This window comes from Acomys russatus, chromosome 19 (assembly GCF_903995435.1).
Source record: "Acomys russatus chromosome 19, mAcoRus1.1, whole genome shotgun sequence".
Lineage (NCBI taxonomy): Eukaryota > Metazoa > Chordata > Mammalia > Rodentia > Muridae > Acomys > Acomys russatus.
The window spans coordinates 5,401,234-5,545,412 of NC_067155.1; the positions used below are offsets into that span (position 1 = coordinate 5,401,234).

General features: G+C 40.5%; 2 protein-coding genes and 2 pseudogenes across 2 annotated transcripts in view; 1 reads left to right on the forward strand and 3 right to left on the reverse strand.

The window, feature by feature from the left end:
• Positions 1-9,331: 9,331 nt before the first annotated feature.
• On the reverse strand, positions 9,332-27,552 carry LOC127203098 (vomeronasal type-2 receptor 116-like; annotated as a pseudogene).
• A 13,417-nt stretch (positions 27,553-40,969) lies between these two features.
• Positions 40,970-59,203, reverse strand: LOC127203099 (vomeronasal type-2 receptor 116-like). The gene is made up of 8 exons (XM_051161900.1): positions 59,010-59,203; positions 56,871-56,885; positions 55,072-55,076; positions 53,904-54,172; positions 52,801-53,613; positions 51,220-51,447; positions 44,603-44,726; positions 40,970-41,874 (listed from the first exon to the last, which is right to left on the reverse strand). Exons 1-8 carry the CDS (start codon positions 59,201-59,203, stop codon positions 40,970-40,972), a joined length of 2,553 nt encoding a protein of 850 aa, XP_051017857.1.
• Positions 59,204-66,638: 7,435 nt separating this feature from the next.
• LOC127203100 (vomeronasal type-2 receptor 116-like) lies at positions 66,639-99,499 on the forward strand (annotated as a pseudogene).
• Positions 99,500-132,136: 32,637 nt separating this feature from the next.
• The window catches only part of LOC127203101 (cationic amino acid transporter 3-like), a 14,515-nt gene continuing 2,472 nt past the window's right edge, over positions 132,137-144,179 (reverse strand). Inside the window, 11 exon segments of the mRNA XM_051161902.1 lie at positions 132,137-132,326; positions 132,485-132,593; positions 134,115-134,281; positions 134,433-134,644; positions 134,773-134,875; positions 134,970-135,109; positions 135,276-135,498; positions 135,651-135,763; positions 137,474-137,651; positions 138,602-138,760; positions 140,843-141,240. Of these exon segments, the coding sequence (XP_051017859.1) occupies positions 132,208-132,326; positions 132,485-132,593; positions 134,115-134,281; positions 134,433-134,644; positions 134,773-134,875; positions 134,970-135,109; positions 135,276-135,498; positions 135,651-135,763; positions 137,474-137,651; positions 138,602-138,760; positions 140,843-141,240 (1,921 nt within the window). The 3' untranslated portion in view covers positions 132,137-132,207.

Below are 144,179 nucleotides of genomic sequence, written 5' to 3' on the forward strand. Positions count from 1 at the left end.
CCCTGCATGCCTGCGATGAAGCCTACTTGGTCATGGTGAGTGATATCTTTGATATATTTTTGGATTTGGTTTGCGAGTATTTATTATTTTTGTGTCAATATTCTTAAGAAAAATAGGTCTGAATTTTTTTCTCTGTTGGGTTTTTCTGAGATTTGGGTCTTAGTATGACTGTGTCATCCTAGAATAAATTTGGTAATGTTCCATACATTTCTATTTTGTGGACTAGTTTGAAGAGTATTGGTGTTAGGTCTTCTTTGAAGGTCTGGTAGATTTCTGCACTGAAACCATTTGGCCCTGGGCATCTATGTTTGTTTCTTTGTTTGTTTGGGAGACTTTTGATGACTGTTCCTACTACTCTAGGAGAAAAAGGACTATCTAATTTCTTTACCTGATACTGACTCAAACTTTGATGGTTTCTATCAAGAAAATGCCCATTTCCTTCAGTTTTTCAAATTTTATGGACTATAAGCTTTTGAAGTAGGACATAATGATTCTTTGTATTTCTTCAGTGTCTGTTGTTTTGTCTTCCGTTTCATTTCTGATTTTATTGATTTGTATAGTGTCTCTCTGCCTTTAATAAATTTGGCAAACAGTTAATCTATCTAGTGGATTTACTCAAAGATCCAGCTCTTGGTTATGTTGATTCTTGAATTGTTCTGTTTGATTCCAATTTATTGATTTCAGCCATGAGTTTGATTATTTCCAGCCATCTACTCCTCTTTGGGGTTTCTGCTTCTTTTTCTCTAGGGCTTCCAGGTATATCCTTAAGTTGCTTATATGAAATGTTTCCACTCTCTTTATGAAGTCTCTTAGTGTTGTGAATTTTCTTCTTAGCACTGCTTTCAATGTTTCCCACAAATTTGGGTATGTTTTATATTCATTTTCATTGAATTTTAAGAAGTCCTTAATTTCTTTCTTTATTTCTTCACTGATCCAGTTGTTGAGTAGAGAGTTTTTCAGTTTCCATGTGTACAAATTTTTTGCTATTTCTGTTGTTATTGAAGTCCAGCTTTAGACCACGGTGATTGGATAAGATACAAGGTATTATTTCAATCTTCTTGTACCTACTGAGGCTCACTTTGTGACCTACTATATGGTCAATTTTGGAGAAGGCTCTATGAGGTGCTGATAGGAAGACATAATTTTTTGTTTGGGTGATAATTCTGTAGATATATGTTAGGTCCATTTGATTCATGACATTGGTTAGCCTTACTATTTCTCAATTTGGTTTCTGTTTCATTGACCTATCTTTTGATGAAAGTGGGATGTTGAAGTCTCCCACTATTAATGTGTTCAGATCAATGTGTGACTTAAGCTTTGTTAATATTACTTTTACAAATCTGGGGAGAAAAAAAGAAGAAAGAAAAAGAAAGAGAAGTGTAGATGCCCTTGCATTGTGCGTATAAATGCTCAGAACTGTGATGTCATCATGGTTGAATTTTTTCTTGATGAGTATGAAATTTCCTTTCTCATCTCTTTTGATTAATTTCAATTGAAAGTCTATTTTATTATATATTAAAATGGCTACACCAGCTTGCTTCTTGTGTCTGTTGGCTTAGAATACTTTTCTCCAGCCTTTGACCATGAGGTAATGTTTATCAGTGTGGATGACATGTGTTTCTTGAATGCAGAAGAATGTTGCGTCTTATTTATGCTTCCAATCTGTTAGTCTATGTCTTTTTATTGGAGAATTGAGACCACTGATGTTGAGAGATATGAATGACCAGTGACTGTTAAGTCTCATGATTTTGATGTTGGTTTCGGTAGAGTGTTTGTGTGGTTGATTTACTACAGTGAGGTTATCTATTTCCTGTGTTATCTTGGTTGTAGTTTGTCATTTTGTGTTGGAGTGTTCCTTCTAGTGACTTCTGTAGGGACAGATTTGCGGATCAGTACTGTTTGAATTTGTTGTTGTCATCTTTTCTCCATCAGTGGCAATTGAAGGTTTCACTGGGTATAGTAGTCTGGCCTGGCATTTGTGATCTCTGAGGGTTGGCAGGACCTCTGCCCAGGCCCTTCTGGATTGTATAGTCTCTGCTGAGAAGTCTAGTATAATTCTCATAGGTTTGCGATTTGGCCTTTTTCCTTTGCCGTCTGTAATATTTTTTCTTTGTTCTATACATTTTTTGTTTTGATTATTAAGTAATGGATTTAATTTATTTTTGATCTATTCTATTTGGTGTTCTGTAGACCCCTTTTGTGTTTATATGCATCTCTTTCTTTAAGTTGGGAATTATTTCTTCTACGAATGTGCTGAAGATATTTTCTGGGCTGGAGCACGGATTCTTCCTTTTTCCTCTATTCCTATATCCTTTATCTTTTCATGGTTTCCTTAATTTTTTGGATGGTTTGTGTCAGGAATTTTTGAGACATAATACTTTCTTTGCTGGTTGCATAAAATTCTTCTATTGTATCTTCTGCACCTGAAATTCTTTTCTCTAGCTCTTTAATTTTGTTAGCAAAGCTTACCTCTGCATTTCCTGTTTTCTTCTATAATTTCTCTTCTTCCCAGCTTTCTTCTGTCTGTGATTTTATCATTTTTCCCATTTTTATCTTCAAGTCTTCAGCTGTTTTAGTGATTTTCTTCATCTGACTGTTCACATTTTTGTCAATTTCTTCTGGTGATTTCTTCATTTCCGCTCTTTAGGCTTCTGTCAGGGCCTCTCGAAGGTTGTCAACCTGTTTGTCCACATCTTCCTGTATTTGTTTAGGGATTTTGTTTGTTTCCCTCATTATCATCTTTATTACTACGGATTTCACGTCATTTATTCTGCTTCAGCTGTGTTTGCTGTCCCAAGGTTTAGTTATTTGGTATAATTGAGTTCTGGAGATATCATATTGTTTTTGGTTTTGTTGTTTGTATTTTTATGTTGGCCTTTAGCTGTCTTGTTGATTCTGATGTTGGGATGTAGTTTTGGTGTCATTCACTGGTCTTTGAGAGTAGTTCATTGGTGAGTGTCTATAGTGCTATACTCCTCACCTATGGGGGTCAGGGTACCCTTTAGTGGATCAGGCAGGTGACTTGGTTTCAGCTCCAAGGGACTTTGCCTCACACCCTGGGCTCCCCACTGGGCCAACAGAGGCTGGTGATGGTGCACTGCAGGCCAAGGTTCAGTCTGAGATAATGAAGGTAATATCTACCTTTGGCTGGGATTTAGAGATCCTCCACTTGGCCACAGGGGCCCCAGAACCTCGGATTAGTATGCCAGAGAGTGCGGAGCTGCGATCTATCTTAGGCTTTTGCCCATTCTTTTTCGGACCTGCCTCTTCTTGGTCCACCCTGGCCATGGGACCTAGGTTCAATCTGCCAGAGAGCGCGGAAGCTATCCACTGGCTTGAACTTCTTTCTGCACACTCTTTCTACAGCCATGGGACCTAGATTCAGTTACACAGAGAAAGTGGGAGCCACGCTCTAGAAGAGAAACTGTCCGTAGCCATCTGGGCCCCTATGTGGGCTTTGCGTTCCTCTTTGAACTGGCAGGGTTATCTGAAGTCAGATCTATCCCATATACACACACTATGATCCCCTCTGGGCCAGCTGATACTAAGGTTAGAGTGTAACCCACAGGTTAGTCAGAGAGAGTGCAGGTACCACCCATGTGTCTGTGCTGGGCTTTAAAGACACAGGACTACACGTGTGTTGTCTGGGGTCAGAGTCACACATTCGACTGGGTTCTCCCTTGGGCCATCAGATCTAAATGCTGGTGTTTCATCACCCACAGTTAAGTCCCAGATACACAGTCCAAGAAATATAGCTGAGCTACAGCTGAGATTCTCGTATGCAGCCAGTCTCTGGAGACTGAGCACCCAACCTCCCTGGAGCAGTGGGATGGCCCAAGGACAGATCCACCTGTACTCTGCACCACATCCATATCTCTCACCTATGGCTCTCCAGGTCTTGTGGTCTCTAGCTCCCATCCTATCTCTAGGCTCCATCCTGCTGCTCAGACAAAGTGCACAGTTGCCACTGCCATCTTTGATCAACCGAAGAGATAATATATTTAATGAAACCTTTAAGAGTCTAAAAATGCATTCCAAATAGCAAATGAATATGTAGGTATGAAGGTAAAAATCAAAAAAATGTTGGATGTTATTTTTTATTTATTTCATCATCTGTTGTGAGCCATTAATTTTGATTCATATATTGTTTATTCTGAATAATGCTGAAATAAACACGACAGACAAGTGTCTCTATTCAGTGCTATCTTATGAAAACACAAAATGTTCCGTGAGAGGAGTAATGGAGCAAAACTTACTCCTGCACTTGCTAAATAAAGTAGCTGTATCCTGCTTACCACTCTGGAGCCCTCAGTTTCAACTCACACTAATAATTTCCTTCCTCTCATTAACCTATTTGTCATTGTTACTTTTTAATAATTCATTCATATTATATCCCGAATGTCGTGTCTTCACTTGTACTTTCCTGCTCCCCCTCCCGCACTTACCCTATTCCCTTCCCCTAGACCTTTGACAGATGGATACCTCATGCACACACCCTAAGATCACCGTTTATCAGGTCTCATCAAGATAACCTGCTTCCCCTTCTTCTGAGTGGCACCAGGCCTCCCCAACAAGGGGAAGTGCTCAAATTGGGGGCACCAGAGTTCATGTCAGAGGCAGTCCCCACTATCACCACAACTATGGAGAATGAGCTGTCCATTGGCTATATCTCAAAAGATGGACTAGATTTCCTACATACATTGACCTTGGTTGATACAACAGTTTCTGCAGCACCCCACTCCCTGATCTGCAAGCCTTGACTGTCTTCTTGTGGGGCTGCTAGAGTGTCTGGATCCTCTATCTCTACATTCTTCCATACCACTCTCACCTGGACTTCAGTACAGAGTCCCAGCATCTGTACCAATCTCCTGTGAGTGGGCCCTCTCAGAGGAAATCCATGTTGGACGAATATCCACTTATAAGTGAATATACACCATGCATATCATCTGAGTCTGGGTTACCTCACTCCAGATGATAGTTTGTAGTTCCACCCACTTGCCTGCAAATTTGAAGATTTCCTTTCTTTCTTAATAACTGAGTAGTATTCCATTTTATAAATGTACCACAGTTTCTTTTTCCATTCTTAGAATAAAGGACATCTAGGGAGTTTCAAGATTCTGGCTATTGTAATTAAGGCTGCCATCAACACAGTTGAGCCATTTTCCTTCTTGTGTGGTGGACCATCGTTTGGATATTTGCCAAGAAGTGTCATAGGTGAGTCTTGAGGTAGCATTACTCCTAATTTTCTAAGAAAGTGCCAGATTAGTTTCTAAAGTGGATGCACAAGTTTGCACTCCCACACACAGTGGAAGAGTGTTCTTCCCCCTTCTACACATCCTCAGCATGATGTACTGTCACTTGAATTTTTGAACTTAGCCATTCTGATGAGTATAAGATGGAACCCAGAGCCATTTTGATTTGCATTTCTCTGATGACTAAGGAGGTTGAGGGTTTCTGTAAGTGTTTCTCAGCCATTCAATATTCCTCTGTTGAGAATTCTCTTTTTAGATCTGAACCTCATTTCTGAATTATGTTGCTTTTATTGGTGGTGTTGAATTTCTTGAGTTCTTTATAACTCTTGGATATTGTTTGTCAGTTGTAGGATTGGTGACGATCTTTTCCTAGGATATAGGCTCTTGTTTTGTTTTGTTGACAATGCCCTTTGCCTTACAGAAGATTTTCAATTTCATGATATCGCATTTATTAATTGTGACTTTAGAGCCTGACCTGTTTGTGTCATCTCCAGGAAGTTTTCCCCTGTGACAATAGATTAAGGCACTTTCACAAGTTTTCTTCTAACAGATGTAGTGTGTCTGTTTTTAATGTTGAGGTTTTTTAATACACTGGGCCTTTGGTTTTGTGCAGGGTGATAAATATGGATCTTTTTGCATTGTTAATGTGTACACACGCAGTTAGAGCAGCACCATTTGTTGAAGACCCTATGTATTTTCCATAGTATGGGATTTGCTTCTCTGTAAAACCTCAAGTGTCCATAGGTGTGAGGATTTATTTCTGGGTCTTTGATTTGATTCCATTGATGAACCAGCATATTTCCATTCCAGTACCATGGTGTTTTTATTACTGTTGTTGTATAGCACAGCTTGAGATCTGGGGTACAGATTCCTTCACAAGATATTTTATTGCAAACGATTGTTGTAGCTACTCTTGGTTTTCTGTTTTTCCATATGAATTTGAGAATTGATCTTTCAAGGTCTGTAAAATATTCTGTAGCTGTTTTGATGGGGATTGCATTGAATCTATTGATTTCTTTTGGTAACGTGGCCAGTTTAACTATGTTGATTCTTCTCATCCATGGACAAGGGCAATCTGTACATCTTCTGATATCTTCTTCTATTACTTTTAGAGATTTGAAGTATTTAAGGTTGTTCTGCAAGGGCTCAAATGTGTTACATGATCCAGCCTTGTTTTAGTAAGATATCTGGGTTCTGATGAATCTGTATTTCCCTGGGTTTTGTTGAGTGTCTTCCTATGCTATTCTATAGCCATCTAGTTTTCCCTGGTGGAGGCACACTTGAAGATCCCTGATAGTACTTGGTGGATGATGCTTCTGGAATTGCACGTAGAGTTGGGCCCTGGGAATTGGCATGATGTGCTGCTGGTAGTTAATCCCTGTTGGGTACTGCCAAGGAAGTCCCTGATAGCTGCCACCTCTGGGATTGCAGGCAGACCTTGGACCCTGAAGACAGTGCATGGAAGTTGAGAGGTAGATCTCACAGTTGCTGACAATCTCCTATTAATGCAGCCTCTGGAGCTGCAACAGAGCTGGGGCCATTGTAACCATACAGAGAGGACACAGGGCAGTCCTCATCTCTGCTGATAGTCCCCAGTGAGAGGTTTCTCAGCAATTGCAGATAGAGGTGGGGACTGGGGACTGGCATGCAAAGATCAAGGACATGCCTCACTACTGCTGGTAGTCCCCAATGGCTCTCGGCTCTGGGACTGAAGGCAGAGTGATCCTGAGATTGCCTAAGTCTGCCACCTCTGGAATTCAAATGGGTGCAACTAGAAAAGATCATTCAGTATGAGGTAACCTAGACCCAGAAAGACAGGTATGGTATATAGTCATAAGCAGAATTAGCCATATAGTTCATGATAACCATACTACAATTCGTAGACTGTGGACTGGTGGGGAGATATAAGATCAGATCCACACTCTCACATCCCACTGGGCCCACTGGCTCTGATGCTATTACTGTGTGATTCATGCATCAGTCAGAGAGGGAGGGGAGCGCGCAGGTGAGGCAAGCACATTCGGCTGCTTTGGGCTTTGGATTTTGTGCCGGTATGGTTGCCAGCACCTGGGGCTTTCTGTGGACTCATGGGTGTGTGTGAGGTCAGATCCACCGGTTTTCCTGAGATTTCTCTAGGGGAGCAGCTCTGGAGTCCGGCGCTTTACCACGCACACTTCAGTCCCAGATACCAAGTCCATACTATAGAGCACAGCTGCAGATCATCAGAGCGGGTACACGGCCAGACTCTGGGGACTGGCCACCTGCCCTCCGTGGGCCAGTTGGAAGACCAGAGGCCAGACCCACCTGTGCTCTGCACTTTGTGGACCCATTTCACCTAAGACTCTTCAGGACTTGTGGTCTGTAGTTCCAAGCCGGGTCCACGGTCTCCATCCTGCAGTGCTCGGGATCACCATTTGGATCTTCCTGAAAAGCAGCTTGCTTATGCAGACTCTTTAAAATATTCTCCTACTATATTTTAAAGACTCCGTGTTTTCAGTTATATTTGTCAATGTGCGCATACATGTTTGCTTGAATTGGTTTGTGAGTGTGTGTTTTCTTTTTTTTGTTTTGTTTTGTTTTGTTCTTTGAGACAGGGTTTCTCTGTGTAGCCTTGGCTGTCCTGGACTCACTTTGTAGACCAGGATGGCCTCGAACTCTCAAAGATCCACCTCCCTTTGCCTCCCAAGTACTGGGATCAAGAGCGTGTGCCACCATGCCCGGCTGTGTGTGAATTTTCATGTCTTGTTTTGTACACAGGTGAGCTCAGGTAACCATGTAAGCCAGAAGAGGACATCTTATTCTTTGGAGCTATTGTAACATAGTGTTCATAACATAATTTTTCAGGGCTGAGCAATGAATCAGGCCTTATTAAAGAGCTAGGTATGTTATTAACTGCCAAGGCAAAGACACAAAGCCATCTTCTTTAGTATTCTTTATGTTTGTCAAACCATCACTCTTCTAAGTTCAAATCTTCGACTTCCTTGGATAACATCAATATTCCCTTACCGTTCCCTTGTAAGGAAGAAAATTGCTTTACCTCCATGTGCAAACATGAGTTCACTCTCCCACAAACTTCCTCAAATTTTTAATCACTATTCCACTGGCATCAAGGTCATTCACCCAGATGTTAAAAGAAGTTTGATTTTAGTTTGAATGTTTTTATTCTAAAGGAGAAAAGAACATTTGCACTCAGCACTATGCCCCAAGAGTTATAAATTGTGAAATAAGTAGATCAGGGCAAGATACTATGGAAAACATAGAACTCTAGGAGCCATCATACTGCTATGCAGCATCATTAGAGGAAACAGTGAGCATCATCCTAAGAAGAGACAGATCATGCTCGGCATCCCAGTATTTGGTGGTTATGTACCAACTTTATATTTGTCAGTTAGATTTCATTTACCAGTCGGACTACCTGACAAAAACCAAGAATCAGTCCCTGGACAGAGCCAACCCCTGACATTATTAATGATACTCTGCTATGCTTGTAGAGAGAAGCTTAACTGTGTTGTCCTCTGAGAGGCTCTGCTAAACACAGGTTGAAAACATGCTGAAACTCACAGTCAACCATTAGGTGCTATAGGGAGTCTTGTAGACAGTGGAAGGAAGGAGAAATGGACTTGAGGTGACAGGAGATCCACAGAGAGACCAAAAGTGCCAGCTAACCGGGGCACAGAGTGGCGTGCTGAGACTGAGGAAACAACCAGGGACCATGCATGAACTGGACATATGCCTCCTACACAGATGTAGATGAAGGACAGATCAGGCTTCATGTGGGTCCTCTAGTAAGAACTGCAGGGACTGTTACTGACTTGGATTGTGCTGCCAGAATTTTGATCACTTCCTCCTTGTGGGACTGTATTTCTAGGCCCCAGAGGAAGAGGATATAGTCAGTCCTGATGCAACTTGGTGAGCTCAGTGTATGGGAAGATGGTCTCCACTAATCTGAGGCATAACGGAGAGGGGATGGAGAAAGGGAGGAAAAGTAGGACTGAAAGGAGAGTAAGGATGGAATCTACAACAGGATAAAAGTTGAATAAATAAATTAGTTTAACACAAAATATTCATGATATACGACCTTAAGAATATGATTTCTCCCTGATCTTTTGAAGAGAATTTTTGTCTGGCCTTAATAAAATTATGTAGCACTTGGGAACAAAGATGCATCCCAGGATCCCTGCACTGGAAACCAAGATGGAAAAAATTTCCAAGGCCACTGTGACCTTGCCCTTGATGCTATGGTAGACAGGGAGAAAAGTGAGCCACACAGTGCAAAACACCAACATGCTGAATGTCAGGAACTTGGCTTCATTGAATGTGTCAGGCAGGTTCCTAGCAAAGAAAGCCACAGTGAAGCTTCCCAGGGCCAGGCAGCCTAAGTATCCTAGAACACAGTAAAATGCAATAACTGAACCCTTGTGGCAGACAATGATGATGTGGCCATGATCAGAGTCTGCATCAATATCAACAGTTGGAGGAGAAGCTCCTAGCCAGATTAAACAGAGAATAATTTGGATGAGGGTACAGAGAGGAATGATGTAGTTAAGTGTTCCTGAAACCAGAATGTACCTCATCCTTCTTGCAGGAGCTGTGACTTTGAAAGCCAGAACCACTGTGATTGTTTTGGCCAACACACTGGAAATAGCCACAGTGAATACAATTCCAAATGTGATTTGCTGAAGGATGCAGGTGACTGAGTTTGGTTGGCCAATGAAGAGCAAGGAGCAGAGGAAACAGAACATGAGTGACATGAGTAAGATGTAGCTGAGAGAGCGGTTATTGGCCTTCACAATGGCTGTGTCGTTGTGCTTCAAAAATACTCCAAGAATCAGAGCTGTAAGGGCAGAGAAACCCAAGGCCATTAAGGCCAGAGCCATCCCCAAGGGGTCTTCATAGCTCAAACACATCACAGCTTTTGGAATGCAGTGATTCTGCTCTGTGTTAGCATACTGGTTCTCTGGACACTTCACACACAGGTCCATGTCTGATTGAGAAAGGAAAGATTTGTTAGTGCAGCTTCAGCAGTTTATTAATAAGACATTTCAATAAGTCTGTTGGAAAAGCTTTGGGCTACCTCCATTTTATTGCTGATAATATAATTGAAGGACATTGCTATACAACAATGCTTCTATTTATTAATTCTTATTCTCTTTATAGAGAAAAACAAACCAAATTTTGTCTATTTAACAGTGTTGATGAGAAAATTTACCATGTTTTCAGAAAGCAGATTTCTTACATCATTCTGTATGCTATCATGAAATGACTGCGTCTGGTAAATTCACAAAATGTAAGTGCATTAACCACAGTGTAACTGAGTGTCTTTTAAAATCTCCGTTCCCATGCACTCGGTGCCTCCTGAGTTCACTGACTGTTCAATTAATGCTTTATGAGAGATGGAGACTGAGTTCTGCTCGGGGAAGAAAAGTGATAGCTTTTCTAATTCCCAGCCCAAACATAATGATATCTAAGGAACAGTAAAAGCAATCATTAGGGGTGTGTGTGTGTGTGTGTGTGTGTGTGTGTGTTTATATTTGTGTGTCCAAATAAATGTAGCATATCTGCTCAAAAATTTGGTAATCATTTGGGAGAAGTAGGAATGTGAGTCTGAGAAGGAAAGTTTACTGGAATATAAATTTAATTTAAAGGTTTGAAATTTGTATAAAAATTTAAAAATAATGATTAATCAGTCCTTTTATATGTTCGAACCTGGCGGTATGGACAAAGAATCCCTGAGTCTTAGTCATGAGAAGCACTAAATCTATCCCTGAAGGTAGAAACCTTTCTACAGACTGAGCACCACAAAGCCCTTCGTCTTGACTCCACTTTCATGGGAAGCATTCAGCATCTTCCTGCTTCCCTACTTTCAATCTCTATGAGACTCAAACTCTGTGAATAGACTCTGAGGTAAATTTTACATCGATAAGCAGCATGGAAGAAATAAAACAAAACCCAAATACAAAAGTGGCCCAGATATTTTTTTCAAGACAGGATTTCTCTGTGTAGCCTTGGCTGTCCTGGAAGCACTTATAGACCAGGCTGGCCTCAAACTCACCGTGATCCACCTGCCTCTGCATCCCAAGTGCTGGGATTAAAGGCATGTGCCACCACACCCAGATTTTTTTTATGTGGAACAAACTACCTCACACATAATATGCTCTTCTGAAATGGCAATGGTAGGCAATTTCATTGGAATTGTGCTGATTCATTAGATAGTTGCACAGAGTTAAGATATGCTTCCTGGTTTTTAAGTCTTTTTATGTAGAACAATTTATTGGTGGGCAATTGTAATGAGCTATTTTGCCTGAAGTGTTGGAAAGTTAGCTGAACTATGAAGAGAATGTCCTGCTCTTGCAGAAAACCTGAGTTCAGTTCCCAGAACCCATGTGGGGCATTTCACAACTGCCTGCAAATTAACTATAGAGGTATTAGTTGTCTCTCACCTGCATCTGCTCTTATGTACACATACACTCACAACGCACATACACACCTATAAATAATATTAATCTTTTTCTATTTATTGATGTAATTACATTATTTCTTCTTCCTTTTAACATTTAAAACTATTTTATTACAGTTTGTTTAATGATTATGGTGGTTATTTGAGTGCATAGATGTCAGAAGGCATTTCTAAGAGTTCATTGCCTGCTCTCACTATATGTGTCCTGGGGATGAACTCCAGCTATCAGTCTTAGTGGCAAATGATTTAAATGTAGAGCCATATTATTGGCCAGAAATGTATTTTAAGAACTTGAATTTCATTGCATAGCATCACAGGCAAATGTTGGGAAAACTACTCAGTGTCCATTTGCATTTAGCCAAGCATAAATATATAATCATTTTACTACTCCAGCTTTGTAGGTTGCAATAAAATATTACTGTTTGTACTAATTACATTCATTACAAAACTGTTCCAATTTATTATTTCATGAATTTGTTACTTGGGAGCTATTTATAAAATATTTTACATAAGCCTCCTTATATAATGTACACCATGTGTCAACAAGTATCCTCACCTTCCTAGAAACAATTCACATCACACATTTAAAAATGGGTAACGGAATAACAATTGGGATGTAATCAGAATAAATTACAATAAAGAAGTGGGGGGAAGAAAATGGGCGCCTTCGAATCACACAAATTCTGTCTTATACTCAGCAGTTTCTGATAATTTTACAAGTAATTTTTTGATCACTACACTAATTTTTCTAAGGATACAGACTTGGTTTCTAGCTCCTTCCTTACACAGTAGTCCATCAGTTCTGGTACCATATTCTGTCCTCTGTTGGATTCCATGCATACATGGTGTACATAAACATATGTAGGGACACATATATACATGCAAAAAGAATTAATTCATATTTTGAAAATTCATGAAAGGAAACTTCTGTGCATGTAGTTATAGGGGAAATTAATAAACAGAACAGATCTCATGCAGTATGCGCTCACACTACAGTATGATTTTGTTTCTTTGAGAAAATACGATGTGACAGGAACTGAATAAAAATGTAAAACTACGGAAAAGCGTTTTTGTTGTTGTGGTGGTGGTGGTGGTGGTTATGACATTGGTAATGTTTCTATTCCTGTGACTGCTACTGGACAAAATTGTGTGTTTTATTTTTGTAGTTGCCTTTTAGACTCCATTAGCATCCCTTTGTTGATGGAAAGGATTATCAATGTAAAGTTTATCACAGCAGCAAACACTTACTTGTTCCATTAGAGATTTCATTTTCTGGGATGTGGATACAAATAAAACAACAAGCTGACATTCCCTCCTGCCTGAATTTTCTGAATCCAGCACCACAATCAGCACTGCATACAGAGGGCAGCATCTGAGAAAATAAGATGCATATTGAGTTTTACGTACTTCATCCATAACTATATTATATTAGTATGTTGAGATATCAATAAGCTTATCTTATAAACAGAAGCTGAGGACCAACATGTCACTTAGTATTTTGTATAATGCCAAATGTGTGAATATATTAAAATAAGTTGATGAAAAATTGAGCACTTTACCAAATCTTAGACATCATGGAAACAGAATTTTAGAGTACTTTGTGCAAACACTACAGAGATGCTACCTGGTTTTCTTGTTGATTTTCATCAAGATGACACAAAGTATAGTAAATAGATAAAGAACAAGGAATGAACCTTATCTGAGAAACTCTTTCTATCAGAACAGCCTGTCTTTCTAATGCTAATACATTTTATTATTTGGTATTCATTGTAGGCATGCTCAGTCTACTAAAGGCAATGCTCTTGCTAGGCAAGGATGGATGAGAAATGAAACAGAGCAAACCAGTAAGCAGTGTTCTCTCAAGGGCCTGTGCTTTAGTTTTAGTTTACAGATTCATTCCTTGTCTTCCCTTGTCTATAACCCATAAGCCAAAACAACATTTCTTCCTCACTTTGTTCATGGCCAAAGTTTAATCAAAGCAATGACTTAGCAAGATATGATGAAAGCACATCTAAAATAGGGGAAATATCTCTTCAAGTCTTAGACAACAAACACATCCTCCAATAAATTAAGACTGCAAATGTTCACAAACAGTGTAAAGAAAAACACAGTTGAAAAGACAATCCTAGTGACAAAGTGCAGAGCTGATGTGTAAGAAGCTGTAATGTGATGTGTTTCCTGAAGTGAGAAGACCTTAAGGAGCCTACAAATACTGTGGGAACCTGAGTAAAAGTTAGTTTGTTTGATGTTAATTGAATGTTTTCTCAGGTTAAAGAAAGGTTATGTTTTTATTACACTGAACTTTATGATGGAGCTCTGTAAGGGCATTAGAAATTTGCTGATGAGGCTACCAAAAAGAGACTTCATACCCTGTGAGCATATTCAGGGGGAGGAGTCCCTCTCACTCAAATCACAGGGGAGCGGTGTAGGGGAAAAGCAGGAGGGAGGGAGGAATGGGAGGATGCAAGGGATTGGATAACAATTGAGATGTAATTTGAATAAATTAATAAATATTTTTTGAAAGAAATTTGTTGATGGCTGCATGCCCATTAGAATCCTTCATTCAGTATTAATGTCTATGTAAAAACCACATTGTCACTGTTACACAGGTTCATCTCATATTGTCTACATATACACCTAACTAGAATGCTTCCTTTTGCTGTGGTGGTTGTGAAACAGGTTCTCACTCTGCAGCATTAGAATACGTGGACTTCCTATCTGGAACAGGGAACATTACTTTCTCTTTTTTTACTTGTTTTACAAATTCATTCATATTACATCTCACTTATTATCCCATCCCTTGTATCCTCCCATTCCTCCCTCGTACTTTCATATTATTTCCCTCTCCTATAACTGTGACTGAAGGGGACCTCCTTCCACTTTATGTGATCCTGGGGTATAAAGTCTAATCTTGGTAGCCTGCTATCCTTCCCCTGAGTACCCCCGAGCCTTTGCATCAAGGGGAAATGGTCAAATAAGGGGCACCAGAGTTCATGTGAAAGGCAGTCCCTGCTCTCCGCTCAACTGTGGAGAATGTCCTGTACATTGACTAGATCTGGGTAGAGGTTTGATGATGACTGCACATATTGTCCTCCCTTGGTGCCATAGTTTGAGTAGAACCCCTGGGCCCAGATCCATCCATCATAATGTTCTTCTTGTAGGTTTCTAGCACCCTCTGTATCCTTCTATTTCCCCATTCTCCAATACTTCTCTTACCTAGAGTCCCAAGAGGATGTCTTCACATCTATCTCATTTTCCTGATAAGTGAAAACTTTCATGGGACATGCCCCTTGGGCAACTGTCCAATTATTAGTGAGTATATATGCCTTTAGTCATCAGGGAAATGCAAATCAAAACAACTCCGAGATTCCATCGTACACCCATCAGAATGGCTAAGATCAAAAATCAAGTGATACCACATGCTGGTGAGGATGTGGAGAAACAGAAACACTTCTTTATTGCTGGTGGGAATGTAAACTTAAACAACCTCTTTCGAAATTTATCTCAGAAAACTAGGAATAGGGCTTCTTTAAGCCCCAGCAATTCCACTCATTGGAATATACCTAGAAGATGCTCTGGCACACAACAAGGGCATATGCTCAACCATGTTCATAGCAGCCTTCTTCATCATAGCCAGAACCTGGAAAATGCCTAAGTGTTCCTCAGAAGAAGAATGGACAAAGAAACGGTGGTACATCTACACTATGGAATACTACTCAGCTATTAAAAAGAAGGAATTCTTGAAATTTGTGGATGGATGGATGGAATTGGAAACTATCATACTGAATGATTTAACCCTGAAGCAGAAAGACTCAAATGGTATATATGCACTTATAATTGGATACATTCTCTCTTTTTAAAATATATTTTCATGGTTATTTTGGTACATGGTAAAAATTTCCTTATTTAAGTAATTTATTCAGATTACATCTCATTTTCATCCCCTCACTTGTGTCTTCAAATTCCTCATCCCTCCAACTTTCATCCTATTCCCCTCCCCTAGGGTTGAGACACAAAGGGAATTTCTCCACCACTGTAAGATCACAGCCTATCAGGTCTCTTCCTGGGAGCCTGTTAACTTTTCCTCTGAGCATTAACAAATCTCCCCACCAAGAAGAAATGGTCAAGTATGGGGCACCAGAGTTCATGTCTGAGTCAGTCCCTGCTATCCACAGAATTGTGGAGAATGTGGTGTCCATTGGCAAGATCTAAATAGGGATTCTATATTTACTATATGCATTGGCTTTCCTTGGTACAGTATTTTTAGCTGACCCACCTGGGTCCAGATCTGCCAGCCTTAAGTGTCTTCTTGTAGGTTTCTAGGACCCTCTATATCCTTCTATTTCCCCATTCATCCTTACCTCTCTCACCTAGAGAACCTGTAGGAAGTCCTAGTAGCTATCCCAATCTCTGGCTAAGCACTTGGTAAGATTTTATTGACCATTTTTTAGAAGAGTGGAGACAGTGCATATTACTGCCCCATTTCTCTTCAGTATTTTAAGGCATGGTCTCTACTCACACTGGCAACCTTGGATTAGCTATCTAAGCCAAACTGGTCACATATCAAAATAGAATTTTCTAAATCTGCATACAAAATGTTTGGATTAAAACATGCACCACACATACCTGGCTTCATTCTTATTTTAATTGCCTATTTTTATATTTTTCTCTCTATCTAGTACAATGCTTTCAGTCTGTTTGCCATAAAAATCCTATTCTATCAAGATATTACCTGTTCTTTGTAATCCAACATGTTGCCTTTTTTTACTCTGAATAGTTGATGGACTTATTTATAATACATTTATGAATATTTTTGTATAATCATACAATTTCATCTTCGAGTGTATTTTCATTATTCATCTCACTTAACTGCTCTGCATTTTTGAAACATGATTGCATTTATTGAATGAAATACACTTGGGAGTAGAGTACAAAAATTCTGGTTTGTTGTTGAGTTGCCTTGATAGATGTTTACTTCAGAATTATTCCATCCGTGTCCACCAAAGTGAATGATTTCATGGATTTTGTTTGTTTGTTCATTTGTTTGTTTGTTTCCACTTCATAATGATGTATCACCCACATTTTTATAGAAGGATTTCATTCAGGTTAAAAATAACATTTTTCCCATGGAAGTAACAAAAAAAGTTTTGGGGTGTTTTTGTTGTCTTATTAAACCAATCTTGTTGTCTATGGATTTTTGTTAGAGAATGTGAACGTTAACAATAAATTATTATTGTAGATTATTTTGTGAATATTGTCTAGTTGTTGATATTGTAGTCCTTGATAGCTTTTTAATAGTTGCTTTTCTCTGGAACTTAGTGCTTTCTATGTGTTCCTTTGATTCTTGCATTCATCATGTGAAGTGGTTCAACTAGTGTCTTTCTTAGTGATTTTTCTGTGTTCATAAATTCCTGTGATTGTGTCTATTATTGAACTCTGTTCGGTATCCTTCTATTGTGAGGAATAACTTTTCTGTTTTAGTTACTGTGGTTGACTGTTAAATGTTTGAAATACATCACTATTACTCTCTTCCTGTAAGAATGTCCATAGTGACATTGACTGATATACAGATGGGAACTTGCTATGACAGAGTCCTCCATACTGCAGCCTTCAACTTTATGTCTTTGTTACAAAATAATTTTTAACTTATATATGCCAAGGGTTGTTCATTTACTGATTTTAAATGTTTGCTATATAAATGACTGTTGTATTTTGATGGTCACACATCTCTCGTGAAATTTATGATTATATTATACTGGATACAGTGTTGATGAGTTTAGTGTGTCCTTCTTTTCCTCTTGTGATCTGGACTGTAATTGTGATCTTTTGATCAGAAAGCTTCAAGTCTCCTATATTTTGAATCCTATGTTTTGTTTTATTTTTGTTATAGTCTGAATTTTCTAATACTTATACACAATATTCAAGCTTTGCCATCCTGACTTTATCTTGAACTATTGTCTTGCTGACACTATTTACTTAGAATTTTATTTCATTTATTTTATTTTTCCTTTACATATTTTCTGTTTGAATATTTTTATTATTTTGTGCTTTTCATGGATTTTTCGTTTTCTCATGCTTTTTCTGTGACTTATTTTATGGTAGTTTCTGTGATCCCTCTTATCCTTCCCGAGGAAATTTATATCTCCTCACTTATCATTATTATGAATTATGTATTTAGCATATCATTGAACATACTCTCATTTAAGGTGATGAATGTAACATTTTGAGCTAGGTACATTTGATATCATCATTTTTATGTTTGTTTGCTTCTGCATGTATCCTGATATGCATATCTGGAAGCAGATCAATTGTTCTATATTTTTTTAATAATGAGTATTATTCCGGTGCAGGTTTTTGTAATGGTCAATCAAGCTTTGTTTAGAACACACATGAGATATCACTGCTGCCATCGAGTGTGTTCGTATCTCAGTAGCTAAACTTCAGATCCTGTGTTCCTCTGCATAACAATAATTCCCCTCATCACTCTGAAAAGGACTATTAACAGCAAATGCCAGAATACATGAGCAATCTGAATTCGTGGACGTAAAATCTTTAAAATTTAAACAACTTTGTGGTTGCATAGTTCGAATAGAATACTTTAAAACCAATCACATCAGAATTCATCATATAACATGCCCTGGAGCTATGATGGAAATTTTTTTCACAAATTTCTGCATAGCAAAAATGTATTACTACCAAATACCTCCAAATACAGAGAAGGAAACTAGATACCACTTCATTAGTTTGAATGAACTATACAACAATTAAGAGGACCATGCAAGGATACTGTAGTGAACAGTTTCTTTACATGGTATAACTCAGAGCTGAGGCATGGAAAAACTGTGAATAACAATTGATTTCCTGCACCCATTTTGCATATCTAAGCTGGCTCACATTTCCATGAATATGCATCACCCTTCAAACGCCCATATATAACACATAGGCCAGTGTTGCATGGACATATATCCAGACAAAAAACCCATAACATATAAAAAAGAAAGAAAATAGAAATTAATAATTAATAGAATATTTAATATGTATCAAAAATTATTAATTTATGATTAGAGGGGTTGACAATTTAGAGATTCTTTGTCAGAAGGCTTAAGCAAACATATAAAATAAAACTGTTGCCCTCTCTTTGATCACTTCCCCCTGATGGGGTACCTTACCAAATCACAGAGGAAGAATATGCAGGCAGTCCTTATGATGCTTGATAGGCTGTGGTCAGTGAGTAGGGGAGAAGAGCTCCCCTCTCTGAGGACTAGGGAAGGGGCATAGGGGGAAGGAGAAGAGAAGGTGTTCCTGGAAGAACATGAGGAGAGGGTTAAGACTGGGATGTAAAATGAATAAAATAAAAAATTTACATTAAAAATAGTTAAAACTAAAAGAAATGATGGGTTTGTTTTCTACTGCATTTGGGTTTTTAATTTACTGCATCATTACACTTAGCCTCAGTCTCTTTAACTTTTTATCCCAGATTAAAAATAAATGAGGAAATCACTATATGGTAATAAGAATGGTACCATAAGTCTATTGCTCACTTTACTGGAAATATTATAAATGACTGGTCAAAAGTTGTTTTATATTCATATTAAAAAACAAAAAAGCACAGTTCTTTTATAGTGAAATACAGTATAACTGCTGCATGAACTCCTCAAAGGACTAATAAAAGGTCACATAAAAAATAGTGAAAATAAGAAATGTAGCATAGGAGACTAGAAGTAGGTTCCTTATGTGACAATTTATTTCATTTCACTAATTTATAAAAAAGCATAAATGGACCAAATAAACACACAGTGTTTACTGGTATGTAATGGAAATCAGTACAGTTCTTTCAACCCACCTATCAACTACCTGTGGCCCACTCTAGCATGTCTTCAGATAGATGCAGCTGTTGACCATGTGGAAAATCTAGGCTAAATTTTCCTATCTTCACCTTAAGTTCAAAATCATGTGGGAGATTCCAAATGTAGAAAATGTCATATTCTTTCTGAAGCTTTTCTGTCTGATTCATGGTCACTTTGTCTCCATTAGGACTAGTGAAGTGGGTCTTTCTCATCAAGTAGTGCATCTGAAAAATAGACAGTATTATATAACGCATATGCCCTCCCTGATAGGAGAAAACGTATAATGATTTTACCTGAAAAGCAATTTTATTGAAGGTATCAGGTAGAAATTTTCAATGAAATCAACATGATATATTAATTTGTCATAATGTTTGCATAATTTTAGTTCTCTGAAAGGAAATTAAGAAACACAAGCATAGACAAGCACATATACATCAAACATAGATGTGCAACACACACACACACACACACACACACACACATGCATCTACACACACTGAGACCCACATCTACATAGAGATACATAATATACCCGCATATTTGTTTACACAAACATTAACATACACGTCCAGACACACATCAGAGCATACAGGCACAGACAGACAGACACACCCAAACAGACACACAAGTACAGACATATACCAAACACATACATAAACACACACATGCACAGACAAATACACACAGGGAGACATAAAGAGATACAAACATTCACACAGAGAGACATTGACACAGAAACACATTTATGCTCACAATATCAAAGGAGATACAGACAGAAACACACAGAGCAAGAGATATACATATGTGCAATCCAATATACAGAAACACAGACACATGCACTGACAAATACAATCAGAAATATACACAAAAACAGAAACAAACATACACATGGGCATTGAAAAAAAGACAATTTATGCTCACTTCTACAAACAGACAGATAGTCAGATGGACAGAAACACACATATACACACATACACACACACACACAAGTGCATACATATCTGTACATACACACGTAAACACAGATATATACACAAACACACAGAAACACACTTAGAAACACAAATACAGGGAGAAATATATATTCAAAAAATGAGTGTCTGTCTGTGTGTGTGTGTGTGTGTGTGTAATAAACTGATTCGCATAACTGTTTCTGTGTAATTACACTAAGCCTTTGAGGAGGTGAACAAAGGCTAAGGTTGGGGAGAATCAATTGAGAAAACAATCCCCTGAATTTATTACCTCAATTTTCAGAATTAATGAACAAACCCTCATCTCTTCATCATGGTGACAATTAATGAGAAGAGACTAATTATCTCTCCAGCATTAGAACAGGAATGATTATGTCCAGTTGCTCTGTTACAGAGTCACTTATTTTCACTGATAAATGGTGTCTTTTCTTGCAATACCTGTGTATTAAATTATATACAAAGCTCTAAGTTTATTGTGTCATCATAAAAACATTTAGAAACCTAGCTTTTGGGGAAACATTTCCTAGTTCACTCAGTTAATCATCTGAGAGACTCTTAAACTATGACATTGATAAGATCATGTATAATCCACTAGAAGAAAACCTACCTTTGAGCACCTATGATCACGTTTTTTCTCATTGTCAATTGGCTGATTTTCTACCTGTTGAAGAAGCATCTCATGAATGACATGGGCGAAAACATATGCAGCATTGTATATGTCATAACTGCTATCACTGAAGGCCATGTCAAAAGTCTGTGCCATTAGCCATTCCAATGAGGCATTGGATGAGCAGTTCTTCATTGTCTTACACTTAGATGCTGAGGCTTCACAGTTAAAGTCCATCCACTTCAGTCTTGCCAGTGATTTATCTGAGTATTTGAGAGGGTCCAATGTCTGGACAAAATTTTTGAAACCAGGAATCTTACCATGGTGTTGTGCAAAAGCAAGAGTCCCATAGACAGAGTCAAGTGTGATATCTCTCTTACTTGTAGGAACATCCCACTGTGAGGTGGTGACCCATATTCTTCTTATACCTAGATATTCCCACATTCTAATGCACACAGCAAGAGGACTGTCTGTGTCACCATAAAGGATAACAACATTTGTGGATGATGTCATGATTTCGTTATAAAACACATCAGCTTTTGACATGTAAACCTCCATGTTCACTGGGATCATGTTCACAAAGGCAAAGCAGATTGTGTTTTTTTCCATCTCTGTTTTCAAATATGAGAGAAATTGTGCACCCAGGTCATTGTCTGTGATGGCCAGCCCGATCCAGTTCCAGTTGAAATAAAGTAAAAAGGCGACAAGGGCCATGGCGAGAGATGTATCCTCATGGGCCATCTGATGAATATGGGAAAATTGTACACGGTCATTCAGGAGAGGATGGAAAGGCCCATAAGTAAGATGGAGAACCTAGGCCACAAGGAACAGCATGAGGTAGCATGTACTTTTGAGAACTTGTAAACACATTTTATCTGTAAAATGTTCTAGAAATCCCCCTTACCTGTTACTTCTCCTCTCATCCCCATTTCACACAAATAAATTCCAGATCCCCATCAAGTATCTGAATAACACCATTGAACAACACAGATTGACATAAGGCCAGTAAGACCAGTCTCCTCTTTACACCTTTTTTTCATCTTATCAAAGCCACCAATGGAGACACAATTTCATTAAATTTTAACCCCACAAAAATCTCACCTGATGAGGGTCACGTCTGTACGTGAATGTGTGAAATAGTACAGATGCTTCCCAGTTTGGTCCTGTAACAATTACTGAACAAATGGCGCTGTTGGTACAGTCATAATTAGGAGGGATCGCATCAGTTGGTTGAGAAATATGAATGAGATCTTTTACTAGTGACAAGTTTAGACAATATGGTACTTGAAATACTAAAGACGTATTTGGTAGAAGATCAGGGTTTCCGTTTATTTCACCCAAGGAAAAAGCCAAAACCAGAGGAAACAGGCTTTCAGCTGGTGTTCTGTAAAATGGTACAATATTTATTATGTACAGAAGTATACACATAATCATTGGCATTCAATACAGTGACTATCCTGTACTTGAAGATATTGTCTTTATCCCTATGTTTAGAGCAATTATCCCATGTAATGAGGGTTTCAAATATAAAAATATGGAATCTTATAACACCTATAAAATTTCATGTGAGTTCATCTACACAAAACATGCATATTGCATGGAAAGCATGTCCATCTATGGTTACTGAGTATTTCCTCAGAAGGTAAAGACAAGGCCACAGGTTTTGACCAAGCTGTAAACGTGATCATGCATTCATTTATTAATTATAGAGAAATATGACAATTACACATGATGTTAGAGCCTCTGAGTTTCTGGTATTTCCTTATTAAATTAATTGAATTGGCTAAGGTAGTGAAAGAGTGACTGATGAGTGCACAGGACTGTTTCTGGGACAATATTTGGTACCGTACTAACAATAAATTATAACTAGTTGGGAATACATCATAGTCTTCTCTATTCATCTTCATATTGTTGTTTTTCTTTTTAGATTATTTTTCAGGGAGAGCATCTTTCTACTGGTTTATTTTCAAATAAATTCACACACAGGAGATGCATATTTAAATAGATGTATGTCTGACGTTGGAAATCAATCTGTTTCTTTATCAGAAAACTGGTAAAAGCTTAACTTCCAGACATAGCTATACCATACCTGGACATATACCCTAGGACACATGCTCAATTATGTTCATAAAAGCATTATTCATAATAGCTAGAATCCAGAAAAAAATGATGTCACCCAAACAATGGAGAATAAACAATGAAATACTACTAAGATATAAAACAAAGAAAATCATGAATTTTTCAGGCAAGAAGACTAGAAAACATCTGCTGAGTGTGATAACCCAGACTAACAAAAACACACATGGATGTACTTACTTAGCCATATAGTACATGATAAAAAATATTAGAATTACGGACCCAAAGATAATGAGTAAGAGGGAGGGACCCAGAGAGGACACTTTATTGCAACTCAGAAAGGTAAACATAATAGAGAGCAGAAGAATTTGAAGATATGGAACAAGGTAGGAGAGAGAGCTCAGATAGAAATGAGGGCGGATATCAGACATGGGGAGAGCTGATGCATCAGGTCAGAGGGCCTGAACAGTAAGAATAAGGCATGGGTGGAGATATCTCTCTGACAAGATGAATAAATAAGACACATCTGGGATAATATCGTGGTGACTCTGTTGAGAGGACATCCTCTAACTAGACAGAACTCCTAATGAAGGGAGGGGAAAACCACTCAATCCACAAGAACTATGACTCAAAATTTACCTTTCCTACAAGATATGCAGGGATAAAAATAGAGGAGAGATTGAAGGAATGTCCAAGCAATGCGTGACCCAAACTGAGACTCAGAACACAGGAGATAGGCAACCTCTGACACTATTATTGATACTCTGCTCTGCTTTCAGACAGAAGCCTGGCATAGATGTTCCCTGAGAGTTCTGGACATCAGTGAATCAAAACAGATGCTAAGAATCAAAACCAAATATTAGACAAAGAGTGTTGGGAGTCTTATAGAAAAGTAGGGAGAAGTATAGAAGGATGAAAAACTAACATAAACTACACAAGAAAATCAACAGTCAATTTATCAGGCCACAGAGGGGGTTGTGGAGACTCAATCACCAACCAAGGATCCTCAAAAGACTGGAACTAGGACCCCTAAACAGATGTAGGTGATGTGTAGTTCAGGCTTAGTGTGGGTCCTCTAGTAAGAGGAGCTTGGACTGTTTCTGACATGGACTCTGTTGCCTGTTTTTTTACTCTCTTTCCCTTGGTGGGGCTTCTATTTCAGACCACATGGGAAGAGTACACATTTAGTCCTGATGTGATTCATGAGTTGAGGTGACTTAGTCAGGGGCTTCCGTTCTTTTAATAAAAGAGAATGCAGATGAAGTAGATGGAGAGAGCATGTGACAAGGAATAGAGGAGGGAGAGGGCAATGATCAGTAGGTAAAATACATAAACAAATATATTATTTAAAATTGATGTATGCCTGTATGCGTCTGGATGTATGGACCTAAGTTATGCTCTTTTATGACATGAGCAAAAATTAAATTGAGGGTTTTTTATTCTCTTTATGTAAAAAAAATCACTCCTGTCTCTTGCTAGTTATTTCCTATCATCTGAACAATAAGCATCAAATATAATCCTTCACTTGGAATGATTCACTCATATTTAAATATAGTTAGATTTTCATTTATATATTGTACCTTTGAGTTATCTTTCTCTATACAAATAGCTCCTTTTAGAATACCCTTTATTACAGCACAGAAAAAATTGTCATTGGAAATTTCAGTAAAATATATTAGAAAATTGATACTTGAACTTGTGTGACACAAACACTAACTCTTGCATACTAAACATAAACATCATCAGTGACTTGAGCTATCAGAGTGGCCTAGTAGTCTAAAGTGCTGGCTGTGCTTGGAAACAACAGTCAGAAATCCACAAACTAAAAATTTGTAGAGTATCCACATGGTAAAATATGCAATTATACTTAATAAAGTTACTGAAACAGAAATGTAAGTAGAAACTGTGATAAAAGTGTAGGAGAAGAAACAGCTTAGACATAAAAAGAAGTCACATATTTCCTAAAGAACTGCAGAGATGAGCTACTAGGAAACTTCTCTGTTTCTGTTCTCAAGGACTATCAACTATATATGCCACAAATGTAACTCAGTCAACTGACAAGGGAAGAAGGAGTCACCACTATTAGTGATACTCTGTCTTCTCAAACATAAATTTACAATCTAGGCACTTTTTCTTTGTGCTAAAACATATTTTGACCACATTTCCAGTCATACTAGCAGAGCACTAGCATCTTACTGAGAATAAGGAACATCTAGAAAAAACAGTGAGCCTTGTTTGTGCCAATATTAGATATTTGTAAAATACAGTGTAAAGAATAAAGCAAACAGGATATTTTTATGATATTCTTTTAATAAAAAAGGGCAAAAATTAAGTGGCACTATAAGATTTTTTAGTTTCTCTTTATGGGAAGAATAATCTCTCCTGTCTCTTCTTAGTCATTTCATGTCATCTGAACAACAATCATCAGACATACTCCTTCATTCTGAATGATTCACTCAGCTTTAAATATAATTAATTTTCCACTTAGAATTGTACCTTTGTGTAATCTTTGTCTACAAAAAAGTCCCTTTTAGAATGTCCCTTAAAACCGCACAAAAAATTGCCATCAAAAATTTCAGCCCCACACAATAGAAATTTGAGACTAGAATTTGTGTGATTCAAACACTAACTTACGAATGATAAACTTTAGAGACACTAGTTACTTGAGCTGTCAGAGTAGCCTAGTAGTATGAAGTGATGTTCTTAAAAACAACTATCAGAAATCCATAAAGCCAAAATGTGTACAGTAACTACATGGTAAAATATGCAATTATACTTAGTAAAATTACTGAAAAAGAAACATAATTGGCTAATGTGATAGAAGTGTCAGAAAATAAACAACTTAGACTTTAAAAGGAAGACACATAATTTATTATTATTATTATTATTATTATTATTATTTATTCATTCATTCATATTACATCTCAATTACTATCCCATCCCTTGTATCCTCCCATTTCTCCCTCCCACTTTCACACTATTCCCCTCCCCTATGACTGTGATTGAGGGGGAACCTCCTCCCCCTTTATGTGATCGGGGGTTTAAAGTCTAATCTTAGTAGCCTGCTATCCTTCCCATGAGTATCACCAAACCTTTTCATCATGGAGAAATGACCAAATATTGGGCACCAGAGTTCATGTGAAAGTCAGTCCCCACTCATCACTCATCTGTGAAAAATGTCCTGTCCATTGGCAAGAACTGGGTAAGGTTTCGAGGTTTACCGCATGTATTGTCCTTGGTTGGTGCCATAGTTTGAGCAGAACCCCTGGGCCTAGATCTACCTATGATAAATGTACTTAACTCTTAAATAATTGAAAAGATGAGCTACTAGGAAACTCCTCTAATCATTTTCTCAAGTACTGTCAACTACCTACACAAGCTACAAATATAACCCAGTCAGATGACAGGGAAAGTAATTCGTCATCACTATTAGAGATAGCCTCAATTTTCAAACATACAATTTATAATCTAAGCATTCCTTCCTTGTGTTAAATAGAAAATGACAAACTGGGGTTGATAATACTTACAAGACAATGGTTGTGTATGTATACAAGTTAAGATGGAGATATAAGGACATCTTTAAAGTTTACATTGGACAGAAATCCTACTTACATTTTTGATGCAGGTTCAAAAATCATAGAGTGACCACATCCAGATAATTTTAGAGAATAAATGCACATCTACGTGAAAGGTTTCTGTAACTAGATATACTCCAAATATTAGGTGCCCCCACCCATGAACTGATAGTTATACACTGACAGAAAAACACTCTATGGCCATTTAATTTTACCTTCTCAGGATAAAACTTATTGAAATTTTATGGGGTATCTTTTGATAATAGAGCACTGAGTACAGTGTAATGGAAACTGTTATCAAGAGGGATAATATTTATGATCATTGTAGAGATTGGTTTGTTCACTAAACTTCCGGCCTTGAAATCAGAAGTCTAAATGGAAGAAACAAAATACTTTATGGGACAATTTCAATTAATAAAATAGCATTGAGTTTATAAAAGAATTTGGTGTTGTTTCTCTGTGTGCCCATTGGAGTAAAAAGACAACCTTCAAATCATTATTCTATTTCTCATCTTCAGACTTCTCCAGAAACACTTGTGATGACATCTACATGAAAATTTAAAAAGCACTTACAGCGGATCTAGAATGTTGTTAAAATAGTCTTTCTCCACAGACCATTGCACTGTATAAAGGAAGAAAAAACACACTTCCATTAACTCTCTGTACTTTTCTTCATTCTTCATTCTGCAAAAGCAACTGGAAGGAATGAAACTCATCATGAGAAGTGGACTGTTCAGAAGCAAGTAGAACAAAATAAAAGTGAACATCTTTGTCCTACTATAAGCCTCGGTATTTTGGACTGTGAAGTGTCATGCATATCAGCCTAACAAATGGGCACCCATGTGTTCCTATCTTCTTTTATTTTTCTGGACAATGGAAAGTTTACTTGCACATTCATGATTCCTTTTTTCCCTTAGGCCCTTCTTCATACCTGGAGGAATCTTTCTTGGGACTTGTCATCTGAGGACCAGAGGCCATGTGGTATACATGAGTTGATAAATATATTTGTTAATAGTTCTGTCTCTGGTTCCATGACATCATTCAGGTTTATGGATATTAAAATCCCTGAGCAGAGGCTGTTTAGTGAAAGTTTTGTTTCAGTATTATCTTTTATATCTTTTTATATGTACACCAATAGAAATTGTGTCAGTAGATATTTTTTAGATTATGCACAGTGAAATACAAATTATTAATTCAGAAGGGACTTACGTAACGGCTCATGACTACATGGTAAGCATTGTATCACCAAGTCTATATGATGCAAAGGTAGCCACTTGTCTGGGACATCTGAGAACCTCAGAGCCTAAATACTGTGAAGTATGTCACACCAGTGACAAATAAATAATATCTACCCAAAACCTGTGTTTCCAGGGTTAGAGAACCAATAATCAGGTGAAATCCAGAAATTTCTTGAGTTCTGTTGTACCAGAATCCATCCACCTCCTCACAAAAGAGCAGCTCATGTACACTTCAAATGTTGATTTTTAAAAGTTCAACAATATCCAAACAAACTCATGACCTTTGTGTATCATTTCAAATGTTAAATGAGACTTATCCTTCAACCAACACCTACAGTATTGGTAATAAACTATGTTAAATATTTGAGTTCTAACACATGTTCTCCATCCTAGACCCTCAGTTCTCACAGATCAATAAAATGTCTTAACCCATTTCTTGTACTTCATCTTTGCTTTTCAGTATTGTTTTAAACTCATTTCCAGTCAAGTAATATCTGAAAGGAATTCTTGTGCTGAGTATCTTAGAAGCGAATAATAACAGGGAAACAATTGTGGTTTTAATGTGTAAATTCTTCCTATACAAATTGCAGAGTAATCTATTCCTCATTGCAGTGTAGAATCTGCATTGTCAGTATAAGCATATACTGATATTTTCTTCCTACTAGTTTCAAGGATATCCCATCCCTAATTCATGTAGGCCTTTGCACTTCTCAAATAATGCCCAAACTAATTTTTTGTGTAAAGACGTGTGTCTGTGTCACACATGCACACACACACATGCGCACACACACACACACCAACAATTATTCCTACACACATTGATACAAGACATACACTGTTAAACTAGAGTCTATGAAAATTCAGCATTTCCTAAGTCGGCATGTTTAGCTTAGCATAATGTCCTTCTGTTCCATTCCAAATTCCTGCTAATATTATCATTCTTTTCCACGTTGAGTTCAAATCCATTATTTACATATAGACTACCATGTGCTTTTCCTCTGAATTCCAATAGGTCTAAGAAAAGTATGGACCCAATAATTGTATTTGTTTAGTTTCATCCTTGATCTGTGGTTTCAATCATTTATGAATTATATACAAGTGAATTTTAAATATCTATTTGTTTATCACTTAGTTAAAAACATACATTGTATATAGTTAAAATATAAGTGATAATATATATTTATTTTTATTTAAATAATTCAATCAGATTACGTCTCAATTGTTGTTCCTTCACATGTATCTTCACATTCCTTCCTCCCTCACTCTTTCACCATGTTCTCTTCCACTAGGCATGTGACAGAAGGGAACTTCCTCACCTACCATATGAATGTGGCCTATCAGGTCTCATCTGCATAGCCTACTTACTCTTCCTGTGTGTGCCACCAGGCCTCCCACCAAGGAGAAGTGTTCAAACAGGGGGCACCAGAGTTCATGTCAGAGTTAGTCCACTCTCCACACAACTGAGGAGAATGTGCTGTCCATTGGACTAGATCTGAATAGGGAGCCTATGTTTATCATGCAGCATTCTCCTTGGTTGGTACAGTAGTTTGAGAAGACCCTACTAGTCTCAATCTGCCATCCTTGATAGTCTTCTTGTAGAGTTTCTAGACCCTATGTGTCCTAATATTTACCCATTCTCCCATACCTGTATCACCTTGAGGTCCCTATAGGAAGTCTCAACATCTGTCCCAATCTCCTGGCGAATGAAGATTCTCAGAGGACATCCCTCTGGGGCTAATATCAAATTATGAGTCAGTATATACCATGTGTATCTTTCTAGGTATGGGTTACCTCATTCAGGCTGATCATTTCAAGTTCCATCCATTTGTCTGCAAATTTTAAGATTTCCTTGTTTTTAATATCTGAATAGTATTCCACAATGTAAATGTACCACAGTTTCTTCATCCATTTTTCAACTGAGGCACATTCAGGTTGTTCCCAGAGTCTGGCTATTACGAAGAAGGCTGCTATGAACAAGGTTAAGCAATTATCCTTGTGTGGTGGAGGATCTTTTGCATGTATTCTGAGGAGTGGAATAGCTAGGTCTTGAAGTATCCCTATTCCCAGTTTTCTGAGAAAGTGCCAGATTGGCCAGATGGATTTTCAATGTGATTTTACAAGTTTGAACTCCCATTAGCAGTGAAGGAGAATTCTCCTTTCTCCACATGCTCAGCAACATGTGCTGTACTTGAGTTGTTTATCTTAACCATTCTGATAGTTGTAAGATGAAATCTCAGAGTCATTTTGAGTTTCATTTCTCTGATGACTAAGGACAATGAGCATTTCTTTAAGTGCTTCTTAGGCATATATTCATCTGCTGAGAATTATCTGTTTAGTTCTGTACCCCATAACTTAATTGAGTTATTTGGTTTGGTGGCATTTAATTTCTTGAGGTCTTTATATATTTTGGATATTAGACCTTTGACACATGTAGGATTGGAGAAGAACTTTTCCTGATCTGTAGGCTGTTGCTTTTTTCTGTTGACAGTGTCTTCTGCCCTACAGAAGCTTCTAAACCACACAAGGTCCCATTTATTAATTGTTTACCTTAAGTCCTGCACTATTGCGTTTCTGTTCAGGAAATTGTCTCCTGTGCCAATGGGTTCAAGGCTCTTCCCCACTTTTTCTTCTAATCAATTTATTGTATCTGGTTTTATGTTGAGGTTTTTATTCCATCTGGTCTTGAGTTTTGTGAAAGGCTATGAATATGGGTCTCATTGAATTTTTTTTCATGTAGACATCTAGTGAGACCAGCACCATTTGTTGAAGATGCTATCCATTTTCCACTGTATGGATTTGGCTTCTTTGTTAAAAATCAAGTGACAATATGTGTGTGGATTCATTTCTGAGTCTTCAATTCAATTCCATTGATCAACCAGCCTATTGTGTATCCAGTACCATACTGTTTTGATTACTGTTTCTATATAGTACAGCTGGAAGTTGCGTATAAATGTTCCACTGGTGGATCTTTTATTGTACAGAATTCTTTTAGCTATTCTGGGTTTTTTGTTTTTCTATATGAATTTGAGAATTGTCCTTTCAATACCTTGAAAAATTGTGTGGGTATTTTGATAGGGATTGCACCGAATCTGTAAATTGCTTTTGTTAAGATGATCATTTTTACTATATTTATTTTCCTGATCCTTGAGTTAATTTTGTATCCAGCCACTTTCCTGAAGGTGTTTATTAGCTGGAGGAGTTCTCAAGTGGAATTTTGGGGATCTCTTATGTACACTATCATATAATCTGCAAACAGTGATAACTTGACTTCCTTCTGTCCAATGTGGATCTCCTTGATCTTCTTTTGTTGTATTTTTGCTATTTTATAACATCAAGTACTATTTTGAAGAAATACTGAGAGAGTTGACAGCTTTGTCTAGACCCTCATTTTAGTGGAATTTCCCTGAGTTTCTCTCCATTTTATTTTACATTGACTATTGGCTTGTTGTATATATCTTTTATTATGTTTATGTATGTGCTTTGTATCCCTGATACTCCAACTATTTAAACTATAATGGTGTTGGATTTTGACAAATGCTTTCTTGGCATCTAAGGATATTATCATGTGGTTTTTTTCTTTCTTTTTTTTAATGTGGTGGAGAACATTGATAGATTTACATATATTGAACCACCCATGCATGCTTGGATTAAAGCTTACTTGGACATGGTGAACGATATTTTTGATGTCTTCTTGGATATAGTCTGCGAGGATTTTATTGACTATTTTTGTGTCGATGTTCTTACGAAAAATTGGTCTGAAATTTTCTTTCTCCTTTGGGATTTTCTGAAATTTAGGTATCAATAAGACTGTGACATCATAGCATAAGTGTGGTAATGTTCCATACATTTCTATTTTGTGGAGTAGTCTGAAGAAGATTGGTATTAGATCTTCCTTGAAGGTCCAGTAGAATTCGGCATTGAAACAGTCTGGCACTGGGCATGTTTGTTTCTTTCTTTGTTTGTTTGTTTGTTTTGGAGATTTTTGATGACCGTTTCTATTTCTGTAGGAGAAATAGCACTATTTAATTGGTTTATCTGATAGTGACTCAAATTTTGATGGTCTCCATCAAGAAAATGCCCATTTCCCTCAGTTTTTCAAATTTTGTGTATTATAAGCTTTTGAAGTAGAACCTAATGATTCTTTGTATTTCTTCAGTGTTTGTTGCTTTATCTCCCTTTTCATTTATGAGTTTGTTAATTTGGACAGTGTTTCTCTGCCTTTAGTTAATTTGCTAAACAGTTCATCTATCTTGTTGATTTACTCAAAGAAGCAACTTCTGGTTATGTTGATTTTTGAATTGTTCTGTTTTTTTGTAATTTATTGATTTCAGCCATGAGTTTGACTATTTCCAGCCATCTACTCCTCTTGGTTGTTTCTGCTTCTTTTTCTCTAGGGCTTCCCATATATATCTTTATGTTGCCTATATGAAGTGTTTCCAATTTCTTTATATGAAGTATCTAAGTGTTGTGAATTTTCCACTTAGCACTGCTTTCAATGTTTCCCACAAATTTGGGTATGTGGTACCTTCATTTTTTTTTTTAATTTTAAAAAGCCCTTAATTTCTTTCTTATTTCTTTGTTGGTCCAGTTGTTGAGTAGAGAGTTTTTCAGTTTCCATGTGTGTGTAAGCTTTTTGCTATTTCTCTTGTTATTGAAGTCCAACTTTAGACCATGGTTATTGGATAGGATACAAGGTTTTATTTCAATCTTCCCATATCTGTTGAGGCTCACTTTGTGACCTACTATGTGGTCAGTTTTGGAGAAGGTGCTGTGAGGTGCTGAGAGGAAGTATAATTCTTTTTGTTTGGGTGAAAATTCTGTAGATATCTGTTGGGTCGATTTGATTCATGATATTGGTTAGCATTATTATTTCTCAATTTAGTTTCTGTTTCATTGACCTATTCTTTGATGAAAGTGGGGTGTTGAAGTCTCCCACTATTAATGTGTTCAGATCAATGTATTATTTAAGGTTTGTTAATATTTCTTTTAAAATGTGGATGCCCTTGCACTGTGTGTATAAACGCTCTAAATTGTGATGTCATCTTGGTTGAATTTTTCTTTGATGAGTATGAAATTTGCTTCCTTATCTCTTTTGAATAATTTAGATAGAAAGTCTATGTCATTATATATTAAAATGGCTACACCAGCTTCATTCTTGTGTCTCTTGGCTTGGAATACCTTTTTCCAGCCTTTGACCCTGTGGTGTTATTTATCAGTATTGCTAAGATTTGTTTCTTGCATGCAGAAGAATGTTGTGTCTTGTTTATGCTTCCACTCTGTTAGTATATGTCATTTTATTGAAGAATTGAGACCACTGTTATTGAGAGATATTAATGAACAGTGGCTGTTAAGTCACTTGAGTTTGATGTTGGTTGCGGTAGAGTGTTTGTGTGGTTGTATTGCTACAGTGAAGTTATCTATTTCCTGTGTTATCTTTGTTGTAGTTTGTCATTTTGTGTTGGAGTGTTCTTTCTAGTACCTTCTGTAGGTCCAGATTTGTGGATCGGTACTGCTTGAATTTGTTTTTCTCATCTTGTTTTCTCCGTCAGTGGTTGATGAATGTTTCACTTGATATAGTAGTCTGGCCTGGCATCTGTGGTATCTTAGGTTTGGGAAGACCTCTGCCCAGGCCCTTCTGAACTGTATTGTCTCTGCTGAGAAGTATGGTATAGTTCTCATAGGTTTGCCATTTGGCCTTTTTCTTTTGCCGTCTGTAATATTTTTCTTTGTTCTATACATTTTTTGTTTTGATTATTAAGTAATGGATTTAATTTATTTTTGGTCTATTCTATTTGGTGTTCAGTAGACCTCTTTTGTGTTTATATGCATCTCTTTCTTTAAGTTGGGAATCTTTTCTTCTACGAATGTGCTGAAGATATTTTCTGGGCTGGAGCAGGGATCTTCTTTTTTCCTCTATTTCTATATCCTTAGATTTCATCTTTTCATGGTTTCCTTAATTTTTTGGATGGTTTGTGTCAGGAATTTTTGAGACATAATACTTTCTTTGCTGGTTGCATAAAATTCTTCTATTGTATCTTCTGCACCTGAAATTCTTTTCTCTAGCTCTTTAATTTTGTTAGCAAAGCTTACCTCTGCATTTCCTGTTTTCTTCTATAATTTCTCTTCTTCCCAGATTTCTTCTGTCTGTGATTTTATCATTTTTCCCATTTTTATCTTCAGGTCTTGAACTGTTTTGGTGATATTCTTCATCTGAATGTTCACATTTTTGTGAATTTCTTCCGGTGATTTCTTCATTTCTACTCTTTAGGCTTCTGTCAGGGGCTCTCTAAGGTCCTCAATCTGTTTTTCCACATCTTCCTGTATTTGTTTGGGGATTTTGTTTGTTTCCTTCATTATCATCTTTATTACTACAGATTTCACGTGATTTATTCTCCTTCAGTTGTGTTTGCTGTCCCAGGGTTTATTTGGTATAATTGAGTTCTGGAGATGTCATATTGTTTTAGTTTTGTTGTTTGTGCTTTTATGCTGGCCTTTAGCCCTCTTGATGACTCTGAAGTTGTGATGTACTTTTGGTGTCCTTCGCTGGTCATTGAGAGTAGTTCGTTGGTGACTGTCTATAGTGCTATAATCCTCACCTGTGGAGATCAGGGTACCCTTTAGTGGATCAGGCAGGTGACTTGGTTTCAGCTACAAGGGTCTTTTCCTCATACCCTGGGCTCCACACTGGACCAACAGAGGCTTGTGATGGTGCTCTGCAGCCCAAGGTTCAGTCTGAAATAAGGAAGGTAATATCTGCCTTTGGTTAGGATGTAGAGATCCTCCACTTGGTCACAGGGGCCCCGGGATCTCGGATTAGTATGCCAGAGAGTGCGGAGCTGTGATCTCTCTTAGGCTTTTGCCCATTCTTTCTCAGACCTGCCTCTTCTTGCTCCACCCTGGCCATGGCACCTAGGTTCAATCTGCCAGAGAGCGTGGAAGCTGTCCACTGGCCTGAATTTCTTCCTACTCATTCTTTCTACAGCCATGGGACCTAGATTTGCTTCAACAGAGAGAGTGGGAGCCACGCCCTAGCAGAGAATCTGTCCGTAGCCATCTGGGCCCCTATGTGGGCTCTGGGTTCCTCTTTGAACTGGCAGGGTGATCTGAAGTCAGATCTATCCCACATACACACACTATGATCCCCTCTGGAGTAGCTGATACTAAGGTTAGAGCGTAACCCCCAGTTTAGTCAGAGAGAGTGCAGGTACCACCCATGTGTCTGTGCTGGGCTTTAAAGACACAGGACTGCAGATGTGTTGTCTGGGGTCAGAGTCACACATTCGACTGGGTTCTCCCTTGGGCCATCAGATCTAAATGCTGGTGTTTCATCACCCACAGTTAAGTCCCAGATACACAGTCCAAGATATATAGCAGAGCTACAGCTGAGATTCTCGTATGCAACCAGCCTCTGGAGACTGAGCACCCAACCTCCCTGGACCAGAGGGATGGCCTGAGGACAGACCCACCTGTACTCTGTACCACATCCATATCTCTTACCTACTGCTCTCCAGGTCTTGTGTCTCTAGGTCCCATCCTATCTCTAGACTCCATCCTGCTGCTCAGACAAAGTGCACCGTTGCCACTGCCATCTTTGATCAACCCAAGAGATAATATATTTAATGAAACCTTTAAGAGTCTAAAAATGCATTACAAATAGGAAATGAATATGTAGGTATGAATGTAAAAATCAAAAAAATGTTGGATGTTATTTTTTATTTATTTCATCATCTGTTGTGAGCCATTAAATTTGATTCATATATTGTTTATTCTGAATAATGCTGAAATAAACACGACAGACAATGGTCTCTGTTCAGTGCTAACTAATGAAAATACAAAATGTTCCATGAGAGGTTTAATGGAGCAAAACTTACTCCTACACTTGCTAAATAAAGTAGCTGTATCCTGCTTATCACACTGGAACCCTCAGTTTCAACTCACACTAATAACTTCCTTACTCTCATTTACCTATTTGTCAATGTTATTTTTAAATAATTTATCTAGATTAAATCCCAAATGTTGTGTCTTCACTTGTACCTTCTCTCTCCCCATCCCGCTTTTACCCTATTCCCTTCCCGTAGACCTGTGACAGAAGGATACCTCCTTCACATACCCTAAGATCACAGTTTATCAGGTCTCATCAAGATAACCTGCTTTCCCTTCTTCTGAGTGGCACCATGCCTCCCCAACAAGGGGAAGTGCTCAAAATTGGGGCACCAGAGTTCATGTCAGAGGCAGTCCTCACTATCACTGCAACCATGGAGAATGAGTTGTTCATTGACTATATCTGAAAAGATGGACTAGATTTCCTACCTGCATTGACCTTGGTTGGTACAACAGTTTCTGCAGCACTCTACTCCCTGATTTGCAAGCCTTGACTGTCTTCTTGTGGGGCTGCTAGACTGTCTGGATCCTCTATCTCTACATTCTTCCATACCACTCTCAACCTGGACTTCAGTGGAGAGTCCCATCATCTGTACCAATCACCTGTGAGTGGAGACTCTCAGAGGAAATCTATGTTGGACTAATATCCACTTATAAGTGAATATAGGCCATGCATATCTTCTGAGTCTGGGTTACCTTACTCAAGATGATAATTTGTAGTTCCACCCTCTTGCTTGCAAATTTCAAGATTCCCTTTCTTTCTTAATTACTGAGTACTATTCCATTTTATAAATGTACCACAGTTTCTTTTTGCATTCTTTGAATGAAGGACATCTAGAGAGTTTCAAGATTCTGGATATTATGATTAAGGCTTCCATCAACATAGTTGAGCCAATTTCCTTCTTGTGTGGTGGATCATCTTTTGGATATTTGCCAAGAAGTGTCAGAGGTGGGTCTTGAGGTAGCATTACTCCTAATTTTCTAAGAAAGTGCCAGATTAGTTTCTAAAGTGGATGCACAAGTTTGCACTCCCACACGCAGTGGAAGAGTGTTCTTCCTCTTTCTACACATCCTCAGCCCCATGTACTGTCACTTGAATTTTTGAACTTAGCCATTTGGACGAGTATAAGATGGAATCTCAGAGTTATTTTGATTTGCATTTCTCTGATGACTAAGGAGGTTGAGGGTTTCTGTAAGTGTTTCTCAGCCATTCAATATTCCTCTGTTGAGAATTCTCTTTTTAGATCTGAACCTCATTTCTGAATTATGTTGCTTTTATTGGTGGTGCTGAATTTCTTGAGTTCTATATAACTCTTGGATATTATTTGTCAGATGTAGGATTGGTGACGATCTTTTCCTGGGATGCAGGCTCTTGTTTTGTTCTGTTGACAATGCCCTTTGCCTTACAGAAGATTTTCAATTTCATGATGTCCCATTTATTAATTGTGACCTTAGAGCCTGACCTGTTTGTGTCATCTCCAGGAAGTTTTCCCCTGTGACAATAGATTAAGGCTCTTTCACAATTTTTCTTCTAACAGATTTAGTGTGTCTGTTTTTAATGTTGAGGTTTTTAATACACTGTGCCTTTAGTTTTGTGCAGGATGATAAATATGGATCTTTTTTGCATTTTTACTGTGTAGACATGCAGTTAGGTCAGCACCATTTGTTGAAGATCCTATGTATTTTCCATTGTATGGGTTTTGCTTCTCTGTAAAAATTCAAGTATCCATAGGTGTGAGGATTTATTTCTGGGTCTTTGATTTGATTCCATTGATGAACGAGCATATTTCTATTCCAATACCATCATGTTGTTATTACTGTTGTTGTATAGCACAGCTTGAGATCTGTGGTAGAGATTCCTTCACAAGATATTTTATTGTAAAGAATTGTTTTAGCTACTCTTGGTTTTCTGTTTTTCCATATGAATTTGAGAATTGATCTTTCAAGGTCTGTAAAATATTCTGTAGCTGTTTTGATGGGAATTGCATTGAATCTATTGATTTCTTTTGGTAATGTGGCCAGTTTAACTATGTTGATTCTTCTCATCCATGGACAAGGGCAATCTGTACATCTTCTATCTTCTTGTATTACTTTTAGAGATTTGAAGTTTTAAGGTTGTTCTGCAAGGTTTCACATGTTTTATATGATCCAGCCTTGTTTTAGTAGGATATCTGGGTTCTGATGAATCTGTATTTCCCTGGGTTTTGTGGAGTGTGTTCCTATGCTATTCGTTAGCCATCTAGTTTTCCCTGGTGGAGGCACACTTGAAGATCCCTGGTAGTCCTTGGTGGATGATGCTTCTGGAATTGTACGTAGAGTTGGGCCCTGGGAATTGGCATGATGTGCTGCTGGTAGTTAATCCCTTCTGGGTACTGCCAAGGAAGTTCCTGATAGCTGCCACCTCTGGGATTGCAGGCACACCTTGGACCCTGAAGACAGTGCATGGAAGTTGAGAGGCAGATCTCACAGTTGCTGACAATCTCCTATTAATGCAGCCTCTGGAGCTGCAACAGAGCTGGGGCCATCGTAACCATACAGAGAGGACACAGGGCAGTCCTCATCTCTGCTGATAGTCCCCAATGACTGGTTTCTCAGCAATTGCAGGTAGAGGTGGGGACTGGGGACTGGCATGCAAAGATCAAGGACATGCCTCACTACTGCTGGTAGTCCCCAATGGCTCTCGGCTCTGGAACTGAAGGCAGAGTGATCCTGAGATTGCCTAAGTCTGCCACCTCTGGAATTCAAATGGGTGCAACTAGAAAAGATCATTCAGTATGAGGTAACCTAGACCCAGAAAGACAGGTATGGTATATAGTCATAAGCAGAATTAGCCATATAGTTCATGATAACCATACTACAATTCGTAGACTGTGGACTGGTGGGGAGATATAAGATCAGATCCACACTCTCACATCCCACTGGGCCCACTGGCTCTGATGCTATTACTGTGTGATTTACGCATCAGTCAGAGAGGGAGGGGAGCGCGCAGGTGAGGCAAGCACATTCGGCTGCTTTGGGCTTTGGATTTTGTGCCGGTATGGTTTCCAGCACCTGGGGCTTTCTGTGGACTCATGGGTGGGTGTGAGGTCACATCCACCGGTTTTCCTGAGATTTCTCTAGGAGAGCAGCTCTGGAGTCCAGCGCTTTACCACGCACAGTTCAGTCCCAGATACCAAGTCCATACTATAGAGCACAGCTGCAGATCATCAGAGCGGGTACACGGCCAGACTCTGGGGACTGGCCACCTGCCCTCCGTGGGCCAGTTGGAAGACCAGAGGCCAGACCCACCTGTGCTCTGCACTTTGTGGACCCATTTCACCTAAGACTCTTCAGGACTTGTGGTCTGTAGTTCCACGCCGGGTCCACGGTCTCCATCCTGCAGTGCTCGGGATCACCATTTGGATCTTCCTGAAAAGCAGCTTGCTTATGCAGACTCTTTAAAATATTCTCCTACTATATTTTAAAGACTACATGTTTTCAGTTATATATGTCAATGTGTGCATACATGTTTGCTTGAATTGGTTTGTGAGTGTGTTTTCTTTTTTTGTTTTGTTTTGTTTTGTTTTGTTCTTTGAGACAGGGTTTCTCTGTGTAGCCTTGGCTGTCCTGGACTCACTTTGTAGACCAGGATGGCCTCGAACTCTCAGAGATCCACCTGCCTTTGCCTCCCGAGTACTGGGATCAAAAGCGTGTGCCACCATGCCTGGCTGTGTGTGAATTTTCATGTCTTGTTTTGTACACAGGTGAGCTCAGGTAACCATGTAAGCCAAAAGAGGACATCTTATTCTTTGGAGCATTGTAACATAGTGTTCATAACATAATTTTTTCAGGGCTGAGCAATGAATCAGGCCTTATTAAAGAGCTAGGTATGTTATTAACTGCTAAGGCTAATACACAAAGCCACCTTCTTTAGTATTCTTTATGTTTGTCAAACCATCACTCTTCTAAGTTCAAATCTCTGACTTCCTTGGATAACATCAATATTCCCTTACCTTTCCCTCGTAAGGAAGTAAATTGCTTTACCTCCATGTGCAAACATGAGTTCACTCTCCCACAAACTTCCTCAAATTTTTAATCACCATTCCACTGGCATCAAGGTCATCCACCCAGATGTTAAAAGAAGTTGGATTTAGTTTGAATGCTTTTATTCTAAAGGAGAAAAGAACATTTGCACTCAGCACTATGCCCCAAGAGTTATAAATTGTGAAATAAGTAGATCAGGGCAAGATAATATGGAAAACATAGAACTCTAGGAGCCATCATACTGCTATGCAGCATCATTAGAGGAAACAGTGAGCATCATCCTAAGAAGAGACAGATCATGCTCGGCATCCCAGTATTTGGTGGTTATGTACCAACTTTATGTTTGTCAGTTAGATTTCATTTACCAGTCGGACTACCTGGCAAAAACCAAGAATCAGTCCCTGGACACAGCCAACCCCTGACATTATTAATGGTACTCTGCTGTGCTTGTAGACAGAAGCCTAACTGTGTTGTCCTCTGAGAGGCTCTGCTAAACACAGGTTGAAAAAATGCTGAAACTCACAGCCAAACATTCGATGGTAATAGGGAGTCTTGTATACACTGTGAGGAAGGAGAAATGGACTTGAGGTGACAGGAGCTCCACAGAAAGACAAAAAGTGCCAACTAACCAGTTCACAGAGAGGTGTGCTGAGACTGAGGAAACAACCAGGGACCATGCATGAACTAGACATATGCCTCCTACACAGAGGTAGATGATGGACAGATCAGGCTTCATGTGGTCCTCTAGGAAGAAGTACAGGGGCTGTTACTGACATGGATGGTGATGCCAGAGTTTTGGTCACTTCCTCCCTGTGGGACTATCTTTCCAGGACCCAGAGGAAGAGGACATGGTCAGTTCTGATGCAACTTATTGAGCTCAGTGCATGGGAAGATGGTCTCCACTAATCTGAGGCATAACGGAGAGGGGATGGAGAAAGGGAGGAAGGGTAGGACTGGAAGGAGAGTAAGGATGGAATCTACAATCAGGATAAAAGTTGAATAAATAAATTAATTTAACACAACTTATTCATGATGTACGACCTTAAGAATATGATTTCTCCCTGATCTTTTGAAGAGAATTTTTGTCTGGCCTTAATAAAATTATGTAGCACTTGGGAACAAAGATGCATCCCAGCATGCCTGCACTGGAAGCCATGATGGAAAAAATCTCCACAGTCACCATGACCTTGCCCTTGGTGCTGTGGTAGACAGGGAGGAAAGTGATCCACACAGTGCAAAACACCAGCATGCTGAATGTCAGGAACTTGGCTTCATTGAATGTGTCAGGCAGGTTCCTGGCCAAGAAAGCCACAGTGAAGCTTCCCAGGGCCAGGCAGCCTAAGTAGCCTAGGACACAGTAAAATGCTATAACTGAACCCTTGTGGCAGACAATGATGATGTGGCCATGCTCAGAATATGCATCAATATCAACAGATGGAGGAGAAGCTCCTAGCCAGATTGAACAGAGAATAATTTGGATGAGTGTACAGAGAGGGATGATGTAGTTAAGTGCTCCTGAAACCAGAATGTACATCATCCTTCTTGCAGGAGCTGTGACATTGAAAGCCAGAACCACTGTGATTGTTTTGGCCAACACACAGGAAATAGCCACAGTGAATACAATTCCAAATGTGATTTGCTGAAGGATGCAGGTGGCTGAGTTTGGTTGGCCAATGAAGAGCAAGGAGCAGAGGAAACAGAACATGAGTGACATGAGTAAGATGTAGCTGAGAGAGCGGTTATTGGCCTTCACAATGGCTGTGTCATTGTGCCTCAAAAATACTCCCAGAACCAGAGCTGTGAGGGCCGAGAAACCCAAGGCCATTAAAGCCAGAGCCATCCCCAAGGGGTCTTCATAGCTCAAACAGATCACAGCTTTTGGAATGCAGTGATTCTGCTCTGTGTTGGCATACTGGTCCTCTGGACACTTCACACACTGGTCCATGTCTGAATGAGAAAGGACAGATTCATTAGTACAGCTTCAGCAGTTTATTGACAAGACATTTCAATAACTCTATCGGAAAAGCTTTGCAATACCTTCATTTTATTACTGATAATATAATTGAAGGAAATTGTTTTACAACAATGCTTCTATTTACTAATTCTTATTCTCTTTATGGAGAAAAACAAACCAAATTTTGTCTATTTAACAGTGTTGATGAGAAAATTTACCATGTTTTCAGAAAGCAGATTTCTTACATCATTCTGTATGCTATCATGAAATGACTGCGTCTGGTAAATTCACAAAATCTAAATGCATTAACCACAGTGTAGCTGAGTGTCTTTTCAATTCTCCATTCCCATGCACTCGGTGCCTCCTGAGTTCACTGACTGTTCAATTAATGCTATCTGAGAGATGGAGACTGAGTTCTGCTGGGGAAGAAAAGTGATAGCTTTTCTAGTTCCCAGCCCAAACATAATGATACCTAAGGAACAGTAAAAGAAATCATGAGGGGAGTGTGTGTGTGTGTGAGTGTGTGTGTGTGTGCGTGTGTGTTTATATTTGTGTGTCCAAATAAATGTAAGAGATGTGCTCATAAATTTGGAAATCATTTGTGAAAAATAGGACTGTGAGTGTGAGAATTAAATTTTACTGGTATATAAATGTAATTTAAAGGTTTGAAATTTGTAAAAAATAAAAAATAATGATTAATCTGTCCTTTTTAATGTTCGAACCTGGTGGTATGGACAAAGGATCCATGAGTCTTGATCATGAGAAGCACTAAGTCTATCACTGAAGGCAGAAACCTCTCTACAGACTGAGCACCACAAAGCCCTTCATCTTGACTCCACCTCCATGGGAAGCATTCAGCATCTTCCTGCTTCTCTACTTTAAATCTTTATGAGACCCAAATTCGGTGAATGTACTCTGAGGCAAATTTTACATCAATAAACAACATGGAAGAAATAAAACAAAACCCACATACAAAAGTGGGCTAGATATTTTTTTCAAGGCAAGATTTCTCTGTGTAGCCTTGGCTGTCCTGGAAGCACATTGTAGACCAGGCTGGCCTCAAATTCACCATGATCCGCCTGCCTGTGCCATCCCAAGTGCTGGGATTAAAGGCATGTGCCACCACACCCAGATTTTTTTATGTGGAACAAACTACTTCACACATAATATGCTCTTTTGAAATGGCAACGGTAAGCAATTTCATTGGAATTGTGCTGATTCATTAAATAGTTGCACAGAGTTAAGATATGCTTCCTGGTTTTTAAATATTTTCATGTAGAACAATTTATTGATGGGCAATTGTAACGAGCTATTTTGCCTGAAGTGTTGGAAAGTTAGCTGAACTACAAAGAGAATGTCCTGCTCTTGCAGAAAACTTGAGTTCAGTTCCCAGAACCCATTTGGGGTGTTTCAAAACTGCCTGCAAATTAACTATAGACGTATTAGTTGTCTCTCATCTTCATCTGCCCTTATGTATACATACCTTAACAACACACATACACACAAATAAATGATATTAATCTTTTTCTATTTATTGATGTAATTACATTATTTCTTCTTCCTTTTAACATTTAAAACAATTTTATTACAGTTTGTTTAATAACTATGGATGTTATTTGAGTGCATAGATGTCACAAGGCATTTCTGAGAGTTCTTTGCCTCCTCTCACTATATAAGTCCTGGGGATGAATGCCAGCTATCAGTCTTAGTGTCAAATGATTTAAATGTTGAGCCATATTATTGGCCAGAAATATATTTTAAGAACTTGAATTTCATTCCATAGTATCACAGGCAAATGTTGGGAAAACTACACATTGTCCATTTGCATTTAGCCAAGCATAAATATATAATCATTTTACTAAACTGGCTTTGTAGGTTGCAATAAAATTTTAATGTTTGTACTAATTACTTTCATTATAAAACTGTTCTAATCTATTATTTCATGAAATTATTAATTGAGTGCTATTTATAAAATATTTGCTATAATACTCCTTATATTTTGTACACCATATGAAAAGAATTATCCTCACCTTCCTAGAAAAAAATTCACATCAGACATTTGAAAATCGGTGTGGGAATATCAATTGGAATGTAATCAGAATAAATTACAATAAAGAAGGGGGGAAAAGAAAATGGGCCTCTAAATAGCACACAGATTCTGTCTCATACTCAGCAGTTTCTGATAATTTTGAAAGTAATTATTTTATCTCTACTCTAATTTTTCTAAGATTACAGACTTGGTTTCTAGCACCTCCATTGCACAGTCCATCAGTTCTGGTGCCATATTCTGTCCTCTGTTGGATCCTGTACATTATAGTGTATGTAAACATATGTAGGGACACATACATACATGGAAAAAGAAAAAATTCACATTTTGAACATTCACGACTGGAACCTTCTGTGCATGTAGTTATAGGGGAAATTAATAAACAGAACAGATCTCATGCAGTATGTGCTCACACTTAAGTTTGATTTTATTTCTTTGAGAAAATATGATGTGACAGAGACTGAATCAAAGTGTAAAACTAGGCAAAAGGGTTTTTGTTGTGGTGGTGGTGGTGGAGGTTGTGGTTACGACATTGTTAATGTTTGTATTCCTGTGACTGCTAATGGAGAAAATGGTATATTATATTTTTGTAGTTGCCTCTTAAACTCCTTCAGCATCTCTTTGTTGATGGAGAGAATTATCAATGTAAAGTTTATCACACAGGACACACTCACTTGTTCCATTAGAAATTTCATTTTCTGGGCAGTTCGTACAAGTAAAACAGCAGGCTGACATTCCCTCCTGCCTGAATCTTCTGAATCCAGGATCACACTCAGCACTGCATACAGAGGGGAGCATCTGAGGAAATGAGACACATATTAAATTGTAACTACTTCATCCATAACTATATTTTATTATCATGTTGAGATATAAATAAGCTTATTTTATATACAGGAGCAGAGGTATCACCTGTCACTTAGCACTTTGTATAATGCCAAAGGTGTGAATATATTTAAACAAGTTGATGAAAAGTTGAAATTTTTTTTACCAAATCTTAGATATTATGGAAACAGAATTTTAGAGTACTTTGTGCAAACACTTCAGAGATTGCAACTTGGTTTTCTTCTTGATTTTCATCAAGCTGATAGAAAGTACAATAAAAACATAGAGAACATTGAAGGAACTTTACCTGCAAAATTCTCTGTATGAGAATATCCCTTCTTCCTAACACTAATGGATTTTATTATTTGGTATTCATTGTAGGCATGCCCAGTCTACTAAAGGCAATGCTGTTGCTAGGCAAGGATGGATGAGAAATGAAACAGAGCATGTGAGTAAACAATGTTCTCTCAAGGGCCTATGCTTTACTTTCAGTTTCCAAATTCATGACTTGTTTTCCCTTGTCTATAACCCATAAGCCAAAACAACCTTTCTTCCTCACTTTATTCATGGCCAAAGCTTAATCAAAGCAATGACTTAGCAAGATATGATGAAAGCACATCTAAAATAGGGGAAATATCTCCTCAAGTCTTAGATAACAAACACATCCTCCAATAAATTAAGACTGCAAATGTTCACAAACCTAGTATAAAGAAAAACACAGTTGAAAAGACAATCCTAGTGACAAAGTGCCGAGTTGATGTGTAAGAAGCTGTAATGTGATGTGTTTCCTGAAGTGAGAAGACCTCAAGGAGGCTATAAATACTGTGGGAACATGAGTAAATAGTTAATTTGTTTGATGTTAATTTAAAGTTTTCTTAAGATTAAAAAAGGTTATCTTTTTATTACACTGAATATTATGATGGGGCTTTATAAGCAGCTTCAGAAAAATGCTGATGATGCTACCAAGAAGAGACTTGATACCCTATGAGCATGTACAGGGGGAAGAGGAGGTCCTCTCATGTGTAGTCGTAGGGCAGAGGTATAGGGGAAAACAGGACTGGAAGGAGGAAAAGGAGGATGCAAGGGATGGGATAACAATTGAGATGTAATATGAATAAATTAATAAATATTTTTACAGAAATTTGCTGACTGGTTGCATGCTCTTTTGAATACTTCATTCAGTACTAAGGTCTATGTGAAAACCACATTCTCACTGGTACACAGATTCATCTCATGTTCTCCACATATATGCATAACAAGAATGCTTCCTTTTGCTGTGGTGGTAGTGGAACAGGGTCTCACTGTTTAGCATTGGGATACCTCAACTTCCTATCTAGAACAAGGAACATTACTTTCTCTTTTTTACTAGTTTTACTAATTTATTCAAATTACATCTAAATTGTTATCCCATCCCTTGTATCCTCCCATTCCTCCATCCCTCGTACTTTCATATTATTTCCCTCTCCTATAACTGTGACTGAAGGGGACCTCCTTCCACTTTATGTGATCCTGGGGTATAAAGTCTAATCTTGGTAGCCTGCTATCCTTCCCCTGAGTACCCCCGAGCCTTCGCATCAAGGGGAAATAGTCAAATAAGGGGCACCAGAGTTCATGTGAAAGGCAGTCCCCACTCTCCGCTCAACTGTGGAGAATGTCCTGTACATTGACTAGATCTGGGTAGAGGTTTGATGATTACTGCACATATTGTCCTCGCTTGGTGCCATAGTTTGTGTAGAACCCCTGGGCCCAGATCCATCCATCATAATGTTCTTCTTGTAGGTTTCTAGGACCCTCTGTATCCTTCTATTTCCCCATTCTCCAATACTTCTCTTACCTAGAGTCCCAAGAGGATGTCTTCACATCTATCTCATTTTCCTGATAAGTGAAGACTTTCATGGGACATGCCCCTTGGGCAACTGTCCAATTATAAGTGAGTATGTATGCCTTTAGTCATCAGGGAAATGCAAATCAAAACAACTCTGAGATTCCATCGTACACCCATCAGAATGGCTAAGATCAAAAATTCAAGTGATATCACATTCTGGTGAGGATGTGGAGAGAGAGGAACACTTCTTTATTGCTGGTGGGAATGCAAACTTAAACAACCTCTATGGAAATCTATCTCAGGAAACTGGGAATAGGGATTCTTTAAGCCCCAGGAATTCCACTCCTTGGAATATACCTAGAAGATGCTCCAGCACACAACAAGGACATATGCTCAACCATGTTCATAGCAGCCTTCTTCATAATAGCCAGAACATGGAAACAGCCTAAGTGTTTCTCAGTAGAAGAGTGGATAAAGAAACTGTGGTACATCTACACTATGGACCACTACTCAGCTATTAAAAACAAGGAATTCTTGAAATTTGTGGACGAATGGATGGAACTAGAAACTATCATACTGAATGACTTAACCCAGAAGCAGAAAGACTCAAATGTTATATACTCACTTATAATTGGACACATTCTCTCTTTTTAAAATATATTTTCACAGTTATTTTAGTACATGGTAAAAAATTTCCTTATTTAAGTAATTTATTCAGATTAAATCTCGTTATTATCCCCTCACTTGTATCTTCCAATTCCCCATCCCTCCCATTTTCATCCTATTCCCCTCCCCTAGGTTTGTGACAGAAAGGGAACTTCTCCCCCACTATAAGATCACAGCCTATCAGGTCTCTTCCAGGGAGCCTGTTAACTTTTCTTCTGAGCATTAACAGGTCTCCCCACCAAGAGGAAGTGGTCAAGTAGGGGTCACCAGAGTTCATGTCTGAGTCAGTCCCTACTATCCACACAATTGTGGGGAAAGTGCTGTCCATTGGCTAGATCTGGATAGGGGGTCTAGGCTTACTACATGCATTGTCCTTTGTTGGTACAGTATTTTTAGCTGACTCACCTGGGTCCAGATCTGCCAGCCTTAATTGTCTTCATGTAGGTTTCTAGGATCCTCTGCATCCTTCTAGTTCCACATTCATCCTTCCCTCTCTCACATAGAGTACCAGTAGGAAGTCCCAGTATCTATCCTAATCTTCAGCTAGGCACTTCGTAATATTGTAATGACCATTTTGAAGAAGAATTGAGACAGTGCATATTGCTGCCCTATTTCTGTTCAATATTTTAAGGCATGGTCTCTATGTCACACTGCCAACCTTGCATTAGCCATCTAGGCCAAATTGGTCATATATATCAACAGAGAATTTTCTAAATCTGCCTACAAACTGTTTGGATTAAAACATGCACCACACATACCTGGCTTCATTCTTATTTTAATTGAATTTTTTTATATTTTTCTCTCTATCTAGTACAATGCTTTCAGTCTGATTGCCATAAAAATCCTATTCTGTCAAGATATTACCTGTTCTTTGTATTCCAATATGTTCCTTTTTTTACTCTGAATGGGTGATGGATGTCTTTATAATACATTTATGTATATTTTTGTATAATCATATAATTCCATCTTAGAGTGTATTTAAATGATGTATCTCATTTAACTGATCTGCATTTTTGAATCATTATTTCATTTATTGAGTGAAATACACTTGGGTGTAGAGAACAAACATTCTGGTGTGTTGCTGAATTGTCCTGATGTGTGTATACTTCAGAATTATTCCATCCATGTCCATGAAAGTGAAAGATTTCATGGATTTTGTTTGTTTTGTTTGTTTCCACTTCATAATGATGTATCACCCACATTTTTATAGAAGGATTTCATTCTGGTTTAAAATAACATTTTTCCCATGGAAGTAACAAAAAAAGTTTTGGGGTGTTGTTGTTGTTTTATTAAACCAATCTTGTTGTCTATGGATTTTTGTTAGAGAATGTGATCATTAACAATAAATTATTACTGTAAATTATTTGGTGAATATTGTCTATTTGTTGATATTGTAGTATTTGATAGTTTCCTAGTAGTTCTTTTTCTCTGGAGTTTAGTGCTTTCTATGTGTTCCTTTGATTCTTGCATTCATCATGTGAAGTGATTCAATTAGTGTCTTTTGTAGTGCTGTTTCAGTGGTTATAAATTCCTGTGATTGTGTCTATTATTGAACTCTGTTCTGTATTCTTCTATTATGAGGAATAACTTTTCTGTTTTAGTTACTGTGGTTGGCTGTTAAATCTTTGAAATACATCACTATTACTCTCCTCCTGTAAGAATGTCCATAGTGACATTGACTGATATACAGATGGGAACTTGCTATGACAGAGTCCTCTGTACTGCAGCCTTCAAATTTATGTCTTTGTTACAAAATAATTTTTAAGTTATATATGCCAAGGGTTGTTCATTTACTGATTTTCAATGTTTGCTATATAAATGACTATTGTATCTTGATGGGCACACATCTAACATGAAATTTATGATTACATTTTACTGGATATAGTGTTGATGAGTTGAGTGTTTCCTTCTTTTCCTCTTGTGATCTGGACTGTAATTCTGATCTTTTAAGCAGGAACCTTCAAGTCTCCTATATTTGAATCTTATGTTTTGTTTTATTTTTGCTATTTTCTGAATTTTCTAATACTTATGCACAATATTCAAGCACTGTGATCTTGTCTTTATCTAGAACTATTTTCTTGATGAGACTTTTTACTTAGAATCTTATTTCATTTATTTTGTTTTTCCTTTACTTTCTGTTTGAATATTTTTATTATTTTGTACTTTCATGTAATTCCTTTTTTTCACGCTTTTTCAGTGACTTATTTTATGTTAGTTTTTGTGATCCTTTTTATTCTTCAAGAGGTAATTTATGTCTCTTCTTCTCACTTTTCATAGAACACTCTAATAATCATTCTTTGAATTATGTATTTAGCATATAATTGAACATACTCTTATTTAAGACTATGACTGTAACATTTTGAGCTAGGTAGATTTGATATCATCATTTTTATGATTGTTTGTTTCTGCATGTATCCTGATATGCATATCTGGAAGCAGAGCAATGGATCTATATTTTTTAGTGTTGAGTATTATTATAGTGCATGTCTTTGTAATACTCAATCAAGCTGTGTTTAAAACACACATGAGATTTCACTGCTGACATTGTAGGCATATATATCTCAGTAGCTAAACTTTAGGTCCTGTGTTCCTTTATATAGCAATGATTCCCCACTTATCACTCTGAGAAGGACTATTAATTGCAAATGCCAGAGTACATGAGCAACCTGAATTCCTGGACTTAACATTTTTAAAATTTGAACAACTTTGAGGTTGCATAGTTTGAATAGATTACCTTCAAAGAAACCACATCAGAATTCATGCCTATAACATACCCTGGAGCTCTGATGGAATTTTTTATTCACAAATTTCCGCACAGCAAAAAAAGTATTACTACCAAATACCTTCAAATACAGAGACAAAAACTAGACACCAATTCATTAGTTTGAATGAACTACAATTAAAAGGGCCAAGAGAGGATACTGTTGTGAGCAGTTTCTTTACACAGCATAATTCAGAGCTGAGGCATGGAAAAAATGTGAATAACAATTTATTTTTTGTACCCATTTTGCACATCTAAGCTGTCTCACATTTCCAGGAGTCTGCTTTACTCTTCAATATCCACAAACACCATATACGCCAGTGTTACATGGACATATATCCAGGCAGAAAACCCATATACATATAAAAAATAAAGAAAATAAAAAGTAATAGTTCATAGAATACTTAAGATGTATCACAAAATTATTAATTTATGATTAGAGGGGTTGACAATTTAGAGATTTTTGTCAGAAAGCTAGACCAAACATAAAATAAAACTGTTACCTTCTCTTTGATCACTTCCCCCTGATGGGGTACCTTACAAATCACAGAGGAAGAGTATGCAGGCAGCCCTTATGATACTTGACAGGCTGGGGTCAGTGAGTAGGGGAGAAGGGTTCCCCTCTCTGAGGACTAGGGAAGAGACATAGGGGGAAGGAAGAGAGGGGGTGAGTCTGGAAGGACATGGGGAAGTTGGCTAAGGTTGTGATGTAAAATGAATAAAATAAAAATTTTAAATTAAAACAATAATTAAAACTAAAAGAAATGATGAGTTTGTTTTCTAATTCCTTTGTATTTTTAATTTACTGCATCATTACACTTAGCCTCAGTCTCTTTAACTTTTTTATCAGAGATTCATAATAAGTGAGGAAATCACTATATGGTAATAAGAATGGTACCATGAGTCTATTGCTCACTTTACTGGAAATATTATAAATGAGTGGTCAAAAGTTGTTTCATATTCATATTAAAAAAACAAAAACACAGTTCTTTTATAATAAAATACAGTGTAACTATTTCATGAACTCCTCAAAGGACTAATAAAGGGTCACATAAAAAATAGTGAAAATGAGAAATGTAACATAGGAGACTAGAAGTAGGTTCCTTATGTGACAATTTATTTCATTTCACTAATTTATATAAAAGCATAAATGGACCAACTAAACACACAGTGTTTATTTGTATGTAATGGAAATCAGTACAGTTCTTTCAACCCACCTGTCGACTTCGTGTGGCCCACTCTAGCATGTCTTCAGATGAATGGACCTGTTGACCATGTGGAAAATATAGGCTAAACTTTCCTATCTTCACCTTAAGTTCAAAATCATGTGGGAGATTCCAAATGTAGAAAATGTCGTACTCTTTCTGAAGTTTTTCTTTCTGGTTCATGGTCACTTTGTCTCCAGTAGGACTAGTGAAGTGGGTCTTTTTCATCAAGGAGTACATCTGAAAATCAGACAGTATTATATAATACATATGCCCTTCCTTGATGGGAGAAAATGTATAATGATTTTATCTGAAAAGCAATTTTATTGAAGGTATTAGGTAGTAATTTTCAATGAAATCAAAATGATATATTAATTTGTCATAATGTTTGCATAATTTTAGTTCACTGAAAGGAAACTAAGAAACACAAGCATAGACAATCACATATACAGCAAACATAGATGTTTAACACACATAAAGACACACACGTGCATCTGCACACAGAGAGACACACATGTATATAGAGATACACACATAATATACCCACATATTTATTTACACACACATCAATACACATGTCCAGACACACATCTGAGCATACAGGCACAGAAAGGCACATATACTCAAACACACACACAAGTAAAGAAATATACCAAACATATACATAGACACACACATGCACAGACAAATACACACAGAGAGACATAAGGAGATACAAACATTCACACAGAGAGACATTGACACAAAAACACATTTATGCTCACAATATCAAAGGAGATACAGAGAGAAACACACAGAACAAGAGATATACATATGTGCAATCCAATATACAGAAACACAGAACACACAGACACATGCACTGACAAATACAATCAGAAATATACACAAAAACAGAAACAAACATACACATGGGCATTGAAAAAAAGACAATTTATGCTCACTTCTACAAACAGACAGTTGGTCAGATGGACAGAAACACACATATACACACATACACACATACACACAAGTGCACACACATCTGTGCACACACACATAAACAGAGATATATACACAGACACACAGAAACACACATAGAAACACAAATACAGGGAGAAATATATATTCAAAAAATGAGTGTCTGTCTGTGTGTGTGTGTGTGTGTAATAAACTGATTCGCATAACTGTTTCTGTGTAATTACACTAAGCCTTTGAGGAAGGTGAACAGAGACTACATTTGGGGAGAATCAATTGAGAAAACAATCCCCTGAACTTATTACCTCAATTTTCAGAATTAATGAACAAACCCTCATCTCTTCATCATGGTGACAATTAATGAGAAGAGACTGTATCTCCAGTATTAGAACAGGAATGATTATATTCAGTTGCTCTGTTACAGAGTCACTGATTTTCACTGATAAATGGTGTCTTTTGTTTCAACACCTTTGTATTAAATTCTATACAAAGCTCTATATTTATTGTACCAGCATAAAAACATTTAGAAACCTTGGTTTTGGGGAAACATTTCCTAGTTCACTCAGTTAATCATCTGAGAGACTCTTAAAAACTATGACATTGATAAGATCATGTATAATCCAATAGAAGAAACACTACCTTTGAGCAGATATGATCATATTTTTTCTCATTGTCAATTGGCTGATTTTCTACCTGTTGAAGAGGCACCTCATAAATGACATGGGCCAAAACATATGAAGCATTGTATATATCATAACTGCTACCACTGAAGGCTGTATCAAAAATTTGTGTCATTAGCCATTCCAATGAGAAATTGGTTGAGCAGTTCTTCATTGTCTTACAGTTAGATGCTGAGGCTTCACAGTTAAAGTTCATCCAATTCAGTCTTGCCAGATATTTATCTGAGTATTTGAGAGGGTTCAGTGTCTGGACAAAAATTTTAAAACCTGAAATCTTACCATAGTGCTGTGCAAAAGCAAGATTACCATGGAATGGATCAAGTGTGAGGTCTCTCTTACTTGTAGGAACATCCCACTCTGAGGTGGTGATCCATGTTCTTTGTATACCTAGAGTTTTCCACATTCTAAAGGCCACAGCTAGGGTACTGTCTGTGTCACCATAAAGGATAACAACATTTGTGGACGATGTCATGATTTGATTATAATACACTTCAGCTCTTGATATGTAAACCTCCATGTTCAGTGGGATCATATTCACAAAGGCAAAGCAGATTGTATCCTTTTCCATCTCTCTTTTCAAATATGAGAGAAATTGTGTACCCTGTTCATTGTCAGAGATGGCCAGCCCTACCCAGTTGCAGTTTAAATAAAGTAAGAAGGCGACGAGGGCCATAGCGAGAGATTTATCCTCATGGGCGAGCTTATAAATATAGGAAAATTGTACACGGTCATTCAGGAGAGGATGGAAAGGCCCATAAGTAAGATGAAGAATCTAGGACAGATGAAGCAGCATGAGGCAGCATGTACTCATAAGAACTTGTAAACACATTCTTATCTGTAAAAAGTTCTAGAAATCATCCTTACCTGTTACTGCTCCCTTTATGCCTATTTCACACAAAGAAATTTCAGATCCCAATCAAGTATCTGAATAAAACCATTGAACTATGTAGACTGACATAAGGCCAGTAAGACGAGCTTCCTATTTACACCCTTCTTTGCATCTTATCATTTCCACCAATGGAGACAAAAATTACTTAAATTTTAACCCCACAAAAATCTCACCTGCTGAGGTTCATGGCTGGACATGAATGTGTGATATAGTACAGATGCTTCCCAGTTTGGTCCTGTAAGAAGAACTGTACAAATGACACCTTTGGTACAGTCATAATTAGGATGAGTCACATCAGTTGGTTGAGAAATATGAATGAGATCTTTTACTAGTGACACGTTTAGACAATATGGTACTCGAAATACTAAAGATATATTTGGTAGAAAATCAGGGTTTCTGTTTATTTCATGCAAGGAAAAAGCCAAAAACCAGAGGAAATGGGCTTTTAGCTGGTGTTCTGTAAAATGGTACAATATTTATTATGTACAGAAATAGACACATAATCATTTGCAAACAATACTATGACTATTCTATACTTTAAAATATTCTATTTATACCTATGTTTGCAACAATTATCCCATGTAATAAGGTTTACAAACATAAAATTATGGAATCTTGGAACACCCTTAAAATTTCATGTGAGTTCATCTATACAAAACATTCTTATTCCATGGAAAGCATGCCCATCTGTGGTTATTGAGTACTTTCTAAGAAGGTAAAGACAAGGCCACAGGTTTTTACCAAGCTGTAAACATGATCATGCATTCATTTATTAATTATAGAGAAATATTAAAATTACACATGAGGGTTGAGCCCCTGAGTTTCTGGTATTTCCATATGAAATTAACTGAATTGGCTAAGGTATTGAAAGAATGGCTGATGAGTGCACAGGACAGTTTCTGAGGCAACATTTGGTACCTGTATTAACAATTCATTATAATTAGTTGAAAATATATTTATCATACTCTCCTCTATCCAACTTCATATTGTTGTTATTATTTTTAGTTTATTTTTCAGGGAGAGCATCTTTTTACTGGTTTATTTTCAAATAAATTCACACAGAGGAGATGCATATTTAAATAGACGTATGTCTGACGTTGGAAATCAATCTGTTTCTTTATCAGAAAACTGGTAAAAGCTTAACCTCCAGACATAGCTATACCATACCTTGACATATACCCTAGGATACATGCTCAATTATGTTCATAAAAGCATTATTCATAATAGCTAGAATCCAGAAAATATTGATGTCACTCAAACAATGGAGAATAAACAATGAAATACTACTAAGATATAAAACAAAGAAAATCATGAATTTTTCAGGCAAGAAGACTAGAAAACATCTGCTGAGTGTGATAACCCAGACTAACAAAAACACACATGGATGTACTTACTTAGCCATATAGTACATGATAAAAAATATTAGAATTACTGACCCAAAGAAAATGAGTAAAAAGTAGGAACCCAGAGAGGATGCTTTATTCTAACTCAGAAAAGGAAATATAATAGACAGCAGAAGATGATGAAGATATGGAACAAGGTAGGATAGAGAGCTCAGATAGAAATGAGGGTGGATATCAGACCTAGGGAGAGCTGATGCAGCAGGTCAGGGCATGAACAGTAAGAATAAGGCATAGGTAGAGATATCTCTCTGACCAGATGGATAAATAAGACACGTCTGGGATAATATGGTGGTGACTCAGACGAGAGACACCTAACTAGACAGAACTCCTAATGGAGGAAGGGGAATACCAACCAACCTACAAGAACTAAGACTCTAAATTCATCTTTCCTACAAGATATGCATGGATAAATATAGAGCAGAGTTTGTGGGAACGTCCAAGCAATGTCTGGCCCAAACTGAGACTCAGAACACAGGAGAGAGACAACCTCTGACACTATTATTGATACTGTGCTGTGCTTTCAGACAGGAGCCTGGAATAGATGTTCCCTGAGAGTTCTGGACATCAGTGAATCAAAACAGATGCTAAGAATCAAAACCAAATATTAGACAAAGAGTGTTGGGAGTCTTGTAGAAAAGTAGGGGGAAGTATAGAAGGATGAAGAACTAACATGAACTGCACAAGAAAATCAACAGGCAATTTATCAGGGCACAGAGGGGGTTGTGGAGACTCAATCACCAACCAAGAATCCTCAAGGGACTGGACCTAAGACCCCTAAACAGATGTAGGTGATGTGTAGTTCAGGCTTAGTGTGGGTCCTCTAGTAAGAGGAGCTTGGACTGTTTCTGACATGGACTCTGTTGCCTGTTTTTTTACTCTCTATCCCTTGGTGGGGCTTCTATTTCAGACCACATGGGAAGAGTACACATTTAGTCCTGATGTGATTCATGAGTTGAGGTGACTTAGTCAGGGGCTTCCGTTCTTTTAATAAAAGAGAATGCAGATGAAGTAGATGGAGAGAGCATGTGACAAGGAATAGAGGAGGGAGAGGGCAATGATCAGTAGGTAAAATACACGAACAAATATATTAGTTTAAACTGATGTATGACTGTATGCGTCTGGATGTATGGACCTAAGCAATGCTCTTTTATGACATGAGCAAAAATTAAATTGAAGCTTTTTTATTCTCTTTATGGGAAAAAATCATTTCTGTCTCTGGGTAGTTATTTTCTACCATCTGAAAAATAAGCATCAAATATAATCCTTCACTTGGAAGGATTCACTCATACTTAAATATAATTAGATTTTCATTTAGAAATTGTACCTTTGAGTTATCTTTGTCTATACAAATGGCTCCTTTGAAAATATACTTTATTACAGCACAGAAAAATTGCCATTGGAAATTTCAGTAAAACACGTGAGAAAGTTGATGCTTGAACTTGTGGGACACAAACACCAACTCTTGCATACTAAACATAAACAGCATCAATTACTTGACCTACCAGAGTGGCCTAGTAGTCTAAAGTGCTGGCTGTGCTTGGAAACAACAGTCAGAAATCCACAAACTAAAAATGTGTAGAGTATCCACATGGTAAAATATGCAATTATACTTAGTAAAATTACTGAAAGAGAAATGTAGGTAGTAACTGTGATAAAAGTGTAGGAGAATAAACAGCTTAGACATAAGAAGAAGTCACATATTTCTTTAAGAACTGCAGAGATGAGCTACTAGGAAACTTCTCTGTTTCTGTTCTCAAGCACTATCAACTATATACGCCAGAGATGGAACTCAGTCAACTGACAAGGGAACAAGGAGTCACCTCTATTAGTGATACTCTGCCTTCTCAAACACAATATTTACAATCTAAGCATTCTCTCTTTGTGCTAAAACATATTTTGACCAGTTATGCTAGCAGAACCCTAGGATCTTACTGCGAATAAGGAACATCTAGAAATTGCAGTAAGATTTGTTTGTGCCAATATTACATGTTTGTAAAATAGAATGTAAAGAGTAAACCATACTGGAAACCTTTATGATATCATTTTAATAACAAAATGGCAAACATTGAGTTGGAATATAAGATTTTTGGTTTCTCTTTATGGGAAGAATAATCTCTCCTGTCTCTTCCTAGTCATTTCATGTCATCTGAACAACAAACATCAGACATACTCCTTCATTCTGAATGATTCACTCAGACTTAAATGTAGTTCATTTTCCACTTAGAATTTTACCTTTGTGTTATCTTTGTCTACAAAATAGCCCCTCTTAGAATGCCCTTCATTACCACACAGAAAATTTCAGTACCATACAATAGGAATTTTAGACTACAATTTGTGTGACTCAAACACTAACTTATGAATGCTAAACCTTAGAAACACCAGTTACTTGAGCTGTCAGAGTAGCCTAGTAGTATAAAGTGATGTTCTTAAAAACAACTATCAGAAATCCATAAAGCCAAAATGTATACAGTAACTACATGGTAAAATATGCAATTATACTTAGTAAAATTACTGAAAGAGAAACATAATTGGCTAATGTTATAGAAGTGTCAGAAAATAAACAACTTAGACTTAAAAAGGAAGAAACATAATTCTTTTTTCTTATTATTCTTATTATTATTTATTCATTCTTTCATATTACATCTCAATTATTATCCCATCCTTTGTATCCTCCCATTTCTCCCTCGCACTTTCATGCTATTCCTCTCTCCTATAACTGTGATTGACGGGGACCTCCTCCCCCTGTATGTGATCAGGGGTATAAAGTCTAATCTTGGTAGCCTGCTATCCTTCCCCTGAGTACCACCGAGCCTTCTCGTCATGTGGAAATGGTCAAATATGGGGCACCAGAGTTCATGTGAAAGTCAGTCCCCACTCATCACTCATCTGTGAAAAATGTCCTGTCCATTGGCAAGAACTGGGTAAGGGTTCGATGTTTACTGCATGTATTGTCCTTGGTTGATGCCATCGTTTGAGCAGAACCCCTGGGCCCAGATCTGCCCATCATAATGTACATAATTCTTAAATAATTGAAGAGATGAGCTACTAGGAAACTCCTCTAATCATGTTCTCAAGTACTGTCAACTACCTACACATGCTACAAATGTAACCCAGTCAGATGACAAGGAAAGTAAGTGGTCACCACAATTAGAGATAGTGTCAATTTTCAAACATAAACTTTATAGTCTAAGCATTCCTTCTTTTTGCTAAATAGAAAATGAAGAAAATGAAGAACTGGGCTTTCTAATACTTAAAAGCCAATGGTTGTGTATGTATACAAGTAAAAATGGAGATATAAGGACATATTTAAAGTTCACATTGGACAAAAATCCTACTTACATTTTTGATGCAGGTTCAAAAGTCATATAGAGTGACCACATCCAGATAATTTTAGAGAGTAAATGAACATCGATGTGAAAGCTTTCTGTACCTAGGTGTACTCCAAATATGAGCTGCCCCCACACAAGAACCGATAGTTATGCACGGACAGAAACACACTCTACGGCCATTTAATTTTACCTTCTCAGGATGAAACATATTGAAATAGCATGGGGTATCATTTGATAATAAAGCACTGGGTACTATGCAATGGAAACTGTCAAAAAGAGTGCTAATCTTTATGATCATGGTAGAGATTGTTTGTCCACTCAACTTCTGTCCATGAAATCAGGAGGTTAACTGGAAGAAACATAATAGTTTATTGACCAATTTAAATTCATAAAATAGCATTGGGTTTATAAAAGAGTTTGGTGTTGTTTCTTTGTGTGCACATTGGAAGAAAAAGACAACATTCAAAGCATTATTCTATTTCTCATCTTCAGACTTCTCCAGAAATGCTTGTGATGAAATCTACATGAACATTTCAAAAGTACTTACAGCGTATCCAGAAGGTTGCTGAAATAGTCTTTCTCCACAGACCATTGCACTGTATAAAGGAAGAAAAAACACGCTTCCACTAACTCTCTGTACTTTTCTTCATTCTTCATTCTCCAAAAGCACCTGGAAGGAATGAAATTCATCATGAGAAGTGGACTGTTCAGAAGCAAGTAGAAAAAAATCAAAGTGAACATCTTTGTCCTACCATAAGCCTCGTTATTTTGGATTGTGCAGTGTCATGCATATCATCCTAACAAATGGGCACCCACGTGTTCCTATCTTCTTTTATTTTTCTGGACAATGCAAAGTTTACTTGCACATTCATGATTCCTTTTTTCCCTTAGGCCCTTCCTCATACCTGGAGGAATCTTTCCTGGGACTTGTCATCTGAGGACCACCGTCCATGTGGTAAACATGAGCTGAGAAATATATTTGATAATAGTTTTGTCTCTGGTTCCATGACATCATTCAGTTTTATGGATACTAAAATCCTTGAGCAGAGGCTGTTTAGTGAAAGTTTTGTTTAAGTACTATCTTATATATCTGTTTATGTGTACACCAGTAGAAACTATGTCAGTAGATATTTTTTAGATTATGCACAGTGAAATATAAATTATTGATTCAGAAGGGGCATATAAAATGGCTCATGACTACATGGTGAGCATTGTATCACCAAGTCTATATGATGCAGAGGTAGCCACTTGTCTGGGACATCTGAGAACCTCAGAGCATACACACTGTGAAATATGTCACACCAGTGACAAATAAAGAATTTCTACCCAAAGCCTATGTTTCTAGTTTTGGAGAACCAATAATCAGGTGAAATCCAGAAATTTCTTGAGTCCTGTTGTACCAAAAACCATCCACCTCCTCACAAAATAGCAGCTCATGTACACTTTAAATGTTGATTTTTAAAAGTTCAGCAATAACCAAATAAACACATTAACTTTATATATCATTTCAAATATTAAATGTGACTTATCCATCAACCAACTCCTACATTATTACTAATAAAATTTGTTAAATATTTGAGTTCTAACACATGATCTCCATCCTAGAGCCTCAGTTCTCACAGATCAATGAAATGTGATAACCCATTTCTTTTACTTCATCTTTGCTTTTCAGTATTGTTTAATAATCATTTCTATTCAAGTAATATCTGTAAAGGAATTCTTGTGCTGAGTATCTTAGGAGCAAATAATAACTGGGAAACAACTGTGGTTTTAATGTATAAATTCTTCCTACACAATTTGCAGAGTAATCTATTCTTCATTGCAGTGTAGGATCTGTATTGCCAGTATAAGCATATACTGATATTTTCCTCCCACTAGCTTCACAAGATATTACATCCCTAATTCCTGTGGGCCTTTGCACTTCTCAAATAATGCCCGACCTAATTTTTTGTGTAAAGATGTGTGTCTGTGTCACACATGCACACACACACACACACACACACACACCAACAAACACTCCTACACACATAGATTCAAGACATACACTGTTAAACTAGAGTCTATGAAAATTCAGAATTTCCTAAGTCTGCATGTTAAGCTTAGCATAATGACCTTCTGTTGCATTCCAAATTCCTGCTGATAATATTATTATTTTTTTCCACGTTGAGGTCAAATGCATTATTTACTACCATTGCTTTTCCTCTGAATTCAAATAGGTCTAACAAAAGTATGGACCCAATAATTGTATTTGTTTAGTTTCATCTTTGATCTGTGGTTTCAATCATTTATGAATTATATACAAGTGAATTTTAAATATCTATCTGTTTTTCATTTAGCTAAAAACAATACTGTATATATTTAAAATACAAGAGATAATATATATCTAATTTTATTTAAGTAATTCATTCAGATTACATCTCAATTGTTATTCCCTTACTTGTATCTTCCCATTCCTTCCTTCCTCACTCTTTCACCATGTTCTCTTCCACAAGGCCAGCCTAGTCTACAAAGCGAATCCAGGACAGCCAAGGCTACACAGAGAAACCCTGTCTCGAAAAACAAAAATAAATAAATAAATAAATACAGGAAAATACATTCAAACAGATGAAGACCTGGATAAACTTTTAAAGAAATGTAGGAAAATACAATCAAAGGGGAGAAGGAAATAAGAAAAACATATCAAGACCTAGAAATGAAACTAGAAGTAATAAAGACAGCACAATCAAAGACAATCTGGGGATGGAATACCTAGGGAAGAGAACAGAAACAACAGACACATGCATCATCAACATAACACATGACATGGAAGAAAAAAATCTCAGGGGTGGAACATACAGTTGAAGAAATTGAAACATCAGTGAAAGAAAATGTTAAATCTAAAAAGTTCAGGGAAAAAAATCCAAGAAATCTGGGACACTATGAAAATGACCAAGCTTAAGTATGAAAGTATTAGAAGAAGAAGAAGAAGACTCCCAGCTCCAAAATCCAGAAATTTTTTTTCAACAAAATCATAGAAGAAAACTTCACCAACACAAAGAAATAAATGCCTAGAAACATACAAAATGCTTAAAGAAGACCACGTAGACTGGAACAGATAATAATATCCTCTCATGGCATAATAATAAAAATGCTAAATCTAAGGAACAAATAAATAATATTAAAAGCTGCAAGGAAACAAGTAACTTAGAATGGCATACCTATCAAAATTACACTCAGCTTCTCAAAAGAGACTCTAAAAGTTAGAAAGGTCTAAACATATCTTGCAGCCCACGGATGCCAACCTAGACTGCTATACCCAGCCAAACTGTCAATTACCAGAGATGGAGAAAACAGGATATTCCACAAAAAAAATACAAAGTTTAAACAGTACATAGCCACAAATCCAGGCCTATAGAAGATACTAAAAGGAAAACTCCAACCCAAGGAGGCTAAAGACAACCAGGAAAACACAAAAAAATAAATGACACCACATCCACAAAACCAAAAGAAAGGAAGTACCCACACACACTCTACCAAAATAACAGAAATTAATAACTTTTGGTTATTAATGTCATTCAGCATCAATGGCCTCAACTCTCCAAACACACCTCAGCAAAACAAGTAGACATTACCTCAGAGGAAAGGGCTGGAAAAAGTTTTCCAAGCAAACAGACCTAAGAAGAAAGTGGGAGTGAACATTCTAGTATCTAATAAAAGAGATTTTCAACCAAAATTAATCAAAAGAGATAAGGAGGACATTTCATTCTCATCAACAGAAAAATGTACCAAGATGATGTCTCAATTTGAAACATCTATGTACCAAAAGTAAAGCCACCCACATCCATAAAGGAAACATTAATGAGGCTTAATCAAACACCGAACTGAACATATTAATACTGAGAGACTTAAACTTCACTCTCACCAATGCACAGGTCAAGACAGAAACTAAATGAAGAAATAAGGAAACTAACGGATGGCATGAATCACCTAAAAACAAAAGAATACACCTTCCTTCCAGCACACATTCCCACGGAACCTTCTCCGAAATCAATCATATACTTACTCACAAAGCAAGCTTCAACAGATACAAGAAGATTGAAATTACCTCATGCATGTTATAAGGCCACCATGGATTACAGCTGGAACCCAGCAACAGAAACAACAGAAAGCCAAAAGACACATGGAATCTGTAAAACTCTCAAGTTGATGAACTCTGGGTCCCAGAAGGAATAAAGAAATTAAAGGCTTTCTCAAATTCAATTAAAATTGAAGGCACAACATACCCAAACCTATCAGAAACAATGAAAGCATTGCCAAGAGGAAAATTCGTAGCACTAAGCACCTGCATAAAGAAAGGAGAGATCCCATATTAGCAAATTAACAGCACACCTGAAGCCCTAGTGTAGAAAGAAAAAGATACAGCAGAGAGGAGGAGGAGACAGGAAATAATCAAACTCAGGGCTGAAGTCAATGAATTAGAAACAAATAATCAATGAAATCAAGAACTGGTTCTTTGAGAAAATCAACAGGATAGACAAATCCTTACCCAAACTAAGTAAAACACAGAGGGAAAGTATCCAAATTAACAAAATCAGAAATGAAAAGGAAGACATAAAAACAAACACTAAGAAAACAGAAAGAATGATGAACTGTTAGTTCAAAAGCCTGTATTCCATAAAACTGGAAAATCTAAAGGAAATGGATACTTTTCTTGATAAATTTCATGTACAAAAGTTGGATTAAGATCAGGTAAACAGTTTAAACAGTCCTTTAACCCCGAAGGAAATAGAGGCAGTCATCAAAATTCTCCCAACAAAAAAAGCCCAGGGCCAGATGATTTTACTGCAGAATTCTACCTGACATTCAAAGAAGAGCTAACACCAGTACTCCTCAAACGATTCCACGAAATAGAAACATAAGGAGCGTTGCCAAAATCATTCTATGAAGTCACAGTCACACTCATACCCAAACCACAGAAAGACTCAAGAAAGAGAGCATCAGACCAATTTCACTCATGAACACTGATGCAAAAAATAATCAATACAATACCCTCAAACTAAATTGAAGAACACACCAAACACATCATCCACTATGATCAAGTAGGCTTTGTCTCAGCAATGTAGGTATGGTTCAACATACAAAAATCCATCAATGTAATTTACCATATAAAGAAATTGAAAGAAGAAAATCACACGATCATCTCATTAGATGCAAAAAAAAAATGCTTTTGATAAAATCCAACACCACTTCATGATGAAAGTCTTGGAAATATTGGGAATACAATGCCAACATCAAATAGCCAACATCAAATTAAATAGAGAGACTCTCAAAGCAAACCCACTAAAATCAAAGAAAAGACAAGGCTGTCTACTCTCACCATATCTCTTCAATATAGTGCCTGAAGTTCTAGCTAGAGCAATAAGACTGCTAAAGGAGAGCAGAGGCATATAAATCAGAAAGAGAGAAGTCGAAGGATCGTTATTCACTGATGATAGGACAGTATGCATAAGTGACTCCAAAAGTACCAACAGAAAACTCCTAATGCTGAAAGACACCATCATCAAAGTGACTGTATACAAGATTAATTCAAAAGAATCAATAGCCCTCCTGTACACAAATGATAAAAGGGGCTGAGAAAGAAATAAGGAAAACTACACAATTCACAATAGCCACAAATACTGATGTGGGATCGATGGTAAATTTAAACATGAATTCAAGAGAACACTGTAAAGAATTTAAAGATCTCTCATAGGTGGAGGGCAATAGGGTGACTGCTGTGATGTTAGATATACAAAAACTTTCCTCAATATAAAGAGCATTTTAAAAATTATACAAACCTAAAGAAAATATGGTCTGGATTATTTGGTACTGTGTAAAAGAATGAGCACAGAAGACTGGAAATACATGAGCAGTCATAACTAGTAAAACAAAACACTACTGAGACACATACAAAAACACATACCAAAAATCAACCACAGAATGACCATAATTAACATAAACGTTTTAATAACTATAAAGATCAATAACCTCAGTTGTCTAATCAACAGACACAGACTAAACAAATCAAAAATCAAATTCATCTATCCGTTTTCTGTTAGAAAAACTTCTTAGTTTTAAAGATGGGCATAGCCATCGAGTAAAAGAATAGACAAAAGAACTCCAATAAAATTGGACCAGGAAGCAAGTCAGAATCAGCAGACAAGTATCTGACAAAACAGGCCTCAAGCTATAAGTAATCAGAAGAGAAAATGGGGACAGCTCATTCTAACCAAAGGAAGAGTTAACCAGGAAGACATCACTATCGGGAACCAACCATATTGAGTGAGAGGCACTCAATAATAATTATGCTACTTGAATTAAAGACACAGATTAACAACAATTCACTAATAATGAGTCACTTCAGTACCCCCACTTTCTCCAATAAACACATCCTTGGACAAAACTTATTTGACATGATATGTCAATACGTTTAACAGATAAAGTGATGGTTTGAAAGAAAATGGTGCCCGTAAGCTTATGCAGAGTCGCTAAGGATGATGATCCTTTTGAGAGAACTCAAAGAGTTAAAATAATAAATGACCAGTTCAAAAACAGTAGGTCAGGGACCTGTCCAGAGAGTTGTAAAAGAAGAAAGAAATGCCTCAGAAATCTCTCAACAGGATCACCATCCTTAGCTGTATGGAAATGCAAATAAAAAGAAATTTCGTAATTTATTTTACCTCAGTAAGAATGGCAAAGATTAACAAAAAAAAAATGATTACATAGTAAAAATGGCCATCTTACCAAAAGCAATTTACAGATTCAATGCAACCCCTTTTTAAATACCTACACAATCTTTTAAAGACATTGAAAGACCAATTCTCAACTTCATACGGAAAGACAAAAAACCCAGGACAGCAAATGTTAAGGGCGGTGCCATCCTATTCAACCCATGGAGTCCCCAGAAGTGGAGTTAAGGTGAGAGGAGGATGTTCTGCACCCAGACTGTTAAAGATTAGGGCGGAAAGGATAGTGACATTCCCCTGCATCCAAGCCCAGTAATATTGATTCATTACTATCAAAGAGAAGCCATTATAACACAATGATTGATTGACACTCTGTGCCGGGCATAGTTTCCATCCTTGGGCACCTTTGCACTAACATGCACCATGCCTACAGTGGACCACACAGTAGAGTCGCTGACTTAACTCATCCCTGTGCCTTTAGGAACAGAGCCCTTCTCCCCAGACAGCTTTACTGGAGAGGGAAACCTGGATATATATATTTCTACAGTATTGTATTTCTGAATGACACTGTGTTCTCAGATATGAATAATTAGTGGGTGGACACTGTGTTCTAGGACTAAGGGGTATCATGACAAAATGTCAATTCAGCGATTCGTGGTGGATAAAAGAATATTACAGAAAGTCAGTTCAGATTGAAACAGGAACCCTGATTTCTGCAATGACATGAAGTTGAACATTTGAAAATCAACTCAGCAGAACTATAGGGTTCATCAGAAAGAGACACAAACTGTTTAGAGTAGAGCATAGACATAATATTGGCGTTCAGACATACATCTGAAGAAGAAGGAACATTCTACAATTCAGAGACTCAGATCATCAAAACCAGGACTGATAGTCTCCAGTTCTACAGTGCATGGTGTCTGCACTGTGACTTGGTCAGGCCTGGTGTGGGCCGGTTTTTTTTGTTTGTTTGTTTGTTTTTGTTTTTGTTTTTTTGTTGTTGTTGGGTTTTTTTGTTTTTTTTTTTTTTTTGGCCCTTTTCCCTACAATGGCATCATCCAGTGTGTCATGTTTGTATCATCATAAATGGTTTTTGAAAGATTATTTTCTTGCTTCATATTTGTGACCAAATCCACTAAGGATTTCCTATCTTGGGATTCGATCTCTGTGGTCTTGGATGAAATCATACTGCCGGTGGCTGAAGAAGAGCCTAAAAAAAATATTTTTAATCCATAAATTTTGTTATTCTGAATACAGGGCCTCAGATTCAAAGCCTGTGGGAAGAAAGTGTTGGACAATTCCACAGGGGTGAATAGCATGTCAGAAAGAACTGGCAATGGTGATTCAAGAGATAATTTCATTCACCAATAAACTTATAAACAAACATTCACACACATGAGCCTTGCATATATGTGCTGGACACCGCAGAGCTCACCTTACCATGCTCACACATGGGCAGATACTTTGTTAACATGATTTTCTCTTGGATTTTTATCTCTTGCATTCTGCAACTTCCAATTTTTGTGTGCTACTACAGCAGCAGCGAGTGCTTAATCAGAATAGATTACCGTTTAAATGGTAAAGGAGATGTGGTGATTGCTGGATTTTTCCCTGCTTTTGCTATTTACCCACTCAGCAAAACAACTGACTGGATGATGATTAAATTTAACAGAGATATTATGGTTGAGTAAGTCCTTTATCCATTTATTCCTTTTCAACATTTGGTATTCCTAGTCCATGAGGGAAAGTACAGCTTCAAAGGTCATTATTCCAACTCTATGCCCCATAAAGCTACTTCCTCTCTTCCATTCCTAGATCTTTGTGCACCGCTGTCTTCTTAGTGACTCATCAGGTACTTTCAAGGGACAAGAAAAATTTGGGGTACTATTCATTTTTCTTTCCCCCCATATTCTCTGGCACGCCTGTAGCACTTCAGAATTTGGATGTTTTCAAAGTTAGCTCTACAGGAAACAAAAAGATGATATAGTAGAAGGTTGTTAGAGTATTTGAGGGAATTCTAGTAGCCTAGCTATGTTCCTGTTAAAATGGATAATGCCACTGAAATTAGTGACTAGCGGTTTCCTTGTGTGAAGCTGGGGTGAGAAATAATGCCTGTTTCTTCTGATGATGATTTGGGAGCAGGAATGTCAGAATTAGAATTAGAGCCTACTCTCTACTTTAGAAATATGTTCATCTGTCTCAGATTATTTTATCTGACCTTCAGTATTTGTATTCTCTGATAACTTACCATGTTTACCTGTTTCCTGAGTGTGTGTGTGTGTGTGTGTGTGTGTGTGTGTGTGTGTGTGTGTGTATCCAACTGGACTTGTTCATTGTCATGAATGTGTTTCTGTACACACATTGATTGTTATGGTGCCTCTGAAATATGTTTCTAGGCATTGGCAAAGGTGCAAGATTAAGACATAGCGTCAGACAAGTCTGTTTGAGTTTCTTCTGCCCTGCTAAATAGAAACAATCTTGCATGTTAGAGTTTAAGAGAAGTCAGGTATATTTTATCGCAGGCAGACATATCCATAGCTGTAAGTAACCACACACATAAATATCTGAAAATGAGAAGTGCAACTTGTACTCAAGTCTGAAATCAAAGGGGGATATTGTAATAGGGTTAGATAGTGTCAAATGGACATACCATAAGCAGCATGGGAAGTTCAGAAATCCGTTTATTTAGACAAAAAATTATTCTGTGGAGGAGTCTCCTGGCCCCAAGGATCATTGCTTACTTCAAGTAAGATTACAAAGCTGTATGATGTACAACATGCTTGTACTTTGCATGCTACAAACGGTCTGCTTTACAGCAGATGGTGTCTCTGCTCCTCTTCTCCTCCTCTGCTTTCCAATATCAGCAGCTCGGGCACCACTGTGCATCAACTTGAGTCCCTCTTCAGGCTGTGTAGCAGCAACCCCATTTCTGCAAAGATCACACTCGTAATTACATGAGCTCACTGTGGCTTGCTTGTCTACTATGTACTAGAAGAGAGGGCTGTGTGTGATTCAGTATCTTACAAAGTTAGAAATAAAACTGAAATAAACATCAAATTATAAAAGCTATAAATAAGTTACATATTTGATGATGGTTGCACATTTTCAAATATACTTTCTATAGAGTGTGGGGCCAAGCATATACTCTTCAAGGTTCACAAATGCTTTCATATTCTTCAGAAAATTTATCACACACATATAAGGGACTTTATTTGTAATTCAAAAGAGGAATTGATTTGTCTTACATCAGTTAAATGACCTCATGTTCTAATTGTAGCCGCATAAATATACCTATCTTAACTACCATAACAAGAAAAAAATCATAAGTTGTGCAGGTAGCATTATTTTATACCTCACTAAATTTGTGTGGTCTAATTTTCTATTTGGATTTTACTTTCTTGTCAAAATTAGGAAGATGATAAAGGAATATTTTATAGGCTCAGAATATACAAAGTATGCTACCCTCTGGTTAAAGCAGATTAATTTACAGGAGCAAATGTATGCACACTATAGGATCTTTATGCGTGGTGGTTAACATCCCTGCAAAACAATAGTGATAGTTGCTCTCACTGTGTATGGGAGTGCTTTTCCTTTGCACTAACTTAAAATATGGTTGACTAGTATGCTCAAGTGGCATTTTATCAGTCATGTGTGTATTTGTATATTACTAACATGTAATGATTTATGTTATAGAAGAATATGGAAAGTCAGATTTTAAAGGTTTTTTTTTTCATTTTTTGGTGACTATTTCCCATTTTTCAAATTAAAGGACATAAATATCTGCTTATTGGTTATTTGAAAACATTTTACAAGGTACTGTTTAATTTGTTTAATTTAAATATTGGTGGTATTTCATACTGAAGGTATAAAATAGCACAAACTTTTATTTGTACAAGGTATATTTATCAGTTATCAAAACTACTTTTTTTCAGGAATGGCACATCTTTCCTGCTCTGTTCTAAAACAATTTTCACTAATTCCTTTAAGTTTTGTACTGCCATAGCCAGCAGTAATATTTATACATGTTCATTCATCACCATGACTTCAATATCTACTTATGGGGCAGAAGACGGAAATTCATTCTATGGGTACAACTAAATTATGGAAGATAACATATCCTCTTCAATTTTAATCATATTATTAATACATCTTTTAATAAATCCTGTGATACGAAAACCAAGTGTCTAGTTGGACATCATTATGGTGTGTGCCTTTAATCTGAGCATTTCTCAGGCACAGACAGGTAGACCTATGTTTTCAAGGCAAGCATGGCCGACACAGAAATTCTGCAACACCCAAATAAATATATTAGTACTCTTTTAGAAATATCTTGTTAGATTCTCTTAAGTGCCAGAAATACTTTAGAAGTAGAACTGGCAGAACAGCACAGTTTTTAAATGACAATGGTGAAAATGCACATATAATACTGTCTGGGGAGGATATGGACGCCTTTTGAGTTGCCAACAGTGTGTTTGCATCTTGGTTCCCAGGAGAACAAAATGCAAAGCTGTAAGCCTGTGTGCTCACAGCAAGACTGACACCCATTGTCATATTGAGGTTTGCATCGCTGTGTACATAGTGTGTAGAAAACATAAAGGCATCCCTATTTACATCATCTTGTCTCTATAGATATGGGAAAACCTTTTAAACTGGAATGTTTTGTGTTAAGATTGTCTTTCAAGTTTTCTGAGCATCATAGCCCCCATTTGGTTGTCAGAAAACAGAAGGGTTCTGGGACACAGCGCTCATATCTTGAGGACATTTTGAAATGATCGTTTTATCTGGGTTGCTCATCAAAGACTTTTGAATGCGTACTCTCTGTAAACATGTCATCAATCTAGAGGTTTCCAAGTGCACAAGGTGACAGAACTGACTGATCACGTCACTTAACTTCGGAGTTTCTCTACTTTTTTTTATTACTATATTATTTGTCTATTGCCGAATGTGGGGCATTCAAATCACCCACCAATTCTGTGCCGTGATTGATCTGTGATTGTAAATCTAATAGCTTCACTAGTGAGACTGAATGCTCCTTTGTTTAACGTGTGCATGGTTAAGATTGTAATACCTCATTCTTGGTGTCGATCTTGTTACGTCTTTTTATTCTTTTTCTTACTTAATCATTGCTTTTTATTTTATTTTATTAATTTATTCATCTTACATCTCAATGGTTATCCCATCCCTTGTATCCTCCCATTTCTCCCTCCCTCCCATTTTCCCCTTATTCCCCTCCCCTATGACTGTTCCTGAGGGGGATTTCCTCCCCCTGTATATGCTCATAGGATATCAAGTCTCTCTTGGTAACCTGCTGTCCTTCCTCTGAGTGCCACCAGGCCTCCCCATCCAGGGGACATGGTCACATATGGGGCACCAGAGTTCCTGTGAAAGTCAGGCCCCACTCTCCACTCAGCTGTGGAGAACATCCTGTCCATTGCCTAGATCTGGGTAGGGGTTTGAAGTTTACTGCACGTATTGTCCTTGGCTGGTGCCATAGTTTGAGTGGGACCCCTGGGCCCAAATCTACCTATCATAATGTTCTACTTGTAGGTTTCTAGGACCCTCTGGATCCTTCTACTTTGCCAGCATAGCTATGCCTCCTTAGATTTTTTTTTTTTTTTTTTTTTTTTTTTTTTTTTTTTTTTTTTTTTTAGTTTCAATACATCCCAACCTCAGCTTTCCCTCCTCCCACTCCTCCTAGCCCCGCATCCATTCTCCCTTTGACCACGGCTTCCCCACCCCCTCCTACCTTCTCCACCTGATCCACACTTTCATTTCCCTTCAGAAAAGAGCAGGCCTCTCAGGGATATCAGCCAAACAAGATATCAGGGATGTCAGCTACAACAGGACGACATGCAAACGCTAATGTTAAGGGTGGATGAGGCAACCCAGTAGGAGGAAAGGGGTCTCAAGGACAGATGAAAGACTCAGAGATACCCACACTCCACTGTTAGGAGCCCCACAAAACACCAAGCTACCAACAATAACATATCGGGCAGAGGATCTAGCTAAGACCAATGCAGACTCCACAGTTGCAGATTCAGTTTCCATGAGCCCCTATGATGCCTGCTTATTTGATTCTGTGGGCCGTGTTCTGGTGTTCTCAACCCCTCTGCCTCCTATGACTCTTCTCCTCCTCTACCACAGGGTTCTAAGAGCTCCAAGCAAACAGACCAATGAAGATCTCTAATTTGGGCTCTCACTCTACCCTAACGTATGGCTGTGGGTCTCTGCATCTACTCCCATCAGCTGCCAACAGAGGCATCTCTGATAACAATTAGGCTAGACATTGAGCTATGAGTATAGCAGAATATCATTAAGAATCAGAAAAAAAACTGATTGTTTTTTTTCTATCCTAGGTCTCTGGGAGATCCAGCCTCTGGTTTCTGGTCATCCAGGCAGTGTTGGGCATAGATTCCCTCTCCTGGTGGAGGCCTCAAATTAAGCCAATCATTGGTTGGCCACTCCCACAAGTTCTGCTTCTCATTGCTTCAGTGCATCTTGCAGGCAGGACAAATTGCAAGTGGAAGGTTTTGTGGCATTGGTGTCACATTGCTACCCCATATGTGTTTGTCTGGATACAGAAGATGGCCAGCTCAGGCTCCATATCCTCTTTTATCAGGAGTCCCCATCAAGATCAACCTTGTAGAATCCTAGAAGCTTCTATCGCAGTATGCTCCCCAAAATCCCCCCAAATCCAGTCATCCATCCCTGTACTCTCTCCCTGCATCCTGTCTCCCGTCCCTATGTGATGACTCAGTTCCCACCACCACCCTCCAACATTCCGCCCACAAGATCTATTCTATTTTCATTTCCAAGGTAAAGCCATGCATACGTCTTTGACCTGCTCCTTGTCATTTAGTCTTTCAGAGTATGTGGATTGTAGCATCGTTACCACTTACTAGCAATTAATATCCATTTATGTGCAGATACATACCATGTTTGTCTTTCTAGGTCCGAGTTGCCTCATTCAGAATGATATTTTTCTAGTTCTATTCGTCTGGCTGAAAATTTAAAAATTATGTCATTTTTTAAAACAACTCAGTAATACTCCATTGTGTAAATACACCACATTTTCTTTATCCATCCTTCAGTTCAATGACATCTATATCCTTTCTAGTTTCCAGTTCTGAATAATGCCAGCATGAGCATAGCTGAGCAAGTTCATTTGTGGTAGGCGGGAGCATTTTTTTTTTCTGGATATATGCCCAAAAGTGGTATAGCGGGGTCTTGAGGTAGGTATATTCTCAGTTTTCTAAGGAACTGCCATACTGATTTCCATAGTAGCTGTACAAGTCTTCAGTCCCACCAGCAATGGAGGAGCGTTCCCCTTCCTCCACATCCTCAACAGCATGAGCTGCCACCTGAGTGTTTGATCTTAGCCATTCTGAGGGGTGTAAGATGGAATCTCGGAGTGATTGTTCTTTGCATTTCCCTGATGGCTAATGCTGTTGAACATTTCTCTAAGTGTTTCTCAGGCATTTGGGTTTCCTCTTTTGATAATTATTTGTTTAGCTCTGTAGCCTGTCTTTTCATTGGATTATTTGGTTTGCTGTCTAGTTTCTTGGGTTCCTTATATGTTTTGGATATTAGCCGTGTGTCATGAAGAGGTGGGAGAAAAATCTGTCCCAGTTCTCTAGGCTGCTGCTTTGTCCCATTGACAGTGTCCTTCCTCTTACAGAAGCGTTTCAGCTTCATGAGGTCCCATCTATTAGCTGTTAATCTTACTGATGGTGCTACCTATCACTGTTCTGTTCAAAGAATCATCTCCTGTGCCAATGCAGTCAAAAATACTCCCCACTTTCTCTTCTGTTCGTTTCAGTGTATCTGGTTTTATGTTGAGGTCTTTGACCCACGTGGACTTGAGTTTTGTGCAGGGTGATGATTGTGGATCTATTTGCAGTCTTCTGCGTGCAGACATCTAGTTAAACCAGTACCGTTTGTTGAAGGTGTTTTCTTTTTCCATTGTGTATTTCTAGCTTCCTTATCAAATATCAGGTGCCCATAGATTTGTGAATTTATTTCTGGGTCTTTGATTAAATTCCATTAATCGACATATCTATTTTATGCCAATACCATGAAGTTCTTATTGCAATAGCAATATGGTATTGGCATAAAATCTGAAATCAGGGTTGATGATTCCTCCAGAAGTTCTTTCATTGTAGAGGATTGTTTTTAGTTATCCTGAGATTTTTATTTTTCCATATGAAATTTAATATTGTTCTTTCAAGGTCTGAAAGGATTTGGAATTGTGGTGGAATTTTTTATGGGGATTGTAGGCTATTCTTGGTAGGATGACCAATTTTACTATATTGATCCTACATGGATCCTACATGAGGATGGAATATAGTTCCACCTTCCGATATGTTCTGCAGTTTCTTTCTTCAGAGATTTGAAGTTCTTGTCATACAGGTTTTTCACTTGTTTGGTTAGAGCTACCCTAAGATATTTTATATAGTTTATGGATATTGTGAAGGTTGTTTTTTTCTGATTTCTGTCTCAGCCCATTTGTCCTTTGTATATAAGATAGCTATCGGGTTTTTTTTGTTTTTTTGTTTTTTTGTTTTTTTTTTTTTTTTTTTTTTTTGTAGTCAATACTGTATCCGGCCACCTTTCTGAAAGTGTTTATTAGCTGTCAGAGTTGCCTGGTATGACGTTGGAGGTCACTTATGTATATTATCATATCTGTGAATAGTGACACTTTGAATTCCTCCTTTTCAAAATGTATCCACTTGATCTCCTTCAGTTGTCTTATTGATGTAGATAAAACTTCAAGTATTAAATTAGATAAATAAGGAAAGAGTGGATAGACTTGTCTTGTTCTTTAGAGGAATTATTTTATGTTTCTCTCCATTTAATTTGATGTTGTCTCTAGGCTTGATGTAAGTTTCCTTTATTATGCTGAGGTGTGTTCCTTCTATCCTTACTCTCTCAAGCCAGCTTAGCTTTTCCTTACATTTGCTTGGAAGACTTTGTCCATCCTTTAACCCTAATATAGGGTCTATCACTGGTTGTGATTCTGTTTCTTAGAGACAACAAAAACCTGGATATTGTTTCCTGATTCAATCTGTTTATCTTGTCTCACCTTTACTATTATGAGACCATAAATATTAAAAGTTATTACTGTGTGAGGTGTGGTGGTGCACTCGTTTAATCCCAGAGCTAGGAAGGCAAAAGCCAACTTGGGCTACAAAGCTAGTTCCAGGACAGCCAATAATACACAAAGAAACCCTGTCTCAGAAACAAACAAAAAGTTATTATTGAATAGTGTGTCTTAGTTCCTGTCATTATCATTGGGGTTTTTTAAGTTGTTCTATTAGAGACTTATTACACAATCTTCTTTTTTTTTTCAGAATAGGGTTTCTCTGTGTAGCCTTGGCTGTCTTTGACACACTTTGTATACCAGGCTGGCCTCAAACTCACAGAGATCCACCTGCCTCTGCCTCCCCAAGTGTTGCCATTAGAGAGGTGTGCCACCACGCCCATTTTGTTGTTGCTGCTGTGCCCGGTGCCATGTTGGACATGTTTGTCCTCTCCTTTAGATACTATCCTCCATGTGTCATTTGAAGAACTGGTTTGGTGATCATAATTTTCTTCAACTCTTTTTAATGTAAAAAGTTTGCCTTTCTCTTTCATTTTTGACTGGTTGTTTTGTTATATATGGTGGTCTAGGGAAGTATTGGTGCTGTTTTACATCTTGTCGAATACTATACCAATCCCTCCTGGATTTATGAATCTGCTGCTATTCTGATGGGCTTCCCTTTGAACATGACTTGATCTTTCTCATTTGCAGCTTTTCATGCCCTTTCCTAGTTCTATATATTTAATGTCACTATTATTTTATAACATGGAAAGCTTTTCTGTGGTCCTGAATATTTGGAGTTCTGCAAAGTCAAAGGAAATTAGCATACATCTACGGAACATTCCAACCAAAAACTAAAGAATACACATTCTCCTCAGCAGCTCATGGGACTCTCTCCAGAATAATTAGGATTAAATCAAGTCTCTAAAGTACATGGAAACTGACATCCCATCCTGCACTGTATCAGACCACCATGGACTAAATCAGGATATAAACAACAGAAAAGGAAGAAAGAGCACAAATTCATGGAAGCTAAGTGACACAAAACTAACCCAAAATTGATTGAAGAAACCAAGAAGGAAATTGAAATTTCTAGACTGTAATAAAACTGAAATCACAACATACTAAAATCCATGAGAGACAATAAAATCTTTCTTATGAGGAAAGTTTATGTCACTTGGATCCACCCCAAAAAGCTTGAGAAGTCACAAATTATAAATGTTACGAGATACCTGAAAACTTTAAAATTATACAGTCAACACTCATAAAGCAACTTGGAAAGGGTTCATCAAAATCAGGACAGAAATTAATAAGCCAGAAATGAAAAGTGAATACAAGTAATGAAAGAAAGCAATAATAAGATTGACAAAACTTTAGCCAAATTAACAAAAGAAAAAGATAGAGAATCCAAGTTAATAAAATTAGAGTTGGAGGGGGATATAGAGATACCTCAGAGGATTAGAGCATTGGTTGTTCTTCCAGAGGTCCTGAGTTCAATTCCCAGCACCCACTTAACCATCCATATGAGATCTTGTGCCCTCTTTGGGTGTTCAGGCATACATGCAGGCAGAACACTATAGACATAATAAGTAAATATTTTTAAAAATTAGATATGGAAAGAAAGGCATTATCTCAGACCTTGAGGAAATTCACGGAATCATAAAGAGGTATTGAAAAACACATGTATTTCTCTAAACTGGAAACTTTTAAAGAAATTAATGATTTCAAGATATGCATATGACCTATCAATGTTAAATATAAATGAAGTTAATAATTCAAATAGATCTATAACATTCAATAAAATTGAAATATTAATTTAAAATCTTCCTAAATAAAAAGAGCTCAAGTCAGATAGGGTCAGTGCAGAATTCTACCAGGCCCTTAAAAAGAACTAACATTAATATATCTCAAATTATTACATAAATCAGAAAAAGAAAGAACAGTTACCTTGGGAAGGTAGTATTGCTCTGATTTCAAAAACATACAAAGACCCTGTCAAAAGACAAAGAAAAATTATAAGACAACCTCTTATTAAGAGAGACACAAGTAAATGCTTGAAAACTGAATTTAATAACACACAAATATGACTATTACCCCATGATCATGAAGGCCTCAACCAAGAGATGTGGGGTTGGTTCAATAGTTGGTGGTTAAATAAATGAATGTAACCCACCATATAAAAAGAATAAAGAGGAGGAAAAAGTGATCACCTCTTAAACAGAGTAAAGGCCTCTGACAAAATCCAACATCATTTCATGATAAAAGGTCCAAGAGAAAACAAATATTTAGAGAATGTAGGCCAGAATTACAAAGGCAACATATAAGAAACTGACAGACAATATCACAGGAAACAATGAAAAAAATCAATATATTTGACTAAACTTCTGAACATCCTTACTCCTTCTCTTCAACATAGAACTGGAATTCTTATCAAGAGAAATAATACAAGTGAAAGAGATAAGGAGGCAAAAGATAGTAAAAGAAGAACAAAAGCATCTTTATTTGCAGATGTTGTAATGATGTACATAAAAGACTTTACAGAATATATCATAAATGGCATACAGCTAATACAGATGTGCAGCAACACAACATTGTACAAAACTTATCACACAACATTGGTAGCCTTCCTATGTGCAAATGCTAAGCATACTAAGAAAAAATCAAGGGCAAATTCCTCTCAAAATAAAATATTTGTGAATGAATCTAACCAAGGTAGTGAAATAAAGATATAATAAAAACTTCAAGGAATAGAGAAATGTTAAATAAGATTCCAGATGTTGGAAGGCTCTACCAAACCCTTGGATCAGTAGCATTAATTATTGTAAAAATGTCCGTCCTACCAAAAGGAATCTCCAGATTCAAGGCAACCCTCATCAAAATTTGAATACCAGTCTTCACAGAAATTGAAGAAGTATGTTTAATTTCCTATGAAAACACAAAAGATCCAAAATAATTTTTAAATCAATCATGAACAATAGCTCCACTCATATAAAGGCTTGATAGAGCAACCCAGTATGAAAAAAAAAATCCTAGAGACTTCCAAGATGGCATCAAGCAGTTATTACTGTAATCTGAGTGGCAGAAGATCAGAGACTGTGGATCAGGTGAGTAACCTGGAGGCTGACTCCAAAACACAGACCTCTGTGTTTCCCAGATGGTAGGAGACATGCTAGGGGCTGAGGATGCACAGTACCAGCCCACACCCACACCCTAATGATTCCTGAGTCCAGGAATTTCACAGGGTCCTGATCTCATGGCGCTAAGTACATTTGGCCTCCGCAAACACAGGTCCCCAGTCCAGGATTGTATGATCCAGCATCCAGAACCCTCTGGATCCTACAATGCTTCCTCCTGCACTTCCATGGGATTACCCAAGATCTACTTAATATTTGGCCACGGGTCTCTGCATATTTCCATCAGTTATTAGATGAAAACAGTTGGATCAAGTTTGGGCAGAAAAGAGACGGAAGTAATAAAAGAGACAACTGGAATTGGAGTAGGGATCATCTTGGGAATGACCAGAAACAGTGCAACGGGAACTCCCAGGAATCTACAAGGGTGACCCTACCTAAGACTCATAGCAACAGGGGATATGGAGCTTCAACTTGCCATCTCCCATAACTAGGAAAGAATTCCAGAGAAGGGATTGGGATACCAACCCAGCCACAAAGACTTTGACCTCAACTATATCCTGACTACAAGATGTGCTGTGATAATGTGGCACAGAAACTGAGGGAATGGTCAAGAAAGAATTGCTCCAGCTTGAGACCCATGCATGAGAGAGAACTCACCCCTGATACTGCCTGGAGGGCTCAGACCCAGAGGCTGGACAGCACAGAGACGTAGGGTAGAACCAAACATAACTTTTTTTTTAAGTCAATGAAAGGTTTCCTCACGAGAAGCTACTATTTCTCATAGACACTGATTGACACAAGGACCCACAAGGATACACGTACAGAGAATAAGAAACAACAGAACTACCACACTCACACCATTCCATTGTGGAAGAAAGGCCAGAAACCATGTAAGAGCTAGAAGTCATGGATTGGCCCGGCCTGCCGGGGTTCGACTAATGCTCAGGAGGAGAATTCTTCTGGATAGGAACATAACACAAGACACGAAGCAAGTCTTTGACCAAGCCCCATCTATTGAAAATTTTCACAGAGTTTTTATAAGGCAGAGGACAGGAAAGCATATTGCTATGGCAACCCAGATGCAGGCTATCTCAAGACATGAGGAATTCCAAGCTGGTCACCATGTTCTGCCACACTGAATATTTTGCTATCTTTATGTAATCTAACTGTTAAACTACAACAGGGTGGCTCCATCTAAATCTCATCTTTAGTCTAACTGCCGAACCACAACAGGGTCAGCTGGTTTCTGGTAAATGACAGACTGCTGGAGAAATAGGAACCTAGGCTCTGACAAGATGGAAGAACATTGGCCATACAGCCCGTCCCCTACAATGGATGACTATAAGGAAACATCTGGACATACCAGGGAGGACGCACATAGGAACTCACCACAATTGTCACAGCCCAGGCCACACAAACCTCGGGATGCAGATGGGAGTTGAGCACACAGTTCCACACGTAGCTCCAGAATGATGGCAATTCTTGGGTACTGGGAGGGGATCAGACAATTTTCTCCAAGGGTAGATAACTTCATAACTTGACCACACTTCACATATTCGCCCAAGAATATTGGAGCAGAACTAATTGGTAATGAAGGGTTTGTATTTAAGGACCAAAAAAAATTGATGGGAAGACAATAGGATGTGTCTTGGAAGAGTCAGTGAGAATGAATTTGTGACCAAAGGAGTGCCCCCAAAATTCCACATTATCAGGAATCTTTTTAAAACCCTGGTACCCTGAATCTGACAGACAATGAAATAGAATCCATTGTCATAGGAAAGAACTTTCTGAACTGGATCTTGATAGTGCAGACACTAAGGGCTTGGTGTGGTGGTGCACACCCTTAATTCCAGTACTTTGGAAGTGGAGGCATATTGATGTCTGTGAGTTTGAAGCAAATTTTCTATAAATAGCAAGTTTGGGGACAGATAGGGCTAGGTAGGGAAAATTTGTGCTCTGTCTCAAATAAAAATACAGATTAGAAAGAGAGAGAGAAGAAAGGAAACAAAAAAGAGAGAGGAGGAAGGGAGAGAGGGAGAAAGATGAAAACAACAAAAATTTAAAAGTTGGGCTTCGGGAAATTAAGATTTCTATACAGCAACAGAGCATTACTCATGTGAAAAGGCAGCATACAGAATGGGAACAGTTATCTGCTATACATCTTAAAGAAGGTTAGTGATCAGAATATATTTTTTAAAACTCAAAAATTTTAACATCAGAAAATAGACTTTCCAAGATGGCAGTACACGTGGTATGTACTCACCATGGTATACGCTCCAGTCCAATTTCCTCAGTCATACAATCCACATGCCCCACATGGATAGAGCCACATTCTGGGGGCATGGTCTCTCATTGCCAGGGAGTTTATTGAGATGGCTAAACAGACAGGACAGCAAGATTCAGGTATTCACCTTTCTCCAGAATGCCAAAACTAAAACTAAAATTGTTCACCACTGGGCCCTGCAAGACACATGAGTACCAAGGACCAAACTCAGTTCCTCATACTGGAGTGCCGAGCACTTTCTTTAGTGAGATCTCTCCCAAGCTCGGTGTTCATATTTTTAGATGAAAAGGATGATAAGCATTTAATATTTTATCTTAACTGTCTCACATCTATATTTCTAGTTGTCCTATTCTATGTATTTCTTCCATAATTCCACCTTTCTTAATATTTTAAATATCCTAGCCCTGAGTTTTTTGATGGTTTCAGATTGCTACTGTCCACTGAGGAAAAGCCTAGATTACTAAATAGCCAGGGATCCTCAGGACTGCCATATACACACAGATGCCAGCATTGTTTTGTTTTCTCCTGAGCTTAAGATGTTATTCATCTCCCTTTCCACAGATCCTACCAACAGGGAGGAAAATAGCATTTCATTTCCATGAGTTACTAAAAGTTGTCAACCTAAGAATAAACTGTGACACACAAATAAAGTACAATTCACAAAATGCTGCCTTAATGAAACTAACATTTGTGAACGTTATATTTTTCTTGTGAAGTGTCATAATATTCCATCAGGTGTGTATGAATTTGATTGTTCAAGAGAACAAGTAATTTTCTCCCCTACTAATGTTAAATGAATGAGTATGTAGATCAGAACGTGACATGCTTGAAGTGCAAATGTGAAAAACTGAGTTCACATCTGTAGATTGAGAAAATTGGGTAGCATGGTGCACATGTGTAAATCTGTACATTCTTTTGGTGAAATGAGGGGCAAAGGAAGGAGAATCCCCAACATCACATAGGCTACAAAAAGACCTGTTATTAAATAAGATAAATGATGATGCCCCCCGTCAGAAATTGTATCCAGTCTAGTATCCATTCACACACACACACTCACATCACATCACAGAGAAATATGTACACATACCACACAAACATACACATAAATGAATGACATGGATATTCTTGAATTAAGGAGTGTCTTCGTAACTGTTGGCTTGATTAAGAAACGTCTGTTTCTTGTGGTTGTGCAGTCTGAAAGTTGGAAAGTAGGAGATTTGCAGACCTGTCCCTAACTTGTGGACAGAATTCATCACAGGTACAAGGAAAATTAATTAATTGAGCTCAAGTTATTGACAGGCCCACATTCAGGGTTTTTCAACATCCTAAAGAAATAAAACTAAGGGACATTTTAGACATATAGAAACTAAATACAGTAGAAACTTCTTAAAATATTTTCACATGTATGTACATACATATATATATCATCTCAAATAACATGGAGGAAAAAGCCAACTAGACAAATCCCACCACCAAATGAAATTAACCATTCTGGGTTAACTGAGCTGTTGGCCAAAAGGGCCCTTTGGAAACATCCAAACAAACCAGGCTACTTCCCAGGGTATTGGTTGCTATACATAAATGAAAGAAAGGCCCTATTACTGAAGACAGCAACTACAGTACATTTTGAACATGGAAAAGTTGAGCTGGTGCCTACCTAGATCCTTTACTCCTATGGACTAGTATTCATGGTACTGGAAGGTACTCTGTATGCATTCAGAGGAGAAAGGTAAGCACCAACCCTGCTACAAACCCTCTGATCAACAATGGCTCCCTGCCTACAAGATGCCAGTATGCAATAATGGAAGATTGTCACAAAGCATGTGGGATGAGCCAAGCAATATCTGAGTGGATTTAAGGACTGCTCCATGAGATGGAGCCCAGCACTGCTGGATTGCCAAGAACCTAAAAATAGATAGGCTATGGACCTACAGGACATCCAAATACTATTGTTCTGCTAAAGCAATGTAGCAATAAAATGACATCTTAAGACATCCTGCTATATTCATAGATCAGTGCCTCACTCAGCCATCATCAGAGAAGGTCCCTGCAGCAGTAGCACACTCAGTCCTAAATGCTATGTAGCCATAAAATCCATTCCCTCAGGGCTCAAAAAGATGCTATGGAAAAGGAAGTAGAAAATTTTCAAGAGCCAAAGAAGATGGAGGCCTTCTAAACATAGCAGCACTGATCCACAAATGAACTCACAGAGACTGTGGAAGCAGGAACAGGGCCTGCACCAGTCTAAGATAGATGGTGTGCCACTGCTGAGAGGGAAAGTGGACATGAGTCCCCATCTTTAACTCAAAAGCTCTCTCCCAGCTATCACTAGACCTCATCCGTAACCCAGGGGCAAATACAAAACTTAGTTTTCTCTGAGGGAGTCTCCCTTGCTACACAAACAATTCTTAAGGCCAGGCCCATGCTCAGTAGTAGATGGAAAACAAAAAAAGCAAACTCAATGGCATTTGGGAGGTTATTTTTTAACCTTACATATCTTTGGAGTATATATTATGGTTTTATTTGGTTTTATGGTTTTCTTTACATGAAAACACGAGTGTCTGGGCATCTCTATACATCTCTCTATGTTCCCTGTCTTTTTCCTTGGCTTTTTTTCTTCTGTTTGTTTCTTTGCTTGCTTTTTTTTTAATTTATTCTTGTTACATCTCAATGTTTATCCCATCCCTTGTATCCTCCCATTCCTCCCCCCCCCCCCCATTTTCCCATTATTCCCCTCCCCTATGACTGTTCCTGAGGGGGATTACGTCCCCCTGTATATTCTCATAGGGTATCAAGTCTCTTCTTGGCTACTTGCTGTCCTTCCTCTGAGTGCCACCAGGTCTCCCCCTCCAGGGGACATGGTCAAATGTGAGGCACCAGAGTACGTGAGAAAGTCGTATCACACTCTCCACTCAACTGTGGAGAATATTCTGACCATTGGCTATATCTGGGAAGGGGTTTAAAGTTTACCTCCTGTATTGTCCTTGGCTGGTGCCTTAGTTTGAGTGGGACCCCTGGGCCCAAATCTGCCTATCATATTGTTCTACTTGTAGATTTCTAGGACCATCTGTATCCTTTTATTTTGCTATTCTCCCATGCGTCTCTCACTTAGAGTCCCAATAGGATGCCTTCCCCTCTGTCCCAGTTTCCTGGTAAGTGAAGGCTTTCGTGGGACATGCCCCTTGGGCTAGTATGCAGATATAAGTGAGTATATACCATTTGATTCTTTCTGCTTCTGGGTTAACTCACTCATTATGATCATTTCAAGCTCAATCCATTTATCCACAAATTTCGGGAATTCCTTGTTTTTAATAGCTGAGTAGTATTCCATAGTGTATATGTACCACAGTTTCTTTATCCACTCTTCTACTGAGGGACACTTAGGCTGTTTCCATGTTCTGGCTATTATGAATAAGGCTGCTATGAACATGGTTGAGCAAATTTTCTTGTTGTGTGCTGGAGCATCTTCTGGGTATATTCCAAGGAGTGGGATAGCTGGGTCTTGAGGAAGCCCTATTCCCATTTTTCTGAGATAGCACCAGATAGATTTCCAAAGTGGGTGTATTAGTTTGCATTCCCACCAGCAATGAAGGAGTGTTCCTCTCTCCCCACATCCTCGCCAGCATGTGGTGTCACTTGAGTTTTTGATCTTAGCCATTCTGATGGGTGTAAGATGGAATCTCAGAGTTGTTTTGATTTGCATTTCCCTCATGACTAAGGAGGTTGAGCATTTCTTTAAGTGTTTCTCAGCCATTTGATACTCCTCTGTTGAGAATTCTCTGTTAAGTTCCAAGCCCCATTTCTCAATTGGGTTATTCGGTTTGGTGGTGTTTAATTTCTTGAGTTCTTTATATATTTTGGATATTAGACCTTTGTCAGATGTAGGGTTGGTGAAGATTTTTTCCCAGTCTGTAGGCTGTCGCTTTGTTCTCTTGACAGTGTCTCCTGCCTTACAGAAGCTTCTCAGCCTCATGAGGTCCCATTTATTAATGGTTGACATTAAGGCCTGGGCCGTTGGTGTTCTGTTCAGGAAGTTGTCTCCTGTGCCAATATGTTCCAGGCTCTTTCCCACTTTTCTTCTAAGTGGCTTAGTGTCTCTGGTTTTATGTTGAGGTCTTTAATCCACTTGGATTTGAGTTTTGTGCAAGGTGACAAATATGGGTCCAGTTTCATTTTTTTACACATAGACCTCCAGTTAGACCAGCACCATTTGTTGAAGATGCTATCCTTTTTCCATTGAATGAATTTGGCTTCTTTGTCAAAAATCAAGTGACCATATGTGTGTGGATTCATATCTGGGTCTTCGATTCGATTCCACTGATCAACCAGCCTGTTGCTGTGCCAGTACCATGCTGTTTTAATTACTATTGCTTTATAGTACAGTTTGAGATCAGGTATGGAGATTCCTCCGGAGCACCTCTTATTGTACAAGATTGTTTTAGCTATTCTGGGTTTTTTGTTTTTCCATATGAAGTTCAGAATTGAACTTTCAATGTCTTTAAAAAATTGTGTAGGTATTTTGATAGGGATTGCATTGAATCTGTAGATTGCTTTTGGTAGGATGGCCATTTTTACTATGTTAATTCTCCCGATCCATGAGCAAGGAAGATCATGCCATCTTCTCAGGTCATCTTCAATCTCTTTCTTCAGAGTTTTGAAATTTTTTTCATACAAGTCTTTCACTTGCTTAGTTAGGGTAACTCCTAGATATTTTATATTGCTTGTGGCTAATGTGAAGGGTGTGGTTTTCCTAATTTCTTCCTCTGCAAGCTTGTCATTTGTGTATAGGAAGGCTACAGACTTTTTTGAGTTAATTTTGTATCCAGCCAATTTGCTGAAGGTGTTTATCAGCTTTAGGAGTTCTCTGGTGGAGTTTTGAGGGTCACTTATGTACACTATCATATCATCTGCAAAGAGGGATAATTTGACTTCCTCCTTTCCCATTTGGATACCCTTGATCTCCTTTTGTTGTCTTATTGCTCTGGCTAGAACTTCGAGTACTATATTGAAGAGATATGGAGAGAGTGGGCAGCCTTGCCTTGTTCCCGATTTGAGAGGAATTTCCTTGAGTATCTCACCATTTACTTTGATTTTGGCTATTGGCTTGCTGTATATAGCCTTTATTATGTTGAGGAAAGTGCCTTGTATCCCCGATCTCTCTAAAACTTTAAACATGAATGGGTGTTGAATTTTATCAAATGCTTTCTCTGCATCCAAGGAGATGATCATGTGGTTTTTTATTTTCAGTTTGTTTATATGGTGGATTACATTGATGGATTTCCGTATATTAAACCATCCCTGCATGCCTGGAATGAAGCCTACTTGGTCATGATGAATGATATCTTTGATGTGTTCCTGTATTCGTTTTGCAAGTATTTTATTTAGTATTTTTGCATCTATGTTCATAAGAGAAATTGGTCTGAAATTCTCTTTCTTTGTTGAGTCTTTGTGAGGTTTAGGTATCAATGAGACTATGGCCTCATAGAATGAATTTGGTAATTTTCCATCCATTTCTATCTTTTGGAGTAGCTTGAAGAGTATCGGTATTAGCTCGCCTTTAAAGGTCTGGTAGAATTCTGCACTGAAACCATCTGGCCCTGGGCTTTTTTTGGTTGGGAGACCATCGATGATTGCTTCTATTTCTGTAGGGGAAATGGGACTATTTAGCTTGTTTGTCTGTTCTTCATTCAACTTTGGCAAGTGAAATTGTTCAAGAAAATCGTCCATTTCCCTTAGATTTTCAAATTTTGTGGCATATATGCCTTCAAAGTAGGATCTTATGATTCTTTGAATTTCTTCAGTGTCTGTTGTTATATCTCCCTTTTCATTTCTGATTTTGTTGATTTCAATACTGTCTCTCTGCCTTTTAGTTAGTTTGGCTAATGGTCTGTCTATCTTGTTGATTTTCTCAAAGAACCAGCTTTTGGTTTTGTTGATTCTTTGGACTGTTTTCTTAGTTTCTAACTTGTTAATTTCAGCCCTGAGTTTGATTATTTCCAGGCATCTACTCCTCTTGGGTGTTTCTGCTTCTTTTTTTTCTAGGGCTTCCAGTTGTGTTGTTAAGATGCTTATGTGCGATGTTTCCAATTTCTTTTTAAAGGCACTTAGTGCTATGAATTTTCCTCTTAGCACTGCTTTCAATGTATCCCACAAATTTGGGTATGTTGTTTCTTCATTTTCATTGAATTTCAGAAACTCCTTGATTTCTTTCTTTATTTCTTCCCTGACCCAGGTGTCATTTAGCAGAGAGTTGTTTAGTTTCCACGTACGTGTAGGCTTTTTGTTATTTCTGTTGTTGTTGAATTGCAGCCTAAGAGCATGGTGATCTGATAGGATACAAGGTATTATTTCAATCCTCTTGTATCTATTGAGGCTTGCTTTGTGACCTACGATGTGATCAATTTTGGAGAAGGTTCCATGGGTTGCAGAGAAGAAGGTGTATTCTTTCTTGTTTGGGTGAAAGGTTCTATAGATATCTGTTAGATCCATTTGACCCATGGCATTGGTTAATGATGTTATTTCTCAGCTTAGTTTCTGTTTCAATGACTTATCCTTCAGTGAGAGTGGGGTGTTGAAGTCTCCCACTATTATTGTGTGGGGATCGATGTGTGGTTTAAGCTTTTTTAGGAGATTTTTTACAAATGTGGGTGCCCTTGTATTGGGAGCATAGATGTTCAGAATTGTGATGTCATCTTGGTTGACTTTACCTTTGATGAGTATGAAGTGTCCTTCCTCATCCCTTTTGATTAATTTTGGTTGAAAGTCTATTTTGTTCGATACTAAAATGGCTACACCTGCTTGCTTCTTGTGACCATTTGCTTGGAAAATTTTTTTCCAACCTTTTACCCTGAGGTAATGCCTTTCATTATGGGTGAGATGTGTTTCTTGGATGCAGAAGAATGTTGGGTCTTGTTTATGTACCCATTCAGTTAGTCTGTGTCTTTTTATTGGAGAATTGAGGCCATTGATGTTGAGAGATATTAATGACCAGTGACTGTTAAGAGTCTTAATTTTGATGTTGTTTCCAGTCGAGCGTTTGTGTAGTTGTGTTTTTGCCATGGGATAGTTATCTATTTCCTGGGTAGTTTTGGTTGTAGCTTGACCCTTTGGGATGGAGTTTTCCTTCTAGTACCTTCTGTAAAGCTGGGTTTGTGGATAGGTACTGTTTGAATTTGTTTTTGTCATGGAATATTTTGTTTTCTCCATCAATGGTTATTGATAATTTTGCTGGGTAAAGTAGTCTGGCCTGGCATCTGTGGTCTCTTAGGGTTTGCAGGATCTCTGTCCAGGCCCTTCTGGCTTTTATGGTCTCTGCTGAGAAGTCGGGTGTAATTCTGATAGGTTTACCATTAAATGTTATTTGGCCCTTTTCCCTTGCAGCTTTTAATATTTTTTCTTTGTTCTGCAAGTTTTGTGTTTTGATTATTATGTGGCGGGCAGTTTTCCTTTTCTGGTCAATTCTATTTGGTGTTCTGTAGGCCTCTTGTATGTTTATAGGCATTTCTTTCTTTAGATTGGGGAAATTTTCTTCTATGATTTTGTTGAGAATAGTTTCTGGGCCCTGGAGTCTGATGTCTTCTCTTTCTTCAATGCCTATTATCCTCAGATTTCTTCTTTTCATGGTGTCCTTAATTTCTTGGATGTTTTGTGTCAGGAGTTTTCCAGATTTGGCATTCTCTTTAATGGTTGATTCAATATCTGTGATTGTATCTTCTAGACCTGAGATTCGTTCTTCCATCTCTTGGATTCTGTTAGAAAAGCTCACCTCTGTGTTGCTCGCCTTCTTCTCTGAGGTCTCACGTTCTCGTTTTTCTTCTGTCTGTGTGTTTATCATTGAATCCATTTTCATTTTCAGATCTTGAACTGATTTTTTGATTTCTTTCATCTGATTTTTTGTATATTCCTGAGTTTCTTCCATTGCCTCTTTATAGGTCTTCAGAGCTTGAACCGTTTTATCTATTTCTTTCATCTGGTTGTTTGCATTTTCCTGCAATTTTTCCAGTTCCACTCTATGTGCTTCTTTTATGTCTCTCACCTGTTTGTCTGCGTCTTCCTGCATTTGATTACGAATTTTATTTGTTTCCTCCATTATCATCCTCATTACTAAGGATTTGAGGTCATTTTCTTGTATTTCCATTGTATTTGAGTTCTCTGGGTTGTTTTCTTTGGGATAGCTGGAAACTGGAGACGCCATGTTGTTTTGGGGTTTTTTGCATATGCTTTTTCGTTGTCCTTTAGACATCTTGCCGTCTTTGTTTTTGTTGGGTAGTGTCCAGAGTTGAATGGAGGGTGTCTGACGATAGATTCACTTGTTTTCTCATGATTTCCCTAGGCTGGGAGCTCAAAGCTTCACTGGTGTGGATGTTAGGAGGTTAGCCCTGTTGTTCTGGTCTCTCACAGCCAGTGATCCTCAGCCCCCCTCTTCCGTGGATCCTGCAATTGATCTGGGTCTCTGAATGAGCGTTGGGTCAGGCCAAGGTATCCACAGCCTTCTGTGTTCCCTGCCAAGTCCAGCCAGGAGCACTGGGACCGAACCACGGGCTGAACTCAGCTAGATTCTCAGGGCCTGAACCGTCTGCCAAGCTCAGCTAGGGATTCTGGGCCCAAAATGCACACAGGGTCCAGCCAGAATTTTTGGGCTGGGACTACGCACCAAGCTCCGCTAGGGCCTTTTGGCCCAAAGTGCGTGCTGTGGTCAGTTATTGACTCAGGGCCCGAACTGACCACCAATCTCAGCCAGGAATTCTGGATTCAAACTGCACACTGTGTCCAACCAGAGTCTTAGAGCTGGTGGAACCGAGAGCTCTGTCCAGCCTGCGCCACAGCAGGAGAACTGCGGCTGCTTTGAGTTAGCGCCAGTGGTGGAACAAGTGCTCCACCCAGACTGTGTCACCGCAGGGGAGCTGCTGCTGAGCTGAGGTGGTGCCTAGGATGGAACTGAGCACGTCACCAAGCCTGCGCCACAGCAGGAGAACTGCGGCTGCTCTGAGTTAGCGCCAATGGTGGAACCAAGTGCTCTGCCCAGACTGTGTCACTGCTGGGGAGCTGCCACTGAGCTGAGGTGGCGCCTAGGGTGGAACTGAGTGCTCGGCCAGGCCTGCGCCACAGCAGGAGACCTGCAGCAGGAGAACTGCAGCTGCTCTGAGTTAGCGCCTGTGGTGAAACCAAGTGCTCCGCCCAGACTGTGTCACCGCAGGGGAGCTGCCACTGAGCTGAGGTGCTGCCTAGTGTGGAGCAGCGTGCTCAACTAACCCTGCGCCACAGCAGGGGAGCTGTGGCTGGAGCTGAGTTAGTGCCTCTGGCAGAATTGCTTGCTGGGCCGGGCCAGTACCCGGGACTCTGGGGCCGAACTGTCTGCCGAGTCCAGTCTGGGTCCAAAGGCTCCACGCGACCCAAATCCTGCCCCGAGTCCCCTCTCCCGCAGCAACTCCCACCAGCCACCACACCAATCGCCTCCACCGGAAGGCTATGAGCTGCAAACCTCAGCTGCCGCTGCTGGTGCCGCTGGTGCTGCTGCCTCTGCCGCTGCCGCTCCGATCAGAGAAAAACCACGCTCCTCCCGTGTGCAGGGGCACGCAGGTCCTCCGCACCCTGGTCCCTCCGAACCGTGGAGCACTCCCGCTGCCGTGATGTTCGGACCATGGTGTTCCTGGCTCAGAAATCTGTGCAATTCCCTGAATTGTTCACTGGAGCCTCCAAACGCGGTCCACACTGCTCGCCGCCATCTTGGATCCCCTCTTTGCTTGCTTGATTTGTCCTATTCTGACTTGATTGTTTTCATTGTAATTCATTATTGTATTTACATGCCTCTTTCTTTTATAATACCAGAGAGAAGGAAAAGGTGTGAATTTGGGTAGGAGATTTGTGCGAGACCTGTAAAAATTTGATGGAGGGAAAACTGTACTTAGGGTATAATGTATCAAAAAAACTCAAAGTGTTTTCAATAAAAAAATAAATAAATAATACTCCTTTTATAATCCCATAAAATAAAATACCATGAATATATTTAAACATGGATATGTAGAAACAGAAACATACAAACTATAAAATCTATTACACTAAACTCGCACTTACGTTGTTTGGTATGAGTCTTCCTTCTCAATACTGTTCTACTTTCTATACAGGTTGAGGTTGAAGAACTACCAATGTATTTTAGCCATGATGTTTGCCATTGAGGAGATCAACAGCAGCCCCTACATTTTACCCAACACATCCCTGGGATTCGATGTGCATAATGTTCCACATGGTCAAAGGAACATTCTAGGGACTCTTTTTGCCGCACTTTCAGGACCCGGTCATGGCATTCCTAACTACAGATATGCAACAAAGACCAATTCAGCTGCTGTACTTACAGGACCGTCATGGGCAATATCTGAATACATAGGGACACTGCTGGATCTATACAAGTTTCCACAGGTGAGAGGGGGTGATGGTATAGGACATGGTACCAGCTCTACTTGTTGACATTATACAGGGCTGTGAGGCAAAAAAGGAAGCATAAATCACTCTTCATGGATAGGAAAGTGATGCAGACAGTTGATGGTACATCTATATTTATGTAGCGTAGAATAGAGAGAAAAGGAAAAGTAGAGTAGCCACAGAACACTGATGAACCTCTGAATGCTTGCTGTACTTTTCTGGAAAACCCATAGGAAGTAGGTTTCACCTTCAAAGCAGGATTGTCCTAAACACTTCAAACGCTTGCTATAGAATTGAGTGGAATTCTATGACTGTTCTTTCTTATTGTGTTTTCTCTGCAGCTTACTTTTGGGCCTTTTGATAGCATCCTGAGTGAACAAAGACGGTTTTCTTCTCTGTACCAGGTGGCACCTAAGGACACATCTCTGACACTTGGCATTGTATCTTTGATGTTTCATTTCCAATGGTTCTGGGTGGGGCTTTTTATCATAGATGATCACAAAGGTGCCCAGACTCTCTCAGATTTGAGAAGCGAGATGGATAAAAATGAAATCTGCATAGCATTTGTGGAAATGATCCTAGTCAGCAGGGGCTCATATCTTACCAAACCCTGGAAAAATCAGGTTCAGATCCTGGAATCATCAGCAAATGTGATTATTATTTATGGGGACTCTGACTCTCTGTTAAGCTTAATAGTAAACATTAAAAAAAAGTTACTTACGTTGAAAGTCTGGGTCCTGAACTCACACTGGGATCATTCAAAATTTGATGAATATTTCATGTTAGATTCATTACATGAGGCCCTTATTTTTTCACACCATAATTAGGAGGTTACTCATTTTACAGATTTTATACACACAGCGAGTCCTTGCAAATACCCAGAAGACATTTATCTTCATGCATTATGGCACTTATTCTTCAATTGCTAATTTTTTAGGAAAGATTATAAAATTGTGGACAACTGTCTGCCTAATGCCTCCTTGGAATTCTTGCCTAGGAACATCTTTGACACAGCAATGAGTAAGAAGAGTTACAATGTGTACAATGCTATGTATGCTGTGTCTCACAGTCTGCATGAGATGACTCTCAATCAAGTACAATTTCAAACACATGGAAAAGGAAAAGAGATAGTATTCTTCCCATGGCAGGTATGGTCACTTCAGTTGTATTGTGGCATTGGCAACATGACACTCTACAGATTTATAAATGCACTCAAACTAGGCAATACACATTTTAGATTGTTTTGTCAAAATTTTGCAAGAGAGACTGTGTAAGGAGGAATCTGTTTTAAGTCAATATATAGTTGTATTACAAAGGGCCATACAATATTTTCAGGGTAAAGTCTTCAATGTGAAATGGCATTTACTCTGGAGGTTTCACACAACAGAACAGACAGTGAGAATTATCACAGTGAACATGAACATTTCTAAATGCTTGTTGTGTAAATGGTGACTCGTAAAATCATTCATTTTACAGAATGAAACTCTGTCTCAAGTGAGAATCCTAAATGTTCTATTTTACCAATAAAGACTCAGGAGCTAGGTGCCAGGGTGAAAACCTGCTAACTCAGAGAGGCAGAGAAAGCACCCAGTTCACCTTCCTATTCAGCTGATGTCCCCACGAAAAAGACCCAAAAGGCTCTCTATCTCAGCAGACAGCCCAGGAAGAAAAGGCAAAAAAAAAAAAAAAACAAGGCCAAAGGATTGCTAGCTCAAAGCCCAAAAAGCCAAAGGCTGAGGGTGAGGAGCTAAAGAGCTAAAATTAAAAGCCCAAGAGCTAAAGAGCTCCTTCTCCTACTTGCTGTCTTAAATAACCCTCAGCTCAAAGTCCCTGTCAGCTGGTTTTTTGTTCCTATTCTTTACCTACGACTAACATTATAAAATCCTGTGTACAGAAAGCTCTTGGATCAAAGGTGTGTGCTAGGGCTCAACCATGCTAAACGAAAGACAGGTCTTTACAGTTCACAATCTCAGGGATCACAATGGGATCAAAGATCCTGAAACTGAACTCTAAATATTTTCATATTTTATTGGATATTACTATATTTTTAAAGATGGTGAGAGTTTTCTCCATACATATTCATGATTTAAGAGTGTCTGGTTCTATCTTCCCTAGTTAAAATGACTTGAACATTTTAGAAGGACAGTGATGCTCCCATTATCCTTTGTTCAATGCAATTCATGCCTATATTACAGGTGCTTTTCACAACAGGGTTAAAAACCAAGAAGAGATTCTCCCTGACTGCCTCTGTTGCACTTCTCTGGAGGTTATGTAACATAAGCACATGCATCTCTTCTAGCTTAACTCTTTTATAAAGAACACACAACTCATCCGTCATGTTGGAGACAATGGGGTCCTGGATCAGAAAGGGAAATCACACGCAGAGTATGACATCCTCAACTTCTGGAATTTCCCAAAAGGTCTTGGGCTAAATGTGAAAGTTGGGACATTTTCTCCAAATGCTCTGGAGGGCCAGAAATTGTCCTTATCTTATCACATGATACAGTGGGCCACAGGATGGACAGAGGTGGGTGGCATCTTAATTCAGTGTTTTGACCAGTATATAAATATCAAAAAATACGTTTCTGAGTGTCATGAACCTTCATTGCTCACACAAGGACTATTCATAGACATAGTGACCACCAATATATAGAACTGTCTAATACCTGATTTTGCAGGATAAACTATTTTCCAGTCTGCTCATTTTTTTGTTTTGCTTTGTTTTTACAAGCAGCAAAGAACATTTATTCTACAGAAATCCAGCATGCTGGGGTCACCACTTAGATAAAATAGTGAACCCAGGATGAGCTCACAGGCTCCCTTTAAAGGTAGTCGGGGGCATTCCGAGGAGTGGTGGTGGTTAGGTAATCTTTAACATGACTGGAACATTAAAAGCAAAAAAAAAACATAGGTAAACTGAAAAGGTGTGGGCAACCTTAGTCAGCAGTCATGAGTTAATCATAAGGCAAGATATTTCTAGACCAATCTGCTCATTTTTTACTATCACAAATACAGTATCTTTGAGGGATAATTTTCTTCATTATCACAGACCATCTAACAGAAGATTTATTTTTATCCCAGCCTGGAAGGTTTCATTCAATGGTCAGTGGACCTTTTGCTTCTAGGCCCCTGTCAAGACAGAAAGGCATGATGGGAATGTGCAGATGTGGGAGTTTTTATTTTGCTGTTATAAAAATGCTAAATAACAAATAATATTGGGGCTTTTTTCTTGGCTCATAGTTTGAGAGCATATTCTATCACTACAGAAAGCCATGGTTTTAGGTGGTAGAGGCAACTGTTCACATTGCATCCACAGTCTGCGTACAGAGACTCCTGAATGCTGCTATTATCATCCTTTCCTGCTTTTCATTCTTTCAGGGACCATGGCCAATAAATCAGGGCCACACACCTTTAGAGATTGTCTTTGGACCTCAAGTAACCTAAACTAAAAAAAAAAAAAAAATTCACAATAATTCTTATAGACTGGTTCCCACAGTGATTCTAAAACCTATCAAGTTGACAAGATGAAACATGACCACGGAAGAAAATTTTTATTTGACTTTATATCCATGAGTCAAGACACAGTAGGTTTGTAGTTACACCAAGACATGCTACCAAGAACCTAAATTTTCATAATCTTTCAACAATTTTCCAAGGAAGTCATGTTATTGAGAGCAATGTTGACCCCTTCGGCCTGTGAATGGCTCACCCTGTGAATGTAGTACAAAAAATTCAACAATCTGCATTTAGAGACATTAACATAAACAACTTAATGGTTCTATACTCAAAAATACTCTATTGGAGATTCCATAAATACCTGACCATTTGCTATAACTCACTTTATTCTCAGATTCTCCTGTCTCTATGCAGTGAGAGCTGTCATCCTGGATTCAGGAAAACCCACCAGGAGGGCAAGGCTGCCTGCTGCTTTGACTGCACTCCTTGCCCAGAGAATGAGATTTACAATGAGACAGGTAATTGTCAGGCATGCAGAAAGCATCCCCACCTGTCCATCATTTGCAATGGGTAAGCATATGGAAAACATCTGTTAGTGAGCTGCAACTGGCTCACTTCAGTGAAGATAGTCCTCTTCCCTCCAGCTGTTAGAAAATCACAGGTTACAGTTTATTTTTCCCACTGAAATAATACACTCTTGACATTGAAATTCATACCTGCTTTATGTTCTTGAACCACTGTAGATGTGGATGTGGCTGCCTGCAGGAAACCACTCTAGACCACCAGAGAACTTTGTTTCATTGCAGCATGCATTTTGTCTTAGTTTATTTTCTATTGCTATGACAAAGCACCATGACAAGGAAACTTATAAAAGAAAGCATTTAATCGGCTTAGTTTCAGATGGTTAGAATCCATGAAGGCAACCAGAGACATGTGTGATAGTTTGAATGAGAAGGACCCCCATACGCTCATATGTTTGAATACTTGGTCTACAGTTGTAGGGCTGTTTGTAAGGATCGGGAGATCCCATGTGGCCTTATGGGAGAGAATTTGTCACTGAGGTTGGGATTGAAAGTTTGAAAATCAGACATTATTTCTGTTCATCTCTCTCTCTATCTATCTATCTATCTCTCTCTCTATCTCTGTGTGTGTGTGTGTGTGTCTGTCTGTCTGTGTGTCTGTGTGACTGTGTGTCTCTCTCTCTCTCCTCTCTCTCTCTTCTGCGTATTTCTGTCTCTCTCTGTCTCTCTCTCTCTCTCCTCTCTCTCTCTCTCCTCTGTCTTCTCTCTCTCTCTCTCTCTCTCTCTCTCTCTCTCTCTCTCTCTCTCTCTCTCTCTCTCTCTCTCTCTCTCTCTCTCTCTCCATGTTTAATTTTTGTAGGTGAGGTGTACACTCTGCTATTTTTCAAACTCCATTCCTTCCTGAAGCTTGCCATGTTCTCCAGCTGGAACTAAGAGCCTGCAGGTTAATCTCTTAAAGCCACAAATCCAACCAAACCAAACAAAGAAACAGGTGAATGAAACTGTTCCAGACCAATGGAAACTCTAGGAGCTAGAAATGCAACCATTACCAACAGAATACAAGAGATGGAAGAAAGAATTTCAGGTGTTGAAGATACAATAGAAGAAACAGATTGGATTTGTGGCTTTAAGAGATTTATTGATTTCCTCCAATTTTTTGTTTCTCTTTTCTTTGATTTCTTTGACTTCTTTTCCTCTTCCCTCAGAATTTTTTGCACTGCATGCATACTTTTTTCTGTTCTTTTTTTTTCTTTAACGTGTTTTTTATTTTAATTTATTATAATTTATTCAGATTATATCCCAATTGTTATCCCCCACTTGTATCTTCCTGTTCCCACTCTCCCTCCCTCTTCCTCCCTCTTCCTCTCCCTTAGATCTCTAATAGAAGGGGACCTCCTCTCCCACCATATGACCACAGCCTATCAGGTCTTATCCACATAGCCTGCTTCCCCTTCTTCTGTGTGCTGCCAGGCCTCCCCAACAAGGGGAACTGATCAAATTGGGGGCACAGAGTTCATGTCAGAGATAGTCCCCACTCTCCACACAAACATGGAGGAGCTGTCCATTGGCTATATCTGAACAGGGGTCTGGGTTTACTGCATGCACTGTTCTTGTTTGGCACTCCAGTTTGTACAGGCTCCCTGGGTCCAGCTCCACCAGCTGTGATAGTCTCCTTGTGGGGCTCCTGGGCCTTCTGGGTACTTCCACCCCTCATTCTACCATACCACTCTCAGTGCTCCACCCAGAATCCAGCTAGGTGGATACTGATCCCCCACTGAGTGGAGTCTTTCAGAGGACATCTAAGTTGGGATAATATCTACTTATAAGTGAGTATATACTATGTGTGTCTTTCTCCATCTGGGTTACCTCACTCAGAATGATCATTTCTAGTTCCATCCATTTGCCTACAAATTTCAAGGTTTCCTTGCTTTTAATAGCTGAGCGGTATTCCATTGTGTAAATGTACCACTTTTTCTTTATCCCTTCTTCAGTTGAGGGACATCTAGGTTGTTTCCAGATTCTGGCTATTACAAATAAAGCTGCTATGAACATAGTTGAGCATGCTCCAACATACAACAAGGACATTTGCTCTTATTTTTTTTAATAATTACTTATTCACTTTACCTCCCAGTCATATCCCTCTCCTTCTTCTGATCACAGTCTCACCCTCTATCCTTCTTCCTTGCTAATTCTCAGAAAAGGGGACCCCACCCACCTACACAAGTCCCATCAGGATTGAGCGGCATCCTCTACCATAGTGGGGAAGTGATGGAAAAGCATGCAATAAAGTCTGTGTCACACACAGCCATGTTCTCCTTAATAGGGGACCCACATGAAGACCAAGCTGCCCATTGGGTACATATGTGTAGGGGACCTAGGCCCAGGCCGTACATAGTCCGTTGTTGGTGTTTCATTCTCTGAAAGTCCTCTTGGGCCCAGGTTAATTGGCTCTGTTGCTCTTCAAGTGGAGTTCCTGTTCCCTCCGGGTCCTTCTATCCTTCTTCCCATTCTCCCTCAAGGCTCTCTGCACTCCGCCCAATCCATGGCTTTTTATTTCTTTAAGAGGTTTTGTCATTTCTTCCTTAAGGACCTATATCATCTGTGCAGACTTGGTTTTGAGTTGTGTCTTGTGCTTCAGCTGCACTGAAATATTCCAGTCTTCTGTCTAAGGATAGCTGGACTCCATTGTTGATTGTGTTTGTACACTGGCATTAGGCATCTGGGTTTGGACTGATTACAGATCTAGCTGCTGATTTCTGAGTTTCTCTTTGTTGGGTAGGTGTTTTCTTTCTTGGTTTCTGTGTCTTCTTTAGTCTTCTGGTCTTTGAGGCCTAAATTTCTGACAGATAGCTTGACCTCTGACCCAGGAAAGAGTGTCTGATCAGGTTGCGGATGGGCTTTGGCCTTTAGTGCGGCATGGGGTCTCTGTTCTTCTGACTCCTGGCACCTATTCCTGTTCTTCTGGCCATTCTCTTGGTCTTATTGAACTTTTACTTTAATCTCCTTGCATTGGCAGTTTTCTGCTAGTATCCTGTATAGGACTGTATTTGTAGATAGATGTTTAAATTTGATTTAGTTGCTGGGTGTGGTGACACATGCCTTTAATCCCAGCACTCGGGAGGCAGAGGCTGGTGGATTGATGCGAGTTCGAGGCCAGCCTGATCTACAAAGTGAGTCCAGGACAGCCAAGGCAACATAGAGAGACCCTGTCTCAAAACAAAACAAAACAAAAAATTAATAAATAAATTTGACTTAGTCATGAAATATCTTGTTTTTTCCATCTGTGGTGATTGAAAGTTTTTCTGGGTATAGAGGTCTGGAAATAAAAAGTTTTCTGGGTATAGTTTGGTTTACAGCTTTGTGGTTTTTATAGTTCATGTGTCCATGTGTGTGAGTGGTTTTTAATTGCTGTTTTGTTTGTTGAGAGGTTGTCTCTCTTTGAGAGAGAGAGAAACAAGGTGAGCATGGAGGTGAAGAGCATCTAGGAGAAGTTGTGGAAAGGTAAAAATCATGATCAGAATGTATTATATACAGAATATGAATGGCAATTTGACGATATAAAGGTAATAAACATTTATTACAATAAGAATGGATATTATAATATGGACATTATTCATATACTGAAAATATGGCCAAAAATCCATAACCATTCATCATAATCTAAGAGTAAATTGACAAGATATCAGGAACACAGTGTTCAAACATTGTTCCATAGCACATGAGGCAATATGAGCATTGCTATATCTAGAATTAAATAGATACTATTGTACAGAGTTATGAGAGCTGTGTCAATAGTGAACCTTTTCAAATCTCAGAGTATTTGTGAATACTAACTCACTCAGGTTCTTTCATAGAATGAGGAATCTTGGAGAACACCACTGATTTTTAATAATATACATGCATTTCAGATACACATAGAAAAACGCCATTATAAAATTAGGATTTCAAAGGACATTTTCGCTATTGCACTAGAACAGAGAGATGTGTTAATAAAGAGGCACTGTTGGAGCCAAATTATGTTCGTGCAATGTATGTCTGTGCTCTAATGACTTCTAAAACAGATACACCAGTGTCACTTAAGGTAAAGAGAAAATATAACAGAGGAAGGTGCACTGGAACTATTCAGTTTGTATCAGCACGAAGCAGAAGGGAAGCTGAGTTTAGAATTATCTAGAAAATGTTTTTATGGGCTGCAGAGATGATTCAGTGGTCAAGAGCACTACCTGCTCTTCCAGAGGTACTGAGTTCAATTCCCAGCACCCACATGGTGGCTCACAACCATCCACAGTGTGACCTAATGCCCTCTTCTGGCATACAGCGTACATGAGGGCAGAGCATGTACACATAATTAATAAATAAATCTTTTTTAAAGAAGAAAGTGCTCTTATATTTGTATCAGAAACAAAGTGAGATGGTTCAAATTAACAGAGCAGTGTGCTACACCTGGGAAATGGCATCAGATTAAATAAGAAACCTGAATATGGACTCATAGTCACCTGCATTTCTGGCAGATATGGATCAGTGTGTGAAGTGTCCAAAAACTCACTATGCAAACACAGAGAGGAGTAACTGTCTACTGAAAACTGTGATATTTCTTGCCTATGACGAGCCCTTGGGGAAGACACTCAGTTTCACGTCCCTGGGATTCTCCTCACTCACAGCTGTTATTCTTCTTGTGTTTCTTAAACACAGAGATACTCCTATTGTCAAGGCCAATAACCTGCATCTCAGTTACATCCTGCTCATCACTCTGACCCTCTGTTTTCTCTGTCCCTTCCTCTTCATTGGCCATCCTACCACAGCCACCTGTGTCCTGCAGCAAAACATTTTTGGACTCCTCTTCAGTGTGGCTCTTTCTACTGTGTTGGCCAAAACTATCACTGTACTTATAGCTTTCAAGATCACTGCTCCAGGAAGAGTTAGGTGATGGTTACTGATATCAAGGGCCCCTAATATTATTATTGCCATCTGTACCCTTATCCAAGTCATTCTTTGTGGAATCTGGCTGGCAACTTCTCTTTCCTTTATTGATAAAGATGCTTACTCAGAACACAAACATATCATCATCATTTGCAAGAAAGGATCAGCTATTACCTTCCACTGCATCCTTGGATACCTGGGAGCACTTGCCCTAGGGAGCTACCTTATGGCTTTCTTGTCCAGAGATCTGCCCGATACATTCAATGAAGCCAAGTTCCTGGCTTTCAGCATGCTGATGTTCTGCAGTGTCTGGATCATCTTCCTCCCTGTCTACCACAGCACCAAGGGAAAGGTCAAGGTGGCTATGGAAGTCTTCTCTATCTTGGCTTCCAGTGCATCACTCTTGGGCATCATCTTTGCTCCCAAGTGCTACATCATATTATTAAGGCCAGAACGGAACTCACTTCATCACATCAGGGACAAAACATATGCTAGGAAGAACGAACTTCTTAAATCCTAGCTCTTGTGTTTCTTAAATAACATCTTCAAAGGCTGATTGATTTTCACCATCTGAACACTCACATATAAAGTTAGAATTTGGCATGTGATGCCATGGGCTATTATTTCTTTAAATAATCATATCGAGCTAACTGGATACTGCACCCATCCTCTCTTTCATATTGGAATATACACTGCATTTTGAGTCCTCCTCTTACAGTTGCTGTTACTTTTTATGTTGTTAATGTAGTTTGGGGATAAAATCCTAATTTGTGAGTTCTTCCACTTGGATCATTCACATAATTTGTCAGTTTTACAACTGGGATCCAAAAAGATTTATTTTCTCTATCAATGACATGTGTTGATGAACAAATTCATGAGCCATATGTATAAACTTTATGGTTTTCTTAAGCATTTTGTAATTTTGACATTCGGTACAGCAAATTTGCATCACTGTAGCATTTTGTTTCTGAAGTCCTTAAGACATTTCATAAATTATGTCATGCCATCTTTTGGTATATGTTTTTATCCTGAAGAACTCTAATTTCTTGGTATCTGATATAATTTTTTATGAAAATTATTCTGTACCAGGTCACTGAGTAATGGGCTACATACCAAGTTATTGAGAACATACAACCTAATTTTCTAACCCAATGCCAAATGTCAGTAAGAAAAACCAATTTTCAGTCAGTATATGAAACTACTCTTTGAATTACTGTGACATCAAATGTGCAGGGGTAACTTCTGATGACTCTGTGCTCACTTCTGTTTTACTTTAAACATCTCAGCAGGCTTGATCCTTTCGCTTCTCCACAGCCCATCACCTTTTGTAAAATTGACACATGTTGATGTATTTCTAAAATATATTAAAAAGTATTTACTGTAATTATTAGCCTAAGTTCATTAGGAAATCAAATCAATAATTTTCTTTTTTTTTTTTTTTTTTTCCTGTGTGTATTTCTGGCTACCAGCGTGATGCTAGCTTTGGAGAAAGGTTTTTCTAACTTATAGAATAACTTTAGAATAACTGGATTTCATTTTTTTTTCCAAAGATCTGCTGGAGGAGCTAGTGAGATGGCTTAGTAGGTAAGAGCACTGACTGTTCTTCAACAATAGTATAATTTGATTCCCAACACACATATGATGACTCACCACTGTCTATAACTACAGTTCCAGAGCACCCAACACCCTCTTCTGATATCTACAAGCATAAGATGTGAAAGCGGCACAAGAGATAAATGCAAGGCAAACAACTGTATATGTGCAATAAAACAAATTTTAAAAAATAAGATAAAGATATTGCAAAAGTATGTGATGAAACCACTAGCTTGTACTTTGTTATTTTCTTTTTGGTTTTGTTTCAATTTTTTTCTATTTGATATGTACTATAGTTTGCCTGATTGTATGTCTCTGCACTTCAGGCACGTAGAACAGAAGATGGTCTCAGATTCACTTGGAATTGGAGTTACAGGTGATTGTCAGATGCCATGTGAGCCCAGGGAATCAAATCCAGGTCCTCTGGAAGAGCATCAAGTGCTCATACCTGTTGAGCCATCTCTCCAGAAGCTAAAATGTTTTATGATTGTGTCAATATCATAGCTTGTCATGTACCTGCCCAACTATTTATTGTAACTTGGTTTTGGAAATCCATCAATTTGTTTCATTTCCTGATTTGGTGAAATACAAATTTTTAAGGTATGTCCTCTAGGGTTTTCAAGATATCATGGTTTTTATATTAGTTACTCTCTTTTCACCTCTAATCTCAATATTTTGCATCTATTAGCACTTTCTTTTGATTAAGTTAGTTAAGGGTTTGTTAATCCTACCAATTTTTCCAAAAAAAAGTTTTCTTTACTTCATCTATGCTTTATACCATTATTTGTTATACTAGTTGTTTTTGTTCATTTATTTATGCCTTGACATTAGCCTTTCCTATACTAGTTTTCTCTCATTTGTCCAAGGCCTTAAGATACATTAAGTTACTTGTTCAGAATCTCCTCTGCTTTGTAACATTGTAACATAGGCATTTGGAATTGTAAATGTATCTCTTAAGGTGGCCATCATTATATCCCATAGGATTTGATATTTTGTGATTCATTTCATCCAATTAATGGACCTTTTCAGTTCTATCTTAATTTCTTCTCTGAACTATTTGGTACTCATTGGTGTGCTGTTTATTCCCCAAATGTCTTTATGTTTTCTGTTGCTTCTCTTGCTGTTGACTTCTGTCTTTACCCCTCTGCACTCCAATGGGACACAAGAAGTTATTTCAAGTTACTAGTATTTGTTGATACTTTCCCTGTGTCCTGATATACAACCTATTTTAAACCAAGTCCTGTGATCTGGTTTGAAGAATATGTATCCCATAATGTTTGAGTAGTGTCCTGAATATATTTTTTTAAAGACCGTATGAATATAGAAACAAAAAACTGAATGATTACCTATACAAGATAGACACCTGTTTCTTAGAAAAACTTTGATGTAAAAAAAGAAAAACTGTTTCTCTGAACACATAACATACATTTGAAATAAGAAAAAGATAAAACTAGCCGTATGTGGTGGCACACACCTTTAATCCCAGCACTCAGGAGGCAGAGGCAGGCAGATCGCTGTAAGTTTGAGGCCAGCCTGGTCTACAAAGTGAGTTCAGAACTTCTAAGGCTAACATGGAGAAACCCTTTCATGAAAATCAGAAAGAAAAAGAAGATAAAATTTCTGCTTTGAACTCATAATGAGCATATAGATAAAAACACTGCTTTAAACTTACTATTTAGTTAGATATTAGGATCAATAGTCCTGCTGTAACTCCATTTTTGTTTGTTTGTTTTTCAAGACAGGGTTTCTCTGGGTAGCCTTGGCTGTCACTTTGTAGATCAGGCTGGCCTCGAACTCACAGAGATCCGCCTGCCTCTGCCTCCCAAGTGCTGTGATTAAAGGCATGCACCACCACGCCCAGCTGTAACTCCATTTTTATATAACGATTGAATCTATTTTTTTTAAGATTTATTTATTTATTATGTATACAGTGCTCTGCCTGCATGTACACTTGCAGGCCAGAAGAGGGCACCAGATCTCATTACAGATGGCTGTGAGCCACCATGTGGTTCCTGGGAATTGAACTCAGGACCTCTGGAAGAGCGGTCAGTGCTTTTAACCAGCCCAATTGAATCTATTTTTGAATAAGGTAATTTTTACATACATAAAAAAACCTTTGTATTAGATCATATAAAAACCTCAAGACAGACTTAAACAGTTGTTGAAGCCATCTGCTTCATCCAAAAAGGTGTCTGTCTGTTTATATATGTTTGCTTATACTGTCTATATGTATGTATATATATATATATATGCATATATATTTATATCTGTATGTTCACATATGTGTGGACAAATGGTGTCTTTGGGCACTCCCTTGTTTTGTCTACTGAGTATATGTGTGTGTTTTGTGTGAGGTTCGTAAAGATGTGCTCGCTTTGTCTGCCAAATGTGTGCTTCTAAGTTTAGTAAGTGATAAGGAGTCCATAGTGTTTTCTCGGCCTTCTTAATTAGCCTCTAGCTCCCAGTAAGCTGCTGTTCACTGCTGAGCCATCAAGCCAAAAGGAACTGAGGGTCTTCCTTTTACAACCCTTCATAGCTCACCACTTGGCTCAGCTGATTAAGACCTCCTGCTACGCTTCCAAACAGAAGGCTAGCCTAACAGCCATCTGGGTGGCGTCACACAGAAGCTGATGAAAACAGATGCAGAGACCCACAGGCAAACATCAGGCATAGCTAGGGGAATCTTATGGAAAGAGGAGGGGAAAGGATTGAAAAAGCCAGAGAGGTCAAAGGTCACCACAAGAAAACCTACAAAAATCAACTAACCTGGACCCATAGGGGGTTCACGGAGAATGAATCACAAACCAGAGTGCATCCATGGGGCAGTCCTAGGTCCCCACACACATATGGAGCAGATATACAGCTTGGTCCTCATGTGGGACCTCTAACATTTAAACAGGGGCTGCCTCTGACTCTGTTGCCTGCCTTTGGATCCCTTTCCCCTAACAGGACTGCCCTGTCTAGCCTCAACAGAAGATGTGGCCAGTCCTATTTGATATGCCAAGGGGGGGCGGCTGATATCCATGGGAGGTCTCCCCTTCTCTGAGAAGAAAGGGAGGGAAATATAGGGGGAGGGAAGAGAGAGGGAGAGATGGGAGGAGAAGAGGAGAGGGAACTTCCCACTGGGATGTAAAGTAAATTAATTAATTAAGTAATGAAAAAAAAAACAAACATGTTTTAGAATCTTGCAAGCCTTCTAATGTTAATTGGGGCTGCCTCCAGTCACTGTGAGTTTTATCAGTCAATGAGCTGACAGTCTGGTTAAGTTCTTCTCCTGTGTAGTACGAGACTGAGGGTTTAAGCCTAACCAGCAATCCTGGCCAATCTTTGCCTGAGAATGACTGATGTCAAGGGGGTGGAGAATATGGATGGTAGTCCTTCACCTTCCTAGACAGTGGGAGGCAGGACTCTGGCTCCAGATAGTTTAAGTGAGGAAGTTTCTATGAATAAAAAGTGGCTTGGAGTTTTGGAATGGATAGGGGATCCTTGTTAAGATTCCTTAACAATGTTGGGGGGCTTGAGGGGAAGGAGTTTTCAGATAGTAAATCTATCTCCAGGGTTGCTTCCTGTGACATAGGTTTTTCCCTGTCTGGAGGGGGAGAGGCAAATCCTTTTAAGGAATTCCATGACATACATACATACATTCATTCATTCATTCATTTATTATTTGGGTTTCTCTGAGACAGGGTTTCTCAGTGTAGCCTTGGCTGTCCTGGACTCACTTTGTAGGCCAGGCTGGCCTCGAACTCACAGAGATCTGCCTGCCTCTGCCTCCCCAGTGCCCTAGTGCTAGGATTAAAGGCATGCGCCACCACACCTGGCTATGATAAGGTTTTTTAAATGCCCTACAGGCTTGCCTACAACCTGATTTTTATGGATGTATTTTCTTTTGAGATTTCCTCCTCTCAACTGACCTTAGTTTGTGTCAAGTTGGCATAAAACTAACCAGCACAGTTGACCCCATGCCAACTCGACACACAAACACATCACCACAAAGCCATTTTTTTTCCTTTCTTATTTATCCCCAAGCTCTCACATTAAAAACATAAAGATTTCTATCTTTTGGAATAGCTTGACTAGTATCGGTATTAGCTCCTCTTTGAAGGACTGGTAGAATTCTGTGCTGAAACCATCTGGCCCTGGGCTTTTTTTGGTTGGGAGACTATCAATGGTTGCTTCTATTTCTATAGGCGAAATAGGGCTATTTAATTTGTTTATCTGGTCTTGGTTCAATTTTGGCAAATGGAATCAGTCGAGAAATTTGTCCATTTCCCTTGAATTTTCGAATTTTGTGGCATAAATGCCTTTAAAGTAGGTTCTTACGATTCTTTGTATTTCTTCGGTGTCTGTTCTTCGAACCCCTACCAGGACCTAGCCGACGAACAGGATATTCTCCACCGTTGAGTGGAGAGTGAGATCTGACTCTCACACGAACTCTGGTGCCCCTTTTCTGACCACGTCCCCTGGATGGGGAGGCCTGGCAGCACTCAGAGGAAGGATAGCAAGTTACCAAGAAGAGACTTGATATTCTAAGAGCATATATAGGGGAAGGAGGTCTCCCTCAGTCACAGACATAGGGGAGGGGAGAAGGGGAGAAGTGGGAGGGAGGGAAGAATAGGAGGAAACAGGGGAAGGGCTAACAATCGAGATGTAATACGAATAAATTAATTTTAAAAAAACATAAAGAACTCTATAAGTCCCTCAGTCGTTACAAACTCAAACACATTAAAATTTCAGTTCCTAAGGCCTGCTCTTTCCTGAAGAGAATCAGAGGAGAAGTGGAGAGAGAAGATAGGAGGGGGAGGCTGAAGGAATGGATGGAAATGTGTTATATGAGAGAAAAAATAAAATATGTAGCTTAAAAATATAAATCTCATTCAAACTATATATGTGTATAAATACATATATATATATATGAAAATTCAGTTTCTTTAACACATTAAGTCTCTTTTAAAAGTTTTTTTTCTTACATAATATACTGTGATTTTGGTTTCCTTTTCTTCCCAGATCCTCCCCCACCTCCCTTCCCATCTGAATCCAACCCCTTTCTTTCTCTCATTAGGGGAAAAAAAAAGATTCTATAAGATAATAAATAAAATTAAATATACTAAGATAAAACAATGGCACATCAGATTTGGACAAAAAGAACAAACAAGAAAAAAGAGTCCAAGAGAAGTCAAGTAAATCAGAGCCTCACTTGGTTGCACATTCAGGAATTCCATCAAAACTGGAAGCCATAATATATGCGCAAAAAAATCTGTAGGATAAAAAGAGGAAAGAAAAAAATATAATAAGATAAAACAAAACAAAAAAGAGCCCTGACACAGTATTAAGAAACAAGGAATGTCCAAAAATGTCCTTGTGCTCATTTTCTCTTGACAATCTACTGTCGGGCATGCAGCCTACCCTTAAAAGTAGTTTGCTTCTCCAGTCAGACTCCCTTAGAGAAAACTAAATTTTCTTTAGCAGCTGGTTATCAACTGGAGATCGCTTCTGCGTTGGGGCTGGGACTTTTGTGACCCTTTCCCTCCTTATGGGTTGCCTCACCCTGTCTTGATTTGAGGGTTTGTTCCTATTCTGTTAAACTCTGTTCGCTTGGAGGCCTGCTCTTTTCTGAAGGGAAAAGGAAGAGTGGATCTGAGAGAGGAGGGAGACGGGATGGGGGAAATTAAGAGTGATGGGAGAGGGGAGACTACGGTAGGGATTTATTAGGAAAACAAAACCTGGGTTCTGGACACTCGGGGCTACACTGGGTACCCGAACACTTCGGTGCTAGAATAAAGTCAATTAGCTACACGCTGTGCCTTAGTGGTCACCACTGGTGCGCTACCTGTAACAACACCCTGATGACAAACAAGCTTTGGAAGGCATCGGGGGCGGAGGTAATCCCATTATCAATTTTCTCAAGAGTAAATTAAATATAATTAATATGATACAATATTACGGAATAAACAGGCTAGGCAGCTCTAAACAGCACAATAAAATACTTTACCATCGCTCCTCGGACTGCGCATGCCCACAACATGAACAACATTTCCCAGAGGCCTCTGGGCGGTGCCATTGGAGCTGCGATGCATTCTGGGAAGGAAGAGTTGCAGTGGGTGGGGAGAAGAGTCGGCGGTGCATAGTATCAAAATACATTGCATACAAGTATGAAATTCTCAAAGAATAAATGAGAATGGTTCAAAGACTGATGGGCTCGTTACAGCCCCGCCTACTCCTGGGCTTCGGACAACATTTCCCAGAGGTCTCGGGGGCAGTGCGTAGCGCAGAGCGTGCATTCTGGGAGGCGCAATTTTGAAAGAGGGTCAAGCTGACCGCCATCGGGGTTCAGGTTAAACTGCCTCAGAGAATAAGAGGGAATAAGGGTCCCTGGAGTAAGAGAGGGACGTGGGCTCCGGGTGGGAAACTGTTTTCTCCGGAAATGAAATCCGGAACGGGCGCCTGTGTAAAGCAGAGGACCTTGAAAGATTTAAAAAAAAAAAAAAAAAAACAAGCAAGATGTAACCCTGGAGAAATAGGATACATGAAACACTATCTCGAAAAAAAGAAAACGGACTGGAGCAGCCTGGAGGGCTACCTACCACTTCCCAGGACGGACGTCTGTGCTATAAAATATCTGGTACCTTCTCCCCTGTGGCTGTGCTTTATTGTGCGGTGTGAGCTTTCTCTGTGGGGACAGGAGGTCAGGCTGTGTGTGGAGGGGCCAGGAAGCAATATTGATATTGAACCAAGGTATCAATATCAAATCTCTATGTGTGTCCTGTAGCTGTTTGGCCCCTTGTAGGGTCCAGCTTGACTCAAGGCCAGCCAACCTACGCTGAGGGTCCAGCTGTATCTAAAAATATTCCACTACCCCTACCCCTGGAATGTACTTACCCCTCCTAGCTAGCCTGCTAAATTCTGCTTTTACAAAAAAGATATAAAAAGCACTTGTGCCTGCTTTCAGGGGTCGGCAGCTTAAAAGAGCCTGTCAGACCTCGAAGCGCATCGACTCAATAAAATTCCTGTGTGTATTGCATAGACATCGGACTCTGTTTCTCTCTGGGGACTCCGGGTATAGACTGGAGATGTCTCTGGAGGTCTCAGTCTTACATGTGAGCGTCTTTATAGAGTAATGAGCAACTCTTAAAGTGCTGGATGTGGGCTCTGACCTTAACTAGGAGTTATGTCTCTCTACCTTGTGAGCAGGTGTCGGAACGGGAAACCACTTGAGTCCGTGGCTTGTTAAGTGCGTACAGGTGAGTGTTCGTTCTGTTTTCTTTGACTTCCTCTTCCAACTCCCAGGGTACTTGCTTGTGACTCAGAGGGATGTGACAGCGCAGACACACTCATGAGAAGAGAATTTTGGAGCCAGAAGAAACAAAAGCAGCAAGCGTTCTTAGCTTTTGAGCCATCTCTTCAGCCTCTTTCCTCCTCTTCTCAAACATCTTTTTTTTTTTTTTTTTTTTTTTTTTTCCCTTACTAAACAGTGTAGATGTGTGGGGAAATTACAATGACAGCCTGGAAACCTCTTGAACATGCTGCCCCCAGTTGTTTTGTTTTTGATTTTCTCTTTTCTAGACAAGCAGGAGGCACTTGTTATAAGCCAATCTTTTTAATGATGTTCTTTTACAATTCTACAAATACTGATTATACTTCTCCCCATTTTCCTCTTATTCTCATCCTTTCCGAACAAGTTCCCTCAGATACTTTCATGTGTTCTTTTGTTTTGTTTTGTGGGGACTTTGTCGGAAAGAGGGGCTCCCTGCATTTTACTAGGGTTGCCTGCCTGGGAAGGGGGGTTATTTATTTGAGCAGTGGGTAGGGAAAATAACAGGAACTGAATGATAATGATCCTGGCTTAATGTGTCTTTAATTAAAGTCCATGAGCAGAGGATGTGGCTCTGAGGGTAAAAAGTACTTGCATGTATCACACATGTGCACATCACACACACACACACACACACACACACACAAAGCTCCCCACTTCTGCCATTTCCTATAGTGTTTAATCTCTCGTTGTCTGTCTGTTCCAGGACACTACATTGTACTGTACTGTCACAGCTCTTAGATTCCCTCCTGACTGTGTGGACTTCGTTGTCAGTGGCCTCCACAGTTTCTGAGGTGAGGTATTTTGTTGGGTGCTCCTCTGCAGGAATTTTTCTGCTGTTTCTCCTAATTCACAGGGCCTGTAGGGTTGGAGGTGGGAGGGATGACCTATGTGGCTATATTGGTCACAGCCCTGTTTCCAGGCTCTCCTTGACTACACAGCAGGTTGAAGGCCAGCCTATGATACGGGAGACTCTCTCTTCAGAATAAAAGAATTACAGAATGTATTGTGTTACTGATCTCAACAACAGCAGCTAGCTCATGTTAACTTATAATTAATAGTTATACTGCAGAGTGGTTTAACGATCCCTTTTTTTGTTTGTTTTTATTTTGTTTTTCAAGACAGGGTTTCTCTGTGTAGCCCTGACTGTCCTGGAACTCCCTCTGTAGACCAGGCTGGCCTCCAACTCACAGAGATCTGCTTGCCTCTGCCTACCAAGTGCTGGGATTAAAAGGGTATGCCACCTCCACCTGACTTAACTATCCCTTTCTTTCTTTTTTTTAAGATTGTATTTATTTTATTGGGTGCTCTACCTTTATGTACACCTGCACGCCAGAAGAGGGCATTAGAGGGTGTAGATAGTTGTGAGTCACCATGTGGTTAATGAAAATTAAACTCAGGACCTCTGGAAGAGAGCAAGACAGTAACCGCTGAGCTATCTCTCCAGCCCAACTATCCCATATTTAAAAGGCTTTAGGAACAAACAAAAAGGCTTAGGAACAACTTGTCTTGAATATAGTTGGATAGATTTCCATCTTAACATCTGTATGTTTTTTTTTTCTTTTTTTCCTTTTTTTAACATCTGTATGTTTAAAAAAAAAAACTGGAACATTTGGAGATTTGAATATTTCCGTTAGGAATGTTTAGTGTATGTTGCCTATTTTACCTCATCATTCTGAGACACGTCACGCATGTAAATGTGTGACAGACAGAATGCTTGCCTAGCCTACTATGGATGCATGAGGCCTTGATTCCATTCCCTACAAAATACATGAGGTGTAGCATAGAGCCAAGTTCCGCTTGAGCCCACGGAGAGCCTGTGCACTCACTCCTCCCCCCCCCCCCAAAAAAAGTGGAGGTGGGACTGGTTAACACATAATGGTTTTGTCATCTTTAGCCTGTCTTTACCAATAAGGAAATGGGTTAGGGGCTGGAGAGATGGCTCAGAGGTTAAGAGCACTGTCTGCTCTTCCAAAGGTCCTGAGTTCAATTCCCAGCAACCACATGGTGGCTCACAACCATCCTAAGTGAGATCTAGTGCCCTCTTCTGGCATGCAGGCACACGTACAGGCAGAATACTGTATAAATAATACATAATAAATGATTTTTTTTTTAAAAGGAAATGGGTTAGTAGCTCATGCCTCAGACACACCTTCTGAAAGTCAAACGACAGTGTCTATTCTTAATTCCACTAAGGTATCAGCTCCCAAATTGTACTTGGGCTTCTTAAAACTGCATTTATGTATTTATTTTCTTTATGTGTATGGGCGTGACATGATGGGCTAATGGAGGTCAGAGGACTACTTTGGGGAATAAATTCCCCCTACCACTTGGGCTTGGGGATATATGCCATCAGCTGCTGGGCTGATGCTTCCCACTTTGGAAATTATTGTCAGTTTTTCCTCAGTTAATATCTTAGCGAATATAGTCTATGCCCTTACATAAACAGGCTTATTTATCAACAATAACATTTTATACTTAAAATTATCCTCAGGAAGCCAGGCCTGGTGGTGCATGCATTTAATCCCAGCACTCGGGAGGCAGAGGCAGGTGGATCGTTGTGAGTTCGAGGCCAGCCTGGTCTGCAAAATGAGTCCAGGTCAGCCAAGGGTACACAGAGAAATCTTGTCCCAAAAAGCAAAAAACAAAAAATTATCCTCTGGAAAATGTACATATCAGCACTTATTTGGATTGATGCCACTGACCTGGGAGCAATGTACTTTAGTTTTACAAGAAGGCTCCATTGCAGTAATCAAGTAAGGGCAGATAATTATTTTATGAGATTTAACTCTTCAACTGTGCATATTTTTTTTTTTTTTAAATCACAGCCAGGCATGGCAGCGCACACCTTTCATCCCAGCACTCAGGAGACAGGCAGGCGGATCACATCCTGGTCTACAAAGTAAGTCCAGGACAGCTAAGGCAACACATAGAGACCCTGTCTCAGAAAAAAAAAAAATCACAAGGGAAAATTATGCTATGTATATTATTATTTGTCTGTTTACATATTGAAGTAAGGCACAAACTCCTTGAATTAAAAGCATTTCCCTTGCCTGGCTTCCCTTCCCACGCCTTTAACCCCAGCACTCTGGAAGCAGAGGCAGTCAGATCTCTGTGAGTTCAAGGCCAGCCTGATCTACATAGTGAATTCCAGGACAGCCAGGGAAGCATAGTGATTCTCTGTCTCATTAAAATAAATAAATACCTTTAAAGAAAATTAAATAAACCATGCAGTACATGGTTTAGGGGAAATGCCAGGTATTGTATTCAGTGCAGACTCAGCCATGGAGAGCATTACCAACTAATCAGACAAGCCAAGCTGGGATGTGAAGATGCACTCCTGTAATTCTGGCAACCAGGAGGCTGAGGCAGGAGGATTGCCAGTACAAGGCCAGCAGGAACTGCATAGCGAGGCTGAAACCTTGTCTCAAAAGAATAAAAATTAAAATGGACTGATCTTAGGGGTATATACTTTTATTCCCAACACTGGAAAGGCAGAGACAGATGGATCTTATGAGTTCAAGGCTAGCCTAGTCTACTTCATGAGTTGTAGGACGGACAAGGCTGCATACTGAGATCATCTCAAAAAAAAAAAAAAAAAGTTGTTTGTGGATAGGGGTCGAAGATTTCCTCTGTTAAAAGTCTTGCTGCCTTTGTGTAGGGTACGGATTCAATTCCCAGTACCCATGTGTTTGTAACTCCAGTCCCAGCTCTCTTTTGACATCAGAGGGCGCTGCAGGTACACATATATACATGATGGCAAAACACCTATACAAAGTAAATATATATATATATATATATATATATATATATATATATATATATATATATATACACAAAGTATATATATACAAAGTATATATATACAAAGTAAATAAATAAATAAATATATATATATATATATATACATACATACATACATACCGTACCACCCATCCCCACCCCATGTATAAGACCTAAGCACCTATCTGTTGGGTTTCAAACCTGGGACAAATGTCTGAGCTGCTTAACACTCTTGGACTTCATTTCCCAGAGGCAGCAGTCGTCAGCTGTTGCTGTGAGTTGCATGCTGGGACTGTCACACCCGGGTTTTCATGGATACCCGCTGGCCTTTCCTAGAAAATTTAGGGGGAAAACTAAAAAACTATTTTTGCATGATGTAACCTCTGGTTGCAGTGCTTACACACACGCAGGGCAGCTTACAGGTGCGTGCAGACTTAGGGTACAGTCCCCAACCTTGGAGACAAATTTATCCGGCATTGGTTCTGTGCGCATGCGTGGTACATGTGTTGCGCGTGCGCAGAGCTGTCACCACGGCACATCTGACCCATAATTATGACTTGCATGTGAATAGAATATTGAAGCATTTGGAAAATTTTTAAGTCGTCCTTTATGGGCTTCTTTTCCCCTCCTTCCCTTTCTTACAAAAAGATGTGGCCAAGAGAGATAGCTCTGTCAGTAAACACTTGCATGTTGTCACAGTGTGGGTGAGATAGGTAGCAATGATATGGCAATCTTTCTGAATATGCACTCTGGCGCCAATGAGAGTAGAAGAGAAAAAAAAATAAAGAATGTCACGGGTAGACTGACACCAGGATAACTCCTGAAAGGCTTTGATCCCTGGCCCAATCTGTGCTCTCGTTTTATACTCCAAAACCACAAGGTGGGGCTGGCCAGCAAGTGAGATTTTACAGAAGCTTATGATGCAGCCAGGGAATGACCTGTCGTTTCAGCTGTATCTCCAGGTCATTCTGTTCCTGGTAGCAAGGGAAGTCGTGCTTGGCAAATAGGCAGTATATGTGGTGCTTTGAGTTAAATAACTAAATAAGTCAATATTAATAATTGCAGTGAGAGACCCTGCTGCAAATATTAAGGTGACCTGGATGTGCAGAGGCAGGTGCATCTCTGTAAACTGAGGGCCAGTGTGGTCTACGTAGCAAATTCCAGGCCAGCCAGGGCTATGTAGTAAGTCCCTGTCTCAAAAGAAAGGAAAAGGAAAATAATTAATAATAATAATCATGCATGAGAAATTAAGATCACTTAGAAATTCCATTTTAATCACATCTTTTATAACCACCATATCCAACATAGTAGCCACTCTTGACACAGATAAGAGAAAAGCACAGAATGGTTCAATTTGCATTTCCTTGATGGCTAAGGATGATGGTCCTTTCAATGTTTAATGGCAATATGTAGTTTTTCTGTAAAGAGCTCTCTGTTCTGCTCCTTAGCTGGCTTTTTTTTTTTTTTAATTTGCTTTTTCATTTCTTAGTATATTCTAGATATCACTCTGTCAAATGGATAGCAGGTTTAAAAAAAAAAAATCTCTCCCCTCCTTTAGGGCTGGGCTGATTATTCTGTGAGAGGAGGAGAGGTGCATCACCTTGTATGTACTCCAGATATGGTTTCTTGGCTCAGTCTGCAGAGGCAGCTTTGCTGAGACCCAGAGAAAATATAGTCAAAGGAAGGTTGTTTCCCTTGGACTGGTATTTCATTACTAGTTCTTCTGTCTCTTTTCTTTGACTTTGCACTGAATAAGCAGAGTTGGTATGAGCTGTAGCAGACTCTGAAGTCGGAATTGTATCTCACTGGGCTAGGCCAAAATGTTAAGACTGAACTCTGGGAAACTCTGCAAAGTGTCCTGCTTCTGCTTTGCCAGCTTCTAGAAGCCTTCAGCTCCTGTGTGGCTTCTGGCCTCTCTGCATCTGTCAGGCCAGCAAAGGCGAGTACTCCTGTGTGGCTTCTGGCCTTTCTGCATCTGTCAGGCCAGCAAAGGCGAGCACTCCTGTGTGGCTTCTGGCCTTTCTGCATCATCTGTCAGGCCAGCAAAGGCGAGTACTCCTGTGTGGCTTCTGGCCTCTCTGCATCTGTCAGGCCAGCAAAGGCGAGCACTCCTGTGTGGCTTCTGGCCTCTCTGCATCTGTCAGGCCAGCAAAGGCGAGCACTCCTGTGTGGCTTCTGGCCTTTCTGCATCTGTCAGGCCAGCAAAGGCGAGCACTCCTGTGTGGCTTCTGGCCTCTCTGCATCTGTCAGGCCAGCAAAGGCGAGCACTCCTGTGTGGCTTCTGGCCTTTCTGCATCTGTCAGGCCAGCAAAGGCGAGTACTCCTGTGTGGCTTCTGGCCTCTCTGCATCTGTCAGGCCAGCAAAGGCGAGTATGTGGTTTGTCTTGTCACATTGTGTCACCCTGGCATTGCCTCATCCACTTTTCATGCTGTTTGTAATCACACGGAGTCCACCAGGATGGTTGTGTATGGTTTCTCCATCTCTCCACTTGCAGCCTATTAAGTTAGTTCCTCTGTGGCCTTAGCTCCTTGCCATTTGTAGACCAAGCTGGCCTCAAACTCACGAAGACCTGCCTGGCTCTGCCTCCCAAGTGCTGGGATTACAGACGTGTGCCCGGCCTTTTTTTTTTTTTTTTTTTTTTTTTTTTTTTTTTTTTTAACACTTTTAAGTTTTAAATTTCATAATGGGAAAAATGCGAATCTGCACAAAAAGGGAGGGGCTAAGGAATTCATAATGAATTTCAGACATGGTCAGGCAGTACAACCCTGGTTCTGTAATCCAGGTGGATGGAGAAGGTGAAGTAGGAGAGTTCACAAGTTCAAGGCCCGTTCTCTCTCAAGAACAACTCTCTCAAAACGTCGAAAATAAATAAATAAATTGGGGCTAGGGGGTGCTGAGGCTAGCTAGTCAAAACTACCCATCACTACCATCCATAATCACTCTTTTTTTTTTTAAATATTTATTTATTATTATATAGACAGTGCTCTGCATGCATATATGTCTGCGTGCCAGAAGATGGCACTAGATCTCATTATAGATGGTTGTGACCCACCATGTGGTTGCTGGGAATTGAACTCAGGACCTCCGGAAGAGCAGTCAGTGAGTGCTCTTAACCACTGAGCCATCTCTCCAGCCCCCCGTAATCACTCTTTTATTTCCTGTACCTTTCTAAGCATGCTTGTGTTTCTTGAGTCGTAAATCCTGCCAATTAATCACAGAAACCAATGAAAGCTGAAAGACTCAGCATCGGTGGTTCTCAACCTGTGGGTCTCGGCCCTCTCGGCAAAGCCCTATCTCCAAAAATATTTACATTACAATGCATAGCAACAGCAAAATTACAGTTACAAAATAGCAACAAAAATAATGTTATGGTTGGGGGGAATCACCACAACATGAGGAAGTGTATTAAAAGGTCCCAGCATTAGGAAAGTTGAGAACCACTGTTCTAAATTGCAGTACATAAAAGGAATACAGGGCCGGCAAGGTGGCTCAGCTAGGAAAGTAGCTTGCTGACAACCTGAATTTAATCCCCTGGGCCCACATGATGGAAGGAAGGAGCCAACTCCCACAACTGACCACCATTCACCCACGAGCATATGCACACTCACATAAAATAACTGTTAAAAAAAAAACTTTTTAGTAAATTAATACATTTTTTAAAATTAACCCATGTCAGTTATAAATAACATTAAGATGTGTAGAAAGCAGCTGAACCATACCAGTGAATTCTGTCTTACTTGGAAAACTTACCTTATAGCACAAAAGGTAGCGTCATTTGAGGGGCTGAATAGATGGCTCAGTGATTAAGAGCACTGGCTGCTCTTGTAAAGGAACATGGTTTAATTTCCAATACCCACATGGTGGGCTCACAGTTCTGGGAGATCTAACACCTTCTTCTGACCTCCCTGGGCACCAGGCATGCATGTGGTTCACATACATAGCATGCAGACAAAGCACACACATAAAATAAGTAATTCTTAAAAAATCAAATTAAGTAAAACTGCAATGCATCATTTGATATCAACATCAAGGGAGCAAACTGTTGAGAAAGAACAGAGCTGGATAAGGAAATATTTTAATCCATGTCAGTTATAGGTCACATTAAAGTGAAAGCTTATGGTGAAAACAGCTGTACCATGCCAGTGAATTCTGTCCTACTTGGAAAACATCGTGTTTATATGTCCATGTTATATAGCATAAGAGACATGCTTTTTCCCCAAGACCCTGAAGATGATCATTAGCCTGGCGCCTTATAAACTAAAACTAGAAATCACATGACCTAGATCACTTACACAGGTTACAAGTAAGACATGGGGCTGGAGAGATGGCTCAGTAGTTAAGAGCACTGACTGCTCTTCCCGGCAACCGCATGGTGGCTCACAGCCGTCTATAATGTGATCTGATGCCCTCTGCTGGCCTGCAGGTATACATGCAGGCAGAGCACTGTATACACAATAAAAAAATAAATAAATGAAATCTTAAAAAAGAAAAAAAAAGTAAGACACAAGTCGCAGGTGTCTAAGTAAGAATGCAGTGATTTATAACGTTCCCATCAGCCTCCCAAATCAGACAGAACACACTCTTCAACCTCTCGCCGGTGTTCTCTCAACTTAGCATCTTCCCAGAGTAATTCGCAAAGCTAGACTCCTGATACAGGGACACATCCCAGGCTCTCTAATTGCCTGGTGTACCTTGGCATCTGTTTTTGCAATATTGCTCTGTCTGCCAGTGGTGCCTTGTGTGTGCTAGGCAACATACTGCTGACAATTAAAAGAAACCTCTGGTTATTATTAAGCCTGGGCACTGAAAGGTGTTTTTAGTTAACACTGACTATACAGTAGGATTGGTAAGCCAGTGTTTTTGGCGTAAGAAAATGGAAACGGCTGGCTTGATTTTTTTTTTTTTAATAACTCCAGAAGGCTGAACAGATGGCTTAGTGATGAAACCAACCGTTGGTGCTCTCTTTCTCTCTCAGAGGATCCAGGTTCAGTCCTCCCGACCCCCACACAGCAGCTCACGGCTATCAGTAACTCCAGGGAATCTGGCTGCCTCTTCTGGCCTCTGTGGGCACCAGTCATGCATGTGGTGTACAGGCATACATCCAGGCAAATCACACAAAAAATAAGTCTAAGCCAGGCAGGCGTGGTAGTGCATGCCTTCAATCCCAGCACTGGGGAGGCAGAGGCAGGTGGATCACTGTGAGTTTGAGAACAGCCTGATCTATAAAGTGAGCCCAGGGAAGCCAGAACTGTGACACGGAGAGACCCTGTCTTGGAAAAAAAATAATACTGATAAGTCTAAAAAATAAATCCAGAGCCAGCCATCCTGAGGCATTCCTGTAATCCCAGTAGCTGATAAGTGGAGATGGGAGGATCAGAAATTCAAGGTCAAAAAAAACAAAAACAAAAAATAAAAGAAGCAGGCATGCCAATCTACATAGAAAGACTCTATCCACCCACCAAAAAAAAAAAAAAAAAAAAAAAAAAGCCAGACATAGTTGCACACACCTTTAATTCCAGCACCAGAGAAACAACGAATAGGCAGGTCTCTGTGAGTTCAAGGTCAGGCTGATCTAAATATTGAGGCTTTCTACAAAACCCTAGCTGTCCTGACACCTCAAAGAAGACCAGGTTGGCCTTGTACTCAGGAGACCCGCCTGCATTTGCTTCCCCTGTGCCGGGATCAAAGACGTGTACCACCGTGCCTGGCTACAACTTGGTGTTCACGTTAACAGTCCATGGCTGTATCTGTGCGGTCAACCAGAGAGGGTGTGAAGCTCGCTGTGCGCCTAACCTGTGCTGACCACGCAGACTTCAGACACTGCAAACCAGGTGGCTTGGTTGGCACCCTTGAAGTTGAGGCAAGAGAAGTGCAGGTATGAGGCCAGAAAGAGCTACAGAGTAAAACCCTGGTGGGAATAGACAGTAGATGTCAAAGTCCTATTCATCCCAGCACTCCGGAGACAGAGGCAGGTGGATCTTTGTGAGTTCGATGCCAGCCTGGTCTACAAAGCGAGTCCAGAGAGACCCTATCCAGAAAAACCAAAAAGAAAAATAGCAAAGTTGGCTCCGCAATTAAGATCATGGACGCTCTTCGAGAGGACCTAACACCAACTTGGCAGATCACAACTCCAACTCCAGTTCCAGGGGATCTGACACCCTCACCTAGGCATACATGGAGGCAAAACATAAAGAATTTTAAAGGATAAAATTAATTGCTGGGGTGGTGGTGGCTCATGCCTTAAATCCCAGCACTCGGAGGCCACAGGCAGGAGATCTCTTAGTTTCAGGAGAGCCTGTTTTACAAAGTGAGTTCCAGGACAGCAGGGACTACACAGAGAAAGCGGGGGGGCGGGGGGGGGGGCTGCTTCCTGGGAAGACACCAAACCTGGACTTCATTTCCCAGGCGCATCTAGGCGCAGCAATTGCTGTGCATGGCATGCTGGGACATGCTTTTTTTTTTTTTTTTTTTTTTTTTTTTTTTTTAAGCTCCCGTCCCCACCATACCTTAGACTGGGGGCTGACAGGGGGAGGAGGAGAGCAAATTATAGTTTATTTGCATGGTATGCGCACAGGCAGGTTGCAGCAAGCAGCGAACATAGAAAGAGGGTTGAGGTGGGATTGCTTACTTAATGGTGCGCGCGCACAATCTGCACCAGCTAGCCTCTCGAACCGCGGTAACTGTGAGTTTGCACCGATGACTTCTGTGGGAGTAGCCGTGCTTCAGCATCTATGCCTGTGAAGCAGCTGACCACGGGTCACGTGAATGCTCTGGAGGTCCTTGGGAAGAGTCTGCCACCGTAGATTTCTGCACTGGTATGTGCAGAAACTCTTGTAATGCTTGTAATACATGCAGCCCAGCCTCCACCACTCTGCTCTTTCTGCAGTAAGCACTCCCACACCAACTAGAGCGGAAGAAAGATGTTACCCGTGAACCAAAGCCTGGTCAAGCTGCTCCACCTGGACGAGTGCCTGAAAGGACCTCATCTCGGACTCATTTTGCATTCTTATCTTTTTTTAATGTATTATATTTTATTCCCGATCACATCCCGATTGTTATCCCCTCCCTTGTATCTTCCCATTCCTGCCCTCCCTCCCACTTCCGCCCTATTCCCCTCCCCTAGACCTCTGACAGAAGGGGACCTCCTCCTCCACCATTTGACCACAGCCTATCAGTTGCATTCTTACCTTAGTCGAAGAATTGATTAAAGTTACCCTGATACAAAGACTGCCCTCCAAACTAATTGACGTGACAAGATCAGAGAGACTGAGTGGGAACTGCATGGATGCTGAACCGGGAAAGGGCATCAGAGGGCAGAGTGGGGGCCGAACTGTTATTTCCGTTCTGAGGTCATTGTGAGATGCTCAGTTCCAGAAGCTGGTCTAGATCGGCTCTTACGGTCCACGGCAGCCTTGGTGTGGGTGCCACACATCCGGCAACTTGAAGCACTTTTTCTGTGGTGTGCTGCAGGCAAGGTGTATCCATACTCTCGGAGGTCCCCCCTGAGTCCTTTGGGAGTAATGAGGGTGGGGAGGCAGACAGGATCTCAAAAGGAGAGCAACTACACTTATGTGTATACAACAAACCCTCAACTGTACGTCCAAGCGGTAGAATTTCTGGTCGAGGGAGGTCTGTTTCTTGGCAGTTTGGCCAGTGTCATTGTAAAACCTTTAATCCCAGCACTCGGGAGGCAGAGGCAGGTGGATCACTGTGAGTTCGAGGCCAGCCTGGTCTACAAAGCAAGTCCAGGACAGCCAAGGCTAACACAGAGAGACCCTGTCTCAGAGAGAGAGAGAGAGAGAGAGAGAGAGAGAGAGAGAGAGAGAGCAGGATGTTTTTCCACTTAGAAGTCGAACTACTTCGTGGGGGAGCTTGGCGAAAAACATCCTTGAACAGACTGAGAGGAGATATATTTATCCAAAACATGAGGGGAGGCTTTTTGCTTGGGACTTGGTTTTTGGTTCATCCCTGTACTTCCAGAGGCTCCTAAAGAGAACTACTCCAGGGAAAGTTTCAAGGCTTTGGACTCCAGCTGAGGCTTGAGGTTCCAGCAGCAACTTTGGTGGGATTGCTGCTCTGCTAACACCCTGCTGACTATGCCAGGAGAATCATTCCTCGGAACTGATACCCTTAAGGTTTCATTATAGTGGTCTTTAATATCCTTTCCAGATTGTTTGGGTTAGCCAGGTTGTTAGGGAGGTGAGCTCGTTTAATAAGAAGTTCATAATAAAACATAATTGATAAGAAAATCGAGCCTACAGCTCTTACCTTGGGGCCACATGAATATCCCCATTCTTGGTACCCCCCCCCGTTCCCTACCTAATGGAAGGAGAGTACCCATTCAGGTGAAGTGACCTCAGCTGTACTGCAGCTCTCATAGCCACAGGGCCATGGGACCGTGCAAACATCCACACATTCCGAAGTTCTCCATTCCCATTTTAAATTCCTAGTCTTATTTCTTCAGAGACCAATCTACCTTTCCTTTGGAGACCAGGCTTTGGATGCAATCTCCTACAGGGTGGCCAAGCCCGTGCAGGCTCTTCCTGCCCATCTCCCCAGTGATCCTCACCTGGAGGGCTAGCCCTGACTCTTCCATCTTCCACTCCAGCCTGGGCTCTCACAGTCCCCTAGGCCACCAGAGGAAAGCCCGAGTGTCCCACTGTGGCCGTCGGTCATGCTTCCCAGTTCCAGAGACCTGATAAAGATGTCACTGGGGCCTTCAGGAATGGAGTGGGACTCTTTATGGAATAAGCATCCCAAAACCAATGAGAGTGGGCGAGAGGAGATGTCACTGGCAGACCAAAGCTAGGACAGCTCCTGGAAGGCTTTGGCCCCAGGTCCAGTTTGCATTTTTTTTTTTTTTTTTTTTTTTTTTTGCATTCTTTTTTTATACTCTAAAGCCACAAGGTGGGGCTAGCCAGCAAGGGAGATGTAGCCACTTACGAGGCAGTCCACAAGTTGCTAAAAGCGATGACCTGTTGTTTCAGCTATTTCTCCAGGCCATTCTCTCCCAGGTAGCAAAGGAAGTCATGGGTGACAGATAGGCGGTTAAAGCAGTGCTTAGAGTAAATCACTAAATAGGTAGATTAATCAGTGTCTAATAGTTGTTGTTTTCTACCTTATTCTACTGCCGTTGCTTTGTTTGTTTTTTGGTTTTTCGAGACAGAGTCTCTCTGTGTTAGCCTTGGCTGTCTTAGACTCACTTTGTAGACCAGGCTAGCCTCAAACGCACAGCAATCCGCCTGCCTCTGCCTCCCGAGCGCTGGGATTAAAGGTGTGCGCCACCACGCCCGGCTCTACTGCAGTTGCACGATATTCTGTAGGCCCCCAGTGCCCACACGTATAGCTGCACCACTCTCAAGCTGGCAGGGCTACTAGTGACTGAACCCATGATTGGTGGGGCATCTGTTTAGAGATACCAGGTACATTGTCTTTTAAATGGCACAGGTATTGTGACCTGTACTGGACCAAGCCTTCCTCTTCTGTCACCATTCAACCCTGTAACCATCGACCTCAGAGCACAGATACCTGGCAGAACATGGGAATAATAATCCTGTCATTTAATGCCCTGGGGTGTTGATCCCTGAGTGGTATAGTATGTATTTCACATGGACAATTGTTTCATCATAGTACAAAACAGAAAGGGAGTGAGGCGTGACCAGGCTGTATCTCTGGTCTCTGCTCTCCAGGAAGGCTACATAAATGATGAGAGAAAGACTCAAATATGCCTTTCCATCCCCTGTTGTCTCAAGATTTTCCTAACAGTCCTTTCTGACATGAGAGCAGTAGAAGAAACAACTGCCTATTTCAGTGTCATCTCCCATATGTACACACTATTTGGGGGGGGAGGGGAAAGTTGAGACAGTGTTTTTCTGCATAGTCCTGGCTGTCCTGGACTCATTTTGTGGACAAGGTTGGCCTTGAACTCACAACGATCTGCCTGCCTCTGCCTCCCTAGTGCTGGGATTAAAGATGCGCGCCACCACTCCCGGCTCATGTATACACTATTTTTCTGATGGTTTTTATCTCCTGCCTCTGGACAGCTGTGTGTTCAAGATTTAGTTGGCTTTTCTTTTTGTCGTTGTTTGGGGCTTTTGTTTGTTTTGTTTTCTGTGTGTTTCATGGTGCACATGTGGTGGGCAAAAGACAACTTGGTAGAGCTGGCTCTTTGGGCATAAAAGGCCCAAAGATTGAACTCTAGTAGTCATCTTTGCCTCTTCCCCTCCTCCCTTTTTTGGTTTTTTTGAGACAGGGTTTCTCTGTGTAGCCTTGGCTCTCCTGGACTCACTTTGTAGACCAGGCTGGCCTCAAACTCACAGAGATCCGCCTGCCTCTGCCTCCCAAGTGCTGGGATTAAAAGCATGTGCCTCCACCACCCGGCTCAGCTCTTTATTAAACCAATCAGAAGGTGTTGGAGTATTTACAAAATATGATGCAGCCATAGAAATAACAATATAAAGGGTCTATACTCAGCTCTCTGAGGGTACAGAAATCAACATTTGAATAACACAAAGACAACCTCTACACGGTGCACAAAAAGATCATCCCAACACGGTGCTACTGGTTTTAATTGTTATTTGCTTTTTCCTGTAGCTGTCACCTCTTACACTTTGTTTATGGTGGAAGAAACCACAAGATGACAGATAAAGCCTTGAGTTCTGGAACCATGGCCCGTACAGGTGTGTATTACCTTCCTTTTTATACTGCATTGGTCAGGCATGGGATGTTGCTGTGAGTAACCCAGAGACGTCAAGCTAAGCAAGCCCTATCTTCCCAATTCTCCCTCTGCCAGTGAATGATATTCCCATATAAGCTCTTTATTCAATCACTAAATTATTGAGAGGCTCAGTTGGGTTGGGTTATTTTTTTTTAATCCAGAGTAATATTATAACAATGGAGGAACAGAATCCCTTGTACAAAGTACTGTCGTATCCATAGCATGACAAGTTGTACACTCAGGTCCCATTAGACCATAAGAGAAAGCATCGTTCATCTCCACTGGACTGCTCTTATGTTCTGGGCAGGTAAGAAGGAATACGTCCAGTCTTCGTATATGCTGGCATGCAAGCTTTATGAGGCTTCTACAAAGATGACTGTATTGAATAGGGCTGTAACCATGTGCTTGCCATGGAAACCAAGAGATGCATACAGTTTGTGGGTGAGCCTGCCAGATCTCCAGGTGGTAGGTACTTAGTCATTTGGTACCAGTGTCCTCCGCATCAGGAGCAGGAGAAAGGCAGAAGTGATAGTTGTCTCAGTCAGCCAGGCATATGACCTCAATAGGCTTAAGTCTCATCAGTCTGCCTATTTGATAAGATTTTTCTGGCCAGGCAGTGGTGGCGCATGCTTTTAATCCCAGCACTCAGGAGGCAGAGACAGGCAGATTGATGTGAGTTTGAGGCCAGCTTGCTCTACAAAGCGAGTCTAGGATAACCAAGGCTACACAGAGAAACCTTCTGTCTCAAAAAAAAAAAAAAAGATTTTCTGATGCTTCTGTCATTACAAAGGGGGATTACTCAGCTAGTTGAGCATTCAGAACACTCAGATATGCAGAGCCTAAAATAAAAGATCTTGAGGCAGGTACATGGTGGCACACACCTGTAATCCCAGCACTCTGGTAGCCAGAGGCAGGTGGATCTCTGAGTTCGAGGCCAGCCTGGTCTACAAAGCAAGTGCAGGACAGCCAAGGCTACACAGAGAAACACTATCTCGAAAAACAGAAGAAGAAGAGGAGGAGGAAGAAGAGGAAGAAGAAGAAGAAATAGAAATATGTGAAAGCAGAGCCGGGCGTGGTGGCGCACGCCTTTAATCCCAGCACTCGGGAGGCAGAGGCAGGCGGATCACTGTGAGTTCGAGGCCAGCCTGGTCTACAAAACGAGTCCAGGATGGCCAAGGCTACACAGAGAGAAATATGTGAAAGCTGGCCATAATGGAATATTCTTCCAGCTCCTGAAATTAGGAGACAGTGGCAGATATCAAGAATTCAAGGCCAGCCTGGGCAACTTGAGACAAAAAGAAATAAAGTGCTGTAAATCTCTATTCCTTTACGGCATCTACACCGCTATCCTCTTACTTCCTGTTACTTTGTTGTCAGCTAACTAACCTCCCTGCCCCTGCCCCTTAGCCTCGCAGCTTTTGAGAACTGGTACTCCACTGCTACTTTTTATTTTTATTTTATTTATTTTTCATTATTATTATTTATTTTTTATTTATTTATTTTAGTCACGTCTTACTGGCTGGCCTAGAACTCGCTATATAGCCCATGCTGGCCTCAAGCCTGACATAGCCCTCCTTGTCTCTCTCTACCGTCTAAGTGTTTCAATTGCAGGTGACATCCCTATATCCTGGCTCTAGTCTCTGCTTCAGCAGTCAAGGGTATTGGGTTGTTGGTTTGTTTTTTCTTTTTCTTTTTTGATTCTTTTGAGTTTTAGACCTGAATACAGTGAAATATGATTATACCCCACACACACTTCTCTCCTTCACCTCCCCTAGGATTCACCCCAACATGTAGATGTCATCCTCCCAACTTCGTATCTCCTTCTTTTCACACTAAGTCCAGCTACTGATGCCCGTATATGCAGGGGTGTGGGGCAGTCCTGTGGAGCATGAGTACACTACTACCCAACAGTTGTTAAATTGCCTTCTAAATATTTAGAGTTGCTTATGCCCACAAACCTGGATCAAAGAAGCTTTTCATTTGTTTGTTTATTGGTTTTTCAAGTCAAGACAGAGTTCCTTTGTGCAGTCTTGGCTGTCCTGGAACTTGCTCTGTAGATGGGTTTCACCTTGAACTCCCAGAGATCCACATGCCTCTGCCTCCTGAGTGCTGAGATTAAAGGCGTGGACCACCACTGCCCACCATGGTGAGCTTTTTTACATTCCATATTAATAAGAACACGGAATATTTGTTTTTCTTTGCCTGGCTTATTTCATTTAACATGGTGTCTCGTCCTGAGAGACAGGTCAAACCAGGGTCCACCTGAGAAAGCGGGTGCAGATTGAAAAGAACAGAGACACACGGGGATATGAAAGCCAAGACGAGCAGTTCTGATCAAGGCTCCACTTTATTGCAAGGGAGTGTACCTTATATATTAAAAACACGCCAGCTTTCTTTACAAGCTGCCTCCTCTAGTCCCTTAGGCAGGCAGAAAAGAGGGCATTCCCCCAGAAAAGCTCTCCTCCGAGTTTCTTTATCTCTTTCAGTGGTAGGTAATCTAAACATCCAGGTACTGCAAAGCTTCCCCAGCAAAGATCAGCATCTTAAGCAACACAGTGGATCATCCCAGCAGGGGTGGACAGCTCAGCTAAGCCACAGCACAGAACTATGGCCTCTGACAACATGATGTCCTAAAAGCTCATCCACATTGCCTGAAGTACTCTCCCCCAACCCATGCCCCCAAGTAATCCTGTATCTAGTTCTCTTGGATTTTCGAGTATGGCATCTCGTCATCTACAGACTGTACTATATCTTGTTTGATTTTAAAGCTCTTCCCCAGGGCTGGAGAGATAGCTCAACGCTTAAGGGCACTGGCTGCTCTTCCAGAGGTCCTGAGTTCAAATCCCAGCAACCACATGGCAGCTCACAACCATCTATAATGAGCTCTGGTGTCCTCTTCTGGCCTTCAGGTATACATACAAGGCAGAGCACTGTATATGTAATAAATAAATCTTAAAAAAAAAAAACAAAAACAAACTCTTCCCCGCCTCCCTGAAACAGAGAACAGTGGTCAGTATCCATGGTGTTTCCTCCCTAACCATTGTGGTCCCAGAATACCAGTTCTGCTGAGGAAGCTTTGAATTGTGGTTGCTTTTACCTTCTGATTCCCTTTAAAGAAAAAAATTAGTTAGCCGAGGGAGGTGGTACACCCCTTTAATCCCAGCACTCGGGAGGCAGAGGCAGGCAGATTGCTTGATTTCGAGGCCAGCCTGGTCTACAAAGTGAGTTCAGGACAGCCAAGGCTACACAGAGAAGCCCTGTCTCAAAAAAAAAAAAAACAAAACAAAAAAAAAAAAAAAGAAGAAGAAAAGAAAAGAAAAAGAAACAAATGAGTTAAGAGCATTTGCTGACCCTGGTTTGGTTCTCAACACTCACATGGTGGCTCACAACCAACTGTAACTCCAATTCTAGGGGATCAATGCCTTCGTCTGACCTCCACTGGCAGCAGGCGCGAATGTGATGCATACACAAAACTGCAGTCAAACCCTGCACAGACACAAAAATATAACAAACATATTCTTTTTCCTAATGTTATTTTTCTCCCAGATATGGAATCACCGTATGGGAACAATTTAGCTGTTCTAAGGAGCCCTCATGGACTAAGATTTTTTTTAAAAAAAGGCTCACAAGTGGTGGAAAGCCCATCTCCTCACCCCGACAGGATAGGTGGAGGTGTGCCTGAGCAACCAGAGGGCTCTGGAGAGGAGCGTGTCCGTGATTTAACAGACAAGGCTAGAAAAACAGCCAGTGATAGAGAAAGCACACACACATACACACACACACACACACACACACACACACACACACACACACCGTATGTGAGCCCTCAAAAGGAGAGGTCCTTCTTGTGTCAGGGCTGCGGGACGGCCTTTCACTGGGGTTCATGCCTTGGCGTGCCTAGGAGAATTCACATTGGTGGAAACCCGTACTTACAGAAAGACTGTGGGAAAAAGCTTTAGACATAGGGGAGAAAGACCACAGTTAAGACTGTGGGAAGACTTTTAGCCGTGTCTATAAACTTAAGCAACACAAGAGAAGCGTCAGTGTGATGACAGGGCCCTGTGAATGTATAGGGAAGGCCTTTATTCGTAGTTCCAGCCTCGGCATGAGAGAATCCACACAGGAGAGAAACGCGTTGAATGCCAAGAGCGTGGGAAGTCCTTCCCTAGAGCCAATTACCTCACTCAGCACCCGGAGACTCGCTCGCGCTAGGGAGAAACCGCGCCAGTACAGGGACCGTAGGATGGGCCTCTGGATGAGTTTCAGGCCTTGTTAGACATGAGAGGATTCATTCAGGCAAGAAACCCTATAAATGTAAGGAATGTGAAACGGCCTTTACATTTGGGTCAAGCCTCCTTACACATGAGAGAATTCACACAGGGGAGAAAACCCGTGAACGTGAGGAATGTGGGAAGGCCTTTAGCCACGGCCACCAGCTTAGACAACATGAGGAGACTCAGCGTGGCAAAATTGTGAAAGGAGTGTAGGAAGGTTTATCTCAGAGGCCATCAGAAGACTCACTAACACTGAAAACATTGACTACAAAGAGCATGTCAAGGCCTCTGCCCTGCATTCAGTCTTCCCTTAATGATTTATCTTAACATTTTCCTGTTTGTACAGTATCAGAGAGTCTCCAGGAGGTGAATTTGGGAACATGTAAAAGTTACTTTTCTGCCGGGCGTGGTGGCGCACGCCTTTAATCCCAGCACTCGGGAGGCAGAGGCAGGCGGATCGCTGTGAGTTCGAGGCCAGCCTGGTCTACAAAGTGAGTCCAGGATGGCCAAGGCTACACAGAGAAACCCTGTCTCGAAAAACCAAAAAAAAAAAAAAAAAAAAAAGTTACTTTTCTTAGTGATCGTATCCTTCCCGTACTGGCATTTCTACTGGGTGAGTTGGTTGTGGAAATTCATAGAAGCCTACCAATACCATTCTACCATCTATTACATTTCAAGTTCATCCTAGGGAGCAACCCTGCTCAGGAGACACTTGTGGGAAAGCTAGTCTTGGCATATACTGTACCAGCTAGCATCACCATCCCACCTTTTTGCCCTCTGTGAGACACACAAGCTGCCCATTACCCCCGATAAACCCATTATAAGCTGAGAATGCACTTAAGACATCTAGCCAGTCACACAATAACCCAGCCTTCCTCAAATGTGCTTGGACTATGCCCTTTAGCCTAGGCAAAAATCATCCAACCCAAAGGCTGTTCAGTCATGAAATGCTGAGTGTCTCGCACAATTTCTTGAGGAATGGACAGGTGTGGTAGCACGTCTGTAATCTCAAGAGGCTGAGACATAGCAGGGCGTGGCAGCACACGGCTTTAATCCCAGCACTTGTGAGACAGAAGCAGAATTGCTGTGAGCTCGAGGCCAGCCTGGTCTACAAAGCAAGTCCAGGACAGCCAAGATAACATAAAGAAAAAAAGAAAAAAAAAAGGTTGAACTAGAAAAATTAACAGTTCGAGGCTAGCCTGAGCAGCACTTTTCCCACCAATGTGATTCTGAAGAATCTGTGACATTAGATGCAATGGCTGCATTGGGTGTGCTTTTCAAAGCTGAAAAGATCAGTAGTTGTATTGAACATGCTTTGACACCATTGCAAAGCTGAAAGTAATTATGCAGATAGGCTTTTACACCACCATAAAAACTGAAAAATCGGTGGTTGTGTGATTTGGAAAAGCTGTGGTTGTATGGGTAGCTTTTGTGCCATCACAAAAATGAAGAACTAAACACCGGGTTTGGAGACATTGGCAGGAAGATCTCTGTGAGTTCCAGGCCAGCCTAGTCTATAGAGCTAATTCCAGGACAGCCAGGGCTACACAGAAAAACCTGTCTCTAAAAACTCAAATAAATAAATAAGTAAATATTGAGATGTAAAATGAATGAATTAAAAAATTAAAAATAAATAAATAACAAATAGAGTCCTTTAGGCATGTTCATGGTACCAGACTCAGGTTTCCGGGGCTACCTTCCTCCTACCCTAGGTTTCACGAACAAACATCCTTATAGACACTACTATTGTTCTTTATTGCCCACTTCTGAATACACAGTGCCAATATCAGAAGGCACCCAGAACCCCTCCCTGCTCCCCACAGAGGTGGGCTCCCCCTTTGTAAGGAGGGAATAGATAAGAAATAGAAGAATGAAGTGAGAGGAGGATCAGAGGGATTAATAATAAAGTGAGGCAGGGCAGTGGTGGCGCACGCCTTTAGTCCCAGCACTCGGGAGGCAGAGGCAGGCGTATCTCTGAGTTCAAGGCCAGCCTGGTCTACAGAGTGAATTCAGGACAGCCAGGGCTAATAACACAGAGAAACCCTGTCTCAAATAACCAAAAGAAAAAATGAAAAAAAAAGTGATGACCGCCAGGCGGTGGTGGCGCACGCCTTTAATCCCAGCCCTCGGGAGGCAGAGGCAGGCGGATCACTGTGAGTTCGAGGCCAGCCTGGTCTACAAAGTGAGTCCAGGACAGCCAAGGCTAACACAGAGAGACCTTGTCTCGAAAAACCAAAAACAAACAAACAAAAAAAGTGATGACCATGGTGCAGAGAACACTGAGACAAGACCATGCACGGAGGCAGTATGGGTAGGGCTCAGATGGAAATGGGACACAAGAACCAGGTATGGTGGCTCACACCTTTAATCCCAAGCACTTGGGAAGCAGAGGCAGACGGATCACCAAGAGTTCAAGGCCATCAGGGATACCTAAGTAAGACCTGTCTCAAAAACAAATCAAAACACCTTTAGCCTGGCAGTGGTGGTGCACGCCTTTAGTCCAGCATCAGGAGGCAGAGGCAGGCAGATTTCTGAGTTTGAGGCCAGTGTGGTCTACAAAGCAAGTCCAGGACAGCCAGAGCTGTTCCACAGAGAAACAAACCCTGTCTCGAAAAACCAAAAAACATATCAAAATAAGCGTGGTTTCACCCTGCCTGACAGCTACATATCAATCTTCTTTGTGTGTACGTGCGTACTTAAGTGTATGTCCATCCAGCATTTGCTTCCAGAAGCCTGCTGAGGCTGAGAGTGGTGTTGGATCCCTTAGAAATGGAGTTAACAGACAGTGGATCACCATGTAGATGCTGGGAATCAAGCCCAGGCATTCTGCAGTAGCAGCAAGCTTAACAGTAGAGCCATCTCTCCAGCCCCTGCTTGTTGTTGTTGGTTGGTTGGTGTTTTTTTGTTTGTTTGGCTGGGGGTTTTTTGTTGTTTTTTTGGTTTTTTTTTTTGTTGTTGTTGTTGTTGTTTTTCAAGACAGAGTTTCCCTGCATAACCTTGGCTGTCCTAGACTCACTTTGTAGACCAGGCTGGCCTCAAACTCATATCATCCGCCTTCCTCTGCCTCCGGGTGCTGCGATTAAAGGCGTGCACCACCATGCCCAGCACCCCTACTTGGTTTTGTTTTGCTTGTTTGATATGGCCTATTATCACCATGTAGGCTGAGCTGGCGTCAAACTTTTGGTCCTTCTACCAAAACTATGTTACAGGGGTTTTTTTGTTTGTTTGTTTTTGGTTTTCGAGACAGGGTTTCTCTGTGTAGCCTTGACCATCCTGGACTCACTTTGTAGACCAGGCTGGCCTTGAACTCACAGCGATCCACCTGCCTCTGCCTCCTGAGTACTGGGATTAAAGGCGTGCACCACCATGCCCAGCTATGTTACAGGTTTATGCCACCATACTCAGCCAGTCTCTGGATCTTAATAGAAATTGAGCATTGGGACTGAAGAGATAGCTCAGAGGTTAAGAGCACTGGCTGCTCTTCGAATGGTTCTGAGTTCAATTCCCAGCAACCACATGGTGACTCATAACTGCCTGTAATGAGATCTTGTGGCCCCTTCTGGTGTTTGTCCACCTATGTAGGCAAAAATACTGTACAAATACTAAAGATTGAGGCCTTTATGAGAGAGAGAGAAAGAGAGAGAGAAATTGAGCATGAGAAGGTACACCCAGCTGGGTGTGGTGGCATACACTGCAATCAGCACTCAAGAGGCTGGTAGAGGAAGGTTGTCTGAGTTGGAGTTTGAGCCTGAGGCCATACGTGATAGACAGAACTGACAGCCACAAGTTGTCCTCTGATGTCCACATGCATCCATGGCACATATGTATCTACATACACACAGAGTAAATTCATATTTATTTATACCTAGTTTATTTCATTTAACATATACACTCTCCAAGTTCATATACATAGTGCCACAAAGGAACAATGTACTAGATATCTGGAAAATGTTAAGACTAAATCTAAATTGCAAATGTTTTCATCATAAAACATACATGTAGGGCTGGGGATGTAGCTCAGTTGGTAGAGTCCTTGTCCCAGCATCCATAAAGCCCTGGCCTGAACTTCAGCACCATATTAACTGAGCATGGATCCAGGCAGGTGGCAGTGCATGCCTTTAATCCCAGCACTCCAGAGGCAGAGGCAGATGGATCACTGTGAGTTCAAGGCCAGCCTGGTCAACAAAGTGAGTCTAGGACAGCCAAGGCTACACAGAGAAACCCTGTCTCAAAAAACAAAAGAAAAAAAAAGAAAAGAAAGGCCAGGCGGTGGTGGTGCACGCCTTTAATCCCAGCACTCCAGAGGCAGAGGCAGGCGGACTGCTGTGAATTCTGGTCTACAAAGTGAATCCAGGACAGTCACGGCTACAGAGAGACCCTGCCTTGAAAAAACAAAAAAAAAAAAAAAAAAAAAAAAAGAAGAAGAAGAAGAAGAATCAGAGGCAGGCAGATCTTTGAGGCCAGCCTGATATACAGAGCAAGTTTTAGGACAGCCAGAACTACACCAAGAAACCCTGTCTTTAAAAACAAAAACAACAACAACAACAAATGAGCATAATACACACCTGTAATACTAACACTTGAGGAAGTAGAGATAGAATCAAGAATTCAAGGTCATCCTCAGCAATCATACTGTTTTGGGGGGGAATACAGGAGCCAACAAGATGTCTCAGTGAGTAAAGTGGTTGCCACAAAAACATAAAGATCTGAGTTCAATCCGTGAAAGGTGGAAAGGGAGAAGGAATCCACAAAGTTGTCTCTTGACCACGACACACACTTTGGCACAGACACATCATAAATAATAAGCAACATTCAAAAGATCTCAAGTTCAAGTCTGACCTCGGCCTACAAGACTGACCCTGTCCAAACAAAAAAGAAACAGATACAGTAATCTACAATATAAATACAATATACCCATTCTACAATAAATAAGCAACATGTTATTCATGGAGACGACATTTTTTTTTTTTTTTGGTCAGTTAAATAACTCAAGGTGGGAGGCAGCTGCATGGTAGGCCACTTGCCTAGCATGTGCAAAACCATGGGTCCCCGCTTCATCACAAAAGAAAAAAGTTAAGGAATATGCTTACAAATAACAATGCTCTAGAAATGAGATCCTATCTACAGCCCACAAATATTCAAACTTTTCCTTCACCCAAAGACACCCACAGAACCTGGTGGAGCATTTACCTCAGGTACACAAGTTCAATGCCCAGTACTGCCTCCCTCAGCGCGCGCGCGCGCGCGCACACACACACACACACACACACACACACACACACACACACACACACACACACGGGAAAAAATGGAAAGAAAGAGCCGGGCGCACGCCTTTAATCCCAGCACTTGGTAGGCAGAGGCAGGCGGATCACTGTGAGTTCGAGGCCAGCCTGGTCTACAGAGTGAGTCCAGGACGGCCAAGGCTACACAGAGAAACTGTCTCCGGGAAAAAAAAAAATTTTTTTTTTTTTTTAAAAAGGAAAGAAAGAATGAAAGAACAATAGACAGACACCCATGGGGTCCTGAGAGCATCACGTTTCTGCAGTTAAGCTAATTCAACATTGGGAGTATGTTCAGGGAGAGTCTGGGAGCTCGAGGCTGTTGGCTCTTGGTCATTCTCTTCAAAGCTGTGCCGGATCCCATATCCAAAGTAGATAGCAAATCCTAAAAAAAGGAAAAAGAAAGAATAGAAACAGTGAGATAGAAATAGTCACTCCTCTACCTGGAGGCCCGCTGGGGGATTCTCCACATGGCCCTAGGAAGCAGTTAGAAGAGCATAGAACCCAGTGGTCCAGGGATCTCCTCCCCAGAGAGCTGCTCACCAATCACCATCCAGATCCCAAAGCGAATCCAGGTCCCAGAAGTCATCTGCATCATCAGGTAGACATTCACAAAGATGCTCAGGACAGGAAGCACGGGCAGCGCTGGAACCTGTGGGCACATCTGTGAGTCCCTGTGCACACCAGGCACCTGAGCTCTCTGCCCTGCATGGAAGACCCAGCCCTAACTGAGCTCCACGGTCAATAGCAGTTCATTCTGGAGCCCCTATAGGATGTGCCAGAAACTGAGCGCAGAAACACTGGGCAGGAGATTGTAAGGAAATGGTTTTTTTGGGTTTTTTTGTTGTTGTTGTTTTTTTGGTACATTGTTTTCGGTTTTGTTGTTGTTGTTTGGGTTTTGGGGTTTTTGTTTGTTTGTTTTGGGTTTTGTTGTTGTTGTTGTTTTGAGACAGGGTCTCCCTGTAGCTATCTGGAACCTGCTCTATAGACCAGACTAACCTCAAACTCAGAAATCTACCTGCCATCTGCCTCCCAAGGGATTAAAGTGCCACCACACCCAGCAACAGATGTCTTATTTTTTGGACAAGGGCCTCAAATATCCCAGGCTGACCTTGAACTCAATCTACAACTCCGAAGGACCCTGAACTACTGATTTTGTGGCCCCCACCTCCCCTGTGCTGGGATTGCAGGCACACAGCACCTCTTGTTTTATGTGATGCTACTATGGCTCCACCCACTGACTATATCCCCACCTCTCCCTGCCTTTTTCTCAGTACTGAGGGTTCTACCCAGAATTACATGCATATTAGGCAGGTGTTCTGCCACTAAGTTATATCTCCCAGACACGGGAGGTGCACACGTTGTTGTTGTTGTTTTGTGGGGTGTTTTGTTTTTTGTTTTGTTTTTTTTTTTTTTTTTTTTTTTGGTTCCTTGAGACAGGTTTTCATGTAGCTAAGCCTGGTCTTAAACTCACTATGTACACTGAGCATAGCCTTGAACTCTTGAGCCTCCTCCTGCTAACTCTCTAGTATTAACAGTATAGGCATGTACCAGCATGCCTGTGGTTTGTTTTGTTGTTGATGTTGTTGTTTTGTTTCTTCAGTTTTTCAAGACAGGGTTTCTCTGTGTTATCTTGGCTGTCCTGGACTCAAACTCACAGTGATCTACCTGCCCCTTCCTCCCAAGTGCTGAGATTACAGATATGCGCCACCATGCCCGACCAGCCACCTGTGTTATTTTTATTTTGAGACAATTTCACCAAATTGCCTGAGATAGTCTAGAAGTAGCTACAGCCTATGCTGGCCTTTAGTGTGATCCTCCTGCCTCAGCCTCCTGAGTTTCTGAGAATCACAAATACACTGTGATACCTGGCTCTGCCCATTGGTGTGTCGAGAAATGGTTGGTTAAGACAAGCAGACTTTCACTGGGTAGCCTTTGCTGGCCCAATACACTCTATGTAGACCAAGCTGGCCTCAAACTCAAGAGATTACCGACCTCTGTTTCTTTCTCCCCAGTTCTGGGACTAAAGACAAGGACCACCATGCCCAGCCTGTCTATTGGTTTATCACTTCCACACCCCTTCCTTCCCTGGGGAATGTAAAAAGACTTAGCCCTTAAGCCAAGCACGACCACCTGCTTAGGGTGGCTTATCTGAGAGGACTAAGTCACCAACCTTGAAGTGGAGCGGAGTGGCACTCTCAGGCTGTCTCCAGACGACAATGACCGCCCCAACAATGAGAAGCAACAGTAAAACAACCACAGCTATCAAAACTGGGTCTGCAGAGAAGAGCTGCCCGGGCCATTGGGCCAGGATCAGGCACAGGAGAATCAGGAGGAAGACTGAAAGACAGTGGGAAGAAGTGTGTCAGGACCCTGAGCTACATCCCACCAAACCTGTCTGTACCGCGTCTCCTCCTCTGCTAGTGACATCCACCCCATGCAGTCAGCTTCCACATAGATGCCCAAGGTGGGGGAAAGTCCCAGTATTCACCAAGAAGGGAGGCACATCCATAGACAATCATGCCAGATCTCGGAGTTGGGGTGGTGTCCGTGGGGACGTAGAGGCTCCTTGCGATCCCTGGAATCCCTCCTGGAGAGACAGCCTCCGTGGATGAAGAAAGTTCAAGTCTAGGCTTCATCTCCACAGCTCCGCTCTCAGATTTCTCCTTCTTATAAGAGCTTAAGTTCTGGTCTGGCTGGTACCTGAATGGAGCAAGACAGAATGAGAACATCACCAGCTGCCACCATGGATGCAACAGGCAGCCAGGATACGCGCCTGGCCATCCTCATGGTCCCATCACCCTCAGCCAAGGGTTATGGTAGACTCTCACCTGAGGACCAGAACAGAGAAGGCCACCAAGGAATAGGAGAGCAGGGTCCCTATGGATGAGAGGTCCACCAGATCACCGAGCTCAACAAGGAAAGCCATCAATGCTAAGGAGATAAGAATAAAAGGCTGCTGTGGGAACTGAGGCATGAGCCAGTGAACACAGCCACGCTGATGAAGGCGCTAAGGCTGGCCGCCTACCTGCGATGGTTCCACAAAGGACGGTGGCTAGGATAGGGGTGTGTGTTCGAGGATGAACACGGGCAAGTGTCCGGAACAGGAGCCCATCCTCCGCCATGGAATAGACCACCCGAGGCACAGGGAACATGGCGCCTAAGAGGCTGTAAGAAGAAGAGGAACACAAGTAGGGAACTGGAGGGGGACAATAGGGCAGGGCCCTGCTCCTTTCAGCCATGTGAGACATTTCTCCTCCCTCTCTTCCCTCCACTTCGAAGGCTGGGACAGCTGAGAATCCAGCAGCAAATGACAGAAACCTTTGAGACCAACCTGGATGAGAGAGCACATAAGGTTCCCACGGCCACTGCATATCGAGCGGGGCCCCATCCTACATGGACAAATGCCTGGGGCAAGGGGCTGTCCGTATCAATCTGGTAGTAGGGCATCATGAGGGTGAGTGCTGAAGAAACGCCGAAATACATCAGAAAGCAAACGAAGAGTGAGGTCACAATGCCCAATGGAATGGAGCGCTGGGGACAGCGGGCCTCTTCCCCTGCAGGGATGGAGCAGACTTTGAGTCAAGAAGCACTCATAGGCCACCACACACACACACCTCTCCCTTCCACTCCTATACTCCCAAAGCAGGCTATCCCTCCACCAGCCCTACATGTCTATGCTTTGGCTAGGACGAAAGAACCACCACACCTGCAGCAGCAATACAGTCGAACCCAATGAAGGCGAAGAAACATGTTGCTGCACCACGGAGAATTCCACTCAAACCGAAAGGCACGAACCCTCCAGAGCCCAGAGGTCCCAAACTGTGTCAAGAGAAGGAATGAGAAAAACATTGCAGGGACTCGGGGCGTAGTGGGGTGTGCCTTTAATCCCAACACTCAGAAAGTGGCGGCTGAAGGTTCCCAGCCAACCCTGACTACATACCTCAGAGCCTGCCTGGGCTACACAGCAAAACCATGTCTTAGGAAACGATACTAGTGATGATGCAGGGCAAGGGATGCTAACATGTAGCTCATTTGGTAGACTGCTTGCTTAGCTTACATAAAGTTGTGGGCTTGACCCCAACATCACATAGTGCATTGTACAATCCTGGCTCTTGGGAGGTAGAAGCAAGAGAATCAGCAGTCTGTGGTTAGATGCCGGGCTGGGATCTATGCTACCCTGACTCAAAAAAAAAAAAAAACACTCTAAAGGGAACTAAACAGGTGACTCAGCAGTTTAGAGCACTAGCTAAACTTCCAGAGGACCTGGGTTCAATCCCTAGCACCCATAGGGTAGTTTGCAATCGTGCTTAACTCCAATTACATGAGATCCAAGGTCCTCTTCTGGCATCCACAAGCACCAGGCACATGTATGAAGCCAAAATCACCCATACCCAAATAAATATTAGCAATCGCCAGGCATAGTGGCACTGGCCTTTAATCCCATCACTTGAGAGGCAGAGGCCGGTGGATCTCTGTGAGTTCAAGGCCAGCCTGTTCTATACAGGGAGATCCAGGACAGCTAGAGCTACATAGTAAGGCCCTGTCTTTTTTCAAGACAGGGTTTCTCTGTATAGCCTTGGCTGTCCTGGGCTCGCTTTGTAGACCAGGCTTGCCTCGAACTCACAGCGATCCACCTGCCTCTGCCTCCCGAGTGCTGGGATTAAAGGCATATGCCACCACTGCCTGGCTGTAAGGCCTGTCCTTAAAAAAAGAAAATAAAAGAAAAAACTTGGGGAGCTGGTGGCATACGCCTTTAATCCCGGCACTCTGTAGACAGAGTCAGGTGGATCTCTGAGTTGGAGGCCACCTGGTCTACAGAGTAAGTGCTAAGACAGCCAGGACTATACAGAGAAACCATCTCAAAAACCAAGGTGGGGGCGTAGATAGGTCTCATAATAAAAGTGACCATATAGTGGGGGAGGAGGTCCCGTTCCATCACAGACCTAGGGGAGGGGAATAGGGTGAAAGAGGGAGGGACGGAGGAACAGGAGACAAGCAAGGGGATAACAATTGAGATGTAATCTAAATAAATTAATTTTAAAAAATTTAAGATGCAGGGCGGCAGTGGTGATGTACGCCTTTAATCCCAGCATTTGGGAGGCAGAGGCAGGCAAATCGCTTTGAGTTCCAGGCCAGGCTGGTCTACAAAAGTGAGTCCAGAATAGTCAAGGCTACACAGAGAAACCCTGTCTTGAAAATCCAAAAACTAGCCGGGCGTGGTGGCGCACGCCTTTAATCCCAGCACTCGGGAGGCAGAAGCAGGAGGATCGCTGTGAGTTCGAGGCCAGCCTGGTCTACACAGCGAGTCCAGGACAGCCAAGGCTACACAGAGAAACCCTGTCTCGAAAAACAAAAAAAAAAAAAAAGAAAATCCAAAAACTTTAATAAATAAACACTGAAGAGAATTATCCATTACTTTCACTGTTCCCCTCTGTTGGCACACAGTGCCTCGCTTGGTCCCACTAGCCAGACCCCGTCCTCTCCACACATTCCTGGCTTGAGCTAGCTGTGTCCTATGGGGCCCCTGACCTGTCAGTGCTGTTGGCCTCTGACATGGCCAGTTTGTAGTCATCCTCTGTGAGCTGCCAGTTGTGTAGCTTCCCATTAATGAAGCCAGAGAGGGAGACGAAGCACAACACCAGAAGATTCACTCCTGTGAAGAATTTGGTGACCAGGGCTGACTCTCGAGCTCCCAGGGCCAGGATTCCTGAAGGAAGAGGGAATGAGGAAAAAACAAACAAACAACCCTTAGATGGCTGCAGCGGCACACACCTGTAATACCAGCACACAAGTGGTAGAGTCAAGAATTTGACCAACCCGCAGCCAGGCGTGGTGGCGCACGCCTTTAAACCCAGCACTCGGGAGGCAGAGGCAGGCAGATCACTGTGAGTTCGAGGCCAGCCTGGTCTACAAAGCGAGTCCAGGACAGCCAAGGCTACACAGAGAAACCCTGTCTCAAAAAGCCAAAAAAAAAAAAAAAAAAAAAGGAGTCTGGCCAACCCAGACACACAAGAAGGAAGACTATGATTCAAAACCAAAAATCTCAGGCTAGAGAGATGGTTCATCGATTAAGAGTATTGGCTGCTCTAGCAAAGGACCAAGGTTCAGTCCTCAGAACCCATATGGTAGCTTTGATGCCTCCTTCACAGGCACAATGGCACCAGGCATACATGGTGCACATACATTATATCTATGCAGGCAAAACACATACATATAAACTGAATAGATATCAGTTTATCTCCTGGCAACCTGTATTCAGTCTCCAGGCCCTCACATCATAAAGAGAACCAATTTCCAGTTTGTCCAGTGAGCTCCATATGAATGTACCCACACACACATACATAAATTAAATAAATAAATAAATGTAATTCCAGAAGTAAAGCTAATCCTGCACCAGAGGATCTCGGCAGAAGGTTGGAGGTTTGTATCAGTCTGGAGAAGGGTACCTTAGCCATCCAGTGGCTGAAAGCTAAGCATGCTGTTACCATCCTACCACGCGCCCACAGCCTCCATTATGGGTAAGCCCTTGCCTCACTCTGCCCTCCTTCCCGTGCCTTGGGATTTCACATCTTCCACCAGCAGCCCACCCTCCCACGCACGCACGCACGCACGCACGCTCGTTCACTGCCCCTCCCCCCACCCACCGGCCTGTCTTACCAGTGAGGACCAACACCAGACCAAGCGCAAAGAAGTCTGGATACTTGGCCAGAAAGCCGGGCACATGCATAGGGAAGGTGTCCTGCAGGGCTTGGGAGATGTGGTTCCCTATGAGGCCATCAAAAGCTGCACTCCAGGCCCGGGCCACGCTGGCTGCGCCTGCAGGAGGAAGAGGAGCCTCCATTTACAAACAGAAAGTGAAAAGCCTAAGAATACAGAAAGAGAGAGAGAGAGAAAAGTCCCAATCGCAATCATTGTCGTGGGGAGCAGGGGTGAAAAACACGCGCAAGATATATAATCTCAGCCGGGCGGCGGTGACGCACGCCTTTAATCCCAGCACTCGGGAGGCAGAGGCAAGTGGATCGCTGTGAGTTCGAGGCTAGCCTGGGTCTACAGAGTGAGTCCACGACAGCCAAGACAACACAGAGAAACCCTGTCTTGAAAATTAAAAAAAAAGTAAAAAAAATATATATAATCTCAAAAGAGATCCTTGGGATAGGGCATTTAGCGCTTGTGTGTGCTAGGCCCCAGGTCTGAGACCAGGCACTGCAAGAACCAAACGGTGATCTAGGAATTTCTCAGCAATGTAGCAAGCAGGTGAGCAAACACTCCAAAAGGAGGAAAGGCCTGTAAATCTAATCTCCCTGAAATATGCAAGGAAGCCAGACGGTGGTCACACACACCTTTAATCCCAGCAGTCCGGAGGCAGAGGCAGGCAGATAGATCTCTGTGAGTTTGAGGCCAGCCAGCCAGCCGGGTCTACAGAGAAAGTTCCAGGACAGCCAGAGCCACACAGAGAAACCCAGTGAGGTGGGGGAGGGGAGAGGGAGAGGCGGAGAAATATGCAAAGAATTCCCATCCCTGCCTGCAGGCCTTTAATCACAGCACTCAGGAGAAAGAGACACTCTAGTCTAGAGAGTGAGTTCCTGGACAGCCAGGGCTACACAGAGAAACCCTGTGTTTGACACTCAAAAAAAAAAAAAAAAAAATTAAGAGTTCAAGGTCATCCTCAGTTAACAGAGAGAGTTCAAGACCAACCTGGGCTACAGAGAGAGAGAGAGAGAGAGAAGAAAGAAAGAGAGAGAAAGAGAGAAGAAAGAAAGAGAGAAGAAAGAAAGAGAGAGAAAGAGAGAAAGAACATGAGATCTCTGTGAGCTCCAAGTGAGTTCCAGGTCAACCAGGCCTATATAGTGAGACCCTGTCTCAAAGCTGAAGTGGGGAAGGATCTGGAGAGGTGACTGAGTCACCACTGTGTGCATACTGCTTCTTCATGGGAACCTAAGATTGGTTCCCAGTACACACGTCAAGTGGCTTGTAACTCCTGCTCCAGGGGGCCCAGTACCTCTGGCCTTTGTAGACACCTGCACTCGCATGTACAAACCTAGACACATAATTAAAAATAAAACAAGCCCTAAAAACAGAAAAGAACGCCGGGCGTGGTGGTGCACTCCTATAATCCCAGCACTCAGGAGGCAGAGGCAGGTAGATCTTTGTGAGTTCGAGGCCAGCCTGGTCTACAAAGAGAGTCCAGGACAGCCAAGGCTAACACAGAGAGACACTGTCTAAAAAAAACAAAATAACAGAAACGAAGGGAAGGGGGAACGGGGCCAGGCCAGGTGGCACCTGCCTGCAATCCCAACACTTAAAAAGTATACCCATGTAGCCAGGCAGTGGTGGCACATGCCTTTAATCCCAGCACTCGGGAGGCAGAGGCAGGTGGATAGTTGTGAGTTCAAGGCCAGCCTGGTCTACAAAGTGAGTCCAGGACAGCCAAGGGAACACAGAGAAACCCTGTCTCGAAACACCAAAAAGAGAGAAAAAAAAAAGTATACCCATGTGTATCAAGGACTTACGGCTGTCTTCTGCTATATAGCAAGTTCAAGGACAGCTGGCCTACAGTGAGATTCTGGATTCATAAAAATCAAGAAGTCTTCTTGTAAGGCATGGTGGGTCACACCTGTACCCCTAGTGCTGAGGAGGCAAAGCTGGGAGCATCTCCAAAGTTGAGGCCAGCCTGATCTCCATAGTGAGACTGTCCCAAACAAAACCAAATCTCATTTCTTCTAGGTTTTAACCCCTTAAGGAAGCAGCAAAGCGGGCGAATGACATCTGAGGTTCCCCCACCACCTAAGCCCTTGGACCCAAGTGACAGCACTTTTATGAGTGAGGGTAAAACAAGCTTTTCCCCCACCCACCCCCACCCCATGCTCCATGCCCATTCTAAGTCCCCCACCTCCTCACCAATGACATAGGAGAGTATGAGGTTCCAGCCGGTGATGAAAGCCAGCAGCTGACCCACTGTGACATAGCTGTAGAGATAGGCGGAACCCGAACACGGCACCCTGGCTCCAAACTCCGCATAACAGAGTCCAGAGAGCACTGAAGATAGAGCAGCAACTAAGAAACAGATGATGATGGCCGGTCCGGCTTTCTCTCTGGCCACCTCCCCAGCCAGGACATACACGCCTGCTCCCAGGGTACTGCCCACACCCAAGGACACCAGGTCCAAAGTGGTCAGACACCGAGACAGGGGAGACTCGGACTGTTCGTCGGCCGCCAGGGGCCGCCGGCGTACCAACTTCTGGCCGAGCTGGTAGAAATTCTTCCACAGCATGCTAGGTGCTTAGTGGATCCAACCTCTGCTGGAAAACAAGGGATAGAGAATGATGAGCTGATGCAGTGCGGTGGCATACGCCTTCAATCCAAGCGCTTAGGAGGCAGAGGAGGCAGACCAACCTGGTCTACGCAGTGAGTTCCAGAACAGTCAGGGCTACCCAGTGAGACCGTTTCTCAAGAAAAAACAAAAACCAAAAAAAGGCAAACACTCTTCTTGAAGCCATGTCCTCAGACATAATTAAAATATCAATTAAAGGGCCGGGCATGGTGGCGCACACCTTTAATTCCAGCACTGGGGTGTGAGGTGGGGGTGGGAGGCAGAGTCAGGCGGATGCTGTGAGTTCGAGGCCAGCCTGGTCTGCAAAGTTGTTAATTCCATGAATACTCTCCTTCAAAAGCATTTCAACCCGCTTCCAGTTAAACCACACACACACACACAAAAAGCTATGTGTACACCTGTCCCCCAGCCCCTCTAAGTGTATTCAACCTTCCTCCCAAAGAAAAGTTGAGGCCCCTCACTCACTGTTCCAATAAGGCAAACTCGGCCTGTTGAGATCAAGTCTTTGTGCCTCTGCCCTGGTTTCGTTAAACAGTTTCATGCTCAAGCACTCCCCTCAAATGACTCACAACCACCTATAACTCCAGATCCAAAGGACTCCAACACTCCTGGCCTCCACAGGGACCTGCACTCACGTGCACCTATGCAGCCGCATGCACATTCATGTAGCTGAAGATAAGATCTTTTAAAAGGTATGAGTGACTTGTGGGGCGTGATGGCACGCGCCTTTAATCCCAACGCTCAGGGAGGCAGAGGCAGGCAGGTCTCTGTGAGTTCGAGGCCAGCCTGGTCTCCAAAGCAAGTCCAGGACAGCCAAGGCTACACAGAGAAACCCTGTCTCAGAAAAAAAAAAAAAACATGAATGACCATTGACACAGGTTAAGGTTACTCCCAACCCCATACTCCAATGCAGTTTCATTAAAGTTTTTGTAGTTATAGGACAAAGGAAGTTGTAAGTCAAGTTAGATACACTGACATTATGTGGGTAGACTTCAACAAGAAGGCTCAGCGACAGGCCTCAGATGCTATCTGATGATTCAGCCCTCCGGTTGGCGGAGAATAGGACTTTTGCTAACTTAATCCATTCCTAAAGGTTTTTATTTGTTAAGTCACCGGATGTTTGGTCTAACAGAGAGCTGTTCCGGAAATGGCTACTTGGAGGATTCAAGATAGCCCAAGATAAACTGACTGACGCTCCGGACCTATAACGTGCCAAGCCCTCCCTCCCACAATCACTATGGTTCTAATCAGTCAACCATGCAGAATGTTCAGTTTGAGGACACAGCTTCTTTCCTGAAACTTCCGTCTACGGCACGAAAGCCAGAACAGAAACCTCACACAGCCTCCAAACACATCCAGGCCCGACCTCTGACAACATAAAGTAGACGCTCAAGATCGCTTTTTTTTTTTCCCTACTGTGTTCACAGCACGGATGGCCTCTCTGACCCCACCCCCACCCCCTATCCCCCTCACCCCGGAATGTGTTAAGTAACCATGCGTCTTCATCGGGGATACTGCTACCATGATGAAACGCCATGAACCAAAATAGAAAGTTAGGGAGGAAAGGGTTTGTTGGGCTTACACAGCACTGAATGAAATCAGCATTGAATGAAATCAGGACAGGAACTCGAACAGGGCAGGAGCTGACCGAAGAGGCCATTAAGGGGTGCTGCTTACCGGCTTGCTCCGCCTGCTTTCATATAGAGAGCCCAGAATAATTAGCCCGGGGCAAAACCACCCACAACCGGCTGGGCCCTGGCCTGCACCTTGGGTCCGCTTCTCACACTGGATTGGAGAGAGGGAAGCTTAGCTGGGCACGGATGGGTGCAGGCAGGATCTTGGTCAGTGGTGAGTGGTTGGGTAAAGAACACACCCGAGAACAGCTTAAGAGAACTGGTTCGTTTATAGATGGGGGAGGGAAAGGGCATTTATGCCCCCGGGCAGGTGGCCAGGGTCTATGGGGTTAGGTTTGTGTGGCCGTGTTCCATTGGTCAGGGCAGGGGTGTTGTTGGAAGGTAATTTCTGTTTAAGGAGGGAATTCCAGGTGCTTCCGGATATGACCTTATAAGGAAAAAGGAAGTTTAACATGGCTACTGGCTATGTGATCTCTTCTTCCTGCAAGGACCTGCAGGCCCAGGGCAGGGGGTAGGAATTCGATCCTATGCCTGCGGATCTCCGGATGATTTGGACACACCTGGATCTCACTCTTCCTTCAGGCGTGCCCCTCCCAGTCCCACAGCTCCCTGGCCCCACACTCCCCCCCCCCCCATCAATCACTAATTAAGGAAATAGTCTACAGGCTTGCATCCAGCCTGATTTTTATGAAAACATTTTAATTGAGGCCCCGCATTTCAGATGACTTCAGCTTGTATCAAGTTGACATCAACCTGTCCAGCTCACTGTGTCACCCCAGAAGGCCAAATACCAGCTAGAGGCCCATGAATCAAATCCCAGTTCTGGCATGGGCTATCTAGAGTCAGCAGTGAATCCATAAATTAAGGGCTCCAACCCCAAAACTGGCCTACTTTAGACTTAACTACAACCCCAGGTATTAAGAGACGTAGAGCTCAGTGGTAGAGAGCGCTTGCCTAGCAAGCGCAAGGCCCTGGGTTCAGTACTCAGCTCTGGGGGAAAAAAAAGACAAAAAACAAAAAACAAAACAGCTACAAATTGAGGTCCCCAGAGCCCCACTCCCCAAATTTTATTAATGAGCTAAAGTGCCTCATAGAACTCAAACAACAACAAAAACTATCCTTACATCAATTATTTCAGGGTTTTGTTTTGTTTTCAAGACAGGGTCTCAGGCCTTTTGAGAAAAACTTTGCCTTTCCTAGAACTTACTAGGTTGCAGGCTGGCCTCCAAGGAGCAGAGATCCTCCTGCCTCTGCCTCTCAAGTGCTGGGA

What these genes read in the sequence shown, in the direction of transcription:
- LOC127203099 (XM_051161900.1), bottom strand. Translation starts at nt 59,203, where the DNA reads ATGTTCACTTTGATTTTTTTCTACTTGCTTCTGAACAGTCCACTTCTC. An exon ending in CCAGCCATGAACCTCAGCAG is followed by an intron (nt 53,614 to 53,903) that starts GTGAGATTTTTG and finishes CATCTGTCCTAG; the next exon opens with ATTCTTCATCTTACTTATGG. An exon ending in GGGCCACACGAAGTCGACAG is followed by an intron (nt 44,727 to 51,219) that starts GTGGGTTGAAAG and finishes TCATTTCCTCAG; the next exon opens with ATGCTCCCCTCTGTATGCAG.